The sequence below is a fragment of the Tachypleus tridentatus genome, chromosome 7 (assembly GCF_004210375.1).
Source record: "Tachypleus tridentatus isolate NWPU-2018 chromosome 7, ASM421037v1, whole genome shotgun sequence".
Classification (NCBI taxonomy): Eukaryota; Metazoa; Arthropoda; class Merostomata; order Xiphosura; family Limulidae; genus Tachypleus; species Tachypleus tridentatus.
Window position 1 is genome coordinate 100,752,621 of NC_134831.1, and position 114,239 is coordinate 100,866,859.

General features: G+C 31.6%; 2 protein-coding genes across 8 annotated transcripts; one reads left to right on the forward strand and one right to left on the reverse strand.

The window, feature by feature from the left end:
* The first annotated feature begins 24,362 nt into the window (after positions 1 to 24,362).
* LOC143256295 (bicaudal D-related protein homolog) lies at positions 24,363 to 91,834 on the forward strand. 2 transcript variants are annotated; one of them, XM_076513350.1, is made up of 11 exons: positions 24,366 to 25,199; positions 72,992 to 73,207; positions 74,218 to 74,334; positions 74,851 to 74,997; positions 75,185 to 75,370; positions 77,358 to 77,498; positions 82,302 to 82,511; positions 86,250 to 86,375; positions 86,962 to 87,098; positions 89,534 to 89,654; positions 90,272 to 91,834. In XM_076513350.1, exons 1-11 carry the CDS (start codon positions 24,948 to 24,950, stop codon positions 90,413 to 90,415), a joined length of 1,797 nt encoding a protein of 598 aa, XP_076369465.1. In that variant the 5' UTR covers positions 24,366 to 24,947; the 3' UTR covers positions 90,416 to 91,834. The 2 variants fall into 2 exon arrangements, with proteins under 2 accessions (XP_076369466.1, XP_076369465.1); XM_076513351.1 differs by lacking the exon at positions 74,218 to 74,334 and having other exon boundaries at positions 24,363 to 25,199.
* Positions 91,835 to 94,000: 2,166 nt separating this feature from the next.
* On the reverse strand, positions 94,001 to 113,105 carry LOC143256297 (sn-1-specific diacylglycerol lipase ABHD11-like). Of its 6 annotated transcripts, none has more exons than XM_076513359.1 (8): positions 112,569 to 112,721; positions 110,527 to 110,821; positions 103,560 to 103,689; positions 102,278 to 102,431; positions 101,812 to 101,985; positions 98,071 to 98,247; positions 96,941 to 97,125; positions 94,001 to 96,057 (listed from the first exon to the last, which is right to left on the reverse strand). In XM_076513359.1, exons 4-8 carry the CDS (start codon positions 102,326 to 102,328, stop codon positions 95,904 to 95,906), a joined length of 741 nt encoding a protein of 246 aa, XP_076369474.1. In that variant the 5' UTR covers positions 102,329 to 102,431; positions 103,560 to 103,689; positions 110,527 to 110,821; positions 112,569 to 112,721; the 3' UTR covers positions 94,001 to 95,903. The 6 variants fall into 6 exon arrangements, with proteins under 6 accessions (XP_076369474.1, XP_076369473.1, XP_076369470.1 ...); XM_076513358.1 differs by having other exon boundaries at positions 103,456 to 103,689; XM_076513355.1 differs by lacking the exons at positions 103,560 to 103,689; positions 112,569 to 112,721 and adding an exon at positions 112,930 to 113,105.
* Between the last annotated feature and the right edge of the window lie 1,134 nt (positions 113,106 to 114,239).

The window sequence follows — 114,239 nt, forward strand, 5'->3', positions numbered from 1 at the left end:
AACAAACAATATTTAACAATGTATCCATGTGAAATAGAAAAAAAACAATATTTAACAATGTATCCATGTGAAATAAAAAATAAACAATATTTAACAATGTATCCATGTGAAATAAAAAATAAACAATATTTAACAATGTATCCATGTGAAATAAAAAAAAAAAAACAATATTTAACAATGTATCCATGTGAAATAAAAAATAAACAATATTTAACAATGTATCCATGTGAAATAAAAAAAAAAATAATATTTAACAATGTATCCATGTGAAATAAAAATAAACAATATTTAACAATGTATCCATGTGAAATAAAAAATAAACAATATTTAACAATGTATCCATGTGAAATAAAAACAAACAATATTTAACAATGTATCCATGTGAAATAAAAAATAAACAATATTTAACAATGTATCCATGTGAAATAAAAAATAAACAATATTTAACAATGTATCCATGTGAAATAAAAAATATTTAACAATGTATCCATGTGAAATAAAAATAAACAATATTTAACAATGTATCCATGTGAAATAAAAAATAAACAATATTTAACAATGTATCCATGTGAAATAAAAAAAACAATATTTAACAATGTATCTATGTGAAATAATATTTATGTATCCATGTGAAATAAAAAATAAACAATATTTAACAATGTATCCATGTGAAATAAAAACAAACAATATTTAACAATGTATCCATGTGAAATAAAAAAAAAACAATATTTAACAATGTATCCATGTGAAATAAAAAATAAACAATATTTAACAATGTATCCATGTGAAATAAAAAATAAACAATATTTAACAATGTATCCATGTGAAATAAAAATGTATCCAAAATAAAAAATAAACAATATTTAACAATGTATCCATGTGAAATAAAAAAAACAATATTTAACAATGTATCCATGTGAAATAAAAAAAAACAATATTTAACAATGTATCCATGTGAAATAAAAAATAAACAATATTTAACAATGTATCCATGTGAAATAAAAAATAAACAATATTTAACAATGTATCCATGTGAAATAAAAAATAAACAATATTTAACAATGTATCCATGTGAAATAAAAAATAAACAATATTTAACAATGTATCCATGTGAAATAAAAAATAAACAATATTTAACAATGTATCCATGTGAAATAAAAAAATAAACAATATTTAACAATGTATCCATGTGAAATAAAAAAAAAAAACAATATTTAACAATGTATCCATGTGAAATAAAAAATAAACAATATTTAACAATGTATCCATGTGAAATAAAAAAAAACAATATTTAACAATGTATCCATGTGAAATAAAAAATAAACAATATTTAACAATGTATCCATGTGAAATAAAAAAAAAACAATATTTAACAATGTATCCATGTGAAATAAAAAAAACAATATTTAACAATGTATCCATGTGAAATAAAAAAAAACAATATTTAACAATGTATCCATGTGAAATAAAAAATAAACAATATTTAACAATGTATCCATGTGAAATAAAAAATAAACAATATTTAACAATGTATCCATGTGAAATAAAAATAAACAATATTTAACAATGTATCCATGTGAAATAAAAAAAAAACAATATTTAACAATGTATCTATGTGAAATAAAAACAAACAATATTTAACAATGTATCCATGTGAATTAAAAAAAATATTTAACAATGTATCCATGTGAAATAAAAATAAACAATATTTAACAATGTATCCATGTGAAATAAAAAATCCATGTGAAATAATATTTAACAATGTATCCATGTGAAATAAAAAATAAACAATATTTAACAATGTATCCATGTGAAATAAAAAAAAAAACAATATTTAACAATGTATCCATGTGAAATAAAAACAAACAATATTTAACAATGTATCCATGTGAAATAGAAAATAAACAATATTTAACAATGTATCCATGTGAAATAAAAAAAAAAACAATATTTAACAATGTATCCATGTGAAATAAAAAAAAAACAATATTTAACAATGTATCCATGTGAAATAAAAAAACAAATTTAACAATATTTAACAATGTATCCATGTGAAATAAAAAATAAACAATATTTAACAATGTATCCATGTGAAATAAAAATAAACAATATTTAACAATGTATCCATGTGAAATAAAAAATAAACAATATTTAACAATGTATCCATGTGAAATAAAAAAAAACAATATTTAACAATGTATCCATGTGAAATAAAAAATAAACAATATTTAACAATGTATCCATGTGAAATAAAAAATAAAAATATTTAACAATGTATCCATGTGAAATAAAAATAAACAATATTTAACAATGTATCCATGTGAAATAAAAATAAACAATATTTAACAATGTATCCATGTGAAATAAAAAAAAAACAATATTTAACAATGTATCCATGTGAAATAAAAAAAAAACAATATTTAACAATGTATCCATGTGAAATAAAAAATAAACAATATTTAACAATGTATCCATGTGAAATAAAAATATTTAACAATGTATCCATGTGAAATAAAAAAATAAACAATATTTAACAATGTATCCATGTGAAATAAAAATAAACAATATTTAACAATGTATCCATGTGAAATAAAAAAAAAAATATTATTTAACAATGTATCCATGTGAAATAAAAAATAAACAATATTTAACAATGTATCCATGTGAAATAAAAACAAACAATATTTAACAATGTATCCATGTGAAATAAAAAAAAACAAACAATGTATCCATGTGAAATAACAATATTTAACAATGTATCCATGTGAAATAAAAAAAAAAAATAATATTTAACAATGTATCCATGTGAAATAAAAAATAAACAATATTTAACAATGTATCCATGTGAAATAAAAAAACAATAAACAATATTTAACAATGTATCCATGTGAAATAAAAAAAAACAATATTTAAAAATGTATCCATGTGAAATAAAAACAAACAATATTTAACAATGTATCCATGTGAAATAAAAAATAAACAATATTTAACAATGTATCCATGTGAAATAAAAAAAAAACAATATTTAACAATGTATCCATGTGAAATAAAAAAAAAACAATATTTAACAATGTATCCATGTGAAATAAAAACAATATTTAACAAAATGTGAAATAAAAATAATATTTAACAATGTATCCATGTGAAATAAAAAATAAACAATATTTAACAATGTATCCATGTGAAATAAAAAAAAACAATATTTAACAATGTATCCATGTGAAATAAAAAAAAAACAATATTTAACAATGTATCCATGTGAAATAAAAAAAAACAATATTTAACAATGTATCCATGTGAAATAAAAATATTTAACAATGTATCCATGAGAAATAAAAAAATAAACAATATTTAACAATGTGTCCAAATGAAATAAAAAAACCAATATTTAACAATGTATCCATGTGAAATAGAAAATAAACAATATTTAACAATGTATGCATGTGAAATAAAAAAAAAACAATATTTAACAATGTATCCATGTGAAATAAAAATAAACAATATTTAACAATGTATCCATGTGAAATGTATCCAAAATAAAAATAATATTTAACAATGTATCCATGTGAAATAAAAAAAAACAATATTTAACAATGTATCCATGTGAAATAAAAAATAAACAATATTTAACAATGTATCCATGTGAAATAAAAAAAAAACAATATTTAACAATGTATCCATGTGAAATAAAAAAAAAACAATATTTAACAATGTATTTATGTGAAATAAAATATAAATATATTTAACAATGTATTCATGTGAAATAAAAAACAAACAATATTTAACAATGTATCCATGTGAAATAAAAAATAAACAATATTTAACAATGTATCCATGTGAAATAAAAATAAACAATATTTAACAATGTATCCATGTGAAATAAAAAAACAATATTTAACAATATTTAAAAATGTATTTATGTGAAATAAAAAAAACAACAATATTTAACAATGTAACCATGTGAAATAAAAAATAAAACAATATTTAACAATGTATCCATGTGAAATAAAAAAAACAATATTTAACAATGTATCCATGTGAAATAAAAAATAAACAATATTTAACAATGTATCCATGTGAAATAAAAAAAAACAATATTTAACAATGTATCCATGTGAAATAAAAAATAAACAATATTTAACAATGTATCCATGTGAAATAAAAAATAAACAATATTTAACAATGTATCTATGTGAAATAAAAACAAACAATATTTAACAATGTATCCATGTGAAATAAAAACAATATTTAACAATGTATTGTGAACAACAATGTATCTATGTGAAATAAAATATAAACAATATTTAACAATGTATTCATGTGAAATAAATAATAAACAATATTTAACAATATCCATGTGAAAAAAACAATATTTAACAATGTATCTATGTGAAATAAAAATAAACAATATTTACAATGTATCCATGTGAAATAAAAAAAAAACAATATTTAACAATGTATCCATGTGAAATAAAAAATAAACAATATTTAACAATGTATCCATGTGAAATAAAAAATAAACAATATTTAACAATGTATCCATGTGAAATAAAAAATAAACAATATTTAACAATGTATCCATGTGAAATAAAAAATAAACAATATTTAACAATGTATCCATGTGAAATAAAAAAAAACAATATTTAACAATGTATCCATGTGAAATAAAAAAAAACAATATTTAACAATGTATCCATGTGAAATAAAAAATAAACAATATTTAACAATGTATCCATGTGAAATAAAAAAAACAATATTTAACAATATTTGAACAATGTATCAATGTGAAATAAAAAAAAAACAATATTTAACAATGTATCCATGTGAAATAAAAAATAAACAATATTTAACAATGTATCCATGTGAAAACAATATTTAACAATGTATCCATGTGAAATAAAAAATAAACAATATTTAACAATGTATCCATGTGAAATAAAAAATAAACAATATTTAACAATGTATCCATGTGAAATAAAAAATAAACAATATTTAACAATGTATCCATGTGAAATAAAAATAAACAATATTTAACAATGTATCCATGTGAAATAAAAAATAAACAATATTTAACAATGTATCCATGTGAAATAAAAAAAAACAATATTTAACAATGTATCCATGTGAAATAAAAACAAACAATATTTAACAATGTATCCATGTGAAATAAAAAATAAACAATATTTAACAATGTATCCATGTGAAATAAAAAAAAAACAATATTTAACAATGTATCCATGTGAAATAAAAAATAAACAATATTTAACAATGTATCTATGTGAAATAAAAATAAACAATATTTAACAATGTATCCATGTGAAATAAAAAAAAACAATATTTAACAATGTATCCATGTGAAATAAAAAAAAAAACAATATTTAACAATGTATCCATGTGAAATAAAAATAAACAATATTTAACAATGTATCCATGTGAAAAAAAACAATATTTAACAATGTATCCATGTGAAATAAAAATAAACAATATTTAACAATGTATCCATGTGAAATAAAAAATAAACAATATTTAACAATGTATCCATGTGAAATAAAAACAAACAATATTTAACAATGTATCCATGTGAAATAAAAATAAACAATATTTAACAATGTATCCATGTGAAAAAAAAATAAACAATATTTAACAATGTATCCATGTGAAATAAAAAATAAACAATATTTAACAATGTATCCATGTGAAATAAAAAAAAACAATATTTAACAATGTATCTATGTGAAATAAAAACAAACAATATTTAACAATGTATCCATGTGAAATAAAAACAAACAATATTTAACAATGTATCCATGTGAAATAAAAAATAAACAATATTTAACAATGTATCCATGTGAAATAAAAAATAAACAATATTTAACAATGTATCCATGTGAAATAAAAAATAAACAATATTTAACAATGTATCCATGTGAAATAAAAATAAACAATATTTAACAATGTATCCATGTGAAATAAAAAATAAACAATATTTAACAATGTATCCATGTGAAATAAAAACAAACAATATTTAACAATGTATACATGTGAAATAAAAAATAAACAATATTTAACAATGTATCCATGTGAAATAAAATAAACAATGTATCCATGTGAAATAAAAAAAAAACAATATTTAACAATGTATCCATGTGACATAAAAAATAAACAATATTTAACAATGTATCCATGTGAAATAAAAATAAACAATATTTAACAATGTATCCATGTGAAATAAAAAAAAAAATATTTAACAATGTATCCATGTGAAATAAAAAATAAACAATATTTAACAATGTATCCATGTGAAATAAAAACAAACAATATTTAACAATGTATCCATGTGAAATAAAAAAAAAACAATATTTAACAATGTATCCATGTGAAATAAAAAATAAACAATATTTAACAATGTATCCATGTGAAATAAAAAATAAACAATATTTAACAATGTATCCATGTGAAATAAAAAATAAACAATATTTAACAATGTATCCATGTGAAATAAAAAATAAACAATATTTAACAATGTATCCATGTGAAATAAAAAATAAACAATATTTAACATGTATCCATGTGAAATAAAAATAAAACAATATTTAACAATGTATCCATGTGAAATAAAAAAAAAACAATATTTAACAATATTTAACAATGTATTTATGTGAAAAAAAAATAAATATATTTAACAATGTATTCATGTGAAATAAAAAATAAACAATATTTAACAATGTATCCATGTGAAATAAAAAATAAACAATATTTAACAATGTATCCATGTGAAATAAAAATAAAAACAATATTTAACAATGTATCCATGTGAAATAAAAAATAAACAATATTTAACAATGTATCTATGTGAAATAAAAAAAAAACAATATTTAACAATGTATCCATGTGAAATAAAAACAAACAATATTTAACAATGTATCCATGTGAAATAAAAATAAAACAATATTTAACAATGTATCCATGTGAAATAAAAAATAAACAATATTTAACAATGTATCCATGTGAAATAAAAAATAAACAATATTTAACAATGTATCCATGTGAAATAAAAAATAAACAATATTTAACAATGTATCCATGTGAAATAAAAAAAACAATAAACAATATTTAAAAAAACAATGTATCAATGTGAAATAAAAAAAATAAACAATATTTAACAATGTATCCATGTGAAATAAAAAATAAACAATATTTAACAATGTATGTGAAATAAAAAATGAAATATTTAACAATGTAATGTGAAATAAAACAAACAATATTTAACAATGTATCCATGTGAAATAAAAAATAAACAATATTTAACAATGTATCCATGTGAAATAAAAAATAAACAATATTTAACAATGTATCCATGTGAAATAAAAATAAACAATATTTAACAATGTATATGTGAAATAAAAAAGTATTTAACATTGTATGCATGTGAAATAAAAAATAAACAATATTTAACAATGTATCCATGTGAAATAAAAACAAACAATATTTAACAATGTATCCATGTGAAATAAAAACAAACAATATTTAACAATGTATCCATGTGAAATAAAAAAAATAAACAATATCCATGTGAAATAAAAAAACAATATTTAACAATGTATCTATGTGAAATAAAAACAAAAAATATTTAACAATGTATCTATGTGAAATAAAAAAAAACAATATTTAACAATGTATCCATGTGAAATAAAAAAATAAACAATATTTAACAATGTATCCATGTGAAATAAAAATAAACAATATTTAACAATGTATCCATGTGAAATAAAAATAAACAATATTTAACAATGTATCCATGTGAAATAAAAAATAAACAATATTTAACAATGTATCTATGTGAAATAAAAAACAATATTTAACAATGTATCTATGTGAAATAAAAAAAAATATTTAACAATGTATCCATGTGAAATAAAAACAAACAATATTTAACAATGTATCCATGTGAAATAAAAAATAAACAATATTTAACAATGTATCCATGTGAAATAAAAATAAACAATATTTAACAATGTATCCATGTGTGAAATAAAAATATTTAACAATGTATCCAATATTTAACAATGTATCCATGTGAAATAAAAAATAAACAATATTTAACAATGTATCCATGTGAAATAAAAAATAAACAATATTTAACAATGTATCCATGTGAAATAAAAAAAAACAATATTTAACAATGTATCCATGTGAAATAAAAAAAAAACAATATTTAACAATGTATCCATGTGAAATAAAAAATAAACAATATTTAACAATGTATCCATGTGAAATAAAAAATAAACAATATTTAACAATGTATCCATGTGAAATAAAAAAAAAACAATATTTAACAATGTATCCATGTGAAATAAAAAAAAACAATATTTAACAATGTATCCATGTGAAATAAAAAATAAACAATATTTAACAATGTATCCATGTGAAATAAAAAATAAACAATATTTAACAATGTATCCATGTGAAATAAAAAAAAACAATATTTAACAATGTATCCATGTGAAATAAAAAAAAACAATATTTAACAATGTATCCATGTGAAATAAAAAATAAACAATATTTAACAATGTATCCATGTGAAATAAAAAAAAACAATATTTAACAATGTATCCATGTGAAATAAAAAAAAAACAATATTTAACAATGTATCCATGTGAAATAAAAAATAAACAATATTTAACAATGTATCCATGTGAAATAAAAAAAAAACAATATTTAACAATGTATCCATGTGAAATAAAAAATAAACAATATTTAACAATGTATCCATGTGAAATAAAAAAAATATTTAACAATGTATCCATGTGAAATAAAAAATAAACAATATTTAACAATGTATCCATGTGAAATAAAAAAAAACAATATTTAACAATGTATCAATGTGAAATAAAAAAAAAAATTTAACAATGTATCCATGTGAAATAAAAAATAAACAATATTTAACAATGTATCCATGTGAAATAAAAAATAAACAATATTTAACAATGTATCCATGTGAAATAAAAAATAAACAATATTTAACAATGTATCCATGTGAAATAAAAAATAAACAATATTTAACAATGTATCCATGTGAAATAAAAAAAAAACAATATTTAACAATGTATCCATGTGAAATAAAAAAAAACAATATTTAACAATGTATCCATGTGAAATAAAAATAAACAATATTTAACAATGTATCCATGTGAAATAAAAAATATTTAACAATGTATCCATGTGAAATAAAAAATAAACAATATTTAACAATGTATCCATGTGAAATAAAAAATAAACAATATTTAACAATGTATCCATGTGAAATAAAAAATAAACAATATTTAACAATGTATCCATGTGAAATAAAAAAAAACAATATTTAACAATGTATCCATGTGAAATAAAAAAAAAACAATATTTAACAATGTATCCATGTGAAATAAAAAATAAACAATATTTAACAATGTATCCATGTGAAATAAAAAATAAACAATATTTAACAATGTATCCATGTGAAATAAAAATAAACAATATTTAACAATGTATCCATGTGAAATAAAAAATATAAACAATATTTAACAATGTATCCATGTGAAATAAAAATAAACAATATTTAACAATGTATCCATGTGAAATAAAAAATAAACAATATTTAACAATGTATCCATGTGAAATAAAAAATAAACAATATTTAACAATGTATCCATGTGAAATAAAAAAAACAATTTAACAATAATTTTAACAATGTATCCATGTGAAATAAAAAAAAACAATATTTAACAATGTATCCATGTGAAATAAAAAATAAACAATATTTAACAATGTATCCATGTGAAATAAAAAAAACAATATTTAACAATGTATCCATGTGAAATAAAAAATAAACAATATTTAACAATGTATCCATGTGAAATAAAAAATAAACAATATTTAACAATGTATCCATGTGAAATAAAAAAAAACAATATTTAACAATGTATCTATGTGAAATAAAAACAAACAATATTTAACAATGTATCCATGTGAAATAAAAATAAACAATATTTAACAATGTATCCATGTGAAATAAAAAAAAAACAATATTTAACAATGTATCCATGTGAAATAAAAACAAACAATATTTAACAATGTATCCATGTGAAATAGAAAATAAACAATATTTAACAATGTATCCATGTGAAATAAAATATGAACAATATTTAACAATGTATCTATGTGAAATAAAAAAAAACAATATTTAACAATGTATCCATGTGAAATAAAAAAACAAAAACAATATTTAACAATGTATCCATGTGAAATAAAAAATAAACAATATTTAACAATGTATCCATGTGAAATAAAAAATAAACAATATTTAACAATGTATCCATGTGAAATAAAAAAAAAAAATATTTAACAATGTATCCATGTGAAATAAAAAATAAACAATATTTAACAATGTATCCATGTGAAATAAAAAATAAACAATATTTAACAATGTATCCATGTGAAATAAAAAATAAACAATATTTAACAATGTATCCATGTGAAATAAAAAAAAAACAATATTTAACAATGTATCCATGTGAAATAAAAAAAAACAATATTTAACAATGTATCCATGTGAAATAAAAAAATAAACAATATTTAACAATGTATCCATGTGAAATAAAAAAAAACAATATTTAACAATGTATCCATGTGAAATAAAAAATAAACAATATTTAACAATGTATCCATGTGAAATAAAAAAAAACAATATTTAACAATGTATCCATGTGAAATAAAAACAAACAATATTTAACAATGTATCCATGTGAAATAAAAAATAAACAATATTTAACAATGTATCCATGTGAAATAAAAAATAAACAATATTTAACAATGTATCCATGTGAAATAAAAAATAAACAATATTTAACAATGTATCCATGTGAAATAAAAAATAAACAATATTTAACAATGTATCCATGTGAAATAAAAATAAACAATATTTAACAATGTATCCATGTGAAATAGAAAATAAACAATATTTAACAATGTATCCATGTGAAATAAAAAATAAAACATATTTAACAATGTATCCATGTGAAATAAAAAATAAACAATATTTAACAATGTATCCATGTGAAATAAAAAAAAAACAATATTTAACAATGTATCCATGTGAAATAAAAAAAAAACAATATTTAACAATGTATCCATGTGAAATAAAAAAAAACAATATTTAACAATGTATCCATGTGAAATAAAAAAAAAACAATATTTAACAATGTATCCATGTGAAATAAAAAATAAACAAAATTTAACAATGTATCTATGTGAAATAAAAAAATCAATATTTAACAATGTATCCATGTGAAATAAAAAAAAAACAATATTTAACAATGTATCCATGTGAAATAAAAAAAAAACAATATTTAACAATGTATCCATGTGAAATAAAAAATATAAACAATATTTGAAATAACAATGTATCTATGTGAAATAAAAACAAACAATATTTAACAATGTATCCATGTGAAATAAAAACAAACAATATTTAACAATGTATCCATGTGAAATAAAAAATAAACAATATTTAACAATGTATCCATGTGAAATAAAAAATAAACAATATTTAACAATGTATCCATGTGAAATAAAAAATAAACAATATTTAACAATGTATCCATGTGAAATAAAAAATAAACAATATTTAACAATGTATCCATGTGAAATAAAAATAAACAATATTTAACAATGTATCCATGTGAAATAAAAAATAAACAATATTTAACAATGTATCCATGTGAAATAAAAAATAAACAATATTTAACAATGTATCCATGTGAAATAAAAAAAATAAACAATATTTAACAATGTATCCATGTAAAATAAAAATAAAAACAATATTTAACAATGTATCCATGTGAAATAAAAAATAAACAATATTTAACAATGTATCCATGTGAAATAAAAAAACAATAAACAATATTTAACAATGTATCCATGTGAAATAAAAAATAAACAATATTTAACAATGTATCCATGTGAAATAAAAAAAAACAATATTTAACAATGTATCCATGTGAAATAAAAAAAAAACAATATTTAACAATGTATCCATGTGAAATAAAAATAAACAATATTTAACAATGTATCCATGTGAAATAAAAAAAACAATATTTAACAATGTATCCATGTGAAATAAAAAATAAACAATATTTAACAATGTATCCATGTGAAATAAAAAAACAATATTTAACAATGTATTGTAAATAAAAAATAAACATATTTAACAATGTGAAAAAAAAAATAAACAATATTTAACAATGTATCCATGTGAAATAAAAAATAAACAATATTTAACAATGTATCCATGTGAAATAAAAAATAAACAGTATTTAACAATGTATCCATGTGAAATAAAAAAATAAACAATATTTAACAATGTATCCATGTGAAATAAAAAAAAACAATATTTAACAATGTATCCATGTGAAATAAAAAATAAACAATATTTAACAATATATCCATGTGAAATAAAAAAAAACAATATTTAACAATGTATCCATGTGAAATAAAAATAAACAATATCCATGTGAAATAAAAAATAAACAATATTTAACAATGTATCCATGTGAAATAATGTATTTAACAATGTATCCATGTGAAATAAAAAAAAACAATATTTAACAATGTATCTATGTGAAATAAAAAAAAAACAATATTTAACAATGTATCCATGTGAAATAAAAAAAAACAATATTTAACAATGTATCCATGTGAAATAAAAAATAAACAATATTTAACAATGTATCCATGTGAAATAAAAACAAACAATATTTAACAATGTATCCATGTGAAATAAAAAAAAAAACAATATTTAACAATGTATCCATGTGAAATAAAAACAAACAATATTTAACAATGTATCCATGTGAAATAAAAAAAACAATATTTAACAATTATCCATGTGAAATAAAAATAATGTATCCATGTGAAATAAAAAATAAACAATATTTAACAATGTATCCATGTGAAATAAAAAAAACAATATTTAACAATGTATCTATGTGAAATAAAAACAAACAATATTTAACAATGTATCTATGTGAAATAAAAACAAACAATATTTAACAATGTATCCATGTGAAATAAAAATAAACAATATTTAACAATGTATCCATGTGAAATAAAAAATAAACAATATTTAACAATGTATCCATGTGAAATAAAAATAAACAATATTTAACAATGTATCCATGTGAAATAAAAAATAAACAATATTTAACAATGTATCCATGTGAAATAAAAAAAAACAATATTTAACAATGTATCCATGTGAAATAAAAAATAAAACATATTTAACAATGTATCCATGTGAAATAAAAAAAAAACAATATTTAACAATGTATCCATGTGAAATAAAAAAAAAAAATATTTAACAATGTATCCATGTGAAATAAAAATAAAAACAATATTTAACAATGTATCCATGTGAAATAAAAAATAAACAATATTTAACAATGTATCTATGTGAAATAAAAATAAACAATATTTAACAATGTATCCATGTGAAATAAAAACAAACAATATTTAACAATGTATCCATGTGAAATAAAAAATAAACAATATTTAACAATGTATCCATGTGAAATAAAAAAAAACAATATTTAACAATGTATCCATGTGAAATAAAAAATAAACAATATTTAACAATGTATCCATGTGAAATAAAAATAAACAATATTTAACAATGTATCCATGTGAAATAAAAAATAAACAATATTTAACAATGTATCCATGTGAAATAAAAAATAAAACATATTTAACAATGTATCCATGTGAAATAAAAAAAACAATAAACAATATTTAAAACAATGTATCTATGTGAAATAAAAAATAAACAATATTTAACAATGTATCCATGTGAAATAAAAAAAAAAAAATATTTAACAATGTATCCATGTGAAATAAAAAATAAACAATATTTAACAATGTATCCATGTGAAATAAAAAAAAACAATATTTAACAATGTATCCATGTGAAATAAAAAAAACAATATATTTAACAATGTATCCATGTGAAATAAAAAATAAACAATATTTAACAATGTATCCATGTGAAATAAAAAAAAAATATTTAACAATGTATTGTGAAATAATGTAATGTATCCATGTGAAATAAAATAAAAAATGTGAAATATTTAACAATGTATCCATGTGAAATAAAAAAAAACAATATTTAACAATGTATCCATGTGAAATAAAAAAAAAAACAATATTTAACAATGTATCCATGTGAAATAAAAAAACAATAAACAATATTTAACAATGTATCCATGTGAAATAAAAAATAAACAATATTTAACAATGTATCCATGTGAAATAAAAATAAACAATATTTAACAATGTATCCATGTGAAATAAAAAATAAACAATATTTAACAATGTATCCATGTGAAATAAAAAATAAACAATATTTAACAATGTATCCATGTGAAATAAAAAAAAAACAATATTTAACAATGTATCCATGTGAAATAAAAAATAAAAACAATATTTAACAATGTATCTATGTGAAATAAAAAAAAACAATATTTAACAATGTATCCGTGTGAAAAGAAATAAAACAATATTTAACAATGTATCCATGTGAAATAAAAAAAAACAACAATATTTAACAATGTATCCATGTGAAATAAAAAATAAACAATATTTAACAATGTATCTATGTGAAATAAAAACAAACAATATTTAACAATGTATCCATGTGAAATAAAAAAAAACAATATTTAACAATGTATCCATGTGAAATAAAAATAAACAATATTTAACAATGTATCCATGTGAAATAAAAAAAAACAATATTTAACAATGTATCTATGTGAAATAAAAAAAAACAGTATTTAACAATGTATGCATGTGAAATAAAAATAAACAATATTTAACAATATCCATGTGAAATAAAAAATAAACAATATTTAACAATGTATCCATGTGAAATAAAAAATAAACAATATTTAACAATGTATCCATGTGAAATAAAAAATAAACAATATTTAACAATGTATCCATGTGAAATCCATGTGAAATAAAAATAAAACAATATTTAACAATGTATCCATGTGAAATAAAAATAAAAACAATATTTAACAATGTATCCATGTGAAATAAAAAATAAACAATATTTAACAATGTATCCATGTGAAATAAAAAAAAACAATATTTAACAATGTATCCATGTGAAATAAAAAATAAACAATATTTAACAATGTATCCATGTGAAATAAACAAAAAACAATATTTAACAATGTATCCATGTGAAATAAAAAATAAAAAATATTTAACAATGTATCCAAAATAAAAAATAAACAATATTTAACAATGTATCCATGTGAAATAAAAAATAAACAATATTTAACAATGTATCCATGTGAAATAAAAAAAACAATATTTAACAATGTATCTATGTGAAATAAAAACAAACAATATTTAACAATGTATCTATGTGAAATAAAAACAAACAATATTTAACAATGTATCCATGTGAAATAAAAACAAACAATATTTAACAATGTATCCATGTGAAATAAAAAAAAATATTTAACAATGTATCCATGTGAAATAAAAATAAACAATATTTAACAATGTATCCATGTGAAATAAAAAATAAACAATATTTAACAATGTATCCATGTGAAATAAAAAATAAACAATATTTAACAATGTATCCATGTGAAATAAAAAAAAACAATATTTAACAATGTATCCATGTGAAATAAAAATAAAACAATATTTAACAATGTATCCATGTGAAATAAAAAATAAACAATATTTAACAATGTATCCATGTGAAATAAAAAATAAACAATATTTAACAATGTATCCATGTGAAATAAAAAATAAACAATATTTAACAATGTATCCATGTGAAATAAAAATAAACAATATTTAACAATGTATCCATGTGAAATAAAAAAATATTTAAACAATATTTAACAATGTATCCATGTGAAATAAAAAAAAAACAATATTTAACAATGTATCCATGTGAAATAAAAAATAAACAATATTTAACAATGTATCCATGTGAAATAAAAAATAAACAATATTTAACAATGTATCCATGTGAAATAAAAAAAAATAAACAATATTTAACAATGTATCCATGTGAAATAAAAATAAACAATATTTAACAATGTATCCATGTGAAACAATAAAAAAAAACAATATTTAACAATGTATCCATGTGAAATAAAAAATAAACAATATTTAACAATGTATCCATGTGAAATAAAAAATAAACAATATTTAACAATGTATCCATGTGAAATAAAAAAAAAACAATATTTAACAATGTATCCATGTGAAATAAAAATATTTAACAATGTATCCATGTGAAATAAAAAAATAAAGAATATTTAACAATGTATCCATGTGAAATAAAAAATAAACAATATTTAACAATGTATCCATGTGAAATAAAAATAAACAATATTTAACAATGTATCCATGTGAAATAAAAAATAAACAATATTTAACAATGTATCCATGTGAAATAAAAACAAACAATATTTAACAATGTATCCATGTGAAATAAAAATAAACAATATTTAACAATGTATCCATGTGAAATAAAAATAAAAATATACAATGTAATGTGAAATAAAAATAAACAATATTTAACAATGTATCCATGTGAAATAAAAATAAACAATATTTAACAATGTATCCATGTGAAATAAAAAAAAAAACAATATTTAACAATGTATCCATGTGAAATAAAAAAAAAACAATATTTAACAATGTATCCATGTGAAATAAAAATAAACAATATTTAACAATGTATCCATGTGAAATAAAAAATAAACAATATTTAACAATGTATCCATGTGAAATAAAAAAAAACAATATTTAACAATGTATCCATGTGAAATAAAAAATAAACAATATTTAACAATGTATCCATGTGAAATAAAAATAAACAATATTTAACAATGTATCCATGTGAAATAAAAAATAAACAATATTTAACAATGTATCCATGTGAAATAAAAAAATTTAACAATATTAAAAATAACAATATTTAACAATGTATCATGTGAAATAAAAATAAACAATATTTAACAATGTATCCATGTGAAATAAAAACAAACAATATTTAACAATGTATCCATGTGAAATAAAAAATAAACAATATTTAACAATGTATCCATGTGAAATAAAAAATAAACAATATTTAACAATGTATCCATGTGAAATAAAAAATAAACAATATTTAACAATGTATCCATGTGAAATAAAAAATAAACAATATTTAACAATGTATCCATGTGAAATAAAAATAAACAATATTTAACAATGTATCCATGTGAAATAAAAAAACAATAAACAATATTTAACAATGTATCCATGTGAAATAAAAAATAAACAATATTTAACAATGTATCCATGTGAAATAAAAATAAACAATATTTAACAATGTATCCATGTGAAATAAAAATAAACAATATTTAACAATGTATCCATGTGAAATAAAAAATAAACAATATTTAACAATGTATCCATGTGAAATAAAAAATAAACAATATTTAACAATGTATCCATGTGAAATAAAAAAAACAATAAACAATATTTAACAATGTATCCATGTGAAATAAAAATAAACAATATTTAACAATGTATCCATGTGAAATAAAAAAAAACAATATTTAACAATGTATCCATGTGAAATAAAAATATAAACAATATTTAACAATGTATCCATGTGAAATAAAAAAAAACAATATTTAACAATGTATCCATGTGAAATAAAAAATAAACAATATTTAACAATGTATCCATGTGAAATAAAACCAACAATATTTAACAATGTATCTATGTGAAATAAAAACAAACAATATTTACAATGTATCCATGTGAAATAAAAACAAACAATATTTAACAATGTATCCATGTGAAATAGAAAATAAACAATATTTAACAATGTATCCATGTGAAATAAAAACAAACAATATTTAACAATGTATCCATGTGAAATAAAAGATAAACAATATTTAACAATATCCATGTGAAATAAAAAATAAACAATATTTAACAATGTATCCATGTGAAATAAAAAATAAACAATATTTAACAATGTATCCATGTGAAATAAAAAATAAACAATATTTAACAATGTATCCATGTGAAATAAAAAATAAACAATATTTAATAATGTATCCATGTGAAATAAAAGATAAACAATATTTAACAATGTATCCATGTGAAATAAAAATAAACAATATTTAACAATGTATGCATGTGAAATAAAAGATAAACAATATTTAACAATGTATCCATGTGAAATAAAAAAAAAAACAATATTTAACAATGTATGCATGTGAAATAAAAAATAAACTTCTTTGTTTGTTTTGTAATTTCGCACAAAGCTACTCGAGGGCTATCTGTGCTCGCCGTCCCTAATTTAGCAGTGTAAGACTAGAGGGAAGGCAGCTTGTCATCACCATCCACCGCCAACTCTTGGGCTACTTTTTTACCAACGAATAGTGGTATTGATCGTCACATTATAACGCCCCCACGGCTGGGAGGGCGAGCATGTTTAGCGCGACGCGGGCGCGAACCCGCGACTCTCGGATTACGAGTCGCACGCCTTACGCGTTTGGCCATGCCAGGCCTAAAAGCGTGTTTTCTTATAGTAAAGCCACATAGGGCTATCTGCTCAGCTCACCGAGGGGAATCGAACCCCTGATTTTAGCGTTGTAAATCCGGAGACATACCGCTGTACTAGCGGGGGGGCAAAATATTTTCTCAACCCAAACGTTTCGTTTTTCTGCATATATATTTCTCTACAAGTGGGTTTTCTCGACATCACAGAGTGTGAGCATGTTTGGTGTGATGGGGATCCGACCCGCGACACTCAGATTACAAGTCGAGTGTCATAACCACCTGGCTGCATCGGGCATAAAAGGTAAACAATATTTTACAAAGTATCCATGTGAAATAAAAATAAAAATATTTAACAATGTATGCACGTGAAATAAAAAATAATCAATATTTAACAATGTATGCACGAAATAAAAGATAAACAATATTTAACAATGTATCCATGTAAAATAAAAAAAAAACATGACTTGAAAGAAGTTTCTTTGGAAGATACTCGACCATTAACCCCTACACCAGTTCTTTCGCCACTCTAGCAATATCATTTGACATTTACTATTACACTGTATTCACGGCCAAAAACTTGTGATGCACAAATTTGCAGTGACAGGACTCATACCCTGGGCACTCTAGTTTAAAGTGATGTTGAAAAATAATCAGTAGATAAGAACCAGATCCCGAGAAGAGGATTTCGCTATATTATCTAAAATTAAATTATTTTGAGGTCCAAATTATCAAGACGACAAGAACGTATTTCACTTCCGATTTGGTAATGATGTTTTTATTGTAGCGTCACCCAGTGGTATGTTTGCACACTAGATTGTTTTTATCGTTTATCAGAACAAAAGCTTTTCTTCCTCCACTCTCCATATTCTACTGCACATGTTTGTCAATGAGAACTCCAAGAAGCGTGGCGTTGTCCTTAATTTTGTGTCTTTTTTTGACGCAGCATTAACCTTTGGATTTGTGATCTCTAAAACGGTAATGACAAGGTTGTGAGATCGCTTCTGACGTCATATTTTAATCATTACCAAATCAGGATTAGTTCTTTTTGAAACGTCCATTTCCCGAAATATTAAATTATTTATGGAACTAACATATTGCGTTACAGAGATTGCACGACACGTTGACTCGCAATCTGAGAGTCGCGAGTTCGAATTCCTGTCCTACTAAACAAGCTCGCCATTTCAGCCATGGGGGCATTATAATGTAACGATCAATCCCACTATTCGTCAGTAAAAGAGTAACTCAAGAGTTGACCGTGGGTGATTGCGTTTAGCTGCATTTTCTCTAGTCTTTCATAGCTGAATTAAGGATAGCTTGTGCTAATAGCCTTCATATAGCTTTACACGAAATTCCAAACAAACCAAACATCACAAAGGCTGGTTGTTTGTTTTTTATTTTGTTTTTTCACTATTATGCTATATATTATTGTTTATAATGGTATATAATAACAATGCCTATCATCACTACCATCAGCAATATAAATATACACTACCATCTGTTCTTAGTCCATGTAACTATTTTGTATGGTATAGATGATCTTCACCAAAGTCTGTTTTGCAGTTTATTGGGTTCATGTGAAGGTACATACAAACTTTCATTTTTGCATTTTGTGGTTTTTATGGACGTTTTCCTACCTTTACCTCATCTCCTATGGATGGATCTCTTTCAAATTTAGTGTGGATATTTAGTGGATCCATGAGAACATAAATACAAGCTAATGGTTTCATGTTTTGTGTTTTGCAGTTTTATGGGTGTTTCCTCCAAGTACGTATAAGGGAGGTAACTTTTCATGTCCTAAAATAACCTTTCATCAATCATGAATTTGCATAGCTTCCCTCGAGCACTCGAGTAATCCAGATAATTAGTAATAAACTTGTAGTAGGATCTTTTAAATTATCAGGTGAAAATAATTCCATGTTTAGTCCACGTTATTACAACAGATTATTTCATTTCTAGCTTTAACGCTTCCGTAAGCTTAAACACCTGTAAATTGTTGTAGGCCACGTTATAAATTACATTGAATATTATTTAAGTCTAGAACTAACGTAAAATAATATCAACGCACTTCCTAAAAGTATCTGCATCAGCTAACATACTACATGGTGCCCTCTACTATCTACTCAAAAAAATTTAGGACTATCTCGTATTTACAATTCAGTTTCTAATGCACGAGGAAACTTTTGCAGTTAAATTAGAATTTTTAGGCCTATATTAATGTTATTATTAAAACCCACAACTTCCTCTGGCAAGTAAACAGGTTATGAGATTTAAAAATCTGGTTTGTTTAATTTTTAGTGAAGCAATTCGATAACTATCTGTGCTAAAAGCATATCTCACAACATTGATAAAATCTAAGATTTATAACTCGGTAAAATAGAAAATGATAATTATATTCCTCACCAAAATATTCTGTTAATAAGGTAGATCAAAATAATTAATCACAGAATATTGAACCATACTGAATATAATATAACATTCAACTTCAAATATCCTTCACATAAAACATCCATTTGTCTTATTAGTTATTTTCTAAATTTCATTTTATAATCCACTTGATGAGAGTCCAAAACATTAAAAATCAAGTTTCGATACTGGTAATACGCAAAGCACTGATAGCCTATTGTATAGCTTTTTTATTAAACAACAGACAATTATATAATTAGTCAAAAAGCCTACTACAAATAATGTTATTTCAGATTTATTGTTAATTTCAATAAAGAAATGAATGAGAGGGTGGAAATTGGAGAACATTTGGGTGCAAGTGATCATTGCTCTATTAGGTTCAATGTTTCGCTTCATATGGAGATAAAAAAAATAATGATATCTTGGTTAAGCATTTGTCAATGTGCTGCATAAAAAAGCATGTATATGAAAGTAATTCATATAAGTGTGTAGAATAAGTTAACTAATTGGATGGAAGAGTGGTTGAATAAAAGAAAGTAAAGGTTTGTTACAAATGTAGTTCAGTCAACCTGCATGAATATCACAAGTGGGGTACCTCAAGGGTCAGTCTTAGGACTGTTGCTTTTTTATTTATATTAATGACGTAGATGAATGAATGGTCAATAAATTATTTAAATTTACATATGATATCAAGGTTTTGGGTCTGTGAAGATAATGCTTTTGATTTACAAAATGATTTAGATCATTTAGTGAGTTGGGTAAATAAACGACAAATGGGTTTGAATTCTAATAAACGCAATATAATGCATGGTGGCTACAGAAATTTGAATTATAAATATAATTTGAATGGAATTATCCTCAACAGTGTCAAAAGAAACGGATGTAGTAGTTGATCAATCTCTACAGCTATTTAAGCAGTTTGCTGTTGCTAATGGTAGAGCAAGTAGGATTTGAGGTTGTATCTACAAAATTATCAAATACAAGTCTAAAGAGATTATAATTTCATTGTATATATCCATAGTTAGGCCAGATTTAGGATATTGTGTTCAGTTTTGAACTCCTTACCTTAGGATAAACATTAAATTGTTGGAAAAGGTTCAGAGAAGGGTTACTAGAATGGTGTTTGGGATAGAGGGGTTGTATACGAGTACCAGTTGAAATTTCTTAAACTGTTTTCTCTTTAAAAAATAAGAGTTAGGAGGAATGTGATTGAGTTGTAAAGAATATTAACAGAAGCGATGCTTTTTTTCATGCTTAACTTCGAAAATAGTAGGACAATCGGACATGAACGTTATTTTCAGTTGAGACAGTTTTAACTTTCTAATGGGTACTAGGTTTTTGGAATAATTTTTTTATTTGTTTTTGAATTTCGCGCAAAGCTACACAAGTGCTATATGAGATAGCTATCTTTAATTTAACAGTGATAAACTAGAGAGAAGACAACTAATCATTAGCACCCACCGCCAAATCTTGGGTTACTCTTTTACCAACGATTAGTGAGATTAATCGTAACATTATAACGCTCGCACGGCTGAAAGGGTGAGCATGTTTTGTGGGACTGGCATATGAACCCGCGACCCTCACATTATGAGACAAGCACACTAAATACTTGGCCATGCCAGACCCTCTTGGAATGGCTTGCTTTTGGATGTTGTGGAAGCAATTAATTTGAGTGAGCTTAAAAGAAAGCTTGATACGTTTATGAATGATAAGGGTTAGCTTTAAGATAATCCAAGGGTTGCGAGTTCGAATCGCCATCGCACCAAACATGCTTGCCATTTTAGCTGTGGGGGTGTTATAATGTGACGTTTAATCCCACGATTCGTTGGTAAAAGAGTAGCCCAAGAGTTGGCGGTGGGTGGTGATGACTAGCTGCCTTCTCTTTAGTCTTACACTACCGAATTAGGGACGACTAGGGCAACTAGCCCCTCGCGAGCTTTGGACGAAATTCAAAAACAAACACACACACACACACACATATATATATTAATTTATCGAATGTATTGACCTCAACTGAGTATTTCTTAAACTATTTTTCTTACCTTTTACCCTTACAGAAGATTATCAGAATTCAGGACCAGCAATAATTTTTGTTGATGTTTTGCTAGAATACACAAAATATATTAGCATTAAATATTATTAGCCGTAATAAACACGTATAGCAAGTGTACGAATGTAAGATTTCAAATGTTTTAATACTGCGTGAAAACGTAAAATGTTATGAGGTTTTCGAAAGCTAGCCTAACTTATAAAAGGACTGATAATAATATACCTAATGAAGTAATTACATTGTTGTTGTGTGTATTTCACTAGTATGTTGTTACGTTTTGCAGTTATGGTGTTTCCTTTCACACCATCAAATATTTCGCTGTATTGCTTATAAAATCCACACGCCAGAGGCCCAATCTGTTATTCCACTTCTTTACAATTACTGATCACTAGTGGTAATATTACAGTTAAAACTTCGTAATTTAAACGTTTAGCAAAAACATACATTTATGATTCTCTACACTACAAACTTTCAGATAACATCAGTTAACGTCTGTGTCAAAATGAATAACGTTAAATTCACTATTAAAAATCACAAATAATTTCTAAACTCCTCGGATGTCACACAAAAGTTTAGTGAACAAGGATAACTCTTTTAAACAAACGTCATCTGGCTTAATGCATTTTGATGATTTTTTTTCTATTTTCACAAAGTTCAGCTTTTACGTTGTTATTTTTTCTAAGATAAATATTTTATTAATCGCTGAATAATCGATTTTTGATTTTTTTTATTTGCTCGAAAGTTACTAAGGCTGTATGCGATTGTCCCTAATTTCAAAATACTAACCAATTATGACAATTGTTGGCTTTCCACGCTTCATAAAATCACTTGTTGTAAGATGTTTCGTTTTTCAAAGACTCATTTTAATATTTAGGAACTTGTCTTTGCGTTTGATAAAACAGTGAATGTATAGTTTAGGTTTTTCATTAGATGTATTATGTTTAATCCAGGTAGTGCAAATTGTTGTTCCTGCTGAAACTTTGAGTTTTACGTGGCTCTTGGTGAAGTAAAACAAAAAAATATGTGTATGATATTAAAAACGTTACTAATTCGTAATTCTTTTTACAAAGAATATTTGAACATTTTTTTGGTACAAAAAGGCTTGTAGGCACACTGCCCTTGTCAATTTTACTTTACCGTGAATTATTTTCACAACATGCTTGCGTGAATGCCCACAAGTATGAATGACGTAACTTATACGTAATAAAGTGAGCTTCGTACAATAAGTAGTTTAAATTCCTATACCTTTTTCACAGTAATATATGTTATAAAAATATGATTTGAAAAGTTTTAAGATTGTTTTATGTGTGTGATTCACAAAATACAGCTAGACTGTACAAGGTAAAGAGGTGGAATTTGTTATTTCATCACCTGTTATGAATGATTAAATTACTTTCGAGTGAGAGTTCCGAGCATCCCTTTCGGTTCTCAGCCTCAGATGTTGACAGCATTGGATCAGTGACTTCGGAACGTAGCTGTCAGAAGGTAACTAGGCAGGGGAATAGGTAGGAAGGTAAAGAGGAGGGTATGAGGTAAAACAAACCATTTATCTTTCGTGTGAGGTTGAAAATGAGTCAGATATGTTCGGTTTTAAGAAGAAGAAAAAACTTGAATCCGATGGCCACGTCTGATGTGATATTTTTCCAACCGTAGCTCTTAAGAATAAGCACTTGTTAGTTACTTTCGTTAAATTGTCGTTGACATATACATATCGGTTATTTTTGCCGTTGCTCAGGGTTTGCATAGCCTTATCAAAATGGATTAATCTTAGGACTTGCTTGTGAGGCAGTGTTCATTACAATGAATATTTCTAACGAAAGAGAGACGTGATATTTTTCAGAGTTTTGATATTAGACGTAATTTGGAGACAATAATGTGTTCCTGTACATTACAAGATATGCAACAACCAACATCCCCAAACTGTCACAGTATCTACAGCGATATCGAAGACTATTTAAAAAAGGCTGAAAATACTAAAAGCGATGATGATATATATGCAGAGCTAAATCGAAGAGAAAATGACCTAATTCTTGCCGCAGAATTAGGGAAAGCCTTACTGGAGAAAAACGATGAACTTAGTAGGGCGAACGAACGTTTAACTGAAGAATACTCCTCCAAGCTAGAGGTAAGTTTTGCTTTCGTTGTTGTGCCGAGTGCTATGAATCGTATTATATTCATAGTAATTAATATTTGTTCGTCTTAATGTTTTATTTAAATAGTAATACTCTTAGAAACTAAAGATAAGTTTTGCTTTAGTCGTTTTGTTATGAATCAAGTCATATTCATCATAAACCATACCTGGTTGCTTTAATTATTTATGTAAATAAAAAAAATACAGTATTGTTAAGTTTTTCTTCGTGTCTGCTGTCTCATGATAAATGTTTTATTTTAATATTTTCTGTAAATGCATGGTTTTTCATCCAGTTCTTTTTTATCACGCATTAACTTTATTACTATGTCTGTGGTATTATTAATATTACAATTCACAATATATTGAGTACAAATACTACAACTTAAAGCTGTTAAGACTATGAGTATAAAATGATTTTTAATAAATTTTCATTCACGTTATTACAAGAAGTTAACCCGACTTTTTCAGTAATTCGCCCAGATATTTAAGATTTTAAACGTGGAGATTTTTTACTGCTTAAGAATAAGAGTAGAATTTATAGAACAAATTATAATATTTCTCAAACACCACAAATAATTCCAGTCTTGTTAGTTGGTCCGTATTATGTCATATTTTCACGTTTCAAAAAAAAAAGAAAAAAGCGTAGTTAAATCATAGCGAACCAAGGAACATATACGTGTAAAAATATCTTTAAGAACACATTATCGTGAGAATATATGTAGTGGCACAGTAATCAAGTAAAGGTCGGATACTGCTGGGGTGACTTACAAATCGATGTGACGTAACGAACATACGCACTGTTGCGAATGTCTTTATTGAATGATTCCATTATTATATTTGTTACATGAAACCCGTGTAATGGAGTATTTTTAAACAAAATACGTACTTCTATAATGTATTTACACGATAATAGCAAATTGAAGGATATCTTGCTGATAGTGAAGGAAATAACCTTTCTCTAACATACTTAATATTTGAAGGGTCATTTTTATGTTTAGAATCATTATATACAACATTACAAGGTTATATGAGAAAGTATTCTGCGCCTTAACGCAATAGTATAGAACCAAGATATATAGTAACTTCTTTTTTGAAAAAAAACACATTTCGTATTGATCGCTGCCTCTTAGCCTAAAATATATGTGAAATCAATTTGTTCATATACACGTTTATAAAATATATTTTAGTATCTAGGTCAATGTTATCTTTGTTCCTAAAATTCTGACTCATTTACAGAAAACAAGCTTTTACCAGAAAATGATAAAATGTTTGTCAGAAAAAAACAACAAATAACTATTTAATGCACCTGTTATAATCATTCAATTTCTCGTCGCACGCACTGCTCTATGTATTTGTCAAAATACCGTATAGTTACCACGGTAACGTTAACAAAACTACACTCGATAAGTGAACTGCGCAACTCGTAAGCCTAAGTTCGTCTGTCTTGTTACACATGATCTTAAATATTTACCTTTGTTAACAGAATAATAAAAGATACAGAAATGGTCACCGAAATAGACTTTTTTTTATGGCTTCAATTCTAATCACTTTTCGGAATCCATTTCTTCAAGTTAGTGGAATCAAGTTGAACTTGTGTCGAAACTATTCAAAAGACACTAAAGATTGCTCAAGCGAGATATTTTCAAAGAATATTTTTAAAGTTTTATATTAGTTCTTATTACATTGTAACTTTAATACGTGAAGCAGATCTATGTAGGCATTTTAATGTTTTAGAACACAAAGGACTGTTGTGTTTTTTTAATGTTATTCAAGACGTAATACAAATAATGACTTAAAATGTATATGAAAATAAATATTAACTAATAACATTTGGCAGTTAAAACCAAATAATTATTATGTCCGTGGCTTTGTTTCTAAGATATTGTAACTTGTTCTTTTAGCCTTAACCGTTCATATAGCATAATTTAAGATATCCTAACACTGAATATAATCTTCTATTAGTTCCGTTTAATAAAGTTAAAACTAGCCAGAAATATATATATACTGAATGATGTAAAGTACATTTATTTAAACCCGCAAATTACCGATTTGTTTACATACCATTCACCACTGCTGAGATACATAAATTGTAACAATTAAAAGTATTAATAATAAATCCATGTATTCCGCGGTAGGGGAGAAAATCATTGCACCACCCAACATTGTTTTTACACTTTTCTTGTCTTCTACAATTTTTTACGAGACCTTAAGTTGTGAAAGTGTTAAAACTAGTGTGAAACAGATACGGTACATTGGAAGCCGTCACTTATTTCATTCATCCAGACATGTACATGTACCTTTTGGTTAACAAACCAAACGTAACACAGCAGATAATCAACAAGTATTTGATAAATACAAAACTTTCCTCCAATAAGAAAGCACAGTCTTAAAGATAACGCCATTAATGTAATCGACAAAAAGTGGTCACAGAACCTGTTCTTGTTTTAATATTTTTATGCGCGCTCTGTCTTTGATACCTACTTGTCATCGCTTTGGCTGGCATAAAGTGCACAAATGTGAAGGGGTGACTTCATGATGTCACACGTGGATTAGGCCTTTCTGCAGTTCCAAGATGTCACACGTGGATTAGGCCTAATCCAAGATGGTTCCCAATTTTTTTTCTTTTTTGGTTGCAGAACTTTTCGATAAGGTTGCGATTTGACCTGTTGCCCAATTAACGTGGTATATTGATTGTCTTCCTTGAACCAATGAAATCAAACCTAAGATGTCCTTCCAATGCATGTAGAGTGAAGTGTTCTCTTTATTTCACAACCACTGCACACAGTGCATGAATATTACCAACATTTTCAGCTCTGCGCATGGAGTGCAATCACCCTAGATTGTGCACTGGTCAGCTCCGAATTTTTGACTTTACGACTTCAGGATCTTGATGTGCTTTCACAAAATAGAGGCATACCACATCCTAACCAAAGATTCATCCCCAGTAGCATTCAAATATGCTAGATGAAACTCGTATGAAGCTCTTACCAGACCTGTGCAGGTTGAACTTTGGTTCGTTTCAGAACACTTCGCTCTTTATCCCAGTTCCGACTCTTATTTCCCGTCTTGTCAGTGACATATATGTGTGTATATGGGACCCGTAAAAAAAAAGTATTTTGTATTAAATTGACTAAAATATCGCGAAGTAATTTTCAAAGAACTTTAAAATTATGCTTTTTGTGGCATCTTGACCCCCCCTTCCTCCATAATTCCTACAAGTGGGTAAGTTCACCATTTTTGTTTGTCAATATGTGAGACAAGTAAAACAGTATCTTTGTACCACATTCCATGTAAACTTCTCAATATACGGCTGAGTACCACATTCCATGTAAACTTCTCAATATACGGCTGTGTAGTTCACCTCAAAATTGTAAACTTCTCAATATACGGCTGTGTAATTCACCTCAAAATTGTAAACTTCTCAATATACGGCTGAGTACCACATTCCATGTAAACTTCTCAATATACGGCTGAGTACCACATTCCATGTAAACTTCTCAATATACGGCTGAGTACCACATTCCATGTAAACTTCTCAATATACGGCTGAGTACCACATTCCATGTAAACTTCTCAATATACGGCTGAGTACCACATTCCATGTAAACTTCTCAATATACGGCTGTGTAGTTCACCTCAAAATTTTATTTGAAGTCTACCCCTTCCCCCCAAGACTTAGAATGAGCAAATTTAACGTTTTTTATGTCAACTTATTGGGCGCATGAAAATCTATATTTGTGCTAATTTTCATCTTGATTGCTGCAGATATGACCACACAAGAGCCAGAAAAATATATTTAGAGTTTTTTCCTCCATAAACAGGCCTAGATTTTACAAAATCCTAAAGGTGTCTTATCCTACTGGACGACGTGTACCTCAATACCAAGTTTCAATTCAACCCGCTGAGAAAGGAAGGGAGTAGTCGTCGATTGAATTAGACAAAATCTCCCAGTTTCTGTGTTAAATATAGGAGTACCAGTAGTTAAGGAGATTTATTAAACACTGTTGTTTTGTTTGTTTCTGTGAAGCTTGTAGTGGTAACTGACAGAAGCGTAGAGCTACAAACAACGTGGTGTATAAATAATTTCGAAAAATATGGAAGAGTGCTATCTGTGCCAACCGTCCCTAATTTAGCAGTGTAAAATTAGAGGGAGGGCAGCTAGTCATCACCACCCACCGCCAACTGTTGGGCTACCCTTTTACCAACAAATAGTGGAACTTATCGTCACATTATAACGCCCCCACGGCTGAAAGGGCGAGCATGTTTGGTGTGACGGGGATTCGAACCCGCAACCCTCGGATTACGAGTCGAGTTTCTTAACCACCTGGCCATGCATGGCCTACTTGCTTGTTACTGAACACAAAGCTACATAATAATATATCTGCTGTAACTACCATAGATATCGAAACCCAGTTTTTAACATTGTACGTCATCAGACTTACCGCCGTAATAGGGAGAGCTGCCGTTTTGGTTTTACTTGTCTGACTGTAGTTTCAAAGGTGATGAATACCTTTACCGAGTTTTAGAATATTAATTTAACCCATGAACAGTGGCTACACTTTAACCCATTTTATGATTATATGAGGATTGCGACTTCGGAAATACTAGTTAACTTTAAGAAAAATAATAATTATTCTTCATTAATTGTTTAGTTGAATGGATATCTAAAAACAAGACAATTAATTTTTCTAGTAAATGAAGTTACGCTCTAATTGAATTACCACATCTAATCCTCAGGCACAGACGGGTAACTGTATTAATACAATTTTAAAATAAATTTGGTTCTGTTCAGAATTTTAACTACAATTCTACGTCAGTGCCTTTGTTGCTCATTTCAGTATTTGAAACTGATGATAAAAGGTCTGTCCTTATTCGAGACGTGTAATGTTTTTTGGTATCTGGGAGGATGTGTTAACCTATTAATATTTTAAAATAATCGAAGACTAAAGCAAGTATTTTTAACCTTTTTATACGCGTAACTAACACTAATAGTACAAACTGTTTCACACGTTTATAAAAACTGTTTACACACCCTAAAATATATTTTCTTAACGAAGTGTGTTCTTAGATGATTACCAAGCTGCATTACAGTGACAATATTTTTTCCATGTAATAGTTTGTAGACCTTTATCGACTGAAAAATTAAATGAGTTATTTAAAAAAACAACAGGAAATCGTGTGCAGGGCGGTAAGAAGTTGCACGAACGTGTATACCAGTGTATCCAGATGGAAAGCTACTGGTCTTTACAATGGCAAAACTGACCCGTAGACCGTGGCCATGTTTGTTTTCTTTAATTTTTATAAATTTACCTCCTTTAAAAATCGTCTTTTAGTTCATAATTATTTTTGTTGTTGTTTTTTTCAACTGTGTGTAGTGCCACCTAACGACGAGGGTAAGTAACTTAAACTTATCGATAAAAAAAAAAAAGTGAAAAATGGTTTTGAATACTTTCAAATGGGAAATTATTTAAGGGTTGAGTAACATTGTTAGCACTTTGAAAATTCGTACTTTTACAAGGTTGAATAAATTTTATTCCAGTAGGAAATCTTTTAAAGGGGTCAAAGAGAATATAAAAAAAAAACAAGTTATGTACGGATGGATTGATTGGTTGGTTTATAGACGGCCATATTGGTAAACAGACTGCACGTGTTCGGATGGATTGATTGGTTGGCTTATAGAAGGCCATATTGGTAAACAGTGTGTTTTCATTGACCGAGAAGCAGATGTAGAAAGTAGTGGAAGAGATACATTTACACCAACATGCTCGCCCTTTCAGCCGTGGGCGCGTTATAATGTGATGGTTAATCCCACTATTAGTTGGTAAAAGAGCAGCCCCAAAGTTGGCGGTGGGTGGTGATAACTAGCTGCCTTCCCTCTAGTCTTACACTGCTAAATTAGGGACGGCAAGCGCAGATAGCACTCGAGTAGCTTTGCGCGAAATTAAAAAAAAAAACACTGTAACTCAAGCACTTTCGAAAGGTGGGCATTTCTTCTTCAGGACCAAATTTAGAAGACGAAAGGTCTACCTTTTGAAATTTTGGCAGGTTGACGCTTTAGATAGTGTTCAATATTCCAAATTGGAAAGGGAATTGCAAATGTAGACGTTTTTTTATAATTTTAAAATTTTGAGATAAAGTTTCTCTTCAAGTTATTACTTTGAAATATGTAATTTCTGTTTTAAAAAATCTCCATCAATTGACAGGTATTGCAGCCTGTAATATTAATACCAGCTGACGATAAGCAACATAAACCAGTGTAGAAATTAAGAACTACATTGGCTGTTGTGTTCAGTAGTATAACTTATCAGTAAATGTACTTGTCTCTTGCAGACGAGAATTACACAGAACTTGCTCTTATAAAGCTTTGATCCACCACCGTAGAAACTGCCTTTCTTGGTTTCTGTACACTTCTGTTGCGATAGTTGGCCGAGCTTAGTTCTAGCCGATATGCTCTATATATTCCAAATAATGAAACGTTGCTTTTGTAATACAGAGCGAATCCATGATATAATGCGTTAGAATCTTCAGCGCTCACCCACCTTGAGGAGATGCACTGTTGCACGTGGCCCCAAGCGGATCAGTGATTGTTGGTTTTCTTCACAACACAGATTATTATTTTCTTTTGTTAGAAAATAAGGGTTTTTCTTCAGAACTAGTTGCTCATACTAGGTGTAAACAACTGACTGGTACATTGAAATTTGAGCCTTAACGCGTATAGCCCATAACATTTTGCATCGGGGCGTGATTCCTCCATATGGTGGGCACACTGCTGACAGCCCATTGTGTAGCTTTGCACTTAACATCAAAACCAACTTAACGTTACTATTGCACTAAGAGAATGGAAAGCTACTGTGGTTGGAAATTTTCTTTTAAATAACAGAATGTATTTCTTCAATGGATGCACAGTATCGAACGTTTTAATCTATTCGTATATTGCTAAGGGAAATGATAACTGGCTGTTCTGTTAACATATGAAAGTTTTTATATATACTAACTGTGCCACTGCTGTTATTGATGTGAGTGGTTTGACTTTGTTTGTATTTAATACAGATATAGGGTATTCGGTCGTGTGGTTTGATATGCTGTTGAAGTCTATGTCCAAAAATGACCCTCATTCGATTTTTGTTCTGAATAAACGAATCAAGCAATTGTTGGAATAGTATGACCAACATCACTACCAAAGTTGCTTCCAGTTCATCAACTGAAAAGCTAGAACTGAGCAGAATTCGAACCCAGAATTCTGCTTACTGATACTCTTGCAACAATGGACAGTCATTATCTCAGGATTTTGTAATTTCATTGATCTAATTTGGAACAGCCTACTTATTCCAGACTTTCTGCTGTTAGTACCACAAATAGACGAGCTTATATTAAAGCAAGTACAACTAGCAGGTCTTCCTGAAATTTACAGTTATCCTTTGTTGAAGAAATCCCGTTGTTTACTATTTTATTTTTATGAGATGAGAAGGTGTCCATATCTTAGGCACTGTAGTTTCAACACACGTACACATGCCAGAAAGTAAAACTCTCTGTTATTCTGCGTTGTACGTGTGGACCCACAAACAGTTTGTTAAATAAATACTTTAGAAGATTATTCTTCAAAATAGTTGGGTCTTCATATCCCTTTCCAATAGTTTTGATGTATCCTCATTGTGGGACGTCATCAATATTAAATAAATGAAGGGTTTAGTGTTAAAACTTGTTTGTTTTGAAGGCGGCTTTCCGGATTGTTTTATAACGTAAAAGGCTTGACGTTTTTTTCTGTTTTGTTTACTTAATGTTTAGATTTTTCATATTCTGTTTAGGAAGCTATTTGCAGTTTTGATAAAAACGAATATTTGAATTAAATATCAGGCATAAAACCTTGTTACACTCAATACAATAGTTACTGGGACAAAGGTTAAACAAAACTGATGTAAATAAATACTTACTTTTTGATAAAATACGTAGGAAAACATTGACTTCCAAAATCATACATTGGTTACACAGAAAAACTAGTGTAATACAGAATAGGTAGTTTCATTAAACGAGCCTTTACACATCAGCATATTATAACTTCAGTTTATAAACCCAGAGCTGAGTATTTTGGTCAGATTGATCATTTTGTAGATATTTCTATTATTTCACGTTATGGACAAAAGATATTTGTACACATCTAATGCACGGTTTAAGTAATCTGGCTTTATTTCTTTAGTTTAAGCGCAAAGCTGTACAATGTAGGGATCAAGCCCCGAAGTTTGGCATTATGAAACCTCATGCCTATCTCTGAGCCTTTAACGGAGCTTTAGGTACTTTCTGTTTGGTTTGAACATCATCTGTAGGAGTTCCAGGGTTAATGTATTCTCGTTGGTGGACACCATCTGTAGGAGTTCAAGGGTTACTGTATCCTGAAAACAGGTTATGAACTTTCTGTTGGCGTTTGTTTTGGTTCTTTATTGTTGTGAAATTGATGGTAGCTCTTATAGGTAGTACACCTTAGAGAGACAGAAAATTCATGACATCGAAGTTTTATTGTTTTTTCCTTCCGCATTTGAGACCTCACAAACATAAACTTGAGCTTAGCATAATACTAAACTTATCCGTCGTGTTTTATTTATTATAACACTGTTCCTTTATTATTGGCTCTTTGTATGTACCGCGGGAAAATCTGTCTCCACCTCACGCGCAAGTATTCTAAAATTTATGTAGCGGACCATTCAATATGGTGCACACAAAATATTTGGATCATATGATGTCAATTGCAGTTGAAGGAGGTAATACCTTCTTTTATTAACATTAGGTTTTTGACAAATAATTTTAATAGCATAATAATTCATCTTCACCAGGTACCTTTTTCCAGATAATGTACTTCCTTATGCAGCTGTTCTTTTGAACTGGAGCTATTAATAGTTTATATCTAACAAAGCGGTCACCCCAGTGGCACGTTGGTATGTTGGACGGATTTTCGACACTACAAACCGGGTTTCGATATTCATGGTGGGCAGAGCACAGATAGCACATTGTATAGCTTTGTGCTTAACTTTAAAAAAAGCATCCAATAAAGTTTTCATGTCGCCAGTTTTCCATATTTGTGATGAACTGATGACTAGTTCAGTTGAGTATCAATACGTGTCCTAAATCCTTTCATTTTCAATGCATTATTAACCCTACCATCATTGCGTTAAGAAAAAATGGCTTGTTCTCACGAGTGCATTTAATACTACTTTTTGAGATTCAAAGCCAGCAAAAATATCCTTAACAAGTTAGACAACAGAAAAGTCTTGGATTAACGCACTTTTAATTTTATAAGTTTAATAACACGAGCTAGAACAGGTGCTAATGGACTTCCCATATGTATTTCTTCAATATGGTCGTAAAATTCCTACTTAATTTGAAATGCGTTTTTTGTTATTGTATTTCTTCAACTGATTCTATCTTCCAGGACAGTTATCTTGAAATGCAGCTAGTCCTGTTTCTTGAGTAAATTTCTAATTATCTAAATGGCTATGCTGCATTCGTATGTGTAATGTGACATTTTTTTCCGCATCAAAGCCAGTAAAGTTTCACCTCTAAGCCGCCTGAGGGCGTTCCACAAAACATCAGAAGTAAAAATTCGACGAAAGAACACGTTGAAGTGTGAAACGTCCCGAGTTTTAAAACGTCTTAAAAGTAAGCTTTAAGTAGATATACAGTCTTCTAAATATGACGTTGGGTGATAGCGATCAGATATGCAAGTTAAGTAACGCATGACCAAATCACATTATTAGACTACGTCCTAATTTTCTGAAAACCAGTTATCGTTATCACGGTAATTAAAAATCCGGTCAAGGCATTCTGTACTTATTGTTTTATGGTGAGAATTTACTAAAGATTTACCATAGCTTGAACTTGTTGACCTTACTGGAGAACAGAAACAATAAAGACATCTTTGTTTGCGTTCTTAATTTAAAAGTTTGCGAATAGAAGCTCGAAATGAGCACGTAGTGCAGTTTTGTATTGTTTATATTGATTCGGCCTACAGTCGTTGTGACGCAACTGAATTTGTACTTGAACTATATATTCAGAGAATCGATATCTGAATCTTTAGGTTTCTCATTGCTTGGTTGTGTCCGTAAGGAAACATACTCCAAAGTGTAACACACTCCGCTCTTGATGTACGTGTATGTGTAACACCTGCTAGTGTAACACACTCCGCTCTTGATGTACGTGTATGTGTAACACCTGCTAGTGTAACACACTCCGTGCTTGATGTACGTGTATGTGTAACACCTGCTAGTGTAACACACTCCGTGCTTGATGTACGTGTATGTGTAACACCTGCTAGTGTAACACACTCCGTGCTTGATGTACGTGTATGTGTGACACCAGCTAGTGTAACACACTCCGTGCTTGATGTACGTGTGTGTGTGTGTGTGTAACACCCGTGCTGGATGTAGCGCACACGTGCTTGATGTACGTGTGTGTGTGTGTGTGTGACACCAGCTGGTGTAGCGCACCCGTGCTTGATGTACGTGTGTGTGTGTGTGTAGCGCACCCGTGCTTGATGTAGCGCACACCAGTTGTGCTTGATGTGCTTGATGTGTGTGTGTGTGACACCAGCTAGTGTAGCGCACTCCGTGCTTGATGTACGTGTGTGTGTGTGTGTGACACCAGCTAGTGTAGCGCACTCCGTGCTTGATGTACGTGTGTGTGTGTAACACCAGCTAGTGTAGCGCACTCCGTGCTTGATGTACTTGTGTACAAGTTATACTAATAACTGACCTATAGCCCGTACAAAAATGACAGGTCAAGTACTACCATCCCCATTCCATAGCATACCGTAACCTGTTATTTTATAGCTAACTGAAAATGCGAAATAAATAACTTGTGCGGAATAAACCTTGACAAATAAAGAGGCAGAAAAATGCAGTCGAGACAGTCTTACGTCGGAAATGCCCTTTGAGAGCCAGTTAAAATTAAGATAATTTATTAAATTAATTCGTGGTGAGTTAATAAAATAATTATTTATAAAAAAAATCGGTTATATTAACAATTGTGAATATATAGGAAAGCCAGTGCGTTTTGACAGCATTATATTCCAACAATGTCTTTTAGTCACGTTGCCTAGCTGCAGAAGTGCAGCCTAATATTGTTGTTAGACTATGTATTGAAAGCATAAAACGAAATGTATAGACAATAATCAACGGAAAAACCTAAATTAAGAAATAAAATAATCCAGTTTTAAAGATGTGTTACAACAAAAACTACCTTCAGGAACGATTTAAATTTAAAATCTAATCAATATTTTTACTTTCATGTTAAATATTATACACCTGGCTCTATATTAAGTGATACACTACTTTAGGCTTAAGTATATCAACAATCACTACATCTATTAGGTTTCGTATCACACATATCCTTACGACTCCTTTTGCACTCCAGTCCACTGTGTAGCTACAAACCAACCTTCTGTCTGTAATGTGAGTTTTTAAAAAATAAAATGGTAAAATTACGAACATCACTAAAATTGTAGCCACCGGTAGAAACCAATCGTGGATATCGAATTGTCTTTATTGCTACTGTTGTTGTCTGCTCCAGAATGTAATTTTAAAATAATGACCAGAGGGAAGACTACCAGCCGGGAGCATTTCCCAAAAAGAATATTAATATATCTGTACGTATTATAACAAGCGATACTTTACTTTAGAAATACAGGTAGGCTTGAGAGGAGCTAAGTAGAGGCCTTAACGAGTAATAAAATCGAATTGGGTATTGTTGTACGTTCTACGCTTGGTATTGTTGGCGTACGTAGAGTTAACTAAAATAAGTCAAATACAAAGTTTTATAAAGACAAGCTACAGTAATATAGAGCTTTAAAACTACAAGAACTGAAAGTAAAAAATATATATTCCTAGTTCAGCTCAGACTAACATAATTACACTGACTTGCCAGAGTTGGGATAGTTTTTAACGTATTTGTAGTTTTGACTTTCTTATTTCAATATTTGTTGTATCTTTAAAGCTCTATGTTACTGTAGCTAGCTAGGCTACTTTTATTTCAATCTCTACTTTATAATTATTTTATTGATTATTATTACCGGTCTAAAGCTGTATCTGTTGGCCGATTTTCACGGGCGGGACCACATCTCAGATTTGTTTCTCCGTTGACGCACCCCATGCAAAGATAAGTTACAGAGAAGGGAATTTGTTCTAGTGTTCTGTTACCTGAAATTTCTGCCGAATTATAAAACCACAATGCTTCCTTCATTAGTGTGTTTTCATGCTATGATACTGATATACCATTAACGTACATAATTCGGGGATTAATTATACACTTTGTATAAAAATGGTTATTTGTGTATGGGCCCTGTTTCCTTATTAAAAACCAAACACAAAATCAGCACAGCATATTTTGTGAACGGTAATAACGCATTATTCACAGCACTCTTATTAAAACTATAAAAAATTTGTATTTTATAAAAACAAACTCTATTAACGTGCATTTCATTATTAGTTTTATCTGTTTGACCCGAACTGAAGTCCATTTTTTTTTTCCCACACCGGGACACAAATTATTACCTGCACGGTGTTGTGTGTGTTAGATGGTGATTTTGTTTTTACCGCTTGTCGTTAGGGCAAATAAGGTCTACAAAATCGTGCACACTTGGTTGATCATGAGTCTTAAGACTTAAGAATGAAATTGGACTATAGTTAAAAAACGTTCCATAAAATCAGTACACACACACACACACACACACACACACACACACACAGAAATAAAAAAAAAACTTGTAGCTTATGCCAAATGTTGCTTTTTTTCATTTTATAAGTAATTAAGTTTATATCTTACAACATAAAACCGACCTTTTGTGGCTACCTCTACTAGTGTCGCGTGATTGTCATGGTAGCTCAGTGTTTGCTTTATCAACACAAGCAGTCTCGTAGCAACGACGACAATTGACGTCAGCACTTATTATTCTTGGTATAGTTCTGTTATAAAGTTATATAGTTCGTAAATGTCGCGAATTGTACTCCAGGTATTATCCAAACAATGTCATAACTCGTTTTTTGTTGTTTTTTTCAGAGAAAAGCACATCGATTGTGTCTCCTATCTTGCGTTTCTTGATTACTGCTTTAAGTCTGTTTTATTTATTTTCAACATAATTAATTTCAGTAATATTTCAAGTTAGACTGTTGAGGTATGACTCATTCCTGTGATTCATTAGATACAGCCCACGCGATATTAGCTAAAAAACAAAGTTGTTAACCTACTAGAAGGCTAGAGTGACTTGTTTATTAGCTTCAACCCATACCTTTACCAATCATTTTAATTGTTTTGTAAGTTTTAGGTGTGATATCGTTCATGTCCAATTTTCACTTACTAAATATTAAAACAGAAGCGTGATATATTAGACACACGTTTCGATTATACGCGTAACGTGTATTTGTATTAATACATAGGCAACTAGATCCTTTACCAGGCGTTTCACTTTTATAAACTAGATATATATGTGATTGTTAAAGTTCTGTATTAAGTCAGTTTTAATGTAAGCGTGCTGCATTTTAATCACTTTGAATAGTTATTTTATGTTGTAGTTTATGTTCCGTTATGTAATCTAGAGTTCGTTACCCCTCCTAGGAAATAAAAATTAAACTACAGGAATATTCAGTCTTCACTACCATTGTGTGTGTTTTAGTTCTTATAAGAAATCGCATGTTCAATAATCTAGCAGAATTTAGTATATTTGTTAGGGTTTACTGTGGTCTGTTATACACTGAGCTTGTATATTAATGTTGATAGGAATAACAAAGGTTTTGTTTTCTGAAATTAAAACGTGATGAGGCTACAAGCAATACAGATAGTTAGCTATATCTAGTCTTGACTACTTTCTCCATAGTTTATTAATTTTTATCATTTTAAATGAAAATATTACAATGCTCACGTCTTTCAGGGGCTGGGCGTGGCCGTAGTTAACATGCCCAGACTGTGAATCCAGAGCCTCGTGGCTGGTGTTCCGTTGCCGAAAAACAAAACACAAACAAAACGGCAGTCAGCATATTGGAGCCATGAGAAAGAAATAAGTGATAGTCAACCCCTGTTTGGTCAAGCAAAAGTAATCCAAGAGTTGATGGGAAGGGAGGGGGAGATCTGTTATCAAATTACCTTCCGCCATACATGAAATGTTGCATGTTTAGCGGATAGGTGTCACATTTAATATAATTCCAATTAATTGGATAATCGACTAACATTTTCCTCACAAAACAGGACTATACGGTAAACGTTATCCAAGGTAATGATTAATATATCGTGTATAAAAATACTGCGAAATTGTGGCGTCTGTCGCAGAGTTCATTTTTTTTAGTTTGAAAAGCTGCGCACGCAGGCGAAGTCGACACTCACTTGTGAAAGAACAGAAGTAAAGACATAAATAATATTAAAGCCAAATTATATTTTAGAAGCAAAATATTCTACAAGAAATTGTTAATAATTAATAATACTGTTATTCATATTTTAACATGTGACGTAACTTAAGTATCTAGATTTCCTGTATATTTTTGTTGAGTGGCTCTTAGCATGACTGAACTACGCAATAATTACTTTTCGCAGTGGACGATGTGAATAGGTTAGAGCTTTGGTTCTGATTGTAACCAAGAGTGTAACACAATTAACCTTTGTGAAATCCATGAAATGGACACATCAAGTGAAACTAGTTCCTGTCACTGGGGACGGGTACTTTTGCTTGTATATAGTTAATGAAAACCACGCAGCGGTATTTCTAAAATAAATTTGAACTGAAAACTTGCGTGTTTTTTTTATTCATTGAAAAATATTTGCAATTTGTATTGGGTGTTAAAATCAAGTTGCGCGCTTTAATTTTAACCATGTAAAGTATCTTACACATGGATTATCTTTATACACTTGGGATGTCATACAAGAATAATAAAAACTATCTTACGTATGCCCACAAACCCACTACTATATCCCGTTACTTTGTTATGTTTAAACAATGTTAGCACTTAATGTGGATTTGTAATTTAGGTTGCTAATCTCGAACCATATCGCTTCAGCTGGTCGTAAAATAGGTTTGTTTGACGTTCGTGTAAGCTAGTTATCTTTGTTCGAAAGTCTACAGTACGATATTTGTAGTGGCTAAAATTTTATAGATTCAAAGTGTCTTGTTGAAATATGTTTATAAATTTGAATTTTTTACACCAGTTACGGATCAATGGAATCAACAGATACAATATGCTGGACGTTTACCTTTTGATTGGAGAGGATAATAATAACACTGCACAACAATTTTGTGAAAAGTTTTGCTTCCTGAAAAGTTTTTGCTGATTGTGACAGGTACCTGGTGGGTATGTACAAATATAGTTTTAGTTTTGCTTCATTACGTAGGAACTCTGAGAAATAGACAGTTAACTGTTTACCGGCAATAACGTATTTAATTGCGTTTATGTTTCTAATACGTTATTAAGTTCAACGTAATTAAGTGTTTTGCTCCTGATTTTTGTTTGTATTCAATGTCCGGTGCATCACGTTGCAGTGTCCAACAATAGTCAGCAAGCATTGACGGATTCCAGTTGCTCTGATATCGTTTTTCCATTGTAGCAAAACTGAAGATTTCGATGAAACGGTACGTGATGGGTAAATTTGGATGTGATTTTCGTGATCAGCAGCCAAATATCTATAAGGAACACCCAACAGTGTTCAAGAAGCAAAAACTTTGTTGTGCAGTGTAATTATAAAATGAAAAGAAACAATTATTTTTACATGTATTTATAAGATGGTTATAGAAGGTCATTTCAACTTGTACAAACTATTTAGGAGAACCTTGCAAAGATGACCATTTTATTGGAATATTTTAAATACTTGAACAATCTTCATTTCTGAAATACCAATCATAAAAAACTGAAATTATCTTAATGTCAAATGAATTATATTGAATATTCCAGTTAATTTTTAATGGGAAGATATCTTAAGTACTCAGTTACGTAGAGGCCCGGCATGGCCAGGTGGTTAAGGTGCTCGACTCCTAATCTGAGGGTAGCGGGTTCGAATCCCAGTCGCGTTATAATGTGACGGTCAATCCCACTATTCGTTGGTAAAAGAGTGGCCCAAGAATTGGCGGTGGACGGTGATGACAAGCTGCCTTCCCTCTAGTCTTACACTGCTAAATTAGGGACGGTTAGCATAGATAACCCTCGTGTAGCTTTGCTCAAAGTTCAAACAAACAAACTTAATTACGTATTAAAGCATTTAAAGAATATAAGTTGAAGGGGTTGAAGTACGGGGTCAACGGTCAAGAAACGTGAGCACGCTATAGTTCTTTGATTGTGACAAGGGGGACTTTGTTTAAAAAGTTTCATTTTACATGGCTTCTGTTTCATTCTTCTTACGTGCTCTACCTTTAAGGTCATGAAGGTCACTCTGAATGACCAATTTATTATTGCGCTTGCCTTGGTCTTTAAACTTGTTTTTTTTTCAGATATGATTTGTTTATATTTTATTATTATAAATAAATAAACAAATCTGTTTATTGGTCTCGTTTATACAAAAGATAAAAAATAATTACTGTAATTAGTTCTTACAATTTGAATAATTATTTAATATTAAAAAATGATAAAATTATTTTGTATTTGTTGATTAAACTGTTGGTGCAAAAGTCCATTTTTGTGTGTGTATTTTGATGTGACACAACCTTATTCTTATAACATCGACTTCTAGCCACTTACCTTTGCTAGCCCTCGTTTGTTAAGAAACAAACACACAAGATGTTGGTTAGCATCTAATACTGATGACGTTCGTGTTTTCTTTCGCCACTATTTCATGTATTATTTCACGCATAGGGTGATAATAGAGAAAAGATTATCATGTTTAAAACTAGGTACTTGTCGTAGGGAAACGGAATCTCAGAAGGTACACGTTGAGAGTCGTGTAACTGTTTTCAAGATATTCCCCATCGAATGTTCTCTCCCTTTAAGCTATGGGGGCGTTACGATGTGACGATCAATCATATTGTTCGATTAGAATATTTCAAACGTTGATGGTGGGTGATGTTGATTAGCTGCCTTCCCTCTCCCTCACGATTGTGGGTGATGTTGATTAGCTGTCTTCTCTCTCCCTCACGATGGTGGGTGATGTTGATTAGCTGTCTTCTCTCTCCCTCACGATTGTGGGTGATGTTGATTAGCTGTCTTCTCTCTCCCTCACGATGGTGGGTGATGTTGATTAGCTGCCTTCCCTCTCACTCGCGATGGTGGGTGATGTTGATTAGCTGCCTTCCCTCTCACTCGCGATGGTGGGTGATGTTGATTAGCTGCCTTCCCTCTCACTCGCGATGGTGGGTGATGTTGATTAGCTGCCTTCCCTCTCACCTCGCGATGGTGGGTGATGTTGATTAGCTGCCTCCCTCCTCACTCGCGATGGTGGGTGATGCTGATTAGCTGCCTCTCTCTCTCACTCGCGATGGTGGGTGATGTTGATCAGCTGCCTTCCCTCTCACTCGCGATGGTGGGTGATGTTGATCAGCTGCCTTCCCTCTCACTCCGCGATGGTGGGTGATGTTGATCAGCTGCCTTCCCTCTCACTCGCGATGGTGGGTGATGTTGATTAGCTGCCTTCTCTCTCCTCACCATTGTGGGTGATGTTGATTAGCTGCTTCCTCTCTCACTCGCGATGGTGGGTGATGTTGATTAGCTGCCTTCTCTCTCACTCGCGATGGTGGGTGATGTTGATTAGCTGCCTTCTCTCTCACTCGCGATGGTGGGTGATGTTGATTAGCTGCCTTCCCTCTCACTCGCGATGGTGGGTGATGTTGATTAGCTGCCTTCCCTCTCACTCGCGATGGTGGGTGATGTTGATTAGCTGCCTTCCCTCTCACTCGCGATGGTGGGTGATGTTGATTAGCTGCCTTCCCTCTCACTCGCGATGGTGGGTGATGTTGATTAGCTGCCTTCTCTCTCACTCGCGATGGTGGGTGATGTTGATTAGCTGCCTTCTCTCTCACTCGCGATGGTGGGTGATGTTGATTAGCTGCCTTCTCTCTCACTCGCGATGGTGGGTGATGTTGATTAGCTGCCTTCCCTCTCACTCGCGATGGTGGGTGATGTTGATTAGCTGCCTTCCCTCTCACTCGCGATGGTGGGTGATGTTGATTAGCTGCCTTCCCTCTCCCTCGCGATGGTGGGTGATGTTGATTAGCTGCCTTCTCTCTCCCTCGCGATTGTGGGTGATGTTGATTAGCTGCCTTCCCTCTCACTCGCGATGGTGGGTGATGTTGATTAGCTGCCTTCTCTCTCACTCGCGATGGTGGGTGATGTTGATTAGCTGCCTTCCCTCTCCCTCACGATTGTGGGTGATGTTGATTAGCTGCCTTCCCTCTCACTCGCGATGGTGGGTGATGTTGATTAGCTGCCTTCTCTCTCACTAATCTATCATTTCTAAATTACTCCTCTTCACCCTGTGTTACAGTGGTATGTCCTCTTCACCCTGTGTTACAGTGGTATGTCCTCCTCACCCTGTGTTACAGTGGTATGTCCTCCTCGCCCAGTGTTACAGTGGTATGTCCTCCTCGCCCAGTGTTACAGTGGTATGTCCTCCTCGCCCAGTGTTACAGTGGTATGTCTGCGGACTTGCAACGCTAGAAACCAGATTTCGATACTCGTGATACACAGAGCACAGATAGCTCTCGTGTAGCTTTGTGCTTAATTACAATCAATCACACAACATTCTTTGTGCTTAAACTACAAAAACATACTGTTCGTGTGAACATGCGTTCTAATCACTATTAGTTAGCAACTTTAAACAAACAGATGGTGCCTGAACTTTAAGTGTTTCGTGACCTTTTCTGGGGCTGCGGGATCCCCTTTGAGAATATAATTCGGAAGCTATGTACCCCTTCCTCCGAAACACGTGCACATACACGCAAAATAACGGAGGAAAAAATCATATTTTTGACTCCAGTTCATGGGACCCTCTGGGGATTCCATGGAGTACCGGTTAAGAATCCGCGGTGTAGATAATGTGACATAGCTTGTGATTTTTAATCTAGCTTTCGCAAAACATAGGTAGTTTTTAAAACTACTAATAAATTTAAGTATTTTGTTACAATAACCTATTACAATGTGTGAACAATAACTTAGTGCAATAAAAGTAATCGTATTTGTATCAGTTTAATATTTTACAGGAAATATATTAAAATGTTAACTCGGACAATAAGTACCGTAATAACACCTTTGGGAAAAATTTGACGTCCGACCATCCAAATTCTATAAAAATGTATGACGGAAGAACTGGCCACTCATTACTAAAAATGGGTACCCAGTGTGGGTGCGTTTATCTAACCGGGTGCTTTGCTTTGTTAGGTTCATTATCTTTTGGTGCTCCAAATGGTCACCGATTCCTTCCCATTAAGACCCTCATGGCCAGGTGGTTAAGACACTCGACTCGTAATCCGAGGGTCGCGTGTTCGAATCCCCGTCACACCACACATGCCCTTTCAGCAGTGGGAGCGTTATATGTGACAGGTAATCCCACTATTCGTTGATAAGAGTTGGCGATGGGTGGTGATGACCAGCTGCCTTCCTTCTAGTCTTACACTGCAAAATTTCGGATAGCCCTCGTGTAGCTTTGCGTGAAATTCAAAAACATACCAAGCAATCCTTCTCATTAATTCATAATTAGAAGAAGTTGGAAAGTCCAAATGATTTGTTTCTTTGTTTGGCAGTTAGTCATCACCACCCATCGCCAACTCTTTAGATAGTATTTTCACTAACGTATAGTGGAATTGACCGTGACATCATAACGTTCCATGGCTGAAAGGATGACCATATTTGGTGTGACGTGGATTGGAACCACCGATCCTCAAATTGCAAGTCGAGAGGCCTAAATTATTGGTGACTCTGTATCAAGTCACATCGTAATATAAACTGTATAGGAGTTTTAAAATAATCAAAATTGGGATAAGTGGATAAAGCTCGTAGCAAAATTTCCTTATCCATTTTTTGAAACCGTGGTTCAGGAGTTCTCAAACATTTTTTGCTGCCCCACCCGTTTGAAAACATTTCAGTATGTGAGAAGGGATGGGTCGTAATAGGAAATTACTATATATACTGGAAAATAACTGTTAACGCAGTATCTTTTATGATCTCATGACACCCCCGCCCTCCCATTTTGGGGTCGAGACCCCAGGTTTGAAAACGGTGATGTAGTTCGTGGGCGAGCATACAGTAATTCAAAATGGAAACTCTAGCTGTAGAAGCTTATGACACCTCCGCCCTCCCACGTTGGGGTCGAGACCCATTGTTTGAAAAGGATGATGTAGTTCATTGGCGAGCATACAGTAATTCAAAATGGAAACTCCAGTCGTAGAAGCTGAGTTCAATGAATCTACTAATTTAAGTTGTTCATGTTAATGATAAGTTGTCCAAGTTAGTGTTAATTGCGAAAAACGTAATAACAAAGTAAAACTTCTGTTCAACGTTTCTTAAAGAGAAGTCATTGGATGTGACCTTTTAATGGACATAATAGGCATGCTTGAGAAAGTTTTAGGTCTGGGAAGAAGATAAACAAATCGTAGTAAAGATAGATTCAGCTGTAATGTAATGCTATTTACGATTATTACTTTCCTTTCTTTGTATGTGCATTCTAACTTCATGCTTTCTAATCACAAAAGGACAAACGTTAAGGGGTAGCTACGTGATTCGATCGTAAACTGTATACTCACGCATATTCGTCTCTCCTGTATGTGTGCGTATGCGTTCATAAACGTACATGTATAATAAAAAATACATAGGAATACAATTTTATGAAATTCTGTTTTCTAATGCGGGTGGTCGACTGTACTATCTCAGAAAACAAGTTGAATTAAACTTATAATATATTTGATGTTGTTTTAATATTATGTTTGTTTCAGTTTAATGTATATGTTTAGATATGTAACTTACATTGTAAAATGTGTATTGCGTAAGTCTCGTCTGTTCTCGAGAGTAAGAATCAGTAATATTATGTTTTACGAAAGCGTATCCTCGAATATTGTTGGGCCAAGTGGACTTTCGAGAATTTCGCCTTAAGTTCATAAATCGACCATCCAAAAGACAACAGTATATTGTTGGTCTGCTACAGTCAGTATACTATAAGCTTCGATGGTTATAATTGACAAACGCCTATTAATCGGAAAACTACAGATTTTGACCAGGAACGTTTATAGATTTCGAACATTACAAATTTCAGAGAATTAACTTTGTACATTAGTATTTCTACTAGGACGTTAGATACTCTCGTCGGGATGAATTCGCATGTGAAGAATAGAGCTAGCTAGCATTTCCGTCAAGTGAAGTGTCTGTGTTTTTCAACATAAAATTAATCTGCTCATCGTGAACCATCGATAAAATATTCAGTTTAAGAACAGAGAAGACTTAGTATTGTTTGTCAGTTTGTATATAGATCATTATGTGTAATAACTAGCAGTATGAACCGTTATATAAATTATTGTTTGTATATTAAAATATATATATGTGTTAAGAAAAAAAAATTGTGTTTATCGATCTTGTTGGAAAATATTATAAATTTAATACGTTATTTTAAAATTGGGGGCGTCTAGTGTCTTCTAAACCAGTAAAAATAAAAAAAAAAAACCAAAAAAATAAGCTTAGTAGATAGGCCTAGTTACTGCAATGTAGAGACACACTTTCAAACGTTATTTAAAGTTTCATTAATACAAGTTAATATGCCCGTCGTTTTGGGCAAACAAATGTAACCGAATAAAGTTGCGTAAAAACACTGATCTGCAAAATATGAATATTTTTCTCTCTCTAGTTCAACTTTTGTTTGTCTGTAGGTCACTTTGTATCGATTCAAAACTGGTATAACCACAGTGTATGCTTGAGTGCGTGCATTTGTTACTTCAGTGTTAGTGGGAAAGGCTAGTGGCTTATAATGTAACCCTACAAATACACCCATATACGTGGGCTGACTGGCTACTCCTTGTCAGGTACTTTTAGTTCAACTTTGTGCGTGACCTGGGAATCAATCAGTGTGATATATATGACGGTAGTTAACTGTCCTCGTGCTTTTCTAAAAACACCAATAGTAAAAATGCTAGTCACTTAAAGGATTATGGTTGCTGAAACACACAGAGGACTATAGCAAATTTAACTTCACCTCACAGATCGTATGTAGTTCGTGTTTTAGTGTTAACAACATCGAACTCGACCAAGCGCAACGCGCTAATTAACTGATATTAGTTGATATCTCTTAAGATCGAAATACGCAATTTACCCGGATGTTAAACACATGCACGGAGTCTTAGCTGTAACTGTTTTAATTACAACTTTATCTCTTGGTGATAAGACGCGATGCCCCACGTTAAGCCTCATTCTGGGTCCTGGTACCACCAGTTGGTTGAGGAATGGTTGTGTAATTATGGCACGTAAGCTCTAGTATAGTGTATATTGATCCCATTGTGGTTCGTCGAAATTTAAAAAGATAAAAAAAAATCAGATGGTTAGTGTCTAATCTGCGAATTCAAAGGTTTGGGACTGTACGTTCCACTTGAAGATGGACTGTTGAATCTCACTATTCAGTCGGAAAAGAAATAACCAAAGAGATGGCTGTGGATAATGTTGACCAAGTGCCTTCATCGAATCCGTGAATTAAAAATTAGGGATCTTCATGTGCAGATATCCCCGAAAAGGGGGAAAAAAGTTTGACAAACTCAAATATTCGTCAGTGTTATCGTGTTTAGAAAAGTGTGGTACTGAAGCTTATTCTAAACGCCCCTTCTCGAACATTAAAATTGAAGTATTTTCTTTGTAAGGTACGTTTTTAAAATCGAAGGTTCAAGAATATGTCTGAAATACAGACTAATTGGCGTTTCCCTTTAAAGTCACTCTGAAGTTCTGTGTTGTCTAAATGTTTTATTGTCATTATTAGGTAACGACATGCATATTGACAGATAGACGAACACTGTGGTCTTTCTTATTGTACGAGCACTAGTACTTGTACAACTGGGCCCAGGCGTGACTTACTAATTAGAGGGCCTGGACTTTTATTCCGAGTATTCATGGTTGCGCTTAGTGACAAAAAAAGTTCACGCCTTCTTCTGGAGTAGATCCCCCTTCAGTGGCACAGCGGCATGTCTACGGATTCCCACCGCTAGAAACCAGGTTTCAATAACCATGGTGGGCAGAACACAAATAGCCCACTGTGTACCTTTGTGTTTAATTTCAAACAAACCCTTCTGAATTGCGGGTTTGCTGTAAAAGGGACTGTTAAATGACACTATTGGATTACACAATAGTAACTGAAAATTTGTAAGGGAGATACTGTTGACCGTCTTCCCTCTAACCTGCAGTTTCAAAATCAGGAGAAGCTATGCACAAAACCATCGAGTAGCTTAGACCAATATTTCCAGAGGAAACAAACGTATGTAGCCACAGTGTATAATTGTTTAATAAATCAGTCTTACTGCACGTACAGACTTTTATATATATATCAACATAATAATTTCACTTTAAACCTGTTAAGTAGCTGATTTATGATTTGTTTTTGGTAATTATATTGCTAGTTTTGCTGCGCGTGTATGTGCTTAAATGCGCGTGCTTGCGAGAGAGATATCAAGACGTTATTTTCAGACGTACATACTTCTAACTATTAGTTAAGGTCCGTACCTGAAGTGGTGGTTAAGGCATTCGACTTGTAATCCACTGATTATAGGTTCGAATCCTGGAACGTCATACTGTAGTGATCAATCCCATTATTTGTTGGTAAAGAGTAGCCCAGGAGTTGGCGGTGGTGACTATCTACCCACCTTCTAGTCTATCACCCCAAAAGTAGGGATGTGTATGTGTGTAACTGTCAAAAAAAAAAAAACGTATGTTCGTACTTTGTCGCAAATTTCAAGCACTATGAGTCATGTAACTAGACGGAATCGTAACCTTTGCTGGACAGTTTTGTATTATTAATTTCATTTCTTGTTAATGTCTTTCGTCCATTGCCATAGTACGTTAGAAATAGTACAACAATTACTTAGACATTGTCTCTGGTAATATAAATAATACACGTTCAACAGAATTGTGCACGTAATATCTTTTTTAGATGTTAAGCTGTACTAAACCAATTATTATTGTCTTTCGCTTAAGTGCGGCAGTTCTGCGGGTTATTAAGTACATGCAATAATGGAAGTAACTGTGGGAACAGACTAGTGATGGACATCAAGAAACGAGTATTAATGGCACAAAAGATAATTACAGAAACTGCGAAAGAAGGGCGAATTATATGTGCAGTAGAACAGTTAGCCCGTTACTTTACACGATGTTGTACAGTCGATCAGTTTACGAATGTGGAATATAGTTTAAAATGCCCTGTAGTACCCTTCCCCCACACCGATCAGTTTACGAATGTGGAATATAGTTTAAAATGCCCTGTAGTACCCTTCCCCACACCGATCAGTTTACGAATGTGGAATATAGTTTAAAATGCCCTGTAGTACCCTCCCCCCCACAAGCAAATTTTGTCACCTTTGACCTGATTGTGTTTTGATAACCTCTGGAATATGAACGTCAGTACATTTTGCAGATTAAGCCAAGTTTCTGTGTTGTTTTTTAATCGTCAAAATATCAGCACATCACGTTGCATTGTTTGTCTGGTTTAAATTACATCTTTGTGGAAGATGGGTTCTCGCCTGATGAGTTGTGCTTCTCAGAAGGAATGGTATGTTTGATCAGAATGTACATGTTCCAATAAGAAGGAATGGTATGTTTGATCAGAATGTACATGTTCCATTAAGAAGGAATGGTATGTTTGATCAGAATGTACATGTTCCAATAAGAAAACGTTTATGGTGAAACATGAATGTGCCTTGACTGCTTGTTCTATACTCTATAGCTTGTAGCCAACTTTCCATTTCAATAAACCCAGCACGTTCGCCCTTTCAGCCGTTGGGGTGTTATGAATGTCAGTCAATCCCACTATTCGTTAGGAAAAATAGTAGTCGGAGAGTTGACGATGGGTGATAATGAGTAGCTTCCTTCCCTCTAGTTTTTCACTGCTAAATTAGGGATGGCTAGCGCAGATAGCCTTCGTGTAGCTTTACGTGAAATTCAAACCAAACCGATTTCTACTACTTCGTACTAATGGGTATCTTAATATTTCGAAAAATATCCACATCTGTACTTGGCTGTTGTCTTTTATTCTTTTCTTTTTTTAAAAAAAGAAGGTATCTAGAGACACATAATATCACTTTTGGGAAGTTTTCAACCTGATAAGTTGTACCAGTTTCACGTGCTTTTTTCAAATGTTTCACATAACCCAGGCTGAAATATAGATTCTAACCGCAATTTTTCGCATGGATTATCCTTGATCAATCAAAAAATTATATTTCTATACTTTTAAATCATGTCATATGAGTTCCGAGATCCATGAATGCATCACATCTACTGAACATAATGTCTGTCTGTATTCCTATGGATTACATTCTGATGCGACACTTTCTGATTTGTTAGGTGACAACCAGTTACAGCGTAGCATGTGATTGTACTCTGCGTAATTCATTTTCACGCGATAAAGGATTTGTATTTTTAGTGCTTGTACCACTTTACCTTACTACCAGTTCTTGTACCGCTTTACTATTTACGTATTCATTTCCATTATCATTCAATACAGATTTTATAAAAAATATTTTATTGTAAACTAAACAGAGAGATGTTAGGTTGTGACCCCAAATATAACTGTCGGTTTTAAAATGTGATAAACTGCTTTTACATTGGCAAAATGAATGAAATATCGCACGCATTGGGAGTGAAGATGATTCTGACCTGCTCAGAGGTTCTCTGACGCCTTTGATGTTCAATAATAAGTGAAGTAGTAATAAATCATAAAAAATCGAATAAATTTTTTCTTATTAATGTATTTCTAAGACATTCTACGTAGGTGAACATTTCTGTGTGGCCAGTAGTCGGTCTTGTTTCGTGTTTTTAATAGTGGTGTGTTGAGCGGAGTCGTATCATGAGTTAACGGTAAGTTCCGTTAACTTACAACATAAAATCCGGGGTTTGATTCCCCACGATGTAGCTTTCTGCTTAATTAACCCAAAGATATATCTTCAAGTTAATATAAGATAATAACTTGTGGAACTATTTCTTGTAATAGCAAGGTTTGCCTTTCTTTCTTTTCAGATACAGTTGTCATATAATTAGAACAAAACTGATGTCTGAAACCATGGTTTCAGCGCTTTCTCCTCCATTTTGTTTTCAACAAGATTTATAAGGTATTAAACATCTCAAAAATAATAGTTTAAGGTATGAATCTAAAATATACTGAGTTCTAATTCTCACATAACCTCAATAAAGAAGAAAAACAAACCAACCAAAAAAACGTTTGTACCCAGCGATGACTATGGCCTTCGATATATTCGTTATGGTGGTCATTCAGTGGAAAGTAGGCTGATATCACTTTTGTTGTGCACTATTTTCTTTTTGTGTAGAATTTTAGTTCTTTCCAGATAACTTATTTTATTGTTCATTCATTCAACTTCACGAAACTTCGCTTTCGATTAGGATCAATAATGTCGCCACATTCTCTCGAAAGCAGTCAGCTTTGTTCCACTGATCTTGTTCAAAAATAAACACTTTCAGAAAGTTCATATTTTTCTTCACAAGTGTTTAAGCTACTATAGTATAGCCATTATATATCCCACTAATTAGCCAGTTTAGAAACAGTTTAAATTCCACCAGTGCCGGTCACCTTCCAATAGGATTTTGCCTGGGTCCTTACTTGGCAATGTTGTTAGTATTTGTACCTACCATGTTTTTATCCTCGCTCGGACTAATAAAGTGCTTTTCAAATATTAGGCTTACCATTTCCCAAATAGAGGCTTGACTTTACGTAGGCTCATGCAACTTGAAATTATTTTACGAAAACTTTCAGCAAGTAACATTATTTTGATTAAGTTATTTTGAGATTATGTTGTAGTAATAAATATTTTAAATTAAATAATACTTGTTGATTTGTCCCCCTGCTGGTACAGCGGTAAGTCTACGGATTTAGAACGTTAAAGTCAGAGTTTCGATTCCTCTCGGTGGACAGAGTAGATAGCCCGATGTGGGTTTGCTATAAGAAAACACACACATAACACACACTTGTTGAATTTATTTCTGAAGGGCACGTAAGTCCTCACGTACTTATTTTGCTTTAGTGTGTATGTTTTAAGTGTTAAAAAGTGTTTGCTAAAGTAGGCGAAACTTTAATTTTATCTACAATTAAATATTGTGAAAAAATTATATAAAAACCAAATACCGACCGGTATTTTAATTTTATAAACTAACTTAAAAGTAGCAGAATACAACAACAATAACAACAAAATGTTAATGGAAAATTTTATTTTCAGCAATGTAGGATGTTTTGATGCTTAAACCGTTTGTATTAGGACAACACGTTTCAATGTGCGATCCACAAACCAGGGATTACCTTAGGGAGTTTGTAGAAAGATTGTATAGTTACAGAAAGGAAGCGACAGCACATGTATAGTTCCAAATGTGGTTCTCGCACAAAACAGTCTGGCCCGGCATGGGCTGGTTGTTAGGGTGCTCGACTCGTAATCTGAGGGTCCAGGGGTCGAATACCCATCACATCAAACATGCTCGCCCTTTCAGCCGTGGGAGCGTTATAATGTAACGGTCAACCTCACTATTCGTTGGCTGAAGAGTAGCCCAAGAGTTGGCGATGGGTGGTGATAATCAGTGCCTTCCCTCTAGCTTTACACTGCTAAATTAGGGACGGCTAGTGCAGATAGCCCTCTTGAAGCTTTGAGCAAAATTCAAAAACAGTCAAAAAATTAATACATTAGGGAGTAGTGAAATATCTGTAGTCACATTATTTACTTGGTCGTTACTAGGGGAGATCGTGGGGTACAATACTTGGTCGTTACTAGGGGACATCGTGGGGTACAAACGAACCTCTTCCTTGTTTTAAATATCATCTTTATTGTTTATTTTTCCACAGAAAGTGTAATCTGTTTCTGCAAGAACTGTCTAAAAAGGTTTTATGATTTTTGTTGTGACTGTGTTTGTTAATATGATTCTTTTACTTACGGATTACAGTGGCCTGCATTGATTTTAATATATTGTTAAAATGTGACAGTCCAGTGGTGCGTGTGATCTTACGAAAAACTCAATACACAGATTCGGATTTCAGGTACGGTGTGAAAAAGCTCGCATTTCACGCGACTGTATTATACAAGCACGTATTGTGTGATGTGCAGCCTTACTCTTGCGTGTTACTTGTCTAAATGTAGGGTAAACCCAAGATACATAGAAAAATACATTGCGGTTTATCTCTCAGATTATAATATATTTATATATTTTACGTAATGTTTCAATTTAATCAGATTATTTTAACCATTTCAGGCTTGTTTCGAGCATATGCAATATACGTAATGTACCACGAATGCATCTAAAGTGACCATCGTTAACTGGGACAGTTGAACTGAGTTGTAGTCACGTAACTAAAATTACTAACGTTTAATTTCGCTCCAGAAAGCGCGACAATTGGAGTGGAACATATTTGTGTCGTGTACTCGATTTTCTGACAGCTGTTAAAGATTTCTTGATATGGGTTCCTATTGTTCTTTGTTTCTGTATTTGCTTCTCTAATTATTGTTCCAAACAGCCTAAAAATGAGTGATTGTATCTGCGAACATTTTAGCCAACAATTTGCAGATTTGTTTTGTAATTTACTTGCATAAGATAAAACAGTTCCTATCCTGAAACTGAATCAACTATCTAGAAATTCGATACATCATGTAGAGAACAGAACACGGACACGAGTAGAAGCTGAGCTGGAGCCGACTCTGTAGAAATTCTGTACGTATCTAACGTGGGGTGGGTTTGGCGTTTTATGATGCAAAGCAACTAGGTTATATGCGCACATAACACGGATTTGGGTACAAAAACTTAAGTGAAACGCACAATGTATATACAAATTTATAGATAAATGAGTAATATGGCGAACATCGGGGTTAGTTTTTAGACTAAAACAGTAGAGTGCCTGTTCTTTTCGTAAGACTAAAAGTGATTTTAAACTGTAGCTTATTAATAGGCTAGTTTAAAAAAAAAAAAAACTGTACAGAGCGGAAGGTAAAAGCATTATTTGAAATTGAACAAACTTTTGAAACAAGTGGGCCAATCAGGACGTACCGTGTACAACACAAATCAATATCCAAGTTTTTGATTTCTAGAGAGAGTGGATGAATTACGACTAAATTGAGGCTATAAAAATGAATAAGTAAAAAAAATTATAATTATGAAAAGGTGAGCAATATATTACAAGTTTACATTCTTGTAATTAGTAAGTATTGGGTCTGTTATACTAATACAGATAACGAGTTGGAGTGAATCAGTGAGGTAGTGAAGGAACGTAAATTTTTCATTTGTAGGAAACACATTAACAACGTTGTAATCGTGATGACGAGAACACCCACTTCTAGAGAAAAATATATACGTAAAATTGGCTAATATAAATAGAGAAAACACTATGTAGAGTGCGATGACCGAAGAAGGTCGAAACGTTGTTCGCTTCTCTACATAGAGTTTTCTCTATCCATTCCACCCGTTTTTACATATATAATAGTAACTTTGTTGATTTAAAGTAAACTTAAAAAAAAATAAACATAGAACTGTGTTAATTAAAACAATAGCGGTGGAAAATCCTGGTATTTATACCAGTGAGTGATTTTCAGTACTTTTCGTGCGTGTATTTCCATGTCGTTTTGTTTGACACGTTTCGTTTTTCATAGCCAAGTGATGCGGCGTTATATATTTAGGGTTAGTAAATATGTTAGTATGCGTGATTAATCTCTTCATGGTTTTTAGCTACCATAAAGCTACGTATTTGATAGCTTTCAGTTTCAAGATTCCGTGAAATAAATAACTAGTATAGGTAATTCAAACAAAGGAATTTGATAAAGAAATACTCTTATTTTTCCTGTTATCATAGAAGGGAGGTCGGGCAGTTGAACTTGGTAACCCACAAAGTATTTCAGCCACATGCGAATAAACTTTAATAGTGTAATGAAGAGTTAAATTGAAATGCGTTCGTGCATTTCTTCTCGTCAGTCATTCAACCGCTTAGTCAAGCCACATCTTTTGATGACCACTAGACCACGAATAGAGCTTCTTGCATCTCAATAAACAAAATGAGAGTCGTGGTTGATGAACCAACCACGTTTTTTAGGGTTAGCAGATGGTGAATGAACCTAGCTCTGATTAAGGCGGGAACGGAGTTGTTTTCTTGTTCTAGTCTTTGTCTTGATCGAGATAACTGGACATTTATCAAGCAAGGGTATTATATAGACGAAAGTTAAACAAATTTTAACAAGGTTTTTTTTTATAAGCAACGTGTAAGTCGTCAAATCTGTGTTTTTTATTCTTGGTTATAAGGTAAAGGTTTCATTTTTGTGGGTAATAGATGAGTGGAAAACGTGCGTGGAGTTGTTTTCTTGTACTAATGGATTGTTTTTACGAACTATATTTCGTGTTTGTGTGTGTGTTTACAGTTTTACGTAAAGTGAATCTGGAAAATTTATGAAGCCATTCGTTACACCTGCTGGGCGAGTATTATGTCATCCAGTGATTTATAAAGTTGTTTTATACTTTAACAGGGTATTAAATATTATAACATATTCAACTCTGGTAGTGTATAAAAAATGTAGAATTTTGTTAAAAAGAAATTTTCTGCCTTTTTATCTGCTATTATTAAAATTTATTACCACTGTGTCACTCCTAGACAGCGTCTTGGTGTTGAAGAAATTTGTCTCAAAATTTGTAGTACATTATGTGAAGTTTCATACATCTTGATAAAAGTTAAGAAAAACCCTTACACTTCAGATAAATAAAAACTTTATTTTTATTTTAACTAATATTTCGCCTTTGCGGCTTCTTCAGGGTTAATATGCATAACTAATTGATATTAGAACATTCGTTAAAATAAACTGCTTGTTATGTTTTGTTTCTCTAGTCTATCTTAACGTGCGTCTAACAATTTGTAAATTAATATAACTGTCATTATTATTCTAATATTATAGTATAGACATAATACTTAGCTATACAAACATATGACATATATTTCTTAAATAAATACGTTAAAATGACAAAATAAATAGAACCATAATATATTTTACGATTAAACACAGAGATAGCTAAGAAACAATAACACGAAGGAAAGAATACAAGGCTTAGCAGCAATGTTAAAAACAAGCTATAAGACTGTGTGATAGTCCAAAACCATGCAAGTGTTAAACTGAAAATAATTAGTGTTAAAGTGTATTAGTACAGTGTTATATTATAATTGAAAGAAAATTATCATGTTAGTGTTGAGAAACAATTCTCTGAAAAACAAATTTAAGTAAAGTGGAAATAAAAACTTTCATCTTTCAACACCAGGGTTGGTTTTCTGGTACCAAATCTGGTTACAGCATACATCCTGAGATTAGGCGGATAGGTAATACAACATAAATTTGTATGTATCCACACAGATAACCAGTTTTTACAGTTTTGTTTTTTTGGTAAGTTGCCCTTTCAAACAGTAGTAATTATTCAAACTGTAAAGAAAGATGCCTTCTTAAATGAAAAAGGAAGTGCGGAAAATGTTTTACACTAGTGATTTTTGCGCTTTGAAAGTTATTTTAATTTCACATCAACTGGAACATGACTACAAAATCTGTCTACCCCGCTCCCCGTAATGGATCACCAGTGAGTTTGAGAGCTTATACTTTAACAAATTTAGTGTTCGATACTCGCTGTGGTACAGGGGTGATAACTTAGTCTGAATTGGTAAAAAGTAAATATAACAAAGTATTGTTTCTCTTTAGAACCTTAGACGAGCGTGGCCTAGTGTTTAGCGAGCCAAGCTGTGGATCTCAGGATTCATGGTTCACGCTCTGCAGTTTGAAGCTATGTGTTCGTTTTAAGAGTAACAATCAAATCTAAATATCCGATTAAAGCAGTACGAGTTACCTGAATATGGTGTTAATTAACTGCCTTCCCTCTGGTCTAACACTTCAATATTAGACAAGGCTAATAAAAATAGGGCCCTCGTGTAATTTTTGTGCAAAATGCAACAACAATATCCAGTGAAGTAGTAACTTCCCATTAGCAACAACAATATTCAGTGAAGTAGTAACTTCCCATTAGCACTGATTCTTTGTTCAAGATAAACAACTCTAAAGAATGGCTCATTCTGTATAGCGTTGGATTTTTTTTAAAGAAAAAGCTTGCAAGACTTGTAAAGACCTATCGTAACCTTGAACAAGAATAGATGATGTTATTGTAGTATATGGAGATCGCTTCACAAAAGTCGAAGCTAAAAATATTATGGTTACATCATTTTCTAGTTCCAGTTAAGTCATATAAAATGGAACAATTTCAACGTATCTTTAAAAACTTTTAATAAATAAATAAGACCACACTATATATCCTTGTTTATACTAACGAACAAACATATTTAATCTATTGTCATCGCTTTTTCCAAGCAGGTAAGTCCTAGTTGTAATTAATTATATTTGTCATAAAAATTGGATATGTCGTCAATGAATATGGCGAACATAGCATTGTCCAAATATTATACTCCGAGTCTTTAAGTATACACGGATACAAATCAAATATTATACTCCGAGTCTTTAAGTATACATGGATACAAATCAAATATTATACTCCGAGTCTTTAAGTATACATGGATACAAATCAAATATTATACTCCGAGTCTTTAAGTAAACATGGATACAAATCAAATATTATACTCCGAGTCTTTAAGTAAACATGGATACAAATCAAATATTATACTCCGAGTCTTTAAGTATACATGGATACAAATCAAATATTATACTCCGAGTCTTTAAGTAAACATGGATACAAATCAAATATTATACTCCGAGTCTTTAAGTAAACATGGATACAAATCAAATATTATACTCCGAGTCTTTAAGTATACATGGATACAAATCAAATATTATACTCCGAGTCTTTAAGTAAACATGGATACAAATCAAATATTATACTCCGAGTCTTTAAGTAAACATGGATACAAATCAAATATTATACTCCGAGTCTTTAAGTATACATGGATACAAATCAAATATTATACTCCGAGTCTTTAAGTAAACATGGATACAAATCAAATATTATACTCCGAGTCTTTAAGTAAACATGGATACAAATCAAATATTATACTCCGAGTCTTTAAGTATACATGGATACAAATCAAATATTATACTCCGAGTCTTTAAGTAAACATGGATACAAATCAAATATTATACTCCGAGTCTTTAAGTAAACATGGATACAAATCAAATATTATACTCCGAGTCTTTAAGTAAACATGGATACAAATCAAATATTATACTCCGAGTCTTTAAGTATACATGGATACAAATCAAATATTATACTCCGAGTCTTTAAGTAAACATGGATACAAATCAAATATTATACTCCGAGTCTTTAAGTAAACATGGATACAAATCAAATATTATACTCCGAGTCTTTAAGTATACATGGATACAAATCAAATATTATACTCCGAGTCTTTAAGTAAACATGGATACAAATCAAATATTATACTCCGAGTCTTTAAGTAAACATGGATACAAATCAAATATTATACTCCGAGTCTTTAAGTAAACATGGATACAAATCAAATATTATACTCCGAGTCTTTAAGTAAACATGGATACAAATCAAATATTATACTCCGAGTCTTTAAGTATACATGGATACAAATCAAATATTATACTCCGAGTCTTTAAGTAAACATGGATACAAATCAAATATTATACTCCGAGTCTTTAAGTAAACATGGATACAAATCAAATATTATACTCCGAGTCTTTAAGTAAACATGGATACAAATCAAATATTATACTCCGAGTCTTTAAGTAAACATGGATACAAATCAAATATTATACTCCGAGTCTTTAAGTATACATGGATACAAATCAAATATTATACTCCGAGTCTTTAAGTAAACATGGATACAAATCAAATATTATACTCCGAGTCTTTAAGTAAACATGGATACAAATCAAATATTATACTCCGAGTCTTTAAGTAAACATGGATACAAATCAAATATTATACTCCGAGTCTTTAAGTAAACATGGATACAAATCAAATATTATACTCCGAGTCTTTAAGTAAACATGGATACAAATCAAATATTATACTCCGAGTCTTTAAGTAAACATGGATACAAATCAAATATTATACCCGAGTCTTTAAGTAAACATGGATACAAATCAAATATTATACTCCGAGTCTTTAAGTAAACATGGATACAAATCAAATATTATACTCCGAGTCTTTAAGTAAACATGGATACAAATCAAATATTATACTCCGAGTCTTTAAGTAAACATGGATACAAATCAAATATTATACTCCGAGTCTTTAAGTAAACATGGATACAAATTAAATATTATACTCCGAGTCTTTAAGTAAACATGGATACAAATCAAATATTATACTCCGAGTCTTTAAGTAAACATGGATACAAATCAAATATTATACTCCGAGTCTTTAAGTAAACATGGATACAAATCAAATATTATACTCCGAGTCTTTAAGTAAACATGGATACAAATCAAATATTATACTCCGAGTCTTTAAAGTAAACATGGATACAAATCAAATATTATACTCCGAGTCTTTAAGTAAACATGGATACAAATCAAATATTATACTCCGAGTCTTTAAGTAAACATGGATACAAATCAAATATTATACTCCGAGTCTTTAAGTAAACATGGATACAAATCAAATATTATACTCCGAGTCTTTAAGTAAACATGGATACAAATCAAATATTATACTCCGAGTCTTTAAGTAAACATGGATACAAATCAAATATTATACTCCGAGTCTTTAAGTAAACATGGATACAAATCAAATATTATACTCCGAGTCTTTAAGTAAACATGGATACAAATCAAATATTATACTCCGAGTCTTTAAGTAAACATGGATACAAATCAAATATTATACTCCGAGTCTTTAAGTAAACATGGATACAAATCAAGTATTATACTCCGAGTCTTTAAGTATACATGGATACAAGTTATGGGGCATTTGACAAAGAAATAGCTGGACTGTTTGATAAGCACGTGATCCACAAACTGAATTAATGTTGTTTACAATATAGTCCACTCCAAGTCTGAGTACAAAGATAAACAAAATGTATATTTTGTTTCCTTTGTTTGTGAAGCATTTTTTACCAGTTTAAAAACAACGTTGTGTTGTACTTATAGCTCAGTGACCTCATCAAATCTGATAAAGAACGAGAGACGTGCTCTTCAGAATACACGCTGCATGGTTTTCTAGATTACAATATAATTACAACAGTGCTAATGTAATTTAGTAAATATACGTAATTACAAGGTTGAAGACACACATGAACAATTTATGTATTTTAAGTAATATAAGTGCGGAGTTAAAGTGTTCTGGAAGTTTCTAACAATTATTATAGTGCAAACACTGAAAAGACATTAGAATTAGTGGGAAAGGATCGTTTAGAATATATTTATGTCTATAGTTCATTGGTAACAACAACAAATATATTTGTCACGCAGTTTAATGGTTACATTAAATAAGATATTTTATTGAAGGGTTTGAATTATAAGCTAAAATCATGTAAAGTGTGAATTGTTTATATTCTATTGATTAATTATCGTAACCACAATGTGTACCAGAAGATATTGGTGGTTAATATAACGAAACTTGTATATACCAACGTAAGTTGGTAGATAATATGAATCAAATTGCACACTAAGAAAGTTGATGGATGATTATAATCATGCTTGAAACTAATGAGTCTGTCGTTACAACACTAGACTCTAACCGATATTTGTATTTATTAGTTCTCATGGATATAAATGAATGAAACGATACGGTTACATTATCCATCAACTTTCTTAGTGTGCAATTTGATTCATATTATCTACCAACTTACAAGTATATACAAGTTTCGTTATATTAACCACCAATATCTTCTGGTACACATTGTGGTTACGATAATTAATCAATAGAATATAAACAATTCACACTTTACATGATTTTAGCTTATAATTCAAACCCTTCAATAAAATATCTTATTTAATGTAACCATTAAACTGCGTGACAAATATATTTGTTGTTGTTACCAATGAACTATAGACATAAATATATTCTAAACGATCCTTTCCCACTAATTCTAATGTCTTGTCAGTGTTTGCACTATAATAATTGTTAGAAACTTCCAGAACACTTTAACTCTGCACTTATATTACTTAAAATACATAAATTGTTCATGTGTGTCTTCAACCTTGTAATTACGTATATTTACTAAATTACATTAGCACTGTTGTAATTATATTGTAATCTAGAAAACCATGGCAGCGTGTATCCTGAAGAGCACGTCTCTCGTTCTTTATCAGATTTGATAAGGTCACTGAGCTAAAAGTACCAACACAGCGTTCATTGTACGTTTAGAGGTGTTTTTAAACGGGTAACGAATGCTTCACATACAAAGGAAACACGTATAAAACGTATTTTGTTTATCTTGGTACTCAGACTTAGAGTGGACAATATTGTAAACAAAGCTTTTTTTGAAACACGTTAATTCAATATACGTACACTTTGGAGACGAATCACACAAGTTTATGTTCAGTTTTTATATCTTGGGTAATAAATATTTTTATACTTCAAAAATATACAATATTGAATACTTTGTCTCTCAAAATGTTTTGAAAAAAATATATATTCTTTGGCACGAGGTATAAATATAGAAATGTCGTCTGGATAAGTTTTCTCCGAGAATTATTTGTTACCGTCGTAAGCCTAAATGGTTCAAGTTTACGATGTCGTAAAAAAAAAAAGTCAACGTCAGACGTACGACGACTTCCTCTGTTGTATTAACTTGTAACTTTGGTAAATCGGATAACAAGTTATTTTAAAATAACTTACTTATCTAATTAGCCGTAATGATGCAAGTAAATTGTAACTGAAAATAGTAAAATTACTTTAGGCCTACTTATATTTCATTAATCACAAGCAAAATGAATACCTTAGTACAGTTAATTTAAAGGTGATATTTATGGTAAGTTTCATTACGTGACTGTACGAGTCATAAGTTGTGTATGAAGTTTAATTGTTATGCTGGGCTTTTGTAATATGGTTAGGTTCATCTTACTGGAAACGTTTTTTTCGTTATGTTACTAGAAGACTAGATATTTCTAGATTTTTCTGTCAGGTGTTATAAATACATGTAGAGACAGAGAAAAGGAATTGCGTTATTGAAAGTAAAAGTGGAATTAAGATTGCGTAGTTGTCAATTTAGCTGCAACGAGCAATTTCTAAAGTGACTTTCATAGTTTGTATTGTAACAACAGCGATAAGAAAGAAAAATTTGTCTTTTCAAAGCGTGCCCTAAAGTAACTGAATCTTTCTGTATATACCTTGATGAAAAAAGAGACAGTTATTTAACATTCTAAGTACAACTGTGATAAACAATAGTATAACGAAATTTTGTACATACGTTTGACATGTTTTGAATATATAATTTTAAAACAAGTGAATTGTGTGCTGTACGTTTATTGCTGAAGTTTGTCACCAACAAATAAGACTCTTGCTATAAGGAATCTGGCACTATAAAAACCCAACACTGGATACGTAAAATCAAAGCCGCAGAACAAATATACACTATTCTGTTAGTTATAACTGTTAGTAGGATGGTATAATGTATTGTCGGTGTAGTATAAACGAAAACAAAACATTACATACCTTTTTCAATTTGAGTAATTCAAGCAGTTTAATGTGTCAGTAACTATGTTAGACATTTGATATTATGAAGCACAGAATAGCCCAATATTTTCATATCTTTCTTTTTAGCTGCGGTATAGTACTTGAGTTTTTTTTCCTTTTTTGTTTTGTTTTTTCCAAGTACAAACTTTTAGCTCATAGCTCTATCTCTTGACCGATTTGAAATCTAATCACAACCGCGGTTATTGAAAATTCCCTTTTAATATATATTTTGCTCAAGTAACCCTTTTAAAACTAAATTGCATTCAGAGAAATAATTTATCAATTATTAAAAAATACACTGTACTAAATTATGAATAAACCTGTAAATTTTTATTAAATTTATTTGTACAGTTAAATGAAGAAATAGTAGTCATTTTGTAAGAATAAGATTCATTGTTTGTATGGCACATAATTCTTCCTAAACCGCTGGTCGCATCTTGTTGATACCAAACGAACAACGGGTATTTCACGAAAACACATTTTGGCATTTATTTTCATTAAGGCCTGTAAATAAGTAGGCCTACTTGTGTTATTCGAAACTTGGTTAAAGAAGTTAAATTTGCATTATAGCAGCCTTAGGCCCACGAATTCTTAAGTGTTGTAAATAATTTGGTAGCACATACGTGTTCCATACTTTTCCGCGGATTTCAGCAGTATTATTGAGCATGCGCAAACTTACGTACACTGCTTTGAAGAAGAAATAACAGAAGATCAAAACAATATTACGTTCATTGAAATTTTTTTTCAGGCGTTTTATGATAGAAGTGGTGAGTCAATTTTGACAAGATATATACCCCAGAACGCCATCTTACGGAAGTAATTTTAAGTAAATTCCTTTTAGACTAATGTCTCAAATCTCGATTGACAGTTGACAGGTAAAACGTTACATCCTTTCTTTGACCGATTACGTAACATCACAAGGTATTAAATCAACCAATAGTGAATTATCTTATCTTATACACCACTAATACGTTACATGTGAGAAAAAGTCCGGTAACATATCATACGATAAATTTGCTCGTATGAAAGAACTTTCCAATTAAAACTCGGAAGTCGATTTGCTTCAACTAACACTATTCTCATTTGATAATTTAATAGGAGGCCAAATCTTATTTTTTATTTCTTGAAGTATTATTTATGAAAAAAATACAATTTTTTCTTAAATATGTTAAAGCATTATATATTTATGTTCTGTTTCTATATTATTATTACATGACGTCATCCGTATCATTTTGTTCTGGTAAAAGTTTAATCTGGGAAATTGTAGACTAGACCTAATGGCTGACCAGTAAGTAGGTCAAAAGCACAGAAAAACAAATCCTTGAATAAACACACATACCCAACTGAAGGCTCGCTACACTTGTAGATAGAACCTTATCCCTTCATACCTGTTATCTTTTGTGGTATCAACCAGCCAGTCACTCGTGTTAAGTGAAAGTTGATATATGTCTTTGTTCTATTAAGGAAACGGTAGAATCACTTGAACCTGGAAGTTGTAGATCAAACACTGAGCGTTTGTTTGTTTGTTTTCATGGTGTCTTTGAGATGCTCATTAGAAGGTGTGGCCAATTGCACCAAAATTTTTCAAGAATTTTTCATCCTTGTATAGATAAAGTAGGATCGCGATGACCAAAGCTTGGACGCGGGGTTCATCTGGAAAATCTGGTTGAATAACACTTCTAGACGCTAGTTGGCGCGTAAAGTCGATGTAGCTACGAGAAGGCTCATATGTTAGAGAGTGTGTTTTATCTTTTGGATACTGGAGTGATTTTGTGTAGCCTGCAACCGACTCAAAGAAAGTAGAAAAGAACCATAAACCGTATGAGAGACGAAAGAGGGTTCTTAGCGAAGGGATGATAACTAGAACGGATAAGAACTGATAGACATTTAAAACTTGTGTATATTTAATATGTATTGACTGTTGTTCAATATCAGATTTTGATTTTAAATGTTATTATTCACACAATTACACTTTGCCAGCAGACAGTTCCATTGATAAGTAAATTATGAAATGAATATTAGGTCACTCTTGTTTGTTTTTTAAGATGTAGCTACAATAAAAGTGACATAAAAGCAATGTGAAATATTGCACGATTTAAAATGTGTGCTTTGTTTTTTTTTGAATTGAAGACAAAATCATTTGTCATGTATTAATTAAATTATTATTGTTCGTTTGATTAATAATGGTTAAACATATTAGTCATATATGTATACATGTTTCTTGTGGCTAGATTTCTCAGAGAAACAACGAATTTCATTAGTAACCGTCCATTTGATTTCTTGACAAAAACCTTTTGGAGATCTCAAACTAGAATTTCTGTTTTGTTGGAGTGTGACAAAACCTAAGTAAATTAGATGCTGTAAGTGGTTCTCTTTGAAGCGCACAGATATATCCGTTGAATTTGGAGTGGTCGTGGTACGGTGGTTAGTTAGCCAGGTTGCGCATGACAGTTCAAGGCCTGCGTAACAATGTTGCTGAACGCTTTCAGCTGAGAGTGCATTATAAGAGTGACAGTTCCGTTTTACGGGCAACAATCTTTATGACAGCCGATGCAGATTAATGTAATTTAGCCCATGTGTCGTACCAAGTGCTGTTCATTTTGAAAATAAATTTGCGTTTCGACGGTTTGAAGTGTTGAATAATAATGAGTACATATTCGTCTTTATTGTCCACATGACCGTTCAAGAGCCGGAGTAAGTGACGTCATCTTGCAGAAGTTAGTGGGATTGTGATTAACTCTAATCGTACCAGTTTGCCATTTGTTGTTATGTTGTAAATCATCCCCTATCTGCAGTTTTTTCGTAGTGTTTTTTTTAATAGTTTTAGGTTCAGATTAATGCATGTGGTATTGTTTATTGCTAGTTTTAAGATACAAAATGTAAAACAAAACTTGAATTTTGTTTTTTTCATATAAACTATTTACTTCAATCAACTATTTCTATGGTCACATCGTAACGAATTGAATAAATAACTGTGTAACCATTTGTAATAACAGGCTAAGAAACACGTGCGTGAAAACGACGCAACAAGGGAACATTACAGTACAACCAAAACAATAATTCTAAAATTAAAGTTCTTGAAATTAAACGTATGTTCATAAGAATTGTTTGCAGTATGAGACTAAAGGGAAGGCAGCTAGTCATCCCTTCCGACCGCCAACTCTTGGGCTACTTTTTTTACCAACGAATAGTGAGATTGACCGTCACGGCTGAAAGGACGAGCATGTTTGGTGTGACAGGGATTCGAACCCACGAGTCGAGTGCCTTAACCACCTGGCCATGCCGGACCGTTTCACACGATAGCAAGTAATGTATTATATTTATAAGTCCCTCTGTGGGATAGCAGCAAGTTGTCGGACATAGAAATTCCAGGTTCCATTCCCCATGATACGTGGACACAGCAGATAGCCCATTGTGGCTTTAGTCTGAGATAAATAAACTATACATACAAATTAGAGTACCCCGCTGGTACAGCGGTAAGTCTACAGGTTTACAATGCTAAAATCAGGGGTTCAATTCCCTTTGCTGAACCCAGCAGATAACCTGATGTGGCTTTACTATAAGAAAACACACAATTAACGGGAAACGAAGTTGACCTATGAGAGTTTCGTCAAAAATAATTTCCACATAAAGAAACGTTTGTTTTTAAGCCCTCTTCCAGTGGCACAGTGGTATATCTGTGGAGATATACTGCTGGAAACCGGTTTTCGATACCGTGGTGGGTAGAGCACAGATAGCCCTTTGTGTAGCTTTATGCTTAATACAAAACAATAATTTGTTTTTGAATTTCGTGCAAAGCTGCACGAGGGCCATCTGTGCTAGCCGTCCCTATTTTAGCAGTGTTTAGACTAAAGGGAAGGTAACTAGTCATCACCACCTACCGCCAACTTTTGGGCTACTCTTTTACCAATGAATAGGGATTGACCATCACATTATAACACCCACGAGGGTTGAAAGGGAGAGCACGTGACTGGGATTCGAACCTGCGATCCGCAGATTACGAGTTGAGCGCCCTAACAATCCGACCATGCCGGTCTCGCTTCTGCAGAACATAACAATATATATATTTTTTTTTTACAAAGAAATAGATAGTTATTCTGTTTAAGTTGGCTTCTTCCACACCTTGCAAAGAAATAGATAGTTATTCTGTTTAAGTTGGCTTCTTCCACACCTTGCAAAGAAGAAGATAGTTATTCTGCTTAAGATGGCTTCTTCCATCTTCTTCCATTTCAAAATAAAGGACGGCAGAAAGTTTACCATGATAAAAAAACATACAGATAAAGTTATGACGTGTCAGCAGCTAATTGGTTGGTTGCCAGAAAACAACAAATATAATCGAAGTGTCAAGTTGTTTTCAGTGAATACCGTCAAGTATCACTGATTCATTACAATTAATTATACATAAAACAATCTGTTGCCATTAGAGATGTGTAAACAGATAATTCATTTTCTTCACGGCACCTTGACTTACATCAACACGCCATTTTCTGTATTTAAACTGTCTTGAACCTAAAGTTGTGCCAATAAAGTTTACTTCATTATTTATTTACTTTAAAAATATAGAAAAACTTTCCTCTAAGTGGTTTTTTTGCTTATGATGCCATTATGTGTAAAACAACTTATCAAAGCTGTAGTTCCTAAAACTTTAATCGTTTCCCAGTGGCACAGCGGAATGTCTGCGGACTAGCATCGCTAGAAACCAGGTTTCAATACCCGTGGTGAGCAGAGCACAGATAACCCGTTGTGTAACTTTGTGCTGAATTCCAAACAAACGAAGTTCTAAAACATTAAAGATTAAATTCCATATAACTAAGAAAATAAATCGTTGTTCATGTCTCACTTTTAGGGCCCGGCATGGCCAGGTGGTTAAGGCACTCGACTCGTAATCTGAGGGTCGTGGGTTGGAATCCCCGTCACACCAAACATACTCGCCCTTTCAGCCGTGAAAGTCAATCCCACTATTCGTTGGTAAAAGAGTAGCCCAAGAGTTGGCGGTCGGAAGTGATTACTAGCTGCCTTCCCTCTAGTCTTACATTGTTAAATTAGGGACGGCGAGCGCAGATAGCCCTCATGTAGGTTTGAGCGAAATTCAGAAACCAAATCTTACTTTTATATCTATTTTCTGAGATTTTTAGATTCTGATACATTTATTTAAATCGATTGGATATATTTCCTTAGGGTCCCCCAAGAGTAAATGAAATCGATTGATAATTAATTTTACAACAAATATTCATTTATTACTTAGCTAAAACAAAATACGAGGCTTAGCTAATTAATGATTGCATATTCGCTGTAAAATAAATAAATACTCTATGTGTAGCTGTCAGTATGGCTGCCAATTTTGATTTTATTCCTTTCATGTCGCACGCTCAATCCTTTTATTTATTTATTTATTTTGAAGTTCATGTATCATGCTCATTTGTATCTCACAGATATTTTTCTCATGATTTATAGCATGCGAACGTTTACTGACGACAAGATTATATAAATTGCAACACTAATCGTCCCTTGTGTTATATCCATTTAGTGACTATTGTCTGACTGATAGACAACACATTGTTGTATTGTTGTGTGAGATGTTAAAGCAAGCGGCTCCTCCAAGCGGCCTTCGGGCCCCTTTAGATGAAATAACCGCCTTTTGTTGTTGTTACAAAAATTGTTTATTTTTTACAGAAAAGCCGCATTAGGCTGTCTATTGTGTCCACCACGTAGAATCGATGTCCATGGTGAGGGCACCTCCCAGGGAAGTTTCTGTTCTATCAGTTTACCTCCTCCGAGATCTAAACATCCACTCACATGTTTGTCATGCGTGGCGACCCGTGAAGGAAAGGAGAGGATCCTGGTGGTTGAGGCGTCCATCCCTAGCACACCACTTTGGTCTTGAATTCCTGTAGACGGGCGGCCATGGGGTAGCTCCCTTCAGGTCAATCGGCTGGTCTACTTGGTCTAGAGTCAACCAAGTACCAGTGTTGGATGTTCTCAACAGGTGTTGTTGACATTGTATCTGATGCTGGTGTTTGGATTCAGTGCTTACGAAACCCTGGCGTTGCTGCAGTGTTCTTGTTTGGCATTATAGTGCATCCCCTCGCAGGACTCCATGGTGAGTGGGGTCAGTGGGCACCGAAATATCGCTTTTTTTATTATGGATCCTCTAAATAAAATTAAATAAAAGAGTGAAAAACAGACCATAGTTCTTGAAGATTCTGGGCAGTAATATTCAACATCTGTAACACCTGTACCTCACGTTCTTGTATTAAATTATCTTTCAGACAAACCTTTAGGGCAAATGTCTCCCTTTTTCATTCAGAAAGGACTAGAGGGACTTGCTGGCTCTCCAAAGTCAGTAAAGAAGATTCTATCTGGTGACATATTGGTGGAAACATCCACATCTCAACACAGTGAACTCCTCTTGCATTCAAAGGCAATTGGGGATATACCTATTGAGGTTACACCTTTGCTACTTTGGATTTATTATAAGGAGTTATTTTTGACAGGGATTTGAAGAACATCCCTGAGTCAGAGATTCTCGCTGGTCTCTCTACTCAAGGAGTTTCCGCAGTGAGGTGCATCTCCTCTCGCAAAGATGGAATTATGATGCTGACCAATGCCTTCACTTTAACATTTACATCACCGCGTCCACCTACCACCAACAAGGCAGGCTATCTTAATTGCAAGGTATGGCCGTATGTTCCAAACCTTCTCATATGTTTCCAGTGTCAACGGTTCGGTCACTCGAAGACATCATGTCGTGGTTCCTTGACGTGTGCTTATTGCAGTGGTAGGGATCCCAAGATTCCTTCAAACTACCGTTCAAATGCTTTGACGAGCTGTCTCTGTAAGACCTAAGATATGATTGTTAATGCTCTTGTTTGGTTTCTCGAATTAAACAATTTCCTCTCGCCCACTCAGTGTGGGTTCCGACGGCAGCACTCCACCACAGACCATCTGATTCGACTTGAAACATCAATCAGAGAAGCTTTTCGCAAACGACAACATCATGTATCAATAGTCTTTTATATTGAGAAGGCTTACGATACAACATGGAGGTTTGGCATTTTGCGAGACGTTCATTTATATGGGTTACGTGGTAATTTACTCATTTTTGTTAATTTGTTTTAATGGACAGGAGATTCCACGTTCGTGTGGGTTCGCACTTTCCCATTCTTTTCAACAGGAACTTGGAGTCCCTCAAGGCTGTGTTTTGAGTGTCACATTTTTCAGTATAAAAATTAATGCCATCACTGAACAACTCCCTCTCACTGTTGCAAACGGGCTCTATGATTTTCACGTCTCATGTCAGTCGTGGAACATAAGGTATATTTAGCAGCAGCTACAGACTGCCCTCAATCGTTTACTGAAGTGGACCGCAGCAAGCCGTTTTAACTTCTTTCTCTCTAAGACTGTTTGTTTGCACTTTTGCTGTTAACGGTATTCACCATGATCCTAAACTCCGTATCGGTGAAGTTGTGTTACCTGTGGTCCCTGAGTTTTGGGGGCTTCTTTGACTGTAAGCTTATCTTTATACCACACATCAAGCAGCTACGAGTCGTATGCCCAAGAGCACTGAACATCCTCCATGTCCTCTCTTCCACCACTTGGGGAGCGGATCAGTGTTCTATGCTAAAAATATATCATGCTCTTATTCGATCAAAATTAGACTATGGGTCACTGGTCTGTGGCTCTGCTAGGACTTCGGCCTTGAAGATACTGGACCCCATTCAACATCAAGGACTTTGGCTCTGAACCTTCTTTGTTCCTCCGCCGTTTGCAACTGTCTTTACTGAATGCTTCGAAACTTCCATCCTCACTACAGTATCCTACCTGGGGTTGTGTTTTCCTTCCTCAGTAGAATAGACGATCTGCTATTGCTCCTTTTGGTTTTCACATCCAGTGTGTTGGCTTTGTGTCACTCAGGTCACAATAAGCCACATTTGACTGTCTTACCGTCATTATGATTCTCAACGACAGTAACATTTTAAACATGTTCTGTCCCAGGATTTGTCCATAACATTAGACCGTGTTATTGGTGATTGTGACACTGTCCATCTTACAAATGTTTTTAGTTTTTTAAAGGCTATTGATCTTTTAACGCTATTTAGGTTTTTAATACTTAACAGGAATCATTCGTAAATTTTTTTTTTAACAAATTAAAATGCAACTAGTTCAATATGAAATTAGAAAATGGCCATAACGTCAAATACCTCCAAACCAGGACTAGAAAGGTCAACTCAGGTGACTGGTGGTGGTTTGTGTACTTACCTGTTAGTCTTCCTGGCAAGTTATTAATTACAATTATGCTACAGAAAGTCCTTCACAACTTGTATTACTGTAGTTTTTCTCTTACTGCTGTAGGCTAGATGTAAAAATTGGAGTTAATGTTATTTATGTTTTTAATTCAAAATTAAACTTTGTTTTGCTTTACCTTAATTTTCTTTTATGAATTTTAATAATTTTACTTTAATTTTAACTTTTTCCCAGATGTTTGATGCAGATAGCCTAGTTGCTTTGCGTCTTAAAACTTCAAGACAATCAACCAACCGGAGGACGTTTTGGAAAAAGTGTCGATTTTTCCTGTCAGTATAGCACGACACTTGTTCAGTTTAACCACTGAACCGAGCGGGGTAACTGGTTTTTTGCTGTCAGTATAGCACGACACTTGTTCAGTTTAACCACTGAACCTAGCGGGGTAACTGGTTTTTCTCACTACTGCAGCCAGGTAGAAGACTTATCTTAAGCACGATAAGCTAGCTTTTGTATCACTTGTTAAAACTCTCCAGTATCTTTAAAATTCATTTTGAACCCTTGTCAGCTCACGCGCTGGTAAGTTTTGAAAGGAATCATGAAGTGGGGTTCTAAAAGAAGAAAAACGTGTAACTTGCATTTAATTTCACAATGCTGCAACAGTTGGTTGTCGTTTGATAATATCTTTGTACCCATGTTTAAGTTGCTAGGGCGTGACGAGGAGAATTCGTTCAGTTTGAGATCTTTTTTATCTGTAACTTTGTTCGTGTGACTTAGTAATGAGTAAAACACTTCTAGCTTGTGAAATGTTAGGGTACTGCCCTAGAAAAGGGATAATAACCCTCCCTGATTCACATGATAAACCAGTATATGAGCGTCTCTTTACGAAGCACGTGAGCTAAACGACCAGGTCAAAGATCCCAATATTTAGTCATAGAACGATCAGTTATCAGCACCAACCGCCTACTCATAATCAAATAGTGGGACTGACTGTTACGATTATGACGCTCAACAACTGAAAGAACGGAGCATCTTTAGTGATGTTATGCACCTCGAACTTTGGCCCTTCGGACCAGAAATGCTATTTTTACGTTGTTCATTATAGTCTAAATTTGAAGTACACAGTGATGTAGTGCTGTTGCAGTATTATCAGGTAGTTGAGGTTTAACCTATTGACTGCCAAGTATTTAAGCTGCTACGGCAACTCCGAACGAAGTTCAAAATACAACTCTAATGCTTCTTCATTTTGTACCTTTTTTCGTGACGCCATTTTGGATCGAAAGTGAAACAATTTGTAAGTAGGTCAAATGCATGTGTGGTGTTAACATCTAGCTTTGAACTTAGGCATTATTGAGAACGAATTAACTCGTCCGTGGCACTGTTATCGATCGGCTTGGACGAGTTATCTCGCCCACGGCACTGAACAGGTAAAATCTAAAGTTTGGGAATACGGAATTCATCACGTTATTTACGTTAAAATAGAAATACTTTCCGTTTCTTCACCAAGACGCGTGTTTTGTTGGTAGTCAAAATTAAATACTATGGTGTAAACAGAGAAATGAAAGGTTCGTATAGAATATTAATACTTATTTGAAATGATTTTCTGTACATGAAAAGTTTAGTTTTGGTAGTCACATACACATTCAAACGAAGCTACTGTAAATGTTTTCTAAAAACCACACTTTATGCAATAGATTTGTTGGATAGGTTATTTCTTTGTCAGTAGTGCTGGTTTACAGCTAGTATTTTATTGTATTAATTCAGGACCTAGAACAAGAGAAGTATACTCTGAAAAGAAAACTAGACGTTTTAGCAGCAGAGTATGACAGCCGAGTTGCCGAGCTTCAGACGGATTTAAACGAGCTTCGACGAGAATTAGACGAACATCGGAATCTGGTGAAATCAACAGAAAAGGAAAATCACCACGTGATTCAGGAGCTACAGGATCAGAATCAGCGTCTGACGGAAGCTTTAAAGCAGGTATTGCTTTTAAATTTATTGTTAAGTAATTTAGTTCCTTTCATTTTGTATAAAAATACTGTTCAGTCTTGGTAGTATTGTAATTTATTTGTGTTTGTAATTCATTGATGTCGAGACTATGGAGATCTCTGGAATGTTTAAGTGATAGACGTATAAGTGGCTACAACCAGACGAGCGGAAATAGAGTAAAGTGATGTGATGTGAAGAGGAGTGAAATAACGTGTACCTTAAAACATTTTGCAGAATATATGTAAAAAAACAACAACAAACATTTAAAATGGTATTCAGGTGGAGAATTATCACTCTTTCAGTCGAATAATTTCAGTATTTTATTAATTGAGTTGAAAAAGAAAAATCAACCGTTTTCTGTTATGTCTAGCACCATTACTTCTCACAACAGACTTAACAAGTCGTGTGCAAGAGAAGTTCGGTCAGAAAAAAGTTAGAAAACATCAAGTTAACCGTCATAGGATTATTGTGATTTGTGAGATTATCATGGTTATCTTCACATCCACTAAATGTATAGTTTTTGCCATGCATTTATATTTTAAAACTAACACCAAACATTTTGCCGAAAGGGTAGTTAAATTAAACAAAACAAAAGTTTTATGTTTAGGATATTAGTTTTGTTACAAAGTACTCATATTATAAGTGTCGGTTACTTTCAGTTAAGTGTTTTTATTAATAATAACTCTTGAATGAACATAGATAAGGACATTATAATATACGTTCTATAACCAGTGCTCGGGACAAGGGATGATCACTCCGCTGGGATTCGACAGACACTGTAGTAATCTAGACGGTATTTGGATAACAATGTGTAAAATACAAGAATGTAACCCGTCAAAATATTGCTTATAACATACTTAATACAAGTGACTTATACTTAATACAAGTGAACACCGGTATGTACATTTTATCTAAAAAAAAAAAGTCAGTTATTAATAGATAAACATTTTATTAGTTTCTGTGCTACTAAGTCATTTGACTTAACAAATTTTCTGTTTTAGACCAATAAGTCTGAAGAACAGCTGTCTAAGCAGGTTAAGTCCCTGCGACAACAGTTTAACCTGCGTAAGTCCAGTCTTACCGATCACGTGTCTCAACTAGAAGGATTGAGAGAAGAGGTGGGTGAAATTTCATTCTTACTATCCTACCCCCACAGTGAATGATGGAGTGTCGTACAGTTGTGGGTAGTAGTAGTTTGGATGTGTGATTGTGACAATAATTATGTCTAGCTTGGTGCACAGGGCTTTCGACGCGCAATCTGCGGGCAGCGAGTTCGAGTCCCTTAACCGAATATGTTCACCTCTTCAGCCATGAGTGTGTTATAATATTTCAGCCAATCTCACTGTTGTAAGTAAACGAGTAGTCCAAGAGTTGGCGGTGGATGTTGGCGACTGTCTTCCCTCTGGTATATCACTTCAGAATTAGAGGCAGACAACATTCGACAAATATCATATTATGTATAGATATTTATTTAGAGATTACGGGGAGTTAGTTCTGTACTGTTCAGAATACGTGCATTTGCTAAACATTTTTATACATTATTCAAAGCGCCATTGATTTGTATGGCGCTGCCACCTGTTCTTCATCACAATAAAAATATTTTTTTCATATTTTCTCTCATCACTTTTTGGCAGATTGATATGCTAATTGAAAAGAAAGCAGACTTGGAAAATCGAATTCAAGAGTTAATAGAAGAGAAGGAAGGTCTTAGTGTCTCATTAGAAGAGTCAAATGAACGGGTATTGGTGTTGGAAAGGTATAAAGAAGAACAAGATAACCAGGTGTGTACTTCTGGTAACTTTACGATTTATCTTTTAATTTAAACACTGCAGATTGTGTATCACCTTTTCCTTATCAGTTTCTGTATTCCAGTATAATTTATCATTCTAACTTGGTACGTATAACTATTAGGAATATTGTTTTTCTTTTTTTTTTTTAATATAATTTTTCATCTACTTGTCTGTTTAGATTCGAAGACAGAAGAAAGATTTAGAAGAGTTGAAACAAACAAATTATGAGCTGCAAAATAAACTCGGTAACGTATTAAGGCGTACCAGTACTCCTACGTTTGGCGAAACGTCAATCTTCACGGAAATAGAAATGTCCTCCGTCTCATCTGTAGATGAAGAATTAAGGTCTTTAAATGGAAGTCAGGTATTTTAACTCGCAAACACGTGATTGGGTCTCTGAAATGTTGGAAGCCTAAATTGTTAATGAACTACGTGCAAGTCTGAAATATTGAACAATGACGTGACCATATAACCTAAGTGGTCATTAAAATCAAATAATATTGAACAATGACGTGACCATATAACCTAAGTGGTCATTAAAATCAAATAATATTGAACAATGACGTGACCATATAACCTAAGTGGTCATTAAAATCAAATAATATTGAACAATGACGTGACCATATAACCTAAGTGGTCATTAAAATCAAATAATATTGAACAATGACGTGACCATATAACCTAAGTGGTCATTAAAATCAAATAATGGCATATAGAAGTCGAGTGCTGGTAATAAGTACATGTAAAGAAAGTGTACATTTTGAAACACCAGAAACAAAACGTTGGTAATAAGTTCATGTAAAGAAAGTGTACATTTTGAAACACCAGAAACAAAACGTTGGTAATAAGTTCATGTAAAGAAAGTGTACATTTTGAAACACAGAAACAAAACGTTGGTAATAAGTTCATGTAAAAAAAGTGTACATTTTGAAACACCAGAAACAAAACGTTGGTAATAAGTTCATGTAAAGAAAGTGTACATTTTGAAACACCAGAAACAAAACGTTGGTAATAAGTTCATGTAAAGAAAGTGTACATTTTGAAACACCAGAAACAAAACGTTGGTAATAAGTTCATGTAAAGAAAGTGTACATTTTCAAACACCAGAAACAAAACGTTGGTAATAAGTTCATGTAAAGAAAGTACATTTTGAAACACCAGAAACAAAACGTTGGTAATAAGTTCATGTAAAGAAAGTGTACATTTGAAAACACCAGAAACAAAACGTTGGTAATAAGTTCATGTAAAATCAAGTGTACATTTTGAAACACCAGAAACAAAACGTTGGTAATAAGTTCATGTAAAGAAAGTGTACATTTTGAAACACCAGAAACAAAACGTTGGTAATAAGTTCATGTAAAGAAAGTGTACATTTTGAAACACCAGAAACAAAACGTTGGTAATAAGTTCATGTAAAGAAAGTGTACATTTTGAAACACCAGAAACAAAACGTTGGTAATAAGTTCATGTAAAGAAAGTGTACATTTTGAAACACCAGAAACAAAACGTTGGTAATAAGTTCATGTAAAGAAAGTGTACATTTTGAAACACCAGAAACAAAACGTTGGTAATAAGTTCATGTAAAGAAAGTGTACATTTTGAAACACCAGAAACAAAACGTTGGTAATAAGTTCATGTAAAGAAAGTGTACATTTTGAAACACCAGAAACAAAACGTTGGTAATAAGTTCATGTAAAGAAAGTGTACATTTTGAAACACCAGAAACAAAACGTTGGTAATAAGTTCATGTAAAGAAAGTGTACATTTTGAAACACCAGAAACAAAACGTTGGTAATAAGTTCATGTAAAGAAAGTGTACATTTTGAAACACCAGAAACAAAACGTTGGTAATAAGTTCATGTAAAGAAAGTGTACATTTTGAAACACCAGAAACAAAACGTTGGTAATAAGTTCATGTAAAGAAAGTGTACATTTTGAAACACCAGAAACAAAACGTTGGTAATAAGTTCATGTAAAGAAAGTGTACATTTTGAAACACCAGAAACAAAACGTTGGTAATAAGTTCATGTAAAGAAAGTGTACATTTTGAAACACCAGAAACAAAACGTTGGTAATAAGTTCATGTAAAGAAAGTGTACATTTTAAACACCAGAAACAAAACGTTGGTAATAAGTTCATGTAAAGAAAGTGTACATTTTGAAACACCAGAAACAAAACGTTGCAAACAATCATTTCGTACGATCAATAAAACCGAACTGTATATTGATTAAACATTGTTTGATATACAACCATAGTTTCAGTAATGTTCGTTCTTGTATTTTCAGTTTTTGATGCTCATAAATATAAATCACGCGTGATTTTTTCTGAATTTACGTTTCTTACGTTCACAGTTTGGCCAAAGCAGACCATTTACATATTCAGGTTCTGTTGGTTTCCAAGGCGACCTGGACGAAGATGAAACAGAGTACGATGAAGCCGAATTGTCTCCGTTTACAGGTGTTCTGCCTCAAGAAAGCGAGGAAAATTTGAAGGTTGGTTATTTTAACGGTAGAGGGCACTCCTATTTGTCTTTGGTATAACGTTTGAAGAGAGCTTAATGATTATTATCTATCCTATTATTACACGTGCTGACCATCATTTTTATCTAATTTAATTAAGTAATGTCTTATTTTTGTGCATTTTTACCGGACAGACTGAAAAAGAGTGGACCTGCTTCCTACACCATTTTTATATCAAGAGAATGACAAAGGACAAAGGCTATTAGAACTTAACCGTATATTATGCGAAAAAAACAATACAAGTACTAGAACAACCGAATAATTTCTATAAATTCCATATTAAAATAAAAAAGGCACATTTTGGTAACAAGGCGGCCCGTGTTTACCCTGTTGGGTTGTTTTGATTTGTTGTCTAGATATTTATTCCGCAACCCTCGGGTTACGAGTCGAGCGCCTTAACCACCTGGCTACGTCCAAGGTGCACTTGCTTCAAGAAACACGAGATCGAAGACTTAATAACAGATATGAACCCTGATATTTTTATCATAAGTGGAACATTAATTTATCCTGAGAATAGATTTAAAATATGTAACTATACTTCAATAAGAAAAGACAGAAGAAATAATCATGACATCAACATATGAATTATGTTATCATATAAAAACCATCTTTCAGTTACTGAAATCCAAATAAACAGTAACAATGAAAATATAGTGGTTGATATTCTATTAGAAAACCACTCGATAATAACAATGGCAGGATTATAAGACATAAACCTAATATACAATATCTTTTCCCACAACCTAAATACAATAGTAATAGGTGATCTGAATTCCAAACACAAGAACTTTGGATGTAATTTTACAAACTCCAATGGCAGACACCTATTACAATTCATAGATAATAACAGTATATCTCTTATTAATGACAATACACCTATCCATACTAACTATGCAACAAACTCCAATGATATCCTAGACATCTGTCTCACCTCTTACAATATGAGGCAAAAGTTAATAAATTTTTATGTGGGAAAAGATGTTGACAGCGACCATCTCCCAATATGGTATGTTTTAGATCTCAACCCCATAAAGATAAAATCAGTAGGCAGAACAAATTTGATTACAAAAAGGCTAATTGGCAAGAATTTCAAAAAATGTTAAACAGAAAACTACCAGACAAAATTAAACATACAACATATAACGAATCAGAAATTGATTGCTACAATCATGGAGTGCCTTCAAAAAGCAGCTACGGACACCAAAATAACAATATATAACTACAAACAATACATGGAAACCAACCAAACAACTATTAACAATGATAAAACAACCAAGACAATTAAGAAGACAGTTCATGGCAACAAGAGAACAAGAAATAAAAACACAAATTAACAACATTAGAAACAAAATTAGATCAGAAATTAAGCAACTTAAACAAGAAAAATGGGACAACTTGTGCTCCCAACTAAACGAACAAACCGACCCTAGTAAGTTCTGGCTACAGTTGAGAAGATTCACAAATGAACCCACGACAAGAAAATACCAAACACTGGAATATAAGAACACCTTAACACAAACCAACAAAGGTAAAGCAGAAGCCTTCAAACATCAATTACAAAACACATTTAAAACACACAATGATACCGACACGAACAGCCATTACTACAATAAAACAACCATGTAACAAATAACAGAATTATATAAACCACACTTTCCAGTCAACATTATAAACAGCAACACTAACAATACATATGACTACAATACACAACTACTCACCAGAAAAATCAAACTAAATGAACTTGAACAAGCAATCAAAAATACAAAAAAAGCACCAGGAAACGATGGAATACAAACAATACTTCTCAAAAAAGGCACTCCAAAATTATTTGACCACCTATGAGCAATATTTAATTTATCTCTATACTCTGGATACATCCCAGTTCCTTGGAAACAAGCTAATATTTTAATGTTCCACAAAGAAGAAAAACCAGCCAATAAACCAAACAGTTATTGACCGATCAGCCTGACCAGCTGTGGAGGTAAAATTCTCGAAAGAATAATAAGCAATAGACTCTCCACATTTTTGGAGATTAATTCAAAATTACCAGAAGAACAAAACGGATTTAGAAAATATAGACAAACAACAGATCACTTAATTAGGTTAACTGAAACAATAATAAACAGCTTTAATAATAAAGAATGCACTCTCGCCTGCTTCCTCAATATCGAGAAAACATCCGACACTGTATGGCACAATGGTCTTCGGTTCCGTATGTATGAAATGGGACTACAACGTGGAATTATTCGCTGGTTATCAAATTTTTGGAAAATAGAAAATTCAGAGTAAACGTAGAGGGAACTTTCTCGGAGTTCTTCACTCCAGAAGCTGGAGTCCCTCACGGAGGGGTGGTTAGCTCTATTCTCTTCATCATGTATGTAAGTAATATGCCACTAAAAGACCCAAACCATGGATACGTGTCTCATTTCGCTGATGATGTAGCAATTTGGAAAAGTGCCCCTACACCAGAAATAGCAGCCACTAACTTACAACTACAACTAAATAGATTATGTGAATATTGTGAAAAATATAGAATCAAAATAAATGCAGCAAAGACGCACCTAGTAATATTTTCAAAATCTACGAAGTATCAAAAAGTTCAACCCCAAATCTGTATGAATGGGGAACGCCTCCAGACTGCTGCATCTGCAAAATTTTTAGGATTAACATATGATTCGAAGCTTGCATTGATAAAACATGTAAATAACATAAAAACTAATATTTGGCGAATAATAAACTATGCTAGGAGTCTAACTGGTAAAAACTACGGAACAACACCAGAAAACATCATTAAAATATACAAGACATACATTATACCTGAAACAGACTATGCAGCTCCTACATGGATCAGTGTTTTGTTTGTTTGTTTGTTTGTTTTGAATTTCGTACAAAGCTATTCGAGGGCTATCTGTGCTAGCCGTCCCTAATTTAGCAGTGTAAGAATAAAGGGAAGGCAGCTAGTCATCACCACCCACCGCCAACTCTTGGGCTACTCTTTTACCAACGAATAGTGGGATTGACCATAACATTATAACGCCCCCACAGCTGAAAGGGCGAGCATGTTTAGCGCGACGGGGATGCGAACCCGCAACCCTCAGATTACGAGTCGCACGCCTTAACACGCTTAGCCATGCCGGGCCACATGGATCAATGTAAGTGTAAAACAAATTCAAACGAAACTTCAAACATTATAGAATACACTAATTGCATCAGCATACAGAGTACCTAAAACCACTTCATCAAAGTTCATGCATAATTACTCAAACACAAATAATACCAGATAGACTTCTACAGAGTACAATAAAATATTGTGATAAAATTGTCGAAAAAATGAGTTGCTATGCGAACTAGACAGGTATTTCATATATGATGAAGAGAGACCTAAACACGTTTCCCCGTTAAATCTATACATTAGATCATTATGACAAAATCATTTAAAATAATAATAATAATAATAATAGTATTAGAATATAGATAAAATAAAACAGGCCACCTACGTTCTAGACTTATTGAATAATAATAATAATAATAATAATAAAATCAAGAACAATATAAATGGACATTGTCCTGAAAAGGACCAGACTAAATTTATGATATCACTCCAGTCATTCTGTATTTAAATCGAAATATATATTAATCTGGTCTCTCCCAACAAAGTCATGGAAGGAGGAAGAGGTCGAGTGTACCTGACCCTCCTGGGTATACACATAAATATACCCAAACACCAGAGAGTGTGAGTGACTGCCTGGCCATGCCGGGCGGGAGAATACAAATAACCCTCGCGTAGCTTTGTGTGAAATTCAAAACAAACAACTAAAATAAATTCACTGTAGAAATTTGATTTAATATTCGCCAATCTTTCTCGACAAAAACATGAGACGATATTTTGTTTTTATCTAATATAACTTGATATATTACGTAGCGTATTATAATTTCGACTCACCTGAAACTAGGTTAAATAATGATTTATTGGTAAGTACCATAAGCTGGATACACCCAGTTTTCTTTTTTAATATACAAATAATGACATAATTTACAATAAGGGTTATTACAGTTAATGATCTACGAACACTGTTTTTTACAGACAATATCGAATCTTTGATTTGGTCTGGCACTTCCTTGATATTTTAACGAGGTTTCACGATGTGCCAATGAATTTTCAGTTGATGTCGATACAATTAATTCACTTTAACAGACAGATAACTAGCTACTACCTCAATATTCATATTTCTTCGCTGGTTACACGCCGAGTTTTCCACCGCTGCAGTTTCATAATGTTTTCGCGCAAACAGCGATGTTCGTTGGGAATCAGCTGAAGTTAAACTGTTTGTAACGTTCAAAATTTACAAACGTTCCTGGTCAAATATCTGAAGTTCACGTCTGATAAGCGTCGTATTGGCCACACTTATAGCTCCCGAAGTTTATAGCATCTTTTATATGGCAGACTAATGATATATTCTATTTCTTGGCGCGTCGCGTTGGTTATGTTTATTAGTGTGAGAAATTTCAGCCTGTACAACAATATAAACGTACACGCACATACACACGTTGATTCTTACACTCTATAATCTTGTACAACTTTAGTGAATAAGCGGGAATTTCGAAATGTAAGTTGTGGACATTTCTAAACATACATTTTAATTTAAACAAACATCTATATTAAAGTAGATGTATGGTTGTAAATTCGTCACAAATAAAATGAAACGATTAAAAACACTTTTATACGTACAGTTATCTATTTGTAATTTTGTTATGAAACGTATTTTCTCATCTCAGTTTCGACAAGAACTTGCCGACATCTATCATCAACTACGGAGGCTCTGTGAGGACCTGAGGAGACGAAGAGATAGCTTGTCTGCTGACAGTGGAGTACCACCTTCGCCAGATGATATTGAAGTTCACCATATCAGGGTGGGCATGATCAGTGGTGTTCTGCATGAACTGAGAGTTCTGATGCAAGAACTGTTGGTCAACTGCTCAGATTCTGTAAGTTTCAAAACGTACTTTCAGTTAAAGATCGGGTCAGTTTATGTCAACTGACACGTTGATAGCCACACACAGTCTATATACGTATGTAGAGCTGGTGTATTATTTTCATCAAGACGTTTTCTGTGAATTAAAAAAAAAGCCTTGTATTTTCACTAATGCCATCTGTTAGGCACCAATAAAAGTACTCTGAATTATATCAAGCAATGCATACGTATGAACTGTACAACAGATATATTAATATTTATTCAAATAGTACTTAAAATGAGTAAGAAAATAAGAATAATTTGTATCGGGTATGTTGATTCAGTAAACCAAGATTGCTTATAATTTATAGTTTCGTCCGGGTATGTTGATTCAGTAAATCAAGATTGCTTGTAATTTATAGTTTCGTCCGGGTATGTTGATTCAGTAAACCAAGATTGCTTGTAATTTATAGTTTCGTTTGGGTATGTTGATTGAGTAAACCAAGATTGCTTGTAATTTATAGTTTCGTCCGGGTATGTTGATTCAGTAAACCAAGATTGCTTGTAATTTATAGTTTCGTTCGGGTATGTTGATTCAGTAAATCAAGATTGCTTGTAATTTATAGTTTCGTCCGGGTATGTTGATTCAGTAAACCAAGATTGCTTGAAATTTATAGTTTCGTCCGGGTATGTTGATTCAGTAAACCAAGATTGCTTGTAATTTATAGTTTCTTCCGGGTATGTTGATTCAGTAAATCAAGATTGCTTGTAATTTATAGTTTCGTCCGGGTATGTTGATTCAGTAAACCAAGATTGCTTGTAATTTATAGTTTCGTCCGGGTATGTTGATTGAGTAAACCAAGATTGCTTGTAATTTATAGTTTCGTCCGGGTATGTTGATTGAGTAAACCAAGATTGCTTGTAATTTATAGTTTCGTCCGGGTATGTTGATTCAGTAAACCAAGATTGCTTGTAATTTATAGTTTCGTCCGGGTATGTTGATTGAGTAAACCAAGATTGCTTGTAATTTATAGTTTCGTCCGGGTATGTTGATTCAGTAAACCAAGATTGCTTGTAATTTATAGTTTCTTCGTATTCATACTTATGGCATGGAGTTTTAACAATTTATCTACAAATTATCCGCTCCCAGTGGCACAGCGGAATGACTGCGGACTTACAACACTATAATTCGGGTTTCGATACTTGTGGTGGGCGAAGCAAAGATAGCCCATCGTGTAGCGTTATTCAGGTTTTTCATTTAGTTGAACAAGTGGTTTGATTTGTATTTAAAGCTAACCAAAACTCCAGCAACAAACCACATACTAATAAAATAAAAAAGTACTGCTTTACTGAAAACGTTTTATTGGTTTTATTACTGAAAACGTTTTATTGGTTTTATTAAATCAAGATTAACTGTTTTATTGGTTTTATTAAATCAAGATTAAGTGTTTTATTGGTTTTATTAAATCAAGATTAAGTTAATAAAAAAGTACTGCTTTACTGAAAACGTTTTATTGGTTTTATTACTGAAAACGTTTTATTGGTTTTATTAAATCAAGATTAACTGTTTTATTGGTTTTATTAAATCAAGATTAAGTTAATAAAAAAGTACTGCTTTACTGAAAACGTTTTATTAAATCAAGATTAAGTGTTTTTGAATAAATAAACTCTTTATCTCCTAATTTTTCACACCTTGTTCTTATGTGAAAGACAAAATAACACATTTCTTTTGTGATTTACCCGAGAAAACTCCGGCATCTTCCGTCTTTAAAAAAACAACAAATGCCTGAATTACTTCAGACAAACAATTTTTGGTTATATTTGTTAATTACTAGCTGCCTTCCTTGTAGTCTCACACTGCTAAATTAGGGACGGCTAGTGCAGATACCCTTCGTGTAGCTTTGCGCGAAATTCAAAAAACAAACAAAAACAATTTGTTAATTATTTACCCCAATTTATTCGCAGTGTCATCAGTGCGTGATAGGTGGCACTAGTGTTTTGCTGATTTCTCTTGTCTTTGATATGAACAAGTACAAATCCTGCTTGTCGAATGGCTGACTGTTTGGTCAAGACCTTGGCGAACAGTTTGATATACTTTTGTATTTCAGATTTGTTCTTGGTTTTTTTTACTTGATCTTTCCTTATGACTTTGTAGACAAGCCCATACCTTTCTTTCTATAACTTGCATCGTGACGTTTCATTTTCTTTCATAAAGTTTCAGACTTTCTCTGTGATAAATCAGTTTTCCGTTTAACAATTTTTGGGGTCGTTATTTTCAGTGTTTTCCATCACGTTATACTCATTGAAGTAAAAAAAAAAATACTTGTGTAACTTACGTAGCTCGAGTGACGACAAAATTCCTGAACGTTTATGTGCAACAAACTCTGTATGAATAACTTGCGTTTCCTTCAGTCACAGAACAATTCATTTCATCGTGTATTTATCTATTAGTTAGTCACTTTTATTCTGAAACATCACAATAATTTTCCACAAGGGCAACTCACTTTTAAATTCTGTATTAAATTCGCTTTATCAAAATTCTGGAAGCTTTCTCAAAAATTGAATTCGTTGATAATTAATAAATATATATAATTAATGTACATTATTGAGAAGAAAATAAGGACCACTTCTCAGTAAAGAAAGCGATTTAGGAAAAAAACAACGGTATAAATAAGGTCCTATTGTTGTTTTTAAATTACTACGGTATAAATAAGGTCCTATAGTTGTTTTAAAATTACCACGGTATAAATAAGGTTCTATAGTTGTTTTAAAATTACCACGGTATAAATAAGGTCCTATAATTGTTTTAAAATCACAACGGTATAAATAAGGTCCTATAGTTGTTTTAAAATCACAACGGTATAAATAAGGTCCTATAGTTGTTTTAAAATCACAACTGTATAAATAAGCTCCTGTTGTTGTTTTAAAATCACAACTGTATAAATAAGCTCCTGTTGTTGTTTTAAAATCACAACTGTATAAATCAGCTCCTGTTGTTGTTTTAAAATCACAACTGTATAAATCAGCTCCTGTTGTTGTTTTAAAATCACAACTGTATAAATCAGCTCCTGTTGTTGTTTTAAAATCACAACTGTATAAATCAGCTCCTGTTGTTGTTTTAAAATCACAACGGTATAAATAAGGTCCTGTTGTTGTTTTAAAATCACAACGGTATAAATAAGGTCCTGTTGTTGTTTTAAAATCACAACTGTATAAATAAGCTCCTGTTGTTGTTTTAAAATCACAACTGTATAAATAAGGTCCTGTTGTTGTTTTTTCAAATTTTAGTGAATAATTTTATAACACTTTTCATTTTTGTGCGATGTAAAGCAGTTATCGACTTTTTTCCTCAGAGACCTAATTATAATGAAACTATTTAAGAACCTCCCCTAGTGACGTTGAAAAATTGTGCGAAGAGTCGTCCAGGTTGGACTTTTCCGTTAAATTCCTCTCACAGTTTATTATATATACATTACGTATCATAAACACCGAAGAAAAGCATTTTTTGTTTGCAGTATTTTCTTTGAAACTTTATATCTCACATAAATCTAGATGTGTAACATTTACTTATCCAGTATATTTTGTACAGAAGTATAATAATAGAACATAAAACATATTGTGTTTAGTCGGCTGTCAAACGGAGAAAGACGAAACTAACTTTCTTTGAGTTAATAGAAGATTTCGTAACAACATGTAACCAAACATTTACGTTTAGGGTTATATCTTTGTATTGTTTATTGTGTTATTTCTAAGTTTTACAAACTTTCTTCAGTTATGTATGTCCTGCCAAACAGTTGAAAATGAGTCCAGTGTAGTCCAGAAAATCCGTGAAGACCTTGTAGACAAAACTGAAGAATTGAAGAAGAAATCTGAAGAAATCTCAAAACTTACCACAAAAGTACGAAGCATTTTAACTGTTATGGTGCATTATTTTTAATACCTTGGTCGTGTAACCCTTTCAGTTATTAGGTGTAAAAATATACTGGAGCAATATTGTATGTACACTGAGAAGATGTGAAATTACAGAAGTGTTATAACTGAGAATTATTTTATCGTAATTAATATATTAAAAACATGAATAAATGGTATTGGTAATATACTTTCCATGAATATAGATATTTTGGAAGTTGTTTTGTACATGATCAATGATTTAACTCAATATATAAATGAAGGGTTATCGTAAATGTGAACCCAAGACAATATATTTCTCTAAGATACACTAAAATCAGGGGTTTGATTCCCCCTCAGTGGACTCAGCAAATAGCCCGATGTGGCTTTGCCATAGAAAGAAACCCGCCAAAACACCATAGATGCCAACAAATTGTACTTCAAATAATTAAGACTAAACTCAGATTTAAAATAGTCAACATTAGGTTGTTTTGTTGTAAAGTACTGTAATCGTAAGTCACTGTTATTTAAAAAAAAAAACATGCTGACCAGTTAAACTATGACTACCTATATAACACAGTTATTAATACCTTTAGGTATCTGTACAAGAAGCAGAATTAGCTGCCCTGAAAGAGGAGAGAGACCGACTTGCAGAAGATATTGGAAACACAAACATGGGAAAAGACCAGGTTGTAAAGAAGGCATGGGAAGTAAGAGACAAGGCAGTAGCAAGGTGACTATTACTTATGACTTTGTAGAGACAAGGCAGTAGCAAGGTGACTATTACTTATGACTTTGTAGAGACAAGGCAGTAGCAAGGTGACTATTACTTATGACTTTGTCGAGACAAGGCAGTAGCAAGGTGACTATTACTTATAACTTTGTAGAGACGAGACAGTAGCAAGGTGACTATTACTTATAACTTTGTAGAGACGAGACAGTAGCAAGGTGACTATTACTTATAACTTTGTAGAGACGAGACAGTAGCAAGGTGACTATTACTTATAACTTTGTAGAGACGAGACAGTAGCAAGGTGACTATTACTCATAACTTTGTAGAGACGAGGCAGTAGCAAGGTGACTATTACTTATGACTTTGTAGAGGCGAGGCAGTAGCAATGTGACTTTATTACTTATGACTTTGTAGAGGCGAGGCAGTAGCAATGTGACTTTATTACTTATGACTTTGTAGAGGCGAGGCAGTAGCAATGTGACTTTATTACTTATGACTTCATAAAGACGAGGCAGTAACAAGGTGACTTTATTAATTATAACTTCATAGACGATAAGTTCGTATGTCATGAACAATTAAATGAACAATATTACTGCACTCTAGAACCCAGTTTTTACGGGAGTTTAATGCTCATGAAATTAACTCGGCTTAAGTTGTCAGATGTTGAAAATACAAAACCCTACAACCCGAGTACTTTGGAAAGGTGGACCTTTCTTCATCAGATAAAAACCTTTCCAGTTTACCCCTGTTGAACAAACACCCACCTTGTGAAAGTGCTTAGATTATAGGGTTTGTAATTTTGTTCTCAACTGATTTTCCTGACATTATTGTGTGACACAAGTTTTGTCATTTCAGGTTACAACTTTAAATACAAGTAGTATTTATAATTTAACCCTACAACTACCATCAGCTTTTTAAACACGGTTTTTCTAAACTTTATTTATTAGTTACTTTATCCTTAACCAACATTTCTACAATCCAGATATGTATGTGTTTCTTTCTACGAAGAATGCTGTTTTATTATTTAGGTTTCCAAAGTTTTGATTTAACCCTTATCCACTAGTATATACACCCCCATATGTATAATATAAAAATTAGTGCTTTTCCAATAAATGCCAGAAAAACACTAAATCATAACTCTGTTTACCTTACATTAGGATTCCCACTTTCCAGTCATTGGCAAGTCTGTTTCTGTAATTTCATATATTAGCTGTTTTAACAAAGCTTTACTGTAATAGAACTATGTTCTGTACTTGTTATTATTATATACAACATTATTGTAGTTTTTTACCAGGGGCGTAGATTTTTTACACTCGATGGGGAGATGATTTTTGCAACCACTTATGTGGACTGTTCAATTTGCAAATTGATAATCTCTGATTACGTGAACCTGAAAGCTGTAAACATGCAGTCACAGAGTAATCTTGTTGCCACGATACTTGCATGTATACTTAGGCCTACTGACTGATACTTACGAACTATCGCTTAGATCGAAATGCTTGGAAGCACGCCTATATTAAAGATGTACATTTCGGCTACTGAAAAAGTTTACATCTAGGCCTAATTATGTAATTCGATTGGCAAGAACACGAGAATCACAAGAACAAACACACAATTTGTAGGCCTGTGATGCAATAAAACAATTCAACAGACCAAACTGTAGGGGGGGGATGATTGTATGCACCATACCCCCACCTAAAATGAAGGGGGATGTATACCCTCCATCCCCCCCAGGACTCTACACTCCTGGTTTTTACAGAATTAAGAAGAACTAAAAAAAAAAAAACGCGAATTTTAAGATCCATTTGACTATAGAGAAAGTCTTCTAATTCTTTTTCTCTTTGAATACCAATAAATAGAAGTATACAAATAGTGAATATTGCCATGTAGATGTGAAATATACCCATACGATTTATTTTAATATGTTTATATAAGAAATATAATTAAAAATCAGAACGACGTAATTGTAAAATGCATTTAAACATTTTTATTAAGTTGGCTTGTATGACTTCCAACTAAGACTTTGTTTTGACACAATAGGCTTAACAAAAACATCCTTACCAACTGACACTAACATTTTTATCTTCTGACCCATGTGACATAAGGACAACTTCACTACAGTAAATTTATAATTGAAATATTCCTATGTGCTCTCTTTGCTTGTATTACAAAAGTTAAGGTATTTAAAAGTAGTACAGACCTTGCTGTGATATATTAAGTTTTTACAGTACTGCTTTGCTAACACCCATGTGATAAAGCACACAGACTTTTTGTAAGCCACACACCATACACAGTGAACCAGCAGTCAGTGGTTAATATTTTACAAAACGTTATGTATTTAGGTATCTTGTATCACATAGTGAAAGACTGGGTTTGACATTCCCCATATGAAATAACTTGCTACAAATTTACGTCTTTGTTTTTTTTCTAAATAGGAAAAATGCTGTAGAAATTGAGTTGGCTAAGACTCGGATAGATGTAATGCAGATTAACAGCCAGCTGATGGAAGCCATTCAGCAAAAGGTGGAATTGTCTCAGCAACTAGAACAATGGCAGGTAAGAGAAACATAACCGAATGATAATGATATACTTTACTTCAGGATAAGCCCAGCATGGCCAACTCGTAATTTGAGGGTCTCAGGTTCGAATCCCTGCTAATCCAAATATGCTCACCCTTTTAGCTGTGGGGGCATTATAATGCAACGGTCAATTCCACTATTCATTGGTAAAAGAGTAGCCCAATAGTTGGCAGTGGGTGGTAATGACAAGTTGCCTTTTCTCTAGTCTTAAACTTCTAAATTAGCTTTGATCAATCACATGGTCACTCTGCACTCTTGATTGGTAACTGAATCTAGTGGAGTGGCCCTGCATTATAAAATTAAATAAAAATATAATTCATCAAAGTTTTGACGTTTTTGCAGCCCTAGGCAGCTGTTCATGCGTAAATGTGGCCCTACTAGTAACTTCACATGCCTCGAGTCATTTTATTAAAGATAAAAAATATCCGTATAATAAGGTACTTTATCAAAAACGTGATTGATTTATATTCTGGAGAGAAAAATGTCGCCTTTTTTAAGAGAACAAAATCACCAATAATTAGGAATTAAAATGGTAAGTCCAAGTCGCTGTTAAATAACCATTTATACCGAGGTTTAAAAAAACTCTTCTTGTAGGTCGATATGCAGTCCTTACTCAATGAACAACTTAGAGCAAAATTACAAAACCAGGAGCAAGAGGAAAAAGCAAGTTCACAAAGGTTATCATCAAATCATCGGCAGAAGCGAGGTAAGGGCAAACTGTTCGGACTGTGGAGGTGACCTTCATTGCCTTGATGTACATAAATTAAGAAATTTCTTCATACACGTGTATATAGTGTTTGCATACAACCAGAATGTACTTACCTGGATTGTATATAATTTTTTTCACACTCCACTCATTATATTTGCTATCCAAAAATTAAAAGCCTTAAACCAGACTTATGGATAAGTTATGTTCACAACAGATTAACATATATTTTATGGTAACTTTTCCTCAGTTTGTGGTCAGTTAAATGTACAGCACTTCTCTTCAAGTTTTAAATGCTGTAGGGCTTAATACTGTCACTTTACATTTGGCGATAGTAACTTTACGTAACAAATACTTGTTACATCAGAAAGTCGAGGTATGGTCACATAAAAAGCCAGCACCCATGTGTTGTGAATATCTTACATAAGAAACTGGTATTTGAAAATTTGAATAACACTTATATGTTATGAGTTTGGAATACGTATTACATAGAAAAAAAAAAACCACTAAAACTCCAAAGTTGTGAATATGTGGTACATTCATGGTATAGATCCTTTCCACAGCAGGTGTTAATATCTGAGTTGTGAATGTTTGTTATTCTGGAAGTCCTGAATATCTGTTAATTGTACACAAAACGTGAATGCTTATAATATAAATAACTAGTAGCTTTGGATTGTACGTGTTATATCATAAACTAGTTTTATCCAGTGTTACAAAGTATTTCATCAAAAATTAACACCTTTATATTATGAGTTGTTTCCCATGAAACCACAGATATAACATTGTGAACACCAAAACTTAGTAGTTTCAAATACCAGTAGGTTTAAAGTGAATGGCATACTGAACTATTTATAAGTTTATCTAAGAATATTGGAAATCTTTGTGAACCTAGGAAACTAATAAGTCAGTTTTTAACTGATAACTTTGTTATGTAATGGACTATTTGACTGTGATGAAACCAATACCTGTTTCTTAGGGTTTTTATATCCAGCTAAAGCTGGTTAAGAGTTGTTAAATGGAAGGTATAATATTATGTATATAACATTAGAATTCCCCATTTACAAGAATTGTAATATTTCTTTTGTATTTAAAAAATGATGACAAAATTACCAGACATGCCACTGAAAAAGCAGGACTTGATCGTTAGATAAAAACTATTTTTACCATTTTACTAATGTTCAACATTTATAGTTAGCCTGGTCTTTTTGATTAATTGTTAGGTTTTTTTTAAGGTTTCAAATTTCCACAGAAGTATATGGAAAACCTAGTGATTGCTATTATTACAAACTCTACTGGTCCTTTTACCACACAACAAACAAGACTGGTACAGTTTTAAAAAGTGATTCCTTGAGAACTTACAGTTAAAAACAGTTCAAGTTTCTCTGTTGACATTATACCATTTCATGATTGTATAAATAACCAACACGTTACTACATTTTCTTAAAAATGCCTCTTTTATTGTTAGTAAATTAGAACTTGTTTTTAATACAGTTTTGAGATTAACTTGACGTGACATCACATACTGTTATAGTGCCTTTAACGTTTTCTGTATACCTTAGAAATACCACAGTTCGGTTTGCTATACTATACATATTATAAAATCATAATTGGTGACTAGGTGCTCTGTTGTAAACAAACAGTTCATGTTTATCAGATACGTGGTTTGAACAGTTTATTACGATGTTGAAATAATTTCTTGGATGATAGATGTTAAAATTATATAGATTTTTCCTCATATAATATATTTAAAACACATTTGTTACATGAAAATTAGAAAACTGTATTTAAGTTTATTATAATTGTTAACATGACTATTTAAAGAAATAAACATTTGAATCCAAACTTGCTTAATCTTGATTTATCTACAAACAAAGCCTCAAGGTTAGAAACATCTGGAATGACAATTTTGACAGAGTAATGTTAAGTACTTTGTTTTTCATCTACCATAACTGTTTAGTAATAATGTATTGAACATTCTCCCAGTTTCTTGATGAGGAGAAACCCACTTGAAATAAAGCCATTCTAAGATACAATTCTTTCCTCTGATTCCATTGTGTTACTAAATGTCTTGCCTCTAGTAATACAGATGTTTTACAATAGTAATAGTTTCTGAACTCAAATTGGTTTTCAATATTGTAATACTGGTAATTATATGTATAGAAAACTTTAGTATGAAATGTTTAACATATACATGAATATTATAATTTGGGCACCTTTGCATAAGGACCATATGTTTTAGTATTATTTCTGTCAATACCTGACTTGTGACCTGTAGAAATTGAGTTGTTACCACTTTTAAAAGTTAGATGTTTATTGCTTAATAGTTTTAAAATGGACCTAAAAATCAGCATACTTTCGTGATGCATATGGAACTATAAAATTCTGAACATAGTTTCAGAATAAAGATTACTATTACATTCACTACCACAAATTAAGTGTACGTCACTATATTTGAAATTCTTCTGTCAGTATAACTGTTATATAAAAAATAATTCTGTGACCTGTCACATATTTGAATGGTACAAGAGTATTTCAGTTGTATGTGTGATTTATATGACAAAGGACACACGAGATGTAAGTAACCTGTGCATTACAGTTAACTTTATTAATGTCAAAAATGGAAGTGAAACAAATCCCCATGAATGACAGTTCAGATTCCCTCTAATCAGTTTGAAGTGATGGTCAAATACTGTATCACATACCCTTATTTAGGTAGTAACAGTAAATGAAACAGCTACATCCAGTAAAAATTTCAATGAAAAGAAACTCCAGGACTGAGGTTTCATAAGATTTGTTAACTATGAATGTGAAACTTCATAATATTTTATATTAATATTATCATAAGGCAATTAACATGCCCCCCCATAAGAGTTTAATTAGACTTGTGTATATTTATTATCAATGTATTGAGTTTGTATCATGAATATATAAAAATTAAATTTTCAACAAAGATTATTGCAAAAAAGAAAACTGATAAGTGAAAAAACACTTTGGAATTGAGACTTGAACCAAGGACCTCTGGTTATTCACCACACATTAATAACCTCTAGATCTATGCTTTTGTGTAGATTTGTGCTGTTATCTCATGGAAATATTTATTCAAAATTGCAATGCTGGTTTGCCCAGAAACATTTTATTAAAATATAACACATAAGTAAGCTTGGCTTTCTTCAAAGATACTCTCTATGAATATTCATTGCAGTGTCTTTAATTTAATGGTAATAAACTTGTTACTGACTACAACTTAAACTTAGTGTGATTTATATCTGTTGTAAATATGAAACATTGCACCTTAAGTTTAGTATTTCCTGAACACTAGTTAGTAGTGTTAGAATATTTTGACACCTCCATTGTGACCTCTAATTAACCAGTGTTTGACTTCAGTAACAGTACTGTTTGGTGGACTAAGTAAACTTATCAGTAGTTTTCTTCAATTACAATTAAATACCTCAACACAAATATGTTTGGAATACAAGGTGTAATATCATATCGACTTTATCCAATAAATAATTGACAGAGTGAGTCTTTCTGTAAACATTCCCAGAGAGATAATGTACAAACTCTTTGAACATACCACTGCTTTATGTTAGGCCTTCTCAAGAAAACCACAGGCTTAATTTGAATTTTTGTTGTTCAACAAATTAGCACATTTATTGTATGTAATTAATAACTTAATCTTTGATAATTACTCGTTAATTAAAGACAAGTTTACATTTCACAAATATTCCATTCATACTGTTACCAGGAAGTTGCTGATCAGCATAAATGAAACAAATTCTGTTTACATAAGCATAAAACCCTAACTCATTTTTCCAATAATTACTTTAAACGTAAATGTATAAAAACAGGAGTAGAAAATACTCCATTACTCTGATAAATCTAACTTCACTATTTATACTGGTGATCTTACCTTCTCCCAGTATTCCAGGAAATTACACTGTCTGAAAACAGACTATCTTGATTACAAAGATAATCACTTGCAGAACTGCATATCTCCATCTGTCTAGCTATGCACAAACATATATATCACTAAATTAATGCTATTAGACAAGTATTACAGAAATTCACTAGAACCCAATTAAAAAGTTAGAATAAGTGCTACTTAAAGTAAGAAGTACTAGATTTTGTGTATAAAGTCAGTCAAATAAAATCTATACACTAGTGAAGCTGGATTTTGCTTTATATACTGTTATAAAACATCCCGTGTATATATATATTGGAACCTGCCTGTACAATTCTGAGGTGGAAATCTTTAAACACATTCCACTGACTAAACTAAACTACTACAAAAATACAGTGGCCAAATAATTTTATTATTATGTAAATTAACATACTAAAATTTGAGGGGTTAGCAGTATTCTTACAACCCAAAACAACAGACTTAAGTGTTATATCATTCAAACATACCAGCTACACTTCTAGCAACGTGAATACATTGGACAGTACGTACAATGATACTTAAGTAAGTTTCTACATATGGAATTAGCAATTTCTGTATCCAGAGTGTTTGGCTATTGGTTTCTCAGACTTAATAAATTTGTTTTGGTATTTTCTACTTTAAGTCTCTTGTTAATAACATTTAGGACTCATTAATTCAAAACAATGAATGCAGATATACCTTTTGAACTCTAAGTTGCACATAACAGTCAGACATTGGATGATATTCAAATTTGGTATTGTGTACATTACAAAGAATGTTTATAAAAACAACTAACTAGTAATATTTCCACAAAAGTATAAATTACTTCTCACTGTAATTACTCTATATATAATATGCTCTGTGGCTGTGCTTCATTAGTAAGTGTTCAGACCAATAGCTGTGATATCATACATGGAAGGTTGTAGTAAATTAGTAATAAAAACTGTTCAAGAAATATGACACTGTTAATTATATTCTCGACAATTTAAATATGTTTTACTATGGGATGGGCAGAAAAACTGACAAGTGGATTGTTTACAGAATAATAACTGAAAGTAATAAGATTTATTTCTTTAGAAATTACATTAACTAAATGATACCAAACTAATGACTGAACAATATTTGTTGAGTTAGAATTATGATTTTTACTTAAATTTGATATCTAGAGTGTACGTTGTCACATGAAAGGTACTGACAAGATATATTTTTACGGGTACAGTTATTTTCAACGTATCGTTTTTTCTTTTATAGAAGAAAATAGATAAAGAAAACTGTAATTGTATCTTGATCAATAAAGAGTGACGTGTCTAATAAAAATGGTTACTTGCAGCCCTGAATTCTATAATTAATTAACTGACTGAGGGTGGGCCATAAGATTTATAAAATAGATATGGATTCTACTATAATCATTTTAACAGGACAATATATTTAAACATGTGGTATTAAAAACAATACCTTATCCTAGCATTTCCTAAAGTGTGGGACATATCCCCCAGGAGGATATAAGAGATTAGGGTAGAGCCAATATACAATGATACAAAATTAACAGGATTTGGGGAAATGTTGCCTTAATCCTTCACCTTAGGATTCTTTGAAAACAATCAGCACTTTGTTTGATCTTTGATGTCTAGAAACTCTAAAACAGCATCCAAAAACTGTGCTGGTCTCTCTGAATGAACCCAGTGGCCAGCTTCCTCGATGTATAACATCTTGGCCTTTGGAAATAGTTCATGAATTTGTTCATGATCTTCCTTCCTAGAAACAATTGGTTATTAGTAATATTGTAAAGAGTCTTACATGAACCATTTAAATACAGAACTAAAAACAACATTATTCTTAGAAACTGAAGAAAATCATAAAGCTTTGACAACAGAAAAATAAACAGATGATGCATAATTACCTTTTAAAAATTGTGACGTAATTAAATCAAACCTACATGCAGCAGGCACTATTTTGTAATGAGCAAGTATTGTTCCTTAGTAGATTAGCCCTTATAAACAAGGTTAAATGTTTCACTTTTTGTTTTGAACAGTTTCTTTGTAACTTGTCCTTAAAATGATTGGGTAATGTCTGACCACTAAAACTCATTATAACTGTGCATTCGACTAACATTAAAGGAAAAAGGGGAAAAAATTATTACATAATCGAGGGAACAAAAGACAAAGTAATAAATGAAAAACTAACATGTTTTCTGATGCCTTTATTGGTGAAACCATGGTTGTTAATAAATATTTATGAAAATGTACAATTGTCTCTGTCTATTTCCTCAGTTCTGTAATTATCAAGTTTTGGCATGTACTGATGGTTTCAAGTATCAATTTAAAAAATTATTTGTTAGCTTTAATTTCTTCTGGAGTTTAAATACACATGAACATGTATTACTGTACTATTTGGTGTAATTATTGATAGTTTTATAAAGAAATGTTATAATCTTTGACAGCCACATGTTAATACCAAATGAGTTTGTGAACTTGTTTTCATCAGTATCATACCCTTAAAGACAACAATATTTCAACTTCTCAGATATAAACAGAACCACATATTGGTGCATATAGTAAGATCAAAAATGTTATCTTCCTACACAAAGCTGAACTACACCTCATATTACGGTCATGTAAATAACATATTTAATCCTTACCTGACATAGCTAGATTTTCCCCCACAAATGAATAAAGTTTCTCCACTGTAACAGTCACTAAACTCTGGAAATGTTGCAAGATCCGTAAAAAACTTTCTTTCCAAAGCATCCACATTAACCCGCCAAGTAATCCCATTTTCACTTGCTATCAGGTTTGTGAGTATAAACTGCCGAAGCCAAAAATCCTGGTAGAAAATGTGCCATCATTACAGACCTCAAGATTCATGTATTTAACTTTTTAACAGTGGGAAGCAACAAGTAAAAACCAAAAACCCCTTTCACGTAGCAGTCGTTATTTCTTTATTGTTGTTCTGACTTGTACCAAACAAGAAGGTTACTTTGAAGAACCTAACCTATATAATTTGAAACTGGACTATATGCCTTGTACTTTTTACTTTTATGTTTCAACATTGCCAGTTATTACCAGTTTTATCTTTATGTTAATGTAAATTTTAAAATAAATTCATTAGTATAAGAACCAATTCAATGTGTCTGTTCTTTGAAAGATATCAGCCAGTGATGATACTTATCTCCTGAGTCAAATCTATAAGAGAAGACGTAGAAGACAAAGTATTGAGTTGTAGCCTAATCCTTCATGAAGATACAATTCAGAAGTGATTCTTTTTCTTAATTCAAAAGGTTTAACAATAACCATGTGTAGCATGACCGCGAACAAGTTTACCCATGTTCATGTCTTTGTACAAGCTCTCAAAACACTTGAAATAGTTTTACGACAATTGCTTAGGACTTTTCAATGTAACCTTACAAGTTTGTGTTGACACATGGTCATTACCACCAAGTAACTATGTGGATTACTGAGTTACTAATTAATGTCAATTTCATAATCTAAAGGATCTAGTAAAAGTTAAATTAGAATATCAAACAAGTTATTATGTTTATTTTAAAATCTTAGAAATAAACATAAAGTAATACTTTTGAAGAAATGTATAACATGATGTGAAAAGGTTATTAAAATACCACATGCTGGCACTTGAAAAATAATTATTGACCTGATGTAGGAAAACTAATTATTTTATATCAATAAACTGAAATCACAAGAATAAAAGAAAAGGGAAAAAATAAAAATTGTTGCATTATAATGAACAAATTTGGGTAATATCCATACTTACTGGGATTGATGAAGAAAGTACATTGTCAAGTATTGTTCTGGCTCTCGTGACAGGTATGTCATCTGATAGTTGTTCAGTGGCTAATCTCATAGCTTTTAAATACTGGAAAATCTGTGAGCCCTTGTTGCTGTTCACTGGACTCACATCTACAATTACTAGCTTTTCCACCAGATGGGGCTATAATTGGTAGAATAATTACAGTTTTATGTTATATTTGACTGCTTAAATTATTTGAAAATTATGATTAATGCTGTCTAGCTAGGTATGGTAGTAAAAACAAATGAAATTGTTAAAAAAAATTATCCTGGCTTGAGCTTGGTGCCAAGTCCCTTGGTTCATGCTAGGTCTCGGAAGCTGATGCTAGTTACTAATAGCTTCAAGCCCCATGTACACACATTCTTCAAATGAAACTTTTCCTTTCTAATTGTCATCACCTTTCTTGAATGAAGTGACATGGTTCAACACAATAACAATTATACATCTTACTAATAAGTATAAAGACACCCAGTTGAGAAGGAATACTAAACAAAGTACACAGGATTACCATCAGGGCATCTCTAGATGTTGGCTTCTTGAGATGCTTTATAAGCAAGATGGACCACTCATGCTCGATAGAGTTCACATTCTCTCCTGGTCACAGGAGAGTGATAATGCTTTGAGCCTTCCTTCTGACTGAATAAAAAATATACATGAAAACACTGTCTTATATAGTAAGTTAATCATTGATAGACATTAGAAAACTTTACTTGACAATTATGAAATATGAAGTAACAACGATTATCACATTGCATATTACAAGTTCTGATAGTCCATCTATCCAAATAACACCCCACATGATAACAGAAATACCACAGCATTTGTAGTGATTTGCAAATAGTTTAAAGAAAATACCTGGACGACAGTGAGAAGCCAAAAAGTATCCATTGTTTGAGATCTATGAAATTATGGACTTCTTGTAAAATATTAATGTCTAAGAAATGTAGTAGCATCTGATAACATCTGTGATGCCCACTACTGTCAATGTATGTTACTTCCTGGAGTGAATAGTGGCTTTTATCTGCCCACTTTGCCATTGTAACCATGTTATGAAGATATCATCCGATATTATTTGGGCACACTTGCATCTGTCTTGTAACAATGGCAGCTTTATTACAAGGGTCATCGTCCAGACTTCTTTTTACAGAACAAAGAATTTGTGCTATTGGGAGTCCTTCTGCCTTGAGATCCAGGCTCAGTTACCAAGCTATCAGTGCTTCAGCCCCAACAGATGAAACTCCTCATTTGAATATTAAAGTAAGCTTAATAATTATTTTGTACCCTTCTTGTGGTATACAAATTTTTGTTAAGCACCATATAAATATATATATATATATATACATGTCACATATTAAATCACCAGTGAAACTTCAAACTCGTAATGAACAGTACATATTTTAAGTTACAGAGAGAATTAAAAATCAACACAGTCAGACAATTGTTGAAGTTATTGAATGATGAATAGAGTATTACCCCTTCATTTAGAATAAATTCTACCATCATCAGATTTGTTTAAAAGCATATAAAATATTAACGATAACTCATTTTCAGTATTTAATATATACTTAAGATGTGGATGTCTCGCATATTAGTTATTAGGAACTTTCAGATATAAAATGCTGTTTAGTGTACAGTTTTGTTTATTAATTTGTTTATAATTTATTGATGTCAATGCTATGGAGATTTCTATAAGGTCTACATGACAGATGTATAAATAGCTGCAACTAGACAAATGGAAACAGAGTAAAAATAAAGTAATGTGAAAGAGAAGTACAGTCTGGAGAAAATGTAAAGTTAACCAGTGTGGAAGTCTAATGGTTGATATGTTAAAGTGAGGTCAACAGTTTGAAAGAGATAAGGGAAATAATAGGTCTTATCAAAGGGTGTTCTAAACTAACTGAACCCACCTGTCTGGACTCTGACAAAAGACAGATGATTATGGGAAGTATGAAGATCAGACAATTATTAGGAGTTCAAGATGCAACTGTAGTAACTTATGTGACAGCATAAGTGAATTATACATGGATACTATTGCAATAAAAATAAATAAATAATAGTTCAGCTTGTCCAGTGAATTTTGAAGTAACTGAATTAGCCTAAGTGGACTTTTGATGCAAAGAACTGTATAGTGTTTAAGATACAGCTGTGATCTCCAGTGTGTAAAGAATTTTTGTGCAAACGTTTGACTTGTTTCAAACATATATTATTTTAAAAAAAACAAGTGGAGTGCATACTGTTTGTTTATTGCCAAATTTATCACCAAAAAGTCACAGACACCTACTATAGAAGAATTCCAAGCTCAACACACACATATATGGATATTGCTTTTCACTTTATACAACATGATGCAGCTGTTTCATATGTGAGAATAAAACAACTGTTCTTTTAACACATATTCTTGATAACTGAGAGGATGTACCATATTTTTCTTATTGTTTAGTATAGCCATCAGCTGAAATTATCAGTTGTTAAGTGACAACATAGCATGAGTTCAGGATCTTTAGGATGCTCACAATTTTTCACATAAATAACACATGAAGGAGAATGGTTAAACTTAAACCACAACATTAACACTAGAAATAAATGACCTTATAACACCAAAGTGTTGTTTTTATTCACACTCATCATTTCACTTTAAAGCTTCTTTAGGATTATTCCACAAAAGCACAAACTGTAATTAATGGTAAAAACTTCATATGATTTAAATAATAAATTCTACTCAAAGCTGTGAAAGTATATAACTTGAAAGAAATGTTTAATTGATTCCATACATTGTTATTAAGGTTCTATTAAATGTGAAAGAAACAGGCCTTTACAAAATAGTAATAAACGTAAGGATTTTTACAAAGAAACAGGCCTTTACAAAGTAGTAATAAACGTAAGGATTTTTACAGAAAGAAACAGGCCTTTACAAAGTAGTAATAAACGTAAGAATGTTTACAGAAAGAAACAGGCCTTTACAAAGTAGTAATAAACGTAAGGATGTTTACAGTAAGAAACAGGCCTTTACAAAGTAGTAATAAACGTAAGGATTTTTAGAGATTATTTTACTTTTGTTCAGTAGAGGGAAGTGATTTCCAAACTTCTTTTACTGAAGACACCCTAACCCACTAATAAAGGTAATCTACTTTATTCATACAACATCCCTGTTGACACATGTAATATATTTTGTAGAGTTCTTTTATATTCCTAATTAATTTTAATTTGATGAAACTCTTCCAACAAATGGTAGTGACATAGTTTGAAAACCACACTAATATAATGGAAAGTTAAGAAAAGGTAAAATGAAAGAATAATTGATTTTTCTCAATGATTTATGTCTTGAAAAATATTCATCAAACAAATTCAGCCTTTTATGAAATCTGTTTCATATTTGATCATTTTTTCAACTGCAAAACCAAGTGAAATTCACTTTCACATACAACCAGTACTATTACTGTTCATAGAAATCCTTAACATTACAGTAATCAAACCACGAAATCCTTAACATTACAGTAATCAAACCAAGAAATCCTTAACATTACAGTAATCAAACCAAGAAATCCTTAACATTACAGTAATCAAACCAAGAAATCCTTAACATTACAGTAATCAAACCAAGAAATCCTTAACATTACAGTAATCAAACCAAGAAATCCTTAACATTACAGTAATCAAACCAAGAAATCCTTAACATTACAGTAATCAAACAAGTTTCTGACTCACTTTTTTCAAGGCCAATGTCATGGCAGTTCTCCCTCCCATACTGTGTCCAATAAGCACTACTTGGCACAAGCCCATGTTATCCATGAAGTATTCAGTATCAGCTGCCATGCTGTGATAATCCATCTCCTCTGTGTGAGGGCTATCACCATGGTTTCTGGCATCTAAGGCAAATACCTTTGAAAATGTTCAGTCAGACTTGTGATCAATTTGTTTGCATAACTAAAAGATAACAAACTCAATCTGGTTAGTAATTCACTTGGACAATTTTCACTTATTAAAGAAAAAGAATATTATGAATATTTTTATGTTTCAAAAATTTTCATGGTTCAGTTTGAAGAAATTTTATAATTTTTCAAATATAATTTTGAAAAATTCTGAGAATTAACATTTACCAGAAAGTTATAAAAAAAAATTTATTTTAAACAAATTTCAAATATCAGAAACATAACAGGACACAAAAACTTACCTTTCTACCACTCTTTAAAGAAATAACTTTTGCCATAGTTTTCCAATTCATTTTGGAACCCAGCAAACCATGGAGAACCACAACTGGCTGACAATGTTTTGGAACATCTCTTGTACTTTCATAAGAAGCATACGATAACTTGACCGGGGTTATCCTATGAAGCAAACAGTGGTCAACTTCTGATAAGTTTTTTTTTTTTATAAAGGATAAATTCTTTTAATAACACACAGATCACAATTTATTTGACTTTTTTTTCTCAGTTTCAACAACTTGCAGTTTGAATCTGTTGAGAACCAATTGTTCTAAAAATCTAATACAGACAAAAAGAAACAAATTAAAATTAATCAAACTTAAATTCTTAACTAGTCACCAACCATTAAGTACTTAACAGATATGTATTTACAGTGTGGTTGTAGTAACTGGAAATCGACTGTTGTTGTAGTTAGTAGCCGAACAAGTCTTAATGTTACCTAACCATCACAACCTCATTCTAAGTACTTAATGACCCAGTACAGCCTTGGATTTTGTAATGAATTAAGAAAAATTTAAAGGTAGACCCAAGTTAAGTGGATAATACATCAGAATTCTATAAAGAATACCCTGGATCAGACTTAAGCTACTGCAAGCATAGAAATAATCCTTCTCTAGACTTCTCTCAATATGGCAATAAATTAGCAGTCAAAACACAATATAAAACAAGTTTGTATTCAGTGAGGATCAGAATGAAGGATTTCAAACACTATCTGGAAAAAAATTAGTGCTTATTTTAAATTATTTTTAGGGTAAAATTTAGGCATTTTTAGGGATGCCTATGATTTTCATAGTGTATTTTTTAAACAAATAGCAGTAAATAAACACAATTTATTTTGCTTATTCACTGTTTTTCTCTGAAACTTAATATTCATTACTATTAAATATTAAAGTTATATGGAACTATACATTGTTGTTAGAAACTTTTCAAGTTGATTATATATTATAGAATAATGTAAAGATATGGCTAAGGATTCTTCTAGAGTAGGTATCTGTGACTTGTTAGCAATAAATTTAATGATAAATGAACAGCACACACTCCACTCCTTTTTAAAATTATATATTTGAAACATTAAACATATATATAAAAATTCTTTACAATATTTTTCTCTATTTTGTATCTTAAAAGCTATACAATTTTCTTTTACTTGTCAAAAATCCACTTAGGCCAATTCAATTGCTTTAGAATTCAGTTGACAAGCCAAGCTATTTTTCTCTGTTTCCTATGCAACAGTATCTGGGTATAACTCACTTATCCTGTCATGTGAGTAACTGTGGTTGGATCCTTAACTTCCAATCATCTACTTTTTCATACTTCCAAATAACTGTGTGCCTTTCCACAAAAGTCTAGACAGGCAGGTTCAGTTAGTTTAGAACACTATCTGATGAGATAAATTTTCTTTATCACTTCCAAGCCATTAATTTCAACCAATATATAAACTGTTAATATGAATGACATGAAACAACAAGTATCCATTGGTTACCATTACATTAAAGAGACTGGGAGTGTGAGCTCAGGTGAAGATATGAGTTAGAAGTTCACTGGACAAACTGGCTAGAAACAGAAGTTGAATTATATATATAATTAAAAGCCAATGAAGAGATATATATTTAAACAGAAATATGCACCAAACAAAGTTTTCTATATACACCTTTTTTTACTATAATAGAAATACACAATATTATCACTAATTAATATCACACTTAGGTGATTATAACAGTGATCTAGCACATAACTCAAAACTTATTTATAACCCAGCATTCAGTATTTAAACTTTAGTAACAATAATAAATCAATTAAAAAGAAAAATCACTAATTAATATCACACTTAGGTGATTATAACAGTGATCTAGCACATAACTCAAAACTTATTTATAACCCAGCATTCAGTATTTAAACTTTAGTAACAATAATAAATCAATTAAAAAGGAAAAACACTAATTAATATCACACTTAGGTGATTATAACAGTGATCTAGCACATAACTCAAAACTTATTTATAATCCAGCATTCAGTATTTAAACTTTAGTAACAATAATAAATCAATTAAAAAGGAAAATCACTAATTAATATCACACTTAGGTGATTATAACAGTGATCTAGCACATAACTCAAAACTTATTTATAACCCAGCATTCAGTATTTAAACTTTAGTAACAATAATAAATCAATTAAAAAGGAAAATCACTAATTAATATCACACTTAGGTGATTATAACAGTGATCTAGCACATAACTCAAAACTTATTTATAACCCAACATTCAGTATTTAAACTTTAGTAACAATAATAAATCAATTAAAAGTTTCACAATGTGGGAAAACACTTAGGTTGAAGGAGTCTTTATAAAATGAATAAAACCCTACCCAAGGGCAATTTTACACTTGAAGAAGATATCCCCATCTGTTTATAGAAGTTTCATGTTTTAAATTAAATGATACAAAATGGGTTTATTATATATAAATAATTTGAACTTAACTATATGGATACACCTGACCAGAACATAATGTTCTTTCATAAGTGTAAGGATTCTCTTTTTATTCATAACTTCATTTTTAACAAATTCTTTATTCAATATTAGATAAAATTTGATAATATTTTTCATGTTAAAAAACTACAGAAAAATGCATTGAAAATATAAAATATAGAAAAACTTTTTTAAAATCAAGGTAATAGAATTTTTCACTTAATTTTGTACCAGTTATAAAAACAGGGCATAATATGGTAATCCTATCTTTAGGTTAAATGAATAAAATTTAAAATCAAACAAAATTTATCTGCAATCCAATGTAAGCCTGTTTTATATATTGTAGTCCATAATGGGGTATGAAACTGGACCTAGAACTAGGGTTACCACGTTTAAAATGGGGTATGAAACTGAACCTAGAACTAGGGTTACCATGTTCAAAATGGGGTATGAAACTGGACCTAGAACTAGGGTTACCATGTTCAAAATGGGGTATGAAACTGGACCTAGAACTTGGATTACCATGTTCAAAATGGAGTATGAAACTGGACCTAGAACTCAGGTTACCACATTCAAAATGGGGTATGAAACTGGTCCTAGAACTAGGGTTATCATGTTCAAAATGGAGTATGAAACTGGACCTAGAACTAGGGTTACCATGTTCAAAATGGGGTATGAAACTGGACCTAGAACTTGGATTACCATGTTCAAAATGGAGTATGAAACTGGACCTAGAACTAGGTTTACCATGTTCAAAATGGGGTATGAAACTGGACCTAGAACTGGGTTTACCATGTTCAAAATGGGGTATGAAACTGGACCTAGAACTAGGGTTACCATGTTCTCATATGCTTAATTTTTCTATCCTTCTAAGATACCTTGACATTTAATGTGAAATAGTTACATAGTTTAAAGATAGCTGAAAATGGTCTAAGCACATGGAAATGTTGTAAGAAATGTGATTTGGCTTAAAAACAAATGCTCCTAATGTTCAAGACAATGACTGCGTAACTAATTACAATTATTTGGACAACAAATTTTGTATTTCTCAACTGTTCAACAAATTATATAATACTTGTATTTAAACTTGTAGCATCTTAAAAGTTAAATCTGTATTTTCATGTAACCAGAATTTCTATGCCTAGCTTCATATATGATAAAAACAGTTGTACAACAGATAAGTATCTAGAGCAACAATCATATTAATTTAAACTTAGAGATTTACAGTTTCATTTAACAAACTACTACTGGTTATACAGTAGATCTTCTGAATCACTGCAATGTAAATCAAACTTATTTATGTGACCAGAGTTCATGAAATTAAAATATCCACTTGTTAAACTTGTGACTTTCACATGTTAGACATTACATTGTAGTCCAAGTAAAAGTGAACATATTTTCAAACAGAGCTATAAACAATTCTCTACAATAAATACAACTAATAGATCAGTCAGAAACTGAAAGGAATTCTTAGTTATAATATTCCAAGATTAATTGTATACTTGGTTATATAATTCTTAGTGATACCCATTAATATCACAACTAATAAACTTCCTTTGTAAACCAGATAATAAAAAAACAAACCTGCAACAGTTGAGGTAACTGATATTCAGAAGTTGCCTTGATCTAAAAACACAAACTTACAAGGTGTTGTGGCAGTAATAAGAACTGTCAATATGAGGTTATGATTGTTTTTTATTAAATCAAACTTCTAAAAAAAACATCCACACTCATATCAAAAATTATATTTGTTAAAATAATATATCATTCTCTTAACAGTATAAAGTACTTCCATATAATAGTTATCAATACTGCAACTTCAGTTATAATGACTCTTGACTACAGTTAATTATTTGAATAATAATTCTGGACAAAAGGAGGAAAAGTCTTATAGTTACAGTCATGTGTTTTGTATATAAAACTTTTTTAAACATGAATCTAATATACACTTATTAACTTTATCACTTAATCTAACCAACAATAGTTATTCTCTCCATGGGAATAAAAGAATGCCTTACCCATCTGTATAATTACTATTGTACAATAAATACAATGAAAAGCTCCACTTTTTTGATCTAGACAAACATTACCAGCACGTTTTGTCATCTAGACACAAGCATTACTAACACGTTTTGTCATCCAGACACAAACATTACCGGCATGTTTTGTCATCTAAACACAAACATTACCAGCACGTTTTGTCATCTAGACACAAGCTTTACCAGCATGTTTTGACATCTAGACACAAGCATTACCGGCATGTTTTGTTATCTACACACAAGCATTACTAACAAGTTTTGTCATCTAGACACAAGCATTACCAGCATCTTTTGTCATCTAGACACAAGCATTACCAGCATGTTTTGTCATCTAGACACAAGCTTTACCAGCATGTTTTGTCATCCAGACACAAGCATTACCAGCACGTTTTGTCATCTAGACACAAGCATTACCAGCACGTTTTGTCATCCAGACACAAGCATTACCAGCACGTTTTGTCATCTAGACACAAGCATTACTAACATGTTTTGTCATCTAGACACAAGCATTACCAGCATCTTTTGTCATCCAGACACAAGCATTACCAGCATGTTTTGTCATCCAGACACAAGCATTACCAGCACGTTTTGTCATCTAGACACAAGCATTACAAACATCTTTTGTCATCCAGACACAAGCATTACCAGCACGTTTTGTCATCCAGACACAAGCATTACCAGCACGTTTTGTCATCTAGACACAAGCATTACTAACATGTTTTGTCATCTAGACACAAGCATTACCAGCATCTTTTGTCATCCAGACACAAGCATTACCAGCATGTTTTGTCATCTAGACACAAGCATTACTAACATGTTTTGTCATCTAGACACAAGCTTTACCAGCATGTTTTGTCATCTAGACACAAGCATTACTAACATGTTTTGTCATCTAGACACAAGCATTACCAGCATGTTTTGTCATCTAGACACAAGCATTACCAGCACGTTTTGTCATCTAGACACAAGCATTACTAACATGTTTTGTCATCTAGACACAAGCATTACCAGCATGTTTTGTCATCTAGACACAAGCATTACCAGCACGTTTTGTCATCTAGACACAAGCATTACTAACATGTTTTGTCATCTAGACACAAGCTTTACCAGCATGTTTTGTCATCTAGACACAAGCATTACTAACATGTTTTGTCATCTAGACACAAGCATTACCAGCATGTTTTGTCATCTAGACACAAGCATTACCAGCACGTTTTGTCATCTAGACACAAGCATTACTAACATGTTTTGTCATCTAGACACAAGCATTACCAACATGTTTTGTCATCTAGACACAAGCTTTACCAGCATGTTTTGTCATCTAGACACAAGCATTACCGGCATGTTTTGTTATCTAGACACAAGCATTACTAACACGTTTTGTCATCTAGACACAAGCATTACCAGCATGTTTTGTCATCTAGACACAAGCATTACTAACATGTTTTGTCATCTAGACACAAGCATTACCAACATGTTTTGTCATCTAGACACAAGCTTTACCAGCATGTTTTGTCATCTAGACACAAGCATTACCAGCATGTTTTGTCATCTAGACACAAGCATTACTAACATGTTTTGTCATCTAGACACAAGCATTACCAGCATCTTTTGTCATCCAGACACAAGCATTACCAGCATGTTTTGTCATCTAGACACAAGCATTACTAACATGTTTTGTCATCTAGACACAAGCATTACCAGCATGTTTTGTCATCTAGACACAAGCATTACTAACATGTTTTGTCATCTAGACACAAGCATTACCAGCATCTTTTGTCATCCAGACACAAGCATTACCAGCATGTTTTGTCATCTAGACACAAGCATTACTAACATGTTTTGTCATCTAGACACAAGCTTTACCAGCACGTTTTGTCATCTAGACACAAACATTACCAGCATGTTTTGTCATCTAGACACAAGCATTACCAGCATGTTTTGTCATCTAGACACAAGCATTACCAGCATGTTTTGTCATCTAGACACAAGCATTATCAGCATGTTTTGTCATCTAGACGCAAGCTTTACCAGCATGTTTTGTCATCTAGACACAAGGATTACTAACATGTTTTGTCATCTAGACACAAGCATTACCAGCATGTTTTGTTATCTAGACACAAGCATTACAAGCATGTTTTGTCATCTAGACACAAGCATTACTAACATGTTTTGTCATCTAGACGCAAGCTTTACCAGCATGTTTTGTCATCTAGACACAAGGATTACTAACATGTTTTGTCATCCAGACACAAGCATTACCAGCATGTTTTGTCATCTAGACACAAGCATTACTAACATGTTTTGTCATCTAGACACAAGCATTACCAGCATCTTTTGTCATCCAGACACAAGCATTACCAGCATGTTTTGTCATCTAGACACAAGCATTACTAACATGTTTTGTCATCTAGACACAAGCATTACCAGCATGTTTTGTCATCTAGACACAAGCATTACCAGCACGTTTTGTCATCTAGACACAAGCATTACTAACATGTTTTGTCATCTAGACACAAGCATTACCAGCATCTTTTGTCATCCAGACACAAGCATTACCAGCATGTTTTGTCATCTAGACACAAGCATTACTAACATGTTTTGTCATCTAGACACAAGCATTACCAGCATGTTTTGTCATCTAGACACAAGCATTACTAACATGTTTTGTCATCTAGACACAAGCATTACCAGCATCTTTTGTCATCCAGACACAAGCATTACCAGCATGTTTTGTCATCCAGACACAAGCATTACCAGCATGTTTTGTCATCTAGACACAAGCATTACCAGCACGTTTTGTCATCTAGACACAAGCATTACCAGCATGTTTTGTCATCCAGACACAAGCATTACCAGCATGTTTTGTCATCTAGACACAAGCATTACCAGCACGTTTTGTCATCTAGACACAAGCATTACCAGCATCTTTTGTCATCTAGACACAAGCATTACCAGCATGTTTTGTCATCTAGACACAAGCATTACCAGCATCTTTTGTCATCTAGACACAAGCATTACCGGCATCTTTTGTCATCTAGACACAAGCAATACCGGCATGTTTTGTCATCCAGACACAAGCATTACTAACATGTTTTGTCATCTAGACACAAGCATTACCAGCATCTTTTGTCATCTAGACACAAGCATTACCGGCATGTTTTGTCATCTAGACACAAGCATTACTAACATGTTTTGTCATCTAGACACAAGCATTACCAGCATCTTTTGTCATCCAGACACAAGCATTACTAACATGTTTTGTCATCTAGACACAAGCATTACCAGCATCTTTTGTCATCTAGACACAAGCATTACCGGCATGTTTTGTTATCTAGACACAAGCATTACCAGCACGTTTTGTCATCTAGACACAAGCATTACCAGCACGTTTTGTCATCTAGACACAAGCATTACTAACATGTTTTGTCATCTAGACACAAGCATTACCAGCATGTTTTGTCATCTAGACACAAGCATTATCAGCATGTTTTGTCATCTAGACGCAAGCTTTACCAGCATGTTTTGTCATCTAGACACAAGGATTACTAACATGTTTTGTCATCTAGACACAAGCATTACCAGCATGTTTTGTTATCTAGACACAAGCATTACAAGCATGTTTTGTCATCTAGACACAAGCATCACCAGCATGTTTTATTATTTTACAAAATAATTTCCACATTAAAATTTTCATATACTGGAAATTATTACCCTTTCTGTGAACTTTTGTGAGAGCCAATCCACGTTGTACACAATCTCCAAGCTCCGAAAGTGGGACGTGACATGTAGATGACATTGTTTTTCCAATGATTTTTTGCTATCTTGATTTCTCGTTTGTAACAAAGTAAGGGTCTGTGAAAGTTAATTTGGCATGAAAACTTCCTCTGGTTAAGCCAAACCTTGTCAGATTGAAGCCAGAATTGAGGCATATGTACAATATTCAAGAAACTTTTATCTAGTAGGTTTATTCTCAATTTTATACAGGCCATCTCTCTGATGTGATGATCTGAAATTAGAGTTTTTAGTTAAAAATCATAAGGTTTACTTTACTAATTCCTAAAAGAAAACTCAGAAACCAAAAACAATAAAATTACTGTGGGTATTACACTATATCATTATATTATATTAAACTATTTCATTATATTATATTAAACTATATCATTATATTATATTACAGTAAACTATATCATTATATTATATTACATTAAACTATATCATTATGTTACATTAAACTATATCATTATATTATATTAAACTATATCATTATATTATATTACACTATATCATTATATTATATTAAACTATATCATAGAATTTCCATGATATTCAAAATGAATTTAAACTGATGTTTAGGTCTATTTCTCATTAGTTAAAATATCTTTAATAGCAAAAATATAAATAAATAAAACTAATTAACAACAATTAGAATGTTACAGTACTTTCATAAATAGAATCAAAGTTTTAAAAACAATTCTCAAGCATAAGCTGAGTGCTGTCTCAAATTAATAACCCTGACTAATAAAGAATACAATATATGGTATTCCTGGAACATAATGTTCTAAAATTATAAATCTTACTTCCATATTGGTAAAATTCTAAACAGTTTGATAAAATGAGCTTTGCAAAACCATTTAATGACAAGAGTTATCATAAAAGAAAGGAAATATGAATTAACCTAAACTTAGTATTCTATTTCTTAGGGGATGTTACTTACCTGGATAATGGAAGAGAGGGTAAAGTTGGTATATATTTAGATTTTCATAAAGGTGTCATAGAGATGATTAAGTTAGAACATCACATTTATAACAGTTTGTGAAAGATTTGTTAAGTGGATTTTAGACAGACAAAAAACAATTCTTAAAACTGTTTCACAAACTGGATTCTTGTTTTTAGTGCCTAAATAATTAGTAACTATATCTTTTGTTTAAACTAATGACATTGAAACTGACATAATTAGTAGTTTATTAACGACATTAAAATCTTTTATATCGCTACCTATGCTAAGAACACTGAGGGAATTATAAAATGACTTGGCTCAGCTGATAAATTGGACACTGAGTTATCATTATTCCAATCACACATTTATTGTAGAGAAGAACCCATAAGAAGACTAGAAGAATGGATCATGCTACCATGTTAGTGGTAAAACTAACATAACTTCATGATGCATTCAATAAACAAACTTACCAAAAGTTAGGAATATAGTAGGGAGACTTAGTCTCGCCTGAATCATGGTTTTATCTTTTAAGAAAGAACATAGACTTACTAGATAAGACCCACAATATGGTTACTGGTATGATTCTTGGGATGGAAAGGTTCTCTTGTAGATTATATAAATTAAAATCTCTTAATCTGTTCTCATTTGAGAAAAAAAAAAAAAGTAAGAAATTGATTACATTAAGGGATCAAAAAGGCTAAAAGCCCCTCATATCTCTGCACAGAATTTTGACGACAACAGAGCCATGGGATGCAAGTTTAAAACACGTAAAAATTTTATTTTTCTGACACTGGAACACGGTGGAAATATTTTAATGGCTGAATTTCCATTGGCGTAACACGATAACGTATTACATTAAACTGAAGGGCCATGCTCTTCTTCGTATCTTATTTTCTGCCATCATTTAGTTTTACGATATAACGCGGCTTCTCCAGCATTTTTATATATTCAAACAACCAATCACGATAAACTATCATCAATATTGTAATTACAACTACAATTTACAAATAAACTATGAATAATATGATGTACATACGTATATACAATTATTGCCACCATGTAACAGTTTCAATTTCAAGTCAAACTAACAAATTATTTCTCGCATATTCACAAACACACACAGGATACCCAAATAACTTAAGCAAAGCAGACGAATATACCACTACAGCACCCTCTATTGAATAACAACGGCAAATATGAGAACGATACCATTAAAAAGATTAATAACAATTAATCAAAATCATTCAAAAATTACAATCGCATAATTTAACATTATATACAAACAAGTGCAAGAAATAAATTAGTTTGTTTGTTGTTAAGCACAAACTTACAAAATCGGCTATTCTTTGAATCTGGAAATAAAAGGTTGAAGAATTTCATAATGTCGTTTTTCATACTTGTGTTTTTTCACCAGGCAATTTTAAGTTTCATCCACATGGGTATTTGTTCTGTGTTCACATGTTTCGAATCCAAATTTCTAGCGTCATAAGTTTTCAGGCTTACTGTTGAGTCAGTGGGGATGTTCATTTTTTCAAGCAACTTCACACTCGGATATTGGACATGCTCAATGCAGATAACTGAACTACGGATTTTAGTATTGTGAGTCTGTAAACTTACCAGTATCCTACCGGGAGAAAGTGGTAAAATGAATCAGCCAAGAAGAGAAGTAAAACACACAAATAGGACATTTATGTTTTTTAGAATGTTATTCCTGAAATGCAGCACCACATCATAACCATATTAGTTAAATTTACCAATTATTGAAAACACGTTTTTAATAAACTGTTGAAAACATGATTGCAGTAACTTTTGTAAAATAATTTGATTAGCACAAAACGACACGAGGGCTATCTGCGTTAGCTGTCTTTCATTTAACAGTGTCAGACTAGAGGAAATGCAGCTAATTATCACCACCCACCGCCAACTCTCGGGCTATTCTTTTACCAACGAGTAGTGGGACTGACCGTCACTTTATAACGCCCCCACGGTTGACAGAGCGAGCATGTTTAGTGCGACGGCATTCAAACCCGCGACCCTCAGTTACGAATCAAGTGCTTTAACCACCTGGCCATGCTAGGCGAGCACTTATCGCAAACAGTGTTTTAACCTTGCTGTAGAGCCATATCTATGTATATGCATATCCTCTTCTTTTTTTTGCGCATACGCCCGTACGAAATATAGATCCTGCATTGCGATACTGTAAATTTATTGTTCACCCATAGGGTAATCTTATTGAAAATCAGGTACATAGTTTGGATTTTAAAGCATTAAAATAATTTATGCATGATGTATATACATATTCAAACTGTATTCACTTTTCCACAATTGTATCATTTATTACACCATTTTAGGGCAGCTGCAAAGAACAATAATAGTGACTAATAAAAAGTATCAACTTTACAAGTAGCATCTTTCCATACTTGCTTTGGTTTGTTTTAAATTTCGCGCAAAGCTATACGAGAGCTATTGCCGTTTCTAATTTAGTAGCGAAGGGTAAGACAGCTAGTCATCACCACCCACCACCAACGTTTCTACTAATGAATGGTAGAATATGCCGTCAGTTAATAATGCCATCACGGCTGAAAGAGTGAGCATGTTTGGCGAAACAAAGATTCGAACCCCCAACTTTTCATATTGCAAGTGTTGTTTGTTAATAACTTCGTGCAAAGCTACTCGAGGGCTATCTGCGCTAGCCGTCCCTAATTTA

What these genes read in the sequence shown, in the direction of transcription:
- LOC143256295 (XM_076513350.1), top strand. Translation starts at nt 24,948, where the DNA reads ATGTGTTCCTGTACATTACAAGATATGCAACAACCAACATCCCCAAAC. An exon ending in TGACGGAAGCTTTAAAGCAG is followed by an intron (nt 73,208 to 74,217) that starts GTATTGCTTTTA and finishes TTTCTGTTTTAG; the next exon opens with ACCAATAAGTCTGAAGAACA. An exon ending in AGCAACTAGAACAATGGCAG is followed by an intron (nt 89,655 to 90,271) that starts GTAAGAGAAACA and finishes CTCTTCTTGTAG; the next exon opens with GTCGATATGCAGTCCTTACT.
- LOC143256297 (XM_076513355.1), bottom strand. Translation starts at nt 110,804, where the DNA reads ATGGCCTGTATAAAATTGAGAATAAACCTACTAGATAAAAGTTTCTTG. An exon ending in CTTTAAAGAGTGGTAGAAAG is followed by an intron (nt 101,986 to 102,277) that starts GTAAGTTTTTGT and finishes ACATTTTCAAAG; the next exon opens with GTATTTGCCTTAGATGCCAG. An exon ending in GGAAAATCTAGCTATGTCAG is followed by an intron (nt 96,058 to 96,940) that starts GTAAGGATTAAA and finishes AATTGTTTCTAG; the next exon opens with GAAGGAAGATCATGAACAAA.